This window comes from Oreochromis aureus, linkage group 8, assembly GCF_013358895.1.
Source record: "Oreochromis aureus strain Israel breed Guangdong linkage group 8, ZZ_aureus, whole genome shotgun sequence".
In the NCBI taxonomy this organism is placed as follows: Eukaryota; Metazoa; Chordata; class Actinopteri; order Cichliformes; family Cichlidae; genus Oreochromis; species Oreochromis aureus.
The window spans coordinates 8,855,567-8,990,343 of NC_052949.1; the positions used below are offsets into that span (position 1 = coordinate 8,855,567).

Consider the following 134,777-nt stretch of genomic DNA (forward strand, 5'->3'; position numbering starts at 1 on the left):
ACCCCGGTAGTTGTACTGCGGAGTCCGGTACCTTGTCCGATAGCCAGGTTTCTGTGAGGCAGATCACGCAGCAGTCCCGCATCTCTCGCTGGAATGAGATCCGTGCCTGAAGCTCGCACAGCTTGTTCTCCAGAGACTGCACATTAGCCAGTAATAAGCTGGGTAACGGTGGTCTGTTAGTGCGCCGCCTCAGTCGAACCAGAACGCCAGATCTTCTCCCTCTGCGTCGGCGCTTTGCGGCCTCCACGGGCCCAGAACAAAGGCGTCTCAGGTGAGATGAATGGGGGTCTGCAAACGGAGGGTCCGTGTTGCAAAACTTGAACTCCGGAAAGTGATGAGAAAGTCCGTCTTTTATGTCCAGTAAGGTTTGTCGGTCGTACACAAGGAGACATGTGCTACTCGTGAAAAAATAAAGAAAAAGTAAAATTAAACACAAAAAACAGCTGTTGCTTGGGGGAGCTCGCGACGAGGCTGCCATACTCGGCGCCATCTTGGACACTGTTTTGCATGTTTCCCTACTGTAGGGGTCTCTGCAAGCATACAGGGCTCTGACAGGGTACAAGACGACAACTTTGGAATTCTACTAGAAACAGTCGATCATATTTGTTTGTCAAAGCTAAATCCAGGGCAAACTAGGCTAAATTAGCATTTTTAGCTAACAGCTACAATAAGCATAAAAGTTACTGTACGGCTATCAATTGTTAACATGACGCTTGTTCTTATACATGTAATACATTTATTACCAACCTGAGAGTTTATCCGCTGGTGATTCGACATGACGAATGACTTCTGAAGTCTTAATTCAGCTCAAGACGCTGTAGATTCCCATCAGTAACACTTTCGGTCCGCTAGTAAAACGTAGTTCTATTAATCTGCGCTCGTTTACTCTTGAACCGGAACCGGATGTAAGTTCCAAAAAACTGAATTTTGGAACTGAAATTGAATTGTAGAACTGAAACTGAATGGTTAGAGTGAAACTGAAATTATTCGAGAGCTGAATTTTTAAAGGATAAAATGCAGTTTCAAAGCAAATGAATTCATTTTCAATATATAAAATTCAATTTCAATTTAGTGATGATCATTTTCAAACCATAAATTCAATTTCAAAATAGGCTAATTCAAATTCAGTTTTCAAAAGCATTTATTCAAGTTACAATTCAGATTCAATCTGAGCAATTCAAATTCAAATTTAACTTATTCAAATTCAGTTTCTGATGGCACAGATTTCTGCCCATACTCATCCATGAGATCGCCTTTCCCGAAAATTGCCTACATTGGACAATTAAAACAAGAATCAGGGGAAAATGTTTAATCACAGCACTGAGTCAGAGAATAGAAAACTTACCTTTTCCACAAGGATGGTAGATTATGAAAAGGTGATGTAGGTGAGTCACGTCTCCATTTATTGTGTAGCTTTAAGAGCTGCACAATAAATGTATTATATATGATGAAAACATAATTTTTATCCCCTCTCAGCCTTCTGGATGCTTTCCGCCAGCAGATGGAGATCAGGAAGAGCCTGATGGAGCTGGAAAACAACAACATGGAGATCCAGATTGCCACCTCTAATAATCTTTTAACTATTACAGAGTCAGTGTCAAGCATTTTTGTCATGTTTCTCCCTTCTTTATCCAACAGTATTTATCCAGTATTTTTCTTTGTAACATTATTTAATCCAGCCATTTGATAATATGTTGAAAACTCACAGCATGTGCTTGTCGTGCTTAAAGTTCCCTGAAAGTGTCAGTGTTTGTGGATTATATAAATATAAATTATTGTAAGTCTGATCAAAAAAACAACATAAATCAAATGTAATAATGAATTTTATTGGCCACATTTTTTTTCTTTTATTTTTTTCAACTATGTACTTTCAAATGTGCCTTAATTAACCAGCGCAGCAGGCGCAGGAGAAAGTGGCGTGTGGAGAGGAGGAAGGAAAGTGTCAATAAGGATGAAAGCGAGAAGGACTCTGATTCATCAGAGTCTCCTCCAGACACCACGGAGACTCAGGAGGTGGCAATAGCTCGAGAAAATCTGGTTGCACTCATGGCTGAACAGAAAAAGATTCACAAGGAGAAGGTGGGCATGTCTGTCTAAAACTAGAAAAAACCAGAATCTTTCTTATAAAACCTTTGACTGTAGTGCATGCATAATATTTTTAGTGTCTGAAATACAGTCTGCTTTTTAAAATGTGCCTTTATACCTTTTGTTTAAAGGCGTTGATGCAGTCCCACGCTCTGCTCAAAGACAACGTGATCCGACAGAAAAACTTTGTGGTGCAGCGTTTTGAAGAGCACAGACACCTGTGTGACGAAATTATTCAGCAGCAGAGACAGTTCATTGATGGTGAGTATGTGAGCATTATGACTCCAAAGTTTGTTAAAAAAAAAACATCATCTAAATACATATAGCACTGCTAACTGGGTTATTAGGCCCTTTACAGTTGAATATTAATGAAATGAAATGAAGTTACTTTGCACCAGACAATTAGACAATTGAATAATCATGAAGGAGCTCATCAGTTGTTTTTGATTTGTTTGTTTTTTTATTAAATTATTTCCTGCTTTAAAGACACTGTGGCGGAGGTGTGGTCCCGGGCGCGGCTGCAGGGGAGGAGTGGCGCAGTGAGCTCAATGGGGCGGTGCTGGAGAGGCAGGTGAGAACAGCTGATGGCGTTTGGACTGATGACAGTTTTCCTGCCTTTTTTAGTGAGACGGGAGAGGAGCGGAGGAGAGGCTGGGACTCAGCTGAGACCGGAGCTGTCAGACTGTGTACTGTCACAACAAACCGAAAACTATAAATAAACGTGGCCTGTGGTGACAAAGAACTGTGCATGTGTGTACGCGTGTGAAGTGCCTTTCACAGTGGTGCCAAAACCCTATCTACGTGGGGATGTTTGACCCACATGCTGCGCCGCCCGCCCAGCCTTTGCAGTTTCTGGCACAAATGCTGGCGGAGATGGCGAAGATGAGCCAGGACCAGGCGGCGGCCCAGCGCGATCACCTGGCCAAGCTGCAGGAGCAGGCGGACCGGCAGACCCAGGTTCTGGAGCGGCTGGTCGGAGAGGCTGCGCCGCTGAGGGCCCCCCCGCTGTCAGTGGCGGTGCCCCGGATGGGCGACGGGGACGACCCCCAGGTTTTCCTGGAGACTTTTGGTGCCACGGCGGAGGCCTGCTAGTGGCCGCAGGAGGAGTGGGCTCCGCGTTTGCTTCCTCTGCTGTCGGGGGAGGCTCAGACGGCGGCCCTGAGTCTGCCACCGACCTCGAGGGGCAGCTTCCAGGACGTGAGCCGGGCGGTGGTGGACAGGATGGGGCTCACCCCTGAGGATCATCGCCGGCGGTTCCGGGCCTGTCGGCTGACCGCGGAGGATCGGCCTGGGCCCGGAAGCTGCACGACGCGGCGGTGCGCTGGCTGTAGCCGGGATCATCGGAGGGAGAGACGCTGCTGGTGGACAAGGTGGTGCTGGAGCAGTTCGTGGAGAGGCTGCCTGCGGAGACAGCGAGATGGGTCTGGTGCCACCGTCCCGTGAGTCTGGAGGTCGCGGTAACATTGGCGGAGGACCATCTTGCCGCCGGAGCGGGGGAGCCCGGGGAAGGCGGCCGGAAACCGAGCAGACACGCCCCAGTACCGGCACCAAGGCGCCGGGTACCTGCGCCGGCGCAGGCAGAGCGGGCGCCGGTGCTAAGCCCCACTAATCCTTTTGCTTCGTTTGTGCCTTCCCAGGGATCAGACATGAGCAGTGCCGCCACGGAGAGCGGCACAGACGCCGGGGCAGGAGTGCTGGAAGTGCGGGCAGCCGGGACACCTGAGGAGGGACTGTCCTCTGATGGAGGTGGGGCAGGTGTTCCGCGTTGCTGGTGCCCCAGCGCCCTCTCCCGGTCCAGGAGGGACGTACAGCATTCCGGTAAGGACTCGAGGGGGTATACGCCATGCTTTGGTGGACACGGGCTGTACGCAGACCCTCGTGCACCAAAGCTTGGTTCGCCCCGGGGCATTGCTGGAGGCAGATTGGGTGGAGGTGAAGTGTGTTCATGGTGATGTTCACAAGTATCCCATAGTGCCGCTGTTATTAAAATATAAGGGCAAAACGCATAGTGTCGGCTGCGGTTAGCCCGCGCCTGTCACATCCCCTAATTCTGGGCACGAATTGGCCGGGGTTTCATCATCTGTTAGGGCAGTATGCGGGGATGCGATCACGACCTTTAGTAGCGTGTAGCGTCTGCGCGGCGTTCAGCGGTGACGTGGGGTCGTCCGACACTGACTCCGGGGAGGGGGAGACGGCGGGTCCTTCATGGGAGGCCCCGCCGGCTCCGGAAATTTCCCCCATGGGTGATTTCCCACTGGAGCAGTCTCGTGATGACACCCTACGCTCAGCCTTTGACCAAGTGATTGATTGAGATTGATGGTCACGTGGTGCGCCCTGAAGCCGTGCGGACCTACCCGCGCTTCATTTTATTAAAAGATAGGTTGTATCGAGTGAGTCGTGACACTCGCACGGAGGAGACACACGCACAGTTGTTGGTGCCGCAGGGCCGCCGGGAAATGATTTTCCAGGCGGCTCATTATAACCCTATGGTGGGGCATATGGGATATGAAAAAACTCTGGAGTGAATAACGGCCCGATTCTATTGGCCGGGCATCCACGCGGATGTGCGCCGCTGGTGCGCGTCCTGCCCGGACTGCCAACTGGTTAATCAGCCGGCCATACCAAGAGCGCCTTTGCGCCCGCTCCCACTCATAGAGGTCCCGTTTGAGCGCATTGGCATGGACCTCATCGGGCCGTTTCACCGGAGTGCACACGGCTACCGCTTTGTATTAGTCCTAGTGGATTATGCAACGCGGTACCCGGAAGCAGTCCCGCTGCGCAACATCTCTGCAAAGAGTGTGGCGCAGGCACTGTTTCAGGTCATCTCCCGAGTTGGAATCCCGAAAGAGATACTGACTGACCAGGGCACTTCGTTCATGTCTCGCACACTGCGGGAACTGTACGAATTATTGGGCATTAAATCCATTCGGACCAGCGTCTACCACCCTCAGACGGATGGGCTGGTGGAGCGGCTGAATAAGACTTTAAAGTCCATGATTCGTAAGTTCATTACTGAGGATGAACGCAATTGGGATCGCTGGCTAGACCCTCTGTTATTTGCAGTGCAGGAGGTGCCCCAGGCCTCCACGGGATTTTCTCCCTTTGAACTGCTGTTCGGCAGGAAGCCGCGTGGGGTGCTCGACCTGATTAAAGAAAGGTGGGAGGAAGGTCCGAGCCCCGCTAAGAATGAGATTGAGTACGTGTTGGACCTGAGAGCAAAACTCCACACTTTGGGGAGGTTGTCACGGGAGAATTTGCTCCAGGCTCAGCAGCGTCAGCAACGCCTGTATGACAGAGGGGCTAGGCTCAGGCAATTTTCACCGGGAGACAAAGTGCTTGTATTACTCCCTTCTTCCAGTTCAAAGTTGCTCGCCAAGTGGCAAGGACCCTTTGTGGTCACACGGCGAGTTGGGGACGTTGACTATGAGGTCGGACAGGGGAGGGGCCACGCAGATTTATCACCTCAATCTCCTTAAAGCGTGGAGAGAGGCTGAAACCGCTGCTCTGGTAAGCCTGATTAAGGAGAGAGATGAGTTAGGGCCGGAGGTACCAAATTCCATCATCCCCGCCTCACTCCCTTGTGATGACCATCTCACACAGGCTCAGAGAGCGGACGTTGTCGCGTTACAACAGCGTTTTGTGGATGTGTTCTCCACCCTGCCCGGCCGAACGTCTCTCATTGAGCACCATTTTGAAACGCAGCCTGGCGTGACGGTGCGTTCACGGCCCTACAGGCTTCCTGAGCATAAACGACAAATTGTTCAGAGGGAATTGGCAGAAATGCTGAAGATGGGAGTGATAGAAGAGTCGCACAGCGCCTGGTGTAGCCCCATCGTTCTTGTGGTGAAGAAGGATGGGTCTATACGGTTCTGTGTCGACTATCGTAAAGTGAATGAGGTGTCACGCTTTGATGCTTATCCCATGCCCCGGGTCGACGAGCTCCTGGATCGGTTGGGCACGGCCCGTTTGTTCACGACACTGGATTTAACCAAGGGCTACTGGCAGATTCCCTTGTCTGTCGAGTCCAAGGAGAAAACAGCCTTCTCCACTCCGTACGGTTTGTACCAATTCGTTACGCTTCCGTTCGGCTTGTTCGGAGCCCCGGCCACCTTTCAGCGCCTCATGGACCGGGTGCTGCGTCCGCACGCTGCATATGCTGCCGCCTACCTGGATGACGTGATCATCCACAGCGACACCTGGGCGGAGCATGTGCAGCGGGTGGCCGCGGTCCTGGAGTCCCTGAGAAGGGCGGAGCTCACGGCCAACCCGAAGAAGTGTGCGGTTGGACGGAGGGAGGCACAGTATCTGGGGTACCACTTGGGGGGCGGGCAGGTGCGCCCACAGGTGGAGAAGACGGCGGCTATCGCATCCTGCCCACGGCCCAAGACTAAAAAGGAGGTGAGACGGTTTCTGGGGCTGGCAGGTTACTACCGTCGTTTCGTGCCGGGGTTTGCGCAGCTGACCAGCCCCTTGACCGATCTCACCCGGAAGGGTGCTCCAGATCTGGTTCAGTGGACGGGGCCGTGCCAGGCGGCGTTTGTGCAGGTAAAAAAAGCTCTCTGTGGAGAGCCGCTGCTTCACACTCCTAACTTTTCCCTCCCTTTTGTTCTGCAGACTGACGCCTCGAACAGAGGGCTGGGGGCCGTTTTGTCCCAGCAGGTAAGGGGGGCCGACCGTCCCGTACTTTACATCAGCCGGAAGCTGACGGAGCGTGAAAGCCGGTACAGCACCGTGGAGAAGGAGTGCTTGGCTATCCGGTGGGCGGTCGACTCCCTTCGTTATTACCTCCTGGGGCGCTCATTCACCCTCTGCTCGGACCATGCCCCGCTGCAGTGGCTCCACCGCATGAAGGATGCCAACGCCCGGATCACCCGGTGGTATCTGGCTTTACAGCCCTTTAAGTTCAAGGTGGTCCATAGGCCGGGGGCGCAGATGGCTGTGGCCGATTTCCTCTCTCGCTCGCGGGGGGGGGGGGAGTAGGTTCGGCCAGACGGCTCCCCGGCCTCAGTCGGGCGGTGGGGGTGTGTGGCGGAGGTGTGGTCCCGGGCGCGGCTGCAGGGGAGGAGTGGCGCAGTGAGCTCAATGGGGCGGTGCTGGAGAGGCAGGTGAGAACAGCTGATGGCGTTTGGACTGATGACAGTTTTCCTGCCTTTTTTAGTGAGACGGGAGAGCAGCGGAGGAGAGGCTGGGACTCAGCTGAGACCGGAGCTGTCAGACTGTGTACTGTCACAACAAACCGAAAACTATAAATAAACGTGGCCTCTGGTGACAAAGAACTGTGCATGTGTGTACGCGTGTGAAGTGCATTTCACAGACACTAATTATCCTCCATGTTACAGACCACAGTCTGCCCGTACCTCCACACCTCCAGGAGCTGTATGATATGTACATGAGGGAACTAGATGATAGGAAACTGGAGAAAGCAGTTGCCCTAGAAAAGGTGACAATCAGGCAGACCATCAAGGTAACCACAGCTGACACGTAAAGTCTAAACTAAGTGATACTATAGTAGTATTAAGCCTAGAAGAACACAAGGTACAACTAACTCCTATGTGCTTACTTCCAGGAGGTCTCGCTACCTAAAATCGCCTGAATGATATGAAGGCTGTGAATGTTACACCAGAAGACGCCCTTGATAGGAAGAAGTGGAGGAAGGCATGCAAGATAGCGGACCCTGCGTCGCGGGATATAAACCGCTAGGAAGAAGAAGAGACTTTATCAGCTGTGAGAAAACGCAGAAGAGCTTCTCTTCACATGGCTTCATATTTGAATTTCACTCTCAGAGATACTTCACTCTATTAATCCCTTTGTTTTTCAACATTCGCCTGTCCATAATAAAATGTTCATTATTGACTCCTATGTTCAGGCTTTTTTTGCTTAGCTTACCGTGATGAAATTCCCAAACTATCAGAATTACATCTTTGTTTCATCACCTCCAGCTCATTATTTTTTCCTGTGTAAATGCATCTGAGAGATGAGTCATTGGCAAGATAAAGTTATGTTCACCAGAGTCCACCAGAGCCCCATTCAGAATTAAAATTTCATTTTGGAGAGCCATAGAATTGATTAATCCTCACTGACACTCAGACAGACCGACTGAAAGCAAAGTACCACAGTGAATGTCATATTGTAATGTGGCACTCTGCATCTCACGTCTGCAGCTGCAGCCTCTGGCTCCTGAGAGCTTTCTGAGTTACAGCCATCTCAGCCACAGTGTCAGCAGCCACCTGGACTCATCACCTGAGAGCAGCGAGGCAGGGGCCGATATCCCCCTCTCAATAAATGGTACGATATTCAAATGAGGACATATGAACTTTGGGGAATTTTAACAGGGTTTTTAACTAAAGTTTAAATACAGGGGGAAGTATTTAAATGCAAGGTAACAGAAAATTAATAAACCCTTGAGTTTGATGATTGTTTGTTTCCATGATGTAAGATTTGTTTAAAGCACTTTGCATCAGTGCTCAGGATGAAGCCTTCAGATTTCACGGTGACCTAGAAGTGTATTTTTTGAACCAGGACACAAGAAATATTCTGCAGATCTCCTTCATATTTAATATGAGCGATTGATTTTCAGTTATAACAATTAAATCAGTGCTAATGGGGAAAAGTAGTGTTTCTCTGTTAACTAGCTTTCTTTCTGTTGTGTGAATGGAGATTAAAAATAACAGTGAAAAGAAATTACCTGTGTCTCCACAGAACGGTAGCAGATTTTAAAGGGGGTCCAGAACATTGCAGTAAAAGCAGCACGTCGGCGCTCCAAAGCGCTCGAGGTGGATGTCTTGCGGTTACCTCCTGCACCATCTCCCCTGGACCCCAAGAAGCAGAAGAGCAGCCTTTCTTTAAGCAAAGCTCCCTCTAGAGGTTTGCCAATGAGGCGCATCAGGCAGCCCAGCCCCGAGATGAGACACGCCACTTCAGATGATAACCTGTCCAGCAGCACCGGGGAGGGACCTGGCCTCCATGTGACCTGGACGCGCCCACGTAACCGGCAGGTGCTCAACAAGAACCAAACACCTCGCGAAGCAGACTTTGAAGGTCGTCGCAAAAAGAGACGCTCACGCTCTTTCGAGGTCACAGGTCAAGCGGTTAGTATTTGGTTTTCTTTTCAAACTGCCACAAGACACGTGAAAGGTGTCACATAATATTGATGTCTGTAGATTATTAGTAGTCTGTGTTAACAAGGGGACTACAGGGCTCGCAAAATTTCAAAATCCCTGGTAGCCCTTCGGGCAGGCACTCTTCAGTTTTTGGTAGCCCAAAATAAATTTAAGTAGCCCGAATAAAAAAAGAGGACAAATTTTTGATTTATGTTTTGTTTCCTTTACGATATTATACTTGTATAATATTGTAAAGGAAACAAAACATCAATCTAAAAATATTTAAAACACAAATTACAACAACAATTTCAAACATCAACTCAAATATTTGGTTCTAATTGAACAGAAATTTCTATGAACTTGCAAGAACTGTGTACAACATGAATCAGTCTGTGTCAGATCCTGAATTTGAAAATTCCACTGAAATCACGGGTAAGAGGCAAGTGGAACCAAGATCTAGGACATTTGCTTTTTGAAGTTTGCAAAGACTGCTAAACATAGTCACAGCAAAATCTCCAGTGTTAAATTAACACTACAGAGTGTTTATATGTGTCCACACTGTTGAGTGTTAAATATAACACTGTTGAGTGTTAAATGAACACTTTTGACAGTGTTGTATTTTTAAAAGTAGCCTAGTCAGTTTTCAAGATTTACAATGAATAAAACTGAGCAGTGCTGATTTTCTGAACACTGGAAAATAACTCAAAATGTTAGAAATATTCCAGTGTTAGAAAATCAGCACTGCTCTGTGTTAGTCATTGTAAATCTTGAAAACTGACTAGGTTACTTTTAAAAATACAACACTGTCAAAAGTGTTCATTTAACACTCAACAGTGTTATATTTAACACTCAACAGTGTGGACACATATAAACACTCTGTAGTGTTAATTTAACACTGGAGATTTTGCTTATTCTAAACAGATTTTTCAGGACTTCTTGTTATGCTTGGTTTACTTTTAGTATGTTTTTTTGCAATTGGTGTTTGTTCTGGGAAAGATACTGCAGACTGAGCAATAATGTATTTCTTAATGTATTTCAGTACCGAGGGGTCCCTCCTCTCGCCAAAGTCAGGCCCCCCACAGCAGCCAGCAAACAGGTAAACCAATTTCACTGCCTGTGAGGAGATAGTCTTCCTTAAAGTTGTAACACTGCCGAGCACGATCTGAGAAACCTCCTTATGTACATTTTATACTATGCAAAACATGTAAAGTGTATTTTCTACTGCTCAACTTCACATGATTACACCCCTCAGGTATATACATGACATTATACATACACATAGCCTTTAAATAACTCATGTTCATGTGTCTCCAATCTTCAAGTATCATTCCTCTTTCACCTTTGGTCATCACTGCATTCATTCTGTTATTCCCTCTCTTTCCATAGGCTCAAATGCTGAGTCAGAAGAAGAAATAATACTTCCTGTGCAAGCTGACCTCTAAAGTACCTTTCAGATCAAGCTGATGTTCACGCTGGTGTGAAGTGCTTAGAATGTAAATTTCATAAAAAGCCAAAAGTATGCTCTAAATTATGCAAACATGCTTCTTCTTTTACTGCTTTGCCACTCCATCACTGGAGTCCACCTCTGCCCGTTTCTGTCTGTAGAGGTCTGATATAGTGACTCATCAGGTGAACTGCACCCTGAAGTTTATCTGTTAGAGTTGCTGTTATGCACTAAAACCAGGGTTGTGTCACCGCTGAAATTACAGGTTGCAAAGAAAGCCTCCAATCCTCCCAGTCCCTTTCACAAGGAGCTTTTTTTATGATTAGCTTTTCAGTTTTCACTCTGTGAAATATATAATATAATATATATATATAATATAATATTGTAGTTTGTTAATTAATGTTAAAGCTAGAAAATTTATCCAGATTGTCAAATTATAAAAAAGAGAAGTTACCTCACTTTTAAAAACTCTGGAATAATTCTTATGCAGGCTGTTAGATGTAATGCCTCAGAAAGCCTGGAAGAAGTCATCGTGCTATTTGTGATTATTGAGCTAAAACTTACTAAAAGAGCAGTATGATCATCTAAAACTCCCCCATCTGCTTCAATCAGTCAACAGCTCTGTGGTGGACTCCAGGTTGGAGGTCATGTCTCCGGACAGGTGGGAAGATTTTGTTTTTGGAAGACCCCCCCTTCTGGGTTCCCATCTGTCTGGCAGTGAATGGAATTAATGTGTCCTATAATCTGTAAACATAACCTAAAATCTGATTCAGGCCATAGAAAGCAAAAAGTGTGTGCAGTAATCTGTCCCGTGATCTGCAAAACAAGCTACACATCCTCTTTTGTAACACGCTTCTTTTTCCACCAAAGAATTCTGATGTCTAAGTCGGCCTCAGAGAGCTTTCCAGCATAAAACTGCAATTTCTCTAAGAGCTTCAGTTTGATTGTAATGGAGTGCAGAAATCTCTCCAAACTGTACAGTGATTTCAGAGATGAAATGTTAAGTTACTTCATGCTGTAAGAAGGGAAAATGTAGTGGGGGGGGGGGGGAAGCTGAAATAGCTGAATGAGTTTAAAGCATCAGAGGCTGAGATGTGCTGCGATAGATAAAACCCGTGTAGCAAACTGAAACTCTTTATATTACTCAGTGAACGATGTATTCAGTGGATGTGAGTTCACTAATTTTTTAATTAAATTTCATAATATTGTTAAGAGAAGTAAATGCACTGGGGAAAAAAATGACATAACTACTCGTCACCCTGAAAATGAGAAAAAACCTAAAGAATATATTTATTCTCATGTTAGACAAGCCACAGCTCTATTTATCAGTTTGTAAAGTTGCTGACTTTAACATGACAGTTTTTTAGAAGATCGTGAGTGAACAGAGAGTGAATGCAGAGAACGTCTGAGAAGAGGCCACTGTGGGGCAGGCCTGTAGAAAATGAACTCCCTATGACTGTGTGTGTGTGTGTGAGAGAGTCTGAGTAGTCAAGCCCGCTATGTAGATCTTCCAGTTCTGCTTTGTGTTTGCTATGATGTGTGAAAACACTCAAGGGTCATCTGGCGAGAGGAGCTACTGTTTAACACTCCCGCTATGTTATTAGATATTTTATTTTTTACAATTTCTGATGTAGTTTTTGGATGCCTGTCAGTCATTTTGGCTATTTGTTGGCTGTTTGTTGTCCCCAGTTAGAGAACGCTGTGTCTTCAGTGGCAAAATTTCTACCTAAAGCAGAGACAATGTGCATATTCTTCTCCCCAAAATGTGCCTTTTTTACATTCTGACTATTTTTGTTTTTTTCTTTTGCCTTCTTAAATACAAATATTTCATGTGACATTTTCAGAATATTTGTTGAGATTAAAGGGAACCTTTGGACGTTTTTAACCATGAACCAGTTGTGTTTGTTTGTCTGACTGAGAGCAGGTGAAGTTACACTGTCCAGAAAACTGATCAGCCACCACAGTCTGAAGGCAGTTAATGGAAACGCACAATAATGTTTTGGACAGTTACACAGCTTTTGTAATTTTTTTCTCTTTTAAATCAATCAGTGACCATGTGAATACAGAAGAAGATTTCAAGATTGATCCCCCCCATTTTCAGAGGTTTTAAAAGTAATCGGACAGTTGACTAGTTTGATTATTAGCTCCATGCACATGTGAGTCTGTTTCCCTGATTATTCCATAACAGGTTCAATAAATAAAAGACTTGAAGTGATTCTAATTTTTGAGCTTGTGTTTTTTTTAGCTTTTGACTGGAACACTAATTGTGAGGTCCAAAGAAATGCCTATGCAAGTTAAGCAGGCCATCATTAGGCTGAAAAAAAAAAAAAAAAAAAAAACTTGCATGAGAGATTACAAAAACTGCATTCTTAAAAGAGAAGAATTACAGCTCAGGGCTCTGGGCAGCTCAGTAACTCAGTAAAGACCCCAGAAGACAGTTAATGTGGATGATGACAGAATTATTTCCATGGTTAAGAAAACCAACTTTACAACATCCATTTCTTTAAGTCTAAACACTCTTTCGGATTCATTTACAAGTCCAGTTTTCTTCCCTGCCTGGGTGAAGCATTGCCTTCAGAGAATCTCACAAACATAAATGATAAATAAAAGAAACTTTCTACACTGAAATGAATTATTACTTACTTACTTACTTAGTTACTTACTTACTTAGTTAGTTACTTACTTACTTACCTACTTAATACTTACTTACCTACCAGGCTGAATCAGCAGGAAAAGTCGTGAAAATCAAGAACGCCCTTTGTCACGGTCATGCTGCGATGTAAAGTCACACTTCTGCATCTGCTGTTGCAGGAACTTTTACAGTGGCAGTTTCTCCAAACTTCCAGCAGATAAAGTCACCTCAGCTGTTGATAAGCTGACTTCTCTCACCTCGAGGGAATACTGATGCCATTCCACACATATTTGTGTGAGTGTGTGATCAGGCTCAGAGTTCTAATATCTGACAGTTTTGGAAATGTTTTGGCTGCGAGCAGCCCGAAGAAAGCAGAGCTGCCACAGATAAGCAGCTGAATACACTGCCACATCTCAGCTGGCTTCGGCAGCGTGGTGAAGATGGTGTTATTTGTACCCTTGTGTGCAAACACTTCAAGTGCTAAAAAGGGAAGAAAGGAACTTGAAATTTGCACAAGCATGAAAAGCTTGTCTGTGGTGCTGTATGAGTATCACATACTAAGTCAGTTAATGTCAGCTGCATATATACATAACCACTTTTTACATTAAATACATTGTCAGAGTACTAGCGATCTAAATGATAAGCTATTTATCCCCCAGCGTTAGCTTCTGGAGCTCACCAGGGGTTTTAATGATAGTTCAATATTAATATTTAAGTTAACACAAGTAACACTGTCACAATGTTTGCCCTTTTTATTTAATATCTATTAAATAACAAGCAGTTGAATCAGTTAGGTCTAAAAGTGTATTTTCTCTCCAATCCCCTACCCTGCAGCTTTTCCTCTGCTCCACTCTCACATCCCCCTTGCCAGCCTGTGATCACCCTGTGATCTCGCTTGACTCCTGTTCCTGCAAATATAGCCAGTCTCCCGGTAGTGCTGCTCTGTGGCAGCTCATCCACACATTACAAATGTGTTTGACCCTCTGTGTAGCCTTAAACAACACCCTTCAATTGTATCGCTGTGGCATTTTTACCAATGCAAATGCTTTAGTCTTAGTTTGTTCCTATTTCAAGCCCCTTTTATACTGTAGTGTTTTCAAGGTAGCATCTTGTTAGTACGTATACACACAGTGTGGAGGAGGAGAGAGAGTGCTACATGCTTTCCTTTTGGGAATTGATGGTATTGTGGTGTTTTCACATGAGTATGCTAGAAAAACGTACAACTAAAATAGCTCAGGTGGTAGAAATAAGCAAGAATTACTTGTTTCATAAATTAAATTGTGTGATAACAACGTGAACAATGCAGAAACACCTCTAACATTTCCCTGAATGTAACACTGGCACCAGCTTTAACAGAAACTCTACAACTCTTACTACTGTTTAAACAAGGCTGTACTATGACAACACATAATTGGCCTCAGTTTGCCTGTATCAACAATATAAAGCGCAAGTTGTAGTACCAGATTAAGCTCATGAAAATGTTACTGACCTTATATTCTCCCTCATGTTTTATTCTGAAACGAAAACTTTAATTCAATAAAACAGACAAGGTCGATTCTCCCCTTCTACACAGCACAGTACTGCACTGACCTGTCATATCCTCTCATACCACTACTGCCACACACACACACATGTATACTCGCTTAAGTCCCATTTGGGGTCGGATGTCTTAACTCCCACCCTTTGGGGACACCACTTTCTGTATGGTTTAGAAGCAAGCTGGCAACTGAGTTTTACTCCTCCAAGACCACAGAAATAACAAATCACTTGAGATTTTCATTTTAAGCAACATTTGTCCAGACAGTATTTTTACCTTCCCATTGGGGACTGGGAATGTTTAATGTCCCCTTTGGGGTCTTCAGCGATACACAGATAAACTATCTTATGCCACTTTTGGGGACCTTACTTCCATTTGGGGTCTTCAGCAGCACACACATACACAAGTTATTTCATGTCAGTTTTGGGGACCTTACTGTCATGTGTAGGCTGTGTGCAGCTTTAATGCTAAACTCAAAAAGTAACAAATCCAGGAATACAAAATAAACTTACAGTGGCAAACGGACAGAACACACAGCAAGATGAGGGTAGATCGTGACACATGCCGTTTCTCAATTCTCAAGTACGTGAGTACGTACTCGCGTTCTCGGCGAGTACGTACTGGCCAAGAACGCACGGGAGTACGGACTCGCCGAGAACGCGACTACGTACTCACGTACTTGAGAATTGAGAAACGGCCTTTGTCTGAGTTTCAGACGAAATGCATTCTGGGATATTTAGCTGTACCAAGTCCACACAAGTCACCACCGATGCATGCTCGATAAAACAGGCGGAGCGAGAACACATCCGGGACTTTTTCGCGTTCTCGGTTTGATGCATACTTCGAATTGGAACAGTACTTGGTCTCCGACTGATGACGTATCACGAGTACACGAGAACACAAGTACGCATATTGAGAAATGGCCACAGACACAAAGAAACACGGCTTAAATACACAGAGGGAGCAATCAGGGAATGAGTAACAGGAGGGAAACACAGCTGGGGCAAATCAGGCCTAACGAAACAGGGGAAGCAAAACCAGATACATTAACATAAGACACGGACTTTCAAAGTAAAACAGGAAACATAACACAGACTGAACTTACAGACACAGACTCACAGGCAGGCACTACAACAGAGAGACATGGGACCAGGGCAGACAGACACTGAGTGGATATAGCAGACAGGGGAGACAGCAACCAAGGATTACACAGAGACAAAAACAAAAAGACAGAACTCTAACAAAGAAACCAAAGACTACTATATTATTTATCATTTCTCCTATTTCAGTCTCCTATTTGTAGAGATATTTTGGTAAAATATGCTGGTAACACTAAATGGAAAGCAGCCCCTCAAGACCTTAAATAATTTTTTAAAACTGAATGGTCTAAAAAAGTTACTGATATGCTGATTATTAAATATTTACTTATGTTAAAGTATGTGTAATGATTTGGGGGATGGATTGCTTTATCTTAGTCCTCATTCTGATTGGTATTTGTTTTATATTTCCAAATCTTAGATATAATGAAGGGTTTTACAACATAATACTTACTTGAGTGGGGTGATCATTGATAAATTGTTCTCGAACTTCATGTATGGAGTTATACAGAAAAAGGGACATGACACTATTTTTAAAAAAAAACAATACAAAAACATATCCAACTATAGTCATTAGTATACCATATAGTTATGACTTTTGGGGACGTTTCTAACACAAATATACTCCGCTTTAACCCAAATGGGGACATTCAATGGGAAACTTTCCTTAGGGAACTGGTAAATACAATGAACTCTGATTATTAAACATCTGCATATGTTAAGGTATGTGTAACTACTTTTCAGATAGATTTCTTTATCTTAGTCCTAATTCTGATTGGTATTTGTTCCGTATTTTTAAATCTTAGACATAATGAAGGTTTTTTTTTAACATAACCCTTGCTTGAGTGTGGGGATCATTGATAAATTGTTCTCCAACTTCATGGGTAGATTTATACAGAAAATAGGGACATGATACCATTTAAAAAAAATACAAAACCATATCCAACCATATTCTTATGACTTTTGGGGACGTTTCTAACACAAATACACTCCACTTTAACCTAAATGGGGACATTCAAAATCCTGCAGCTTATTTATGTTTCTTTGTTTTAGAATAATAAAAAAATAAATTAAACAAATAACATAACATTCCTTTTTATGAAGCTTATTTAATTTTTCCGTTTCATTAGCCTCTCTTAATTAACAAGCTAATCCTCATTGTTAGCTTGCACATGAAAAACTTAAGGTTGCTAATAAATGTCCATTTTTATTTTAGAATCATAAAAGCAGAAAAAAATTGAAATCCCCTAAAATATTGAAAGTTTGGTTCATTCAAACATCCCTTGATTTCTAATCCAAGACAGCTCTGAATGTGTAATTTATTCTTGGCTAGCTTTTTCAGGTTAATTAGCTAAAGCCTTTTTTTTTTCAAAATTATCAAGGGCACATCTAGCAAACCAATATTAGCATTTATTACTAAATAACTTTCTTACATTCAAACAGACAATGGTGAAACTTTTCAGCAGAAACCGTAAGATACAGGTATAAGAAACTAAAAAAGTTTTAATCACTTTTCATACCTTTAAAGCTGCTCTACATGCTGCTGCTTCCCGGCACACACCTCGATGGCTGCGATCAAGGCCTATGGTGACATAGAGGTCTTACCTCACCTCCCCTACCTTTAGGCTGTCCCTGCTCTGTCCCTCTTGACTCTCACACACACAAACTCCAGACCTGCGTTCATCTCTTTCCTCTGATCCCCCCCACCCGACCGACATACAAAACTCTAAACATCGCCCTTTGACTGACTGCCCCACCCCTACTTGCACACAAACTCTTGCCCGAAAGCACTCTGATTGTATGACACTAGTGTTTATTGTATTGTGTTGTACATAGGACTTTTGTTTTGTTTTTATCTTTAAGTTGTTCACTGTACACTGAAGACCGTGGGAGCATTACAATTTAAAATTCCTGTGTACATCATCTGTACATATGGGTTTTCACAATAAAGCTGACTTTAAATTTGACTTGAGTCAAGCTCTGCACATATCTCTAAGGCCCAGTCCAACCACGCTACAGAAGCTAATCTTTCCCGCTTGTATCCAGGATATAATTTTTTTTCTGTCATGATCCATATCTAATGACCATAGTCTTACACAGTTTTTGATCAGCTCTTAAAGAGACTTTGGTGAGAATTAAGTTTTATCACCATTCAACAGAAATTCAAGAAACATCTTAAATATGTTGCAATACAAGTATCAAGAATTTAGAGTAATTTATGTCAAGCTGCATGTAACAAGGCGGCCCTTAGCGGCTGGAAACACAGTGAGATGGACCAAGGCAAGTGTAGTGGAACAAAAGAATTTATTTGCTATACAGCTCTCCTTACTAGTGATGGGATTTCCGGCTCTTTTTAGAGATCCGGCTCTTTCGGTTCGGCTCACTAAAGAGAGCCGGCTCTTTCGGCTCCGAACCGGCTCTTCAGGTTGTTTTGTTGCTTTAATTAATTTATTATTAACAATAATATAAAATTATGCACAAAAGGAATTAATAACATAAAAAAAGTGGTTTTATTTATATATGTTTAGACAAAACACGTACAAACTCCAAAACACATTTCTAGCATGAACTGAACTTCCAAAGCAGAGCTACTAGATCACTTAAATTACACAATTGAAAGCATGTGTGTATTGTTTGTGTATTTATACACAGGCACTCATATATATTCACATAATTTAAAAACAATGTTCATTTACCTGTTACTACCACACACCAAATCCAGTCGTTGGTACTTGCTGGCTTGTGTAGCCACTAGGTAACAAAAGCTCAACACTGCGCCGAGCATCCTGGAGCACTTCTGTTGTCTTTTGTACGTGTTTTGAATTTTTATGTGCTTCGGAGTTTGTACGTGTTTTTACGTGTTTTGGAGTTTTTACGTGTTTTGGAGTTTGTACGTGTTTTTACGTGTTTTGGAGTTTTTACGTGTTTTGGAGTTTGTACGTGTTTTTACGTGTTTTGGAGTTTGTACGTGCTTCAGGGTTTGTACGTGATTTGAAGTTTGTATGTGCTTTGTCTCTAGGGGCCACCGTAAATATACTTTTATTTATTCACTCCACATAAAATGTAATAAATAAATCATATAATACAAAAATCAACTATTCACATTTCAACTTTTAACTATTTAAGTTTTCAGCTTTTTCCTTTTACAAATTTAAAGTGAAACAACACAAAACGCTGCAAACCACAACACAATTAAATATAAATTAAAATATGAAAACAAAAAGAAGATGCACATTCTCTGTCATATGGGCCTGCATGAATAAACTTTCTGAATCCTTTATCATCTGCAACTGAAAATAGTTGTGGATGATTACTATACCTTTCTAATGTGACGTTGTTGTCCCTGGCTTTCTTTCTCTCCCTCTGGCTCTGTTCCTGTGCTACTGAGTGTAACTACCGCCCCTCCCCCCTCTGCCCAGCGTAAAGCACAAGGCTCGCATGCTGAGTGAAGCAGAAAAAAAGTGTGAGAGGCTGAGAGAAAGAAAAAAACAAAAAAACCCCACGTGACAGCTCGCGATAAGGAGCCGGCTCGCGTCGTTCACGTCAAAGATCCGGCTCTAAGAGCCATTTTGTTCGCGAACGACCCATCACTATTGGGGACATGGGAAATTTTTGCAATTTCACACACTTCCACTAGGGGCAACATAGAGTTATACACAGATTGTGAAAAATTTTGGGGGCAATGTCATACACATACACAAAAAATCTAACAAATGTCACTTTTGGGGACAGGTGAGATTTTTGGATTAAAATATGTTTTAGAGCATGCTGAACGCTGTTAGAGGTAAATTAATTGGGGACGGTGGTTTTGGTCCCCAAAGGGAGAGGAGTCCCCAATTTTGACACAAGCAAACTCACACACACACACACACACACACACAGTCTCGGGGACACAAAAAGTCTCTTCTAACCTCTCATGTGTTCCGCTCACTCTACAGACATGCAGCATTTGTTTCAACGTTAAATTGTCCCTGGACAGTGGGTAACAGGAGGCAACAAGAAAACATTTGCTGTCCCACTTAATATTTTCTGCTTTCCTTCATTTTGCTATTTTTGTCATTTATGCAGACGATCCCATTTCAGTCAGTTTCTGCATTTACAACTTTTTCCATGCGCACTTAATATAAAAAGTCTTTATATCATCTAATTATAGCAAGTAGTCTTTTCCTAAAAAATAAGTGTTACTATTGAGAATAATATATATAATTTAAGGGGTCATCCATTGAAGCAAAATACTTCCACAAATTCCAGATGTTTCTGCATTCATGGTTTATAGCAAAAGGCCTACAGATGTCATGGGTAGGGAAAGAGCGTTAACGGCCAAGCTCCCCGGTATTTTATGAGCGCCTTGTATGTCCATATTTACAGCTTGACCATGGTTTTTCTTCTGTCTCTTAGAAATGACATTTCTCAAAGAAGTTTAAGTATCTTGGGGTATTGTTAGGGGTAAAGTTGAGCTGGCGATTGACATGTGTGTGGCCTAGACATAAGCATCAACATCTGGGGATTAAAATTTAAATTGACGAACAAGTGTCAGATGTTCCTCAACTGACAGCAATTGACAGCAACTTGACGATGGTTCCAAAACCCATGTCGGTAAGCCCTCAGACTGTTTTTGTCCCATGTAAAATATGTAAATGCATATTTATATGGGGCAAAAACAGTCTGTACAGATGTAATCACCATGACATCACCAAAAGATGTAGTTCTTCTAATAACGACGTAAAGCTGGTTGCAAAATCAAGTCAGTCCACATGAACTCCCATGTCTAAAGTCACCAGACTGTTTTTGTCCCATGTAAAATATCTAACCAGCTTCACATTGTTATTAGAAGAACTACAGCTTTTGGCAATTTCGTGGTGATTACATCCATTCTACTTACATACAGGTTTATAGGAAAAGGTGAATTTGTGCTCACAGCTGTAGTTCTCTTACCTAGAAGTTTGTAGTTCAACATGACAGCATATTACTCCCATTGATGTGACTACCACAACACCAGTTGAGTAAACTGTGCCACAAAGTACAGATTTTCATGGAGTCTGTGGTACATGCTAATTTTGCTAAATTTACGACTATTCGTTGGTTTTCTGCAAATGTATGTTGTTTCATTCAGTGTAATTGGAAATGAGTAGAATAGAAGCATGGCTTGTTTTTATAGGCCTATGCGCATGTGTTTCGCATAAATTTTCTCAAGCAAAACAATCTTTTTGAGGATTGTAATAAACTGTTGCAGTCAAAGGGGAATTGAAAGTCCAGCACCAAAATGTACAAGTTAATTTAGAACAAACAGTTGAACTGTGGATGTTTTTGCTCATGTATAGGGAATGGGAGAGGATTTTGGATAACAGGAAAGAGCCTGAAAGCAAAACTGCTCTTCCACAGTAAGGAGACAACCAAGGTGTTTGCTGAGGCAGTCGACTGCATCACTCTGTGTCTAAATATCTAAATTGGAGAAAACCAGCGATGTGAGACTTATCTTTATCAGAAAAACTGATGCTTTACCTCAAAATGTGCCTCTTATAGTCGAAGTAGAAGAAGTAACAGTTTTGCAAAAACTTAAGGAGAAACATCATCTCTGAAAACTTGTTCAGTCTTTCATCAACAAACTCATAAACACCACTAATCCACTCTGAAGGATGACCTCCTAGAAGCTTCGTGATCATTCAGTATCAAACTTAACAAAGGAATTTATTTTTAAAGAGATGTTTTCAGAGCTTCGGTACCCAGTGGTGAAGATGGTCTCTATCTTTAACTGTGACCGAGCTGCCAAGGCACTTCAGACCCATGTTCCATTTCACGCTCTAGCTCCCACATTCAATTTTAATTGAAGAAACTTTTCTCTTCTATCATACAGACACAATGGGTTGCAGAAAAAAGATCTGATCCCATATCTTATCCTTTTTTTAAATTTCATAAATACGGTCAAACGATTCTCATTTATCAAACAATTACGAGAATAGAGTGGACGATTGTATGTGATTCTGTGATGCTCGCTGAGCAGCACTGAATTTTTAAAAAGGAAAACACTACAAAGAATTAAAAATGATTCTTTTTTTTTTCTTTTCTTTTTTACATGCTTCATCTCAGAGACGAACACTTTCTAGGAGGTTTGTGCCTCAAATTAGAACTGTTCTTTTACATTCCCTCTCTGTTTTGTGATCCCTCATCTCTGAGGCATCACTTCCACAGAGACATACCAGCCCGAACTGGCTTAAAGATAGAGATCAAATTCTAGTGAAGGAAGTGGTATTTATATTCTGTAGAATCTCAGACCAGGGCTTAAAGAAAGGAACATTTCTGTTCCTGAAATGTGTACAGGCCTTAGGAGACAGGATGGATTAAGTTACCCGTGGGTATTACAATACGTCTTTGGAAAAAATGATGGCATTTTGAAAGATGGACATGGCAAATGCCAAGGCTTTCTGTAAGTAGGATCTGAGACTACATAACTGTTTCTCCCCTTCAAATGATGCTCACGGGTTTTAAAATGTGTAAACAAGAGTCTGCACATAATGCCCATTGATCTGTATTTTTTTCCATTTCCTGAAGGGAGAATCTACATTTGAAACTTCACAGCCCATTGTCATTTTTCTCTGCTTAAGGTTATGTATATTTTATCAGAATAATGTCACATATAATGGTTCTTTAGATTTTTTTCATTGTTTGTTGTTTACCCTCTGGCATGTAGAAATGAATATCCCACAAGAAAATAGCTAGGCACAGAGTACAATCTACTGTAAATTGTTTGTTTAGAAAAGATGTGAGGCAGAAAGTACTTCTCCTTGCCCTTAAAACATCAGTCTGAGATAAAGGCTGAGATGACTGGAAAAGGGGAATTATATCTTCTTGATCGGTGCGGATCAACCCACACAGTGAGTATCAGACCAAGACGAAGGAGAGATTAGCTGGATTGTCTGTCTCCCTGGGCATTTTAGATCAGATTTTTACACAGGAGGCGAGGATCAGATATGTGCTTTCATTTTTCATCTGCAATTCCATCTTATCAGTTTGAAGAAGAAGATGTATTGATGAGTGATCAGATAACAAACGACAGAGTGCCACATGCCTGTGCATGCGATCTGTTTCTTTTTGTATCATGTAAAATCCAGAAGCCACCGTGTGCTGGATTTCTGTCTGATTATCTTTCAAGTCATTCTTATGGCAGTCAATCAAAGTGATAACTTTAAATGATAATTAAAAAGGTTTGCTGCGATTAAAGTGATCCATTTTTTGAGAATACTATATTATTCTCTGAAAAAAAATCCACATTCACCCATAAATGAGGAGGCGCACCAGTATGAATGATGTAAGATAATGTGATGTTTTCACACACTGTGTGCACCCCATTATTCAGCAGCTCATAGGAGCACTTTCAGCAGCAATAACTCGTGGTGATTATTTTCTGTATGACTTTATCAGTCTTTCACATCATTGAGGAGCAATTCTGATCCACAGAATGATCCTTCTCTAAAACATTGCTTTAGTTCAGGGGTCGGCAACCCGCGGCTCCGGAGCCGCATGCGGCTCTTTAGTCTATTTAGTCCGCGTGGTTTGGGAAAATAAATTAGAAGTATTTAGCTGAAGTGCATTTTATTTGTGTTTAGTTCTTTTTTTAAAAACTTGTAGTTCTGTATTGGAAGATTGTTGTGATTTTGAAATATAAAAATAAAATAATATTTTATTATTTTTTTCATCGTTCAAAATAAGCGTTACACTCGGGAAGCCGTGTACCACCAAACGCCGTGCATTTATCGAGACTTTCAACCCCAGGTAGGCCAATTATGGATCTTCGGATCCACATTATGTCGGCAGCTGTTCTCCACCGTGAACTATGTTAAAAACAAACACCGCTCCTGCCTCACAGATGACAGCTTACAGTCCTGCGTAAAGATGAAAGCCCCGATTTGCAGACGCTGTGAGCAGAGGTTCGGGACCAGAAGTCTCATTGTAAACATATCACGGCAGACCCGACGATGTTTGCATGAACATGCTTTTCAGCATCTCTATATTGACCACTTTTCACACACGGTTGCTGTATGCATACAGCCGGCTGCAGCTTTTCAGCTCACAGCCCGACAACACAATAGCAGAGAGAGCACAGACTTTAAGGCGGCGAGGCGTGATTGCGGTGTTAAAGGTTGCAGACCCCTGTATTAGGGGCTCAAAAACACAGCTTCAAAAGAATGTTGATGTAGGAACCATATCAAATTGAAGGTGCTGATATACCACTGATATAATGATTGCAGATTCGTATGACAAACCCAGAGTATTTCTTGGTTTTCTAACAGTGTGATTACAATAGTGTTCACCTGTAATCACTGCAAGTAATTGGAATGAACCTAATGCAAACCGGGTCAAGTACTTAAATCACTGACTCATTCACTTGGATAAATACCAAACTTTAATGAGCCATTGAGTCCTGGTTCACTGAGCCTTCAGTTAATCTTAGTTTGATTTAGCAAATAAACAGATCACTGCACTGAGCTTCAACCTGACCCTGTTGTTTCTTTGTATTTCTGCAGGATGATGGTGTTTGGAGTGCTGACGCTAGTCCTGAGCTGGACTTCACTGGGAGCTGACCTGGCAACCGCTGTGGTAAGCTCCCTCGCTTTCTTACCCCTGAGTGACTGACTTACTTTGATATAAAATACCCTAAACTGGTCACCTCTCTTATGATACTTGATAGTTTGCAGAAACTATCTATTTAAGGTATTAGCTGCTAATTAGTGGTTCTAAGCTTAAAAGCCAAGTGTTTAAGCTTTATCAGGATGTTAAGGTTACAAAAATATTTATGAAATCAGTCTAAGTGACAGAGATCCCTCACAGATGGACAGAGTCATCTAAACAGGTTCTAAAACTGCCCAATCTCAAATTCTTCTGATCACAGCTATCCGTCTACCATGTCATGAGCTTTTGATCTCTGCTGTCAAACCACACGCCATTAAAAATAGACTGACAAAAGAACAAAATTGCAAACCTACACCTTTTCAGCAGCATTATACAGAGCTCAATAACCCGATTCCAATTCAAGGATTATGACAACACGAATCCAATTGCCGTATTCACACTGAGTAGGTGATTAATTTCAGTGTTTTTCCTCTCTCATCGTCCCAAGGCTTAAAAAAGCCGCGCAAGTGTTTGATCGTGTCAGGAGTGTCGTGTGTGGAGGCGAGGAAGAGATGACCCAAATGCTGGACTCACGGTGCAGGATAATGGGGTTTATTGTAGGTAGGTTGGATGAACAGAACATGAACTGAAATGGCTGACTGGGTGGATGACTGACTGAAGGACTGAATGGCTGGCTGACTGATCTGAACATACATGCGGAGAGAGGACATTAACATCACAATAACATCAATGACACGACCGTGAACGAGTGGAAACAGAGGACTTAAATACACAGACTGATGAGGATGATAATGAGAGACCGGTGAGTACACAGCTGAACATAATCTGGCTAATAACACAAGAGACGAGCTGACACAGGAAAAGCAGGAAGAGAGAACATTGATGTGGCCACATATTGTAAACATAACCTAAACGTGACAAAACTGAAAACACTGGGTCACCGACCCAGGAACCCTGACAGTATCCCCCCCTTCAAAGGCAGGCACCCGACGGCCGAAAGAGAAAGACACCAGAACAGGGCGGGCGGAGGGGGCCCAGGACGGAGGGACGGAGTCCAAACAGAGACAGTTCAGGCGGACGGCCACGTGGCCGGCTGTGACGCTGGAGGTGATCCGGTGGGCGGCCACGTGGCCGGCTGTGACGCTGGAGGTGGTCCGGTGGGCGGCTGCGAGGAAGACGGCGGCGGCCACTGAGAAGGTCCGGTGGGCGGCCGCGAGGAAGACGGCGGCGGCCACTGAGAAGGTCCGGTGGGCGGCCGCATCCAGAACGTGGCTTGGGCGACGGCGTGGCAGCCGCAGGACCAGGCGAGGCTAACACAGAGGCAGAAGCCAGAGCCGAGGCTGGACCAGGCGAAGCAGAAGCCGGGGCCGAGGCTGGACCAGGCGAAGCAGAAGCCGGGGCCGAGGCTGGACCAGGCGAAGCAGAAGCCGAGGCCGAGGCTGGACCAGGCGACGGCATGGGAGCCGGCGGTGACGGAGCAACAGCTTCGGAGGCTGGGCCAGTAGGCGCGGGAGCCTCTGGCTGGAGACAGGCAGGCCCAGGAGGCGCGGGAGCCTCTGGCTGGAGACAGGCAGGCCCAGGAGGCGCGGGAGCCTCTGGCTGGAGACAGGCAGGCCCAGGAGGCGCGGGAGCCTCTGGCTGGAGACAGGCAGGCCCAGGAGGCGCGGGAGCCTCTGGCTGGAGACAGGCAGGCCCAGGAGGCGCGGGAGCCTCTGGCTGGAGACAGGCCGGGCCAGGAGGCGCGGGAGCCTCTGGCTGGAGACAGGCCGGGCCAGGAGGCGCGGGAGCCTCTGGCTGGAGACAGGCCGGGCCAGGAGGCGCGGGAGCCTCTGGCTGGAGACAGGCCGGGCCAGGAGGCGCGGGAGCCTCTGGCTGGAGACAGGCCGGGCCAGGAGGCGCGGGAGCCTCTGGCTGGAGACAGGCCGGGCCAGGAGGCGCGGGAGCCTCTGGCTGGAGACAGGCCGGGCCAGGAGGCGCGGGAGCCTCTGGCTGGAGACAGGCCGGGCCAGGAGGCGCGGGAGCCTCTGGCTGGAGACAGGCTGGAGACAGGCCGGGCCAGCGGGTGCGGAAACCCCTGGCTGAGGAGCGGCCGGGCCAGCGGGTGCAGAAACCCCTGGCTGAGGAGCGGGAGAGCTCACAGCTGGCTCTGGATGCTGTGGCTGCAGGTCCGGGAACTGAACAGGATGGTGGATGAATGACTGGACCAGAGAAGACTGGACTACAGGAGAGGACTGGACTGACTGGGCAGGAGGCGACTGGACTGACTGGACAGGAGCAGCCTGAGCTACAGGTGACTGGACAGTAGCAGACTGGAGAGCAGGTGAGTGAACTGGCTGGACAGGAGCAGACTGGAGAGCAGGTGAGGGAACTGGCTGGACAGGAGCAGACTGGAGAGCAGGTGAGGGAACTGGCTGGACAGGAGCAGACTGGAGAGCAGGAGAGGGAACTGGCTGGACTGGGAGCTGAACAGCAGGAGAGGGAACTGGCTGGACTGGGAGCTGAACAGCAGGAGAGGGAACTGGCTGGACTGGGGATGCTAAGGGATGAACAGAGGTAGGCCAAGCTGACGACGGAGCTGTGGTTGGTGTGGCTAATGGCTGAGCTACAGACTGAGCTAGTGACGGAGATAAAGCTACAGCCTGGGCTAGTGACGGAGATAAAGCTACAGCCTGGGCTAGTAAAGCTGGTGCCTGAGCAGGGGAAACCTCAGCTAGCCTAACCAGGGATAGTGCAAGGGCGTGAAAGGCTGGATCAGGAGGTGGTTGAAGTGGTGGACTGACGGCTAACTCTTCTGAGCCTTTAGGGAGGTCAGGCTGAGTTCTGGCTGCCCTCAGCCTGGGCGCTGGGACAGGCACGGGAGGTGGCTGGACACCAGTCACCCCCACCCGAGAAACAGGAGCGGGTGTGGAGGTAGACTGGGTCGCAGCTGCCCTCCTCCTGGGAGCTGGCACTGGTGTGGGTGTAGGCTGGGCCCTAGTCATCTGAGGAGGTGAAACGGCTGAAGAGGAAGGCCGAATCTGGGCCACCGTGCTGGTAGGAAATGGCTGAGTGATGGGTGTGGAAATGGTGACTGGGTGTGTGATACTGGCAGGTTTATCAGGGATTGTTCTGGTCTTTCTGCCACCACTATTTACAGTCTTTGGGGGAGCAGAGCAGAAAAAATCTTCCCAGTCCACAGAATCCTCCAGGATGGAAACATCCCATGAATCAGAGATGGGTTTATCAGTGGTTTTAAATGAGGAATCGAATGAGGGTGGAAAACAGTCACTGGAACTCACCATCGGGAATTGCTGGAAATAGTTTTATGGCGGCGTGTGCGCCGCTTTCTCCGGGAAGAGGAAGCGGGCGGGGTACACATCCGAGCCTTTGGCGCGGGAGCCTCTGTTGAGCCGAGGTGGGAGGCGGAGCCGCTGTGCCGTGGCGAGGTTGAAGGTCCGGTGAATGAGGCAGATGGCGTGTGAGCGAGGAGCAGACCCGCGAGAGAGGGAGCCGCCGAAGCGCGGCGCGAAACGCCCACTCTCCGCGGCAGATGCTCCGGTGCAGGTGGGGCAGCAGGTGGGAGAACGCGGTGTCTCCGAGGCCCGCCCAGAGCCAGGCAAGTGCCCTCAAAGATGTGCTCTTGCTCCGCGAAGAGCCGCTGTTTCTCCTTAAGCCTCTCCGCCCAAATGGAGAGCGCTGCCTCCTGCCGCTCAAAAAGGTCCGAGTCCGCTGGGTCAAAAGCAAGTCGTGTCATTCTGTCAGGAGTGTCGTGTGTGGAGGCGAGGAAGAGATGACCCAAACGCTGGACTCACGGTGCAGGATAATGGGGTTTATTGTAAGTAGGTTGGATGAACAGAACATGAACTGAAATGGCTGACTGGGTGGACGACTGACTGAATGGCTGGCTGACTGATCTGAACATACATGCGGAGAGAGGACATTAACATCACAATAACATCAATGACACAACCGTGAACGAGTGGAAACAGAGGACTTAAATACACAGACTGATGAGGATGATAATGAGAGACCGGTGAGTACACAGCTGAACATAATCTGGCTAATAACACAAGAGACGAGCTGACACAGGAAAAGCAGGAAGAGAGAACATTGATGTGGCCACATAATGTAAACATAACCTAAACGTGACAAAACTGAAAACACTGGGTCACCGACCCAGGAACCCTGACAGATCGATGTGGAGGTGAGAACTCACCGTGAAAATAGAGAGAAACATGAGACACGATGAATATCAGATGGCTGAGCACTGGTGTTTGACTAAGCTGCCTCAGGCGTGTGTGCTATTTTTATCATTTTTGTTGCTGGATGTTGCTTTTTTTTTTTTACTCAGGGCAGCAGAGGATTGTTTACATGTGTGAATTAAATTTGGAGATAATGAGCGTCAAGTAAGCAGGAGTAAGTAACAGCGAGAAGTTCGATCTGTTGCACAGTGGTGTCTGGTTTTATCTTCCTTTTTATCTGCATGTTCAAGTCTTCTTTGCGAGGCTTCACTCGGTGTGGTCTTCATTTTCTGACACAATGACACTAATGGTTTCCTTTTATAGCAATGCTACGGCACACATGTATGACTAAAACACCAAAACCCCCATCTGCATCCACCGGTCAAGACATTGCAAATACAGACAAATACAGAATTTCTCAGTAGATGATTCATCCTGTCCATTTCGTCTCCTGCACCATGACACATGCTGCGCTCAGGTCCATCTATGGTGTGTAAGGATTACCTCAACGGAAAGACAGTACTTTCCCTTTAAGGAACTTGAAAGCGTCCAGTAAATTACATGGTAATCTAACTAAAAGGTCTTCTTGTTCTACATCTCCCCTTGATAAATGAATAATATAACTTTTCATAAATTGCTTCAGAAGAGTCACGGGTACATCTTGTCCTCTCAGACCTAATGATTTTGTGTGTGTTACAAAATCATTCCATCTCACTTTTATGTAACCTGTCTGCTGGGTGTCACTGAGGCAGAGGCTGACTCTGAATGGTTTGTACACCCTCAAAAAATAAAGAACCTGTCTTTATCAGTACAACAGCTTGTTACTGGGTACTACCCTGGACAGGAGTTACTTATTCTTCTACTTGTGGGCCGAACCTTGTAGAGCCCAGTCTTGAAACTCTGGTGACAATTTTGCACTTTATTAAAACGGCACATACACAGATCTGTTAAAAAGTGTAAGGGTAGCTCTATTAGAAAATCATCAATATATTTTATTATTCATTTATACACTTGGAAATGATTTTGGTCAGGTTCGAACCCAGAAACATCTTGGTAGTAGATAACAGCACTAACTACTGAACCACTGTGCTGACAGTACACTGTATACAAGACAGATACAAAGTGAAACTTTTCTGGGGGGGTTGGGGTCCACAGTTAAAAAAAAAAAGTATAAATAAAAAAATGGGGCATTTTCTGTGAATTAAGCTACCGTAACGTTTTCTGTAATTTTAGAAATTAATTTGTCATAATGTAGGGACATGCTGACAGATTTCTTTAAATTTTCTAGAACAGCATTTCTTATCAGGAAAGTAGCAAAAACTGAAACTTGCTCTTGGAAGAGTTTTTCTGATATTAAAATATCTCAGGGTTTAAATGTGTAGTTAAACTTCTTTAGACTGACAGACAGTGGAGGTCCACTCATTTGTTCCACTTAACATCAAACTGTAAAATGAGTTTGACATGAAATTAGTAGTATTGATAATATTTTCTTTTATGTTTCTGTAATGGTTAATTAACTGCTATGCAAAGGATCTTTAAAAACAATATTTTTAATACCAGTATATAATTATAGTTAACCCTGAATTTTCTGATGTACTGTTTTACAAAAAAAATGTTTAAAAATCAGAAAACATATTTTTTTGATTAGGATGCCAAATTAGTTATTTACTTGCAATCCTTGACAGAAAAATTAGTTTTAGCTGTTTAATTTTATGCTCAATTCATTACAGATTTTTTTTCTGAGAAGTCCAGTGTGCTCAAATTTGGGTGTAAATATGTTGAAATCAGTTTGCTATTAATTAATTCCAAAATTAATAACTAAATAACTAATAAATAAAAATATTGTTTTGGCAGATTTGTGAAATGTTTTCCTGTTTTTTTATTACAGGTAGTCTAATAAATTCATTAAGGATCCAGTGTATAACCCTAGATGATACATTTGTGTAGATAGTCAGGATAGAAATCGGCTTTTGCTGTACCTCTGTTTCTGAGAATTTATAGGTGAAGTCCACCTGGGTCTTTTCTTTGCCTGGGAGTAAACATCATAAAGGCTTCGTAAAAGCAATTACATGAACAATCTGCACTGGCTCCTCAGACATCATTTATGCGTGTAAATAGGAGCTTGTGCTTATGTCGATGCAGGTGTTACTTCTTAAATGAGATGTTTATGTGAGAGGCCCAGATTTCATGTGTGTGTGTTCCTTCATATAAATGTGAGGGTTATATACAAACTGCTTGCATAAATGTTAGGCAGACAGTTGGTGCTTGTGAGTCAGTGTGGACTTAACAGGTTTTAGTTTCTAATAACAGACTTGTAGACATCATACATCATCGTATGAAGGCATTTCATCTTTAATAAATGTTGACTCATTCTTTATGCTGGGAATTGTTGAAAACACATTTATGAGAATGCACTTTTTAATCAAGTGTCTTCTTTAAACAAATTCTTTTAGAATTTATATAAAATAGAGAAAAGCGGAAAAAGCAGTTAGAATGTGTTTATTTGATCTTTTCAGCCCTAATTCCAAAAAACAAAATTTAACATAGAGAATGATGTGAAAGTACTAATTAATTGAAAGATCTCTTTTGAATTTACTATTCAATTGAATTTATGCAAAAACCTCATTTATAATGAAATCACTGACAGCATTTTCAGGTGCTACAGACTGAACACAGGACAGGCCAACATTCCTGTTTAGATGTAATTGTTCTACACAATTCTTCAGCTCACCGAGCCAGCTAGCACCTATGGGGAATTTGTGCGCATGTGCAGGAACACCACACACATGGTGACCTCTTTAACCACCACGTACCACTGCCATCTGAAAATGTCTGAAAATCTTCGACCTCCTCCACCCCGACTGAGAGCTGAACTTGTGAAAATCGATTTGCCACTGCAGTCATGCAGCTGTGTCCCACTTTAAATAAGAATGAATTTCATTGCCCTGCTCTAATGATGCAAAAACACCCACCGCAACCACGGGAACTAACAACTCTGCACTGTTTAGTACATAGAATCTGGATTTATCTGAGTTTCTGATCAGCTTCATGTGTGACTATATTTACAGGTGTGACTGACAGACCTGCAAGATAATCTTCACATCCTGTCTGTGTGCAGACTGCACTTAAATTAATGGCTGAATACTTAGTAAATAAATGCATAATGAATACACCCCATTGGCAGAACTCCTAATTACCAACAGCGGGTAGTCAGAACTTTGCATTTTCTGAGATTCACTGTCGTCCCTTCAGGAATTCCAACAGACTTGCTCTTGAATTGTAGCGCTCCTTGGTATCCCTCGTCTCTAACAAACTAGCTCAGGTTTGCTGGGAAACACAGTTTGCTTTATCTCTTCTGTGTGGGGCTCATTAGTGTACCCCCAGAGAAGGTTAAGCTACACGCAGTGTTTGTCCTGAGCCCCGGGGACATTTAGCATTCAGACGGCACAGTTCAGCGGAGACTGCCACTTGTCTTTTGTTATTTTTGCCAAGGCAGGTTTCTTGTTAGCATGTTGCATTGAATTGAAAAGCATTCCTGTTAAGATGTGTTAAAGGGGTACAAAAACAGCCTTATTCCCTCCACTGTGTCAAAAAGCGCTAAAAATGATAGCAATCACTATTCATGTTTCTGGAAAAATGTTTTAGTTAAAAAAATATGTATAAATAATTGTCAAGCTGATTACTTGGTATTTGACACACCACATCATTCCTTCTTTGAAATGTGAGTCATGAATTTTTTTGTGAGTCATGAAATGTGAACCATTCAATCTTTTTTTCTGATATGTCCTTGTTTCCCACTCTCTTTCCACTCCTCTCACATCTTCTGTTTTATTTTAGGGCACAAGTGATTTCTGCATTTCCCCTGACAAATACATCATGAGTAAAACAAAGGATGTCATCAGTGCTGGTAAGCTTCAGTGTGAATAATAATGATCCTTTAATGGATTCATTATGTGACCATAAATTTGTGGCCATGGTGATAATTGATATTTAGCAAAGAGAGGACAATGATGATGAAAAAACATTTTCTGTCTGCTTTTGTGTTTGTGTTTTCTCAGATATTGTTCATTACTATCTGTACTGGAACCAGACTCTCTCCAACCCCTTCCAGCAGGTAGGAAACAGGATGTGTTGCAGAGCTCCTCGCAAAAATTGCAGGTCATAAAATGTCCACACATCTAAGCCAAAAGAGTTTTGATTAACACGAAGAAATGTTCTGTAGACATTTGAAATTAAATCTTTATCCATAAATGAGGATTTATGATGTGCAGGTAAAACTGGACACTTGCTGGGTATTTTACAGATACAATTTAACATTGTTAAATGTTATTTTGGTGGCTATGCACTTGCCATCAACATTATTAGGTACACATGTTCATCTGCTAGTTAACAGAAATGTACGAGTCACAGGGTGACAACTCACTGCTTTTAGGCATGAAGACATGCTCAAGATGGGCTGGTGAAATTCAAACTAAGCATCAGAATGGGACAAAAGAGGTGATTTAAGTCACTTTGAACTGTGTTGTGGTTGGTTGTTGGTGCCAGATGGGCTGCTCTGATTGTTTCAAAGACTGCTGATCTTCTGGGATTTCCCCAGACAATCATCTCAGGGGTTTGCAGAAAATGACCCAAAAAGGAAAAAAATATCATGTGAGCAGCAGCTCTCTGGGTGAAAATGGCTTGTTGATGCCAGAGGTCAGAGTAGAATGGCCAGACTGTTAAGCTTATAGGACAGAAACATAGCAGAAGGTATGCAGAAGAGCATCTCTGAGTGTACAACATATTGAAGCAGATGGGCTACAGCAGCAGAAGACCACACAGGCTGACTCTCTTGTCAGCTGATAAAAAAGAGTACAGTTCACACAGGTTCACCAAAACTGGAGTATAGAAGATTAAAATGTTGCTTAGTCTGATGAGTCTCTAGTTTTGCTGTGACATTTGAATGGCGAGAACAGAATTTGACAAAAACAACATGAAAGCATCTGTCCTGCCTTATATCATTATATAAGTTCCTACTGGTGGTGTAGCAGTGTGGAGGACATTCGATGGGTACTGTTTCCAGCAAGATAACACATCATGTCGCAGAGCTCAAAAAATCTCAAACTGGTTTCTTGAACATCACCAGATACCAGACCTCAATCCAGTAGAGCACCTTGGTGGAACAGGAGATTTGCATCATGGACGTACACTCAACAAATGTGCAGCAACTGTGTGATGCTATCATGTTAGTATGGAGCAAAACCTCTGAGCAGTTTCCAGCACCTTACTGAATGTGTGCCATGAAGAATTAAAGAAGTTTGAAGACTAGTAAGGTGTACTTAATAAAGTGTCTCGTGAGTGTATGTTTATTTTGAATTTAACAAATCTGTTCAAACTACCCACTACATCAACATTCAAATAGAAGCTTTGTCCTGATTTTTTAAAAACTTTTTTAAAGGTATTAATGAGGAAATATCAAACAGATTCATGATTAAGCTCAATGTTCTGACCAATCACCTAATATTAGTTTAACTATGGCAGGATTAATATTATATTCTTTTTCATAATCAGCCCTTTAAAAGACTCCAAATTTCTCCTCAAAACTCCATCTTAGAAGTTTAAAGAAGAAACTGTTACTTATTCTTTTTTTTATTAAATAGAAACTGTTATCTGAATTATTTTTTTTTTTTTAAATCTTGGAAATGTGAATTGTGTAAACAGCATTTAAAAGACCATTTAAATATGAGCAAGGTCATTCCTGACTCATTTAAACAGACTTAAGACAGCTGTTGTTGTGGCGATACTAATCGATATTAATAGCTACAAAAACCAAATGTCGCTCCGTTTTAACAGCAAAATGCCTTCATGTCTCTTGAACTGTAATTTGCGATGCTCAGTCCTTGCTCATTTCTTTGCCCCTCAGGCTTCATCTTTGTCAGGCTTTCCCTTCGTCCAGCCCTGTCTGTCTGAGTTACATCCTAACTTCTAGCAGAGGAGTTATAAAACCACCAAGGATCAAAGACTGTCGCCATTATTTTTCTCTCTTTCTGTTCTTGCTTCCTTGATGCATGACAAAGCATACCTTAGTGTTACAAAACTGCCGAGACAAAGGCTATGAAATTGCACGTTAGATGAAACAACCTGGAGAATCTCTTCTCCTCCCACTCTTCTGAGGATCCGTGGAGTTACTCTTCAGGGAAGCAGTTTGTGGGTCACTTCACTGACTTCCCAGCTGACATCAGTCAGCAGTTAAGTCAATTTCTGTAAGTTCTGGTTCACCAGACCTCAGATCTTATTATCTGGCTCTTGTAGACATGCCCGAGGAGCACACCACAAGAGCACAGCGGCAGAGGGCAGACAAGCGTCACCTTGCCTGGTAAACAAAGTCAGCGCTCTTTTCACTGTCACACAGATAGCCAACAGGTGCAAAGTTCACAAGCAAGCTGGCAGATACAGGAATTCACACTGATTGGCAAGCAAACAAGCTTCTCCCCCCTGTTTATCTTACTCTCTTAGGTGTTTGTCTCTCCGCAGTGCCCTGCAGGTCTACCTTCCTGCCCCAGCGTAACGCTGCCTTTGGCATCACTCCTGTGCCAACTCTTTATCTATTTTATCATCTCTTCTCTTTTTTTACTGTCCTCCTCCATACACTGTCTTTGTCCTATTTTTTCCACTTTATTTGGCTTAGAACAAACTCACCCAAGATAAAGTTGGGGGAAAAAAATCAATTGAAGCAGGTCGACTGTGTAGCAGAGAGCTACTGGGCCATGGACGATCATGTAGATCAAAAAAATGTCAGATCAGAGGAAACCAATTACATTTATGGATAGTTGAGGTAATTGACCACATCTTGTTTCAATTTAACACTGTGCCCCAGGCGTGGGGTTTCAGGCTCGTCTTGTTAGGCTGGGTGACTGTGAAGATACAGATTTACTTTGAAGATATGGCAGATTAATTGATGTATGATCATACTTGAATGTTAATTTTAAAAAAGGCAGAAGGCAGGAACGATTGTGTTTCAGGTAGAACAGACTATCCCATTACACTGGGCTGACTTTGGATGCTTATTTTGCCCCCTGTTGGTGAGAACATAGATCTGTTGTTGAGATGGGAGATTGTATCTCAAGTAACCAAAATCAAAGCATGTTAAAATGAAGTGCAAAATCTGACATTTTGACATATGACTTAAGTATAAAAATTTTATTTGTATTTATATTATCATAAGAATAAGTTGGGGTTTTTAATAAAGTTCATCAGTAATCACTGCATAAAACAGGGGGAAACACCCAATACCTCCAATGAAAATTAGATTTAGCTTAGGCCAGTTTTTTAGGCCTGGATTCTCCATTTCAATAAATTCAACCCAATTCAGTTAGATAAAAATAAAGCCAATTATTATGGCATTAATGCTTTCACCTATAGTTTTTTTTTTTTTTTTTTTTTTAGAAATTACTGTACATTTTACAGTACCTCTATTACTCAGCCCAAGGCTTGCTGCATTCATATGTGTTATTTGCCTGCTATTCATTTCTGTGTTTAAAAATGTACTTTTGTTTGCAGCCTCTGGCCATCTTCCAGAGGTCTCTGACCACCATGCAGATCCAGAGCCAGGGTCTGTTGCAGTTTGCTGTACCACTGTTTCCTACGGCTGAGGTATGGCACACAGAAACACTTTTATGCTGTAGTTTGAGAAATAAAATAAGGGCTGAAGTGTTTTTCAGTGATACGCTGACCTCTCCACAGAGAGATCTCCTGGGTATACAACATTTGCTCAACTCCTCGGAGGCCAGTCTGCACCAGCTGACCGCCCTGCTGGACTGCAGGGGGCTCAACAAGGTTTGTTCACTGCATCCTAATTGGCATTAGAGAAGCACAACTAGGTCAACTTGAGAGTAAGTGGCCATTCAGGATTTCAGAGTAAAACTGAAAGTGGAACTGAGAGCAGAGCAGATAAAAGTGCTTTTAAAAACCTCTTTTGTTTTTTGCAAGTTTGTTTGCACAGTGCGGTTCATGACTGCAATGCGGTTTACGTGAATGATGTTGAAGTCCCATCGAATGTGCAAAACATAAATGAAGAAAATGATGACACACACCGATGCACTAAGTGCTTTTTCATCTTTGGCTCATTTTGTTCCGCCGTGTATTCAAACATGGCAGCGAGAGTACAGATAATGAGCAAACAGTTTGGCCACATATCTGTGTTCTGCACTTGACCTCTTTAGGACTACCTGGATGCAATGGTGGGGGTGTGCTATGATGGAGTGGAGGGTGTACTGTACCTCTGCCTGTTCTCCATTCTGGCAGCCTGTGCCTTCACTGTCATGCTGTGTGCCATTCCCAGGGCATGGAGACAAATTGCCTGCAGGTCAGTACATTTTCAGGCTTGTCTGCCTGCCTGAGCGGCCTCATTTTCTCATTCTGCACCAATCTCTATGTACATCACGGTGTACCGTCTAACCCAGCACATACCAAAGAATACTGTAATCTGAAGTTTTGTTTCCATCAGGCGGGATTCGCACCGTACCCAAGAAATGCAATATCGTAAACTTTTCCTCTGATGCTCCTTTCCTAATTTCTCACTGAAGGGAGCAAGATTACGATGACATGGATGAGGAGGACCCGTTCAACCCACGGGCAAGGAGATTAGGGTCACAGAACCCCGACCACACCAACATGCACAGCTTCTGCAGCTACAGCAGCAGCATGGGCAGCCAGACCAGCCTGCACCCACCCGCCCCGGCTGTCTCCAATGCCCCAATGTCTGAGTACATGTGAGTCAAAAAGAAAACCAACTTGGGGGGGAAAGTGACATCAGAAATTTGAGCCATATCCCGAGTCACTTCTCTCATTTTTCCTGCAGGAACCACACAGCTCTTTTCGGGGGAAATCCACGGTATAAGAATGTGCCTCTGATAGGACGAGGCTCTCCACCCCCATCGGTGCGTTGGGTCCCAGAGGCCAAGTCCTTCCTATGATGTCATTTCTTTCTCAGTTAAACTCAGGAAGTGGTTTTCTTAGAAATAACAGCTTATTATTTCTTACATTTTTGTTTTAACTTGGTGACTCAGCTAACCTCCTTTGTTACATTTTACATTCACATCATTTAAATTTTAATTCCGATTAAATCCACTCTTTTTAAAGGTTCTTTATAGTATTTAACCAGATACTCTTGTGTTTTACACTGTGGCTTTTATTTTCTGCTGTGAACAACATACAGGAGGCTGGCTTACAGTGCCAAAGCAAGGAGAGGAGAAGTAATTTAGTTAATATTTAATATGAACAGAACACCATTTAGCCTCTCTCAGGCCTCTCTCTCAGGATAAGGTGACACAGGCCGTAACCCATAAACTCTTTCACTGTCGACACACAAGTTTTTCTTCCTCACTGAATTAACTCAGCACCCTGCTGGGCCTCTCGTCTCCTGTTATATCACAGAGATAAAAATAGAAACATTTTAAATGAAGTTTTCATTCAGCACACGCTCCTAATAGCATGCTGTACACCATTTTACAGATCTCTAATCTGGATTTTGCTTACATTTATAGGAAAGAAATAAGTTTTTATCCTTTTTCCTGCTCAGATTTTTTATTAATAATTGCTCATATGTTTAGAATCTAAATTGAACCAAATTTATACATGTGTTACTGCAGCTTTAATGTATGTAATTCTTTTTAAGTTAGCCAAAATTATCATTAACCTTCAACCTTTAATTCCAGCTAAAGTACCAACTAAACATGTGATATGCTCTGTCTTTTGACTCTTTACTACAACCAAATAATATGCATGTTAATTTCTTCCTCATGGCTATAACTGTACAGAATCATGCAGTCATCTTCGGCTAACAGCTTCTTTTATATATTTTTTTGTTTGTTTGTTTGTTTGTCATGTGTATGTTTGTTTGTATCTTTCATTTCTATATTCCCTCTTTTTTTAATCAACTTTTGGAGATATACTCTCAGCAGTATAGAAATCGAGTAAGTCTTTTCTTCTCTCTCTGTCAGGAATAAAGTCCCTCACTTGTCCCTCTGTTCCATCTCCTATCATTTCTCCTTCACCTCACATTATCTCGTCTCCTGTGCAGTTCTCCTGTTTAGCATGACTTTTAATCTGCAACCTACTGTCCCCGTCGCAGATAGGTTCACTTAGCAAGGGTATTTCAGCCCCTGGTGTTCACAGGGTGGTACTGTAGTTGCGTCTCTGGGTACTTTCACAGTCAGCTCCTATGTGCATGCAGTCTTTCTCCGGTCATTTAGTTTTACACCTAGCACTGACACAAAAGTATTAGCAGTAGGGATTCTGTGCACTGCAATAAAATGGATTTTACCTGGAAAGTGTTTCACATACTTTATGCTATGTGTGTATTTAATAAATAAAGGATTGACCTTTTAAAACAAACTATAGGTAATATCTAAAATATTTTACCCTGCCATGGTCTGTTATTTATGATTTAAATGAATACTCCACTGAAACTTTGTCTTAGAAACTAATATTCAACCACTGTAGGAATATGATATGCATACGTTCGCCAGCCATACACTCACCTATTCCACTGCTCATTAACACAAATACCTAGTCATCCAATCACATGGCAGCAACCCACGATATTTAGGCATGTAAAAATAGTCAAGATGACCTGCTGAAGTTCAAACTGAGCATCAGAATGGGGAAGAAAGGTGATTTAATTGACTTTAAAGGTGATTTGAAAAAATTATGAACCCTCCTATTAAAGCAAAAATTACAGCCGGTCTGAAAGCAAAAGGTGCTCCAACCCAGAACTAGATAGGTGTAACTAATAAACTCTCTAGCGTGTAGCTATACTATAAACATGTACTATATATTCATTCTTCTGTAGTTTCACTTCACCTGTTTTTTTTAACCTGATCACCCATGCTCTCCCTGCTTTATGTCCCACTAGGGGAGTCGGGAGCCTCAAACATTTCTCATGTCAGTGCCACAGTCGAGTGAATTTGATACATAAAGATAGATATTCAGTGGACTGTTCCTTTTAGCCCATTTCCCCTACTTTCTTCCATTACAAATGAGTTTTACATGTTTACATCACCACAATCTAATACAACAGACTTGTAATATTCTCTATATATGTCTCTGTGTTGGTGTTTTGTCTATAGTACTCTCCCACTATGAGGGCCACCTACCTGTCCATGACCGAAGAACAGAGGAGACACTTTGGAAATGACTTCCAAGCATAGACTTCCCTGTTTGCCCAAGGAGAGAAGCAGCATCGCATACCATCTACAAGACAGCAACATGCAGCTGATAGAAGACTCACAGAGGAAACTGTGTGGCTTCATGTTTGTCAGGACTCCAGCGTGTGGAGTCTAATGATAATGGAACAATATCTGTAATCTTCTCTCTGTTCTTTTAGCTCATTCATGACATTTCTATCCTTTCTTGGAGAACGTGCTAGACATTTCCAAGAAGCGCTGTCAAACTTAACAAGCTCTTAATCTGTTTTGTCCTTTGATACCCTCACACGCTCTTTTAAACATATAAAAAAAACCACAAAAAAAGTTGTTTCCCAATAACGTAAAAAAGAAAGTTTAAATTCAGTTGAGATCTCTCTCTGCCTTTGAAATGGAGATGTGTACTAATTTTGACATCTTATATTTGAGTCTCCAAAGATAAAAGATGTGAACGCGATAGCTCATGCATCGTTATTTTCTATGTAGTGTGCTCCATGCGTGATATTTGTGAAGCACAGAGCCAGCACTGGCAGCACACAGCAGGAGTTTGCGGAGCAGTATAATTTATTTGCAGTCTCACACACACACAAACACGCCTGCTAGTGAAGCTTTAGGAGTCCACAGAGACGAGACTACCTTGAGACCATGGCTTCTGTAAATAAGTTGTAAAATAACAGATTGTTGTCTTATTCTGTTTTCTGTTTAAACTGTGTGCCATTTTTATATACTTTTTCTAGTTCTGTCCAGCAATACATAGGACCACTATTTTTTGTATTTTCTAATGGGCCATTAATTCATACTCCCTGTATATCTAATCCAACTAAACCAATAAAGTCGTCATTCCTATTGTGATTCGGGAAGCTGTGCTGCTCTCTGATTAATGAATTCAGGTAATTATTGTCATAGCAAACAATCCAAATAATACATGTTTGTACCGACTAACGATGACTTTCTTGTGGATTGGATATATGCCGTGTCATTAATACGTTTTGTGTGTTTGTTTCAGCATGTTGCACTGTACAGGCACAGAGAGTGGTGCTTAATTTTGTTTGTGTGTGTGTGTGTGTGTATGTGTACGCAAACTTCAGGGTCTAATCGTAAATTGAATAAACCAGCTTTGAGTACAACGCGATGAGTCTTAATTTTGTTTTTGAGTGTTTGTGCCTAAAATCATTAAGATCTCCTTGTGCATTTAACTGAAACATATCCACATGCAATTAGTGTATCATGTACTAGTGATTCCTTGAGTATTTTTAAAGCCTGCTGAAAATATGTAAAATTCTTCCCAAATAAAGGATGAATGAGGCAGGGATCAGGGTTCACTTGTACTCAGTGATGAAATTATTCGATTTTGGTGTTTTGAGGTCAGATGTGAAGGTTGCTGTGACCACATGGCTATCCCATTTTTAGTGAGCTCTATATATTTAGTTTTGCATATTTGTCACAAATCTAAATGTTTCATATCATCAACATTATGAATTTATTTATGAAATTCTATTAGATTTATACCAGTTTGTGGCTGTTGCCGGGGTTCACTTGAGCCCCAAAGCCTTAAAAAGGTCTTTGTAACCCTGATTCTGTCAAACAGGTCCTTTTTTTATTTTATTTTACTGTTGTTTAGCAGGTCTGGCAGTAATCAGGGCTGAGTGTAGCTCATGAAATTGAAATCAGCTTTCGAAAAAATGTGATAAAACACACTTAATTCATAATTTAACAAATCTGATTCTTGTTGGCAAAGGTGGCACAACCAATTATAAGGGTCAGGGCGAAATCACTTTTTCTCACAGGTAGGTTTAGATAGCATTTTTCTCTTAATGAATCAAATAATAATTTAAAAATACATTTTGTATTTACTCATTTTGTCTTTATCCAATATTAAAATTAATTTTATGATTTGAAACATTAGGGACAGGACACTTTTTCACAGCACTCCATAGCAAGACTGAAGATATTTTTACCCAATAACCTAGAATTCAGATTTAGGAGGAAATATCATACAAATATCCAATAGAATAAGGATAAAATGACGGTAGAAATGACGAAACAATGACATTTTATATCCCAAAGGTCAGGTCTGAAGAAGTCCTAACTGCTTGGTGGAACTATACAATGGGATCTAAAGGGTAGTTTAAAATATCCCTGTTACCTTCTTTTGGTTTGGGTTATTTGTTTGTTTTTAAAGACTATAATCTACCTTAGGCTGTTTAGAAAAGTAAAAATTATGAAAGTAAAAACAACTTACTTTAGTAGGTATTGTATGTTCCCCTTTCTGCTCATTTTTCGGCTTTTTTTTTTTCAGCATTAAGCCGCTTGAAATTGATTGTCTAAAATAGTAATTGCACCATTTCTACAGCAGATGCCAGCAGAGTGCAGCGGAAACGGTATCTCAGTAAATATTACAGAAGTTTAGTGTTTTAAAGATCTAAAGTTTTTTCACTACAGATCATTTTGTAAACACGCTCTGTGGTCCTAAAACAGCTTATGTTATTATATTTTTAAACTGCCTTTTCCCTTTCCCCCCTTTTATGTATTTGTTTGATTTCTGGTCAACATCAATCGGCTTGAAGCTGATGGCTTGAAACGGTAATTGCATAACATTTCCACCAGATGTCAGCAAAGTGACACAGAAAGGGTATTTCATACAGAAAAAGACATTTAAAAAAAGGTTACCATTTTCCAACTATTCGCGTCCGTAAAATGTGTGATATTAGGATCACAGATCTATCTGAATGCACAATAACTGGTTTGGATAAACGCATACAGCCATGGTGTTTTAGAAACTCTCCAAAAGATTTATTTTAAAAATAATTAATAATAAAGACACATCCAGTCCAATAACTGATAAATGCTCGTTTGAATGTGACTTTTTGTCTACTTTATTGTCCTTTTGAAATTCAGAAGCGTTATATAATGTTAATATGACCCAGGTTGCTATGAAGCACTTTTACAAGGTACAGAGGGTTATGTTTGTATTTCCTTTACAATCATTGTGTAGCCTAGGATAGCAAAACTGGGAGTGCACATGCCATGCCATATTATTTATTTATTTATTCACCCAAAGCAATGAAAAAAACGGACTAGAGGGTTGTACTTTATAATCGGATGTACTGGTGTTTACAGTAGCTGATTTGATACTGCCGGTGCTCCGCGAATCTCCAGGGACAACACAGCACGCGCGAGCGCGCGCGTGTATACACAGGGCAAGGAGCGGAGAGGAGCGAGGACAGAAACAGAGAAGTGCGAGTAGTAGGTGAGCTGTTGCTGGTGCTGCTGTTACCTGCCGCTACCTTTAGCTTTTCGTCTGGCTAAATTATTCCCGTGTTTCCCGACCCGCTGCGTGGAAGATACCCATCGACGCGCACTCGAGGACACAAAGAGGAAGCGAGTGAGAGAGTAGAGTCGGTCGGTAGTTGTAGGAAAGCTAATGTCGTTGAGTAAAAACGACACGAACAGATTGTTAGCTCGCCAGTCGCGCTTGTTACTACTGAGAAGCTACAACCAGTGAGCATTAAAGGCAGAACCCGGGTGTATTAGTAGTTGTTAGGTGTGTGCGGTGGGCTGCAGGTGCTTTTTTTTTTTTTTTAAAGAGTAGGTGGCATGCAGGTAACGACGGGGAGCGGGATGGTTCAGTGCCCCGTTTTCTGTTGATGCTCGCTATCCTTCAGGCTGACCGAAAGTGAACATGAAGGACACCGGAGAGTCAAAGGACCACCAGCTAACTGTGAGTTTCAACCTATGCTTTTTTAATGATATATTTTTTTATTGAGCTGTAACACCTTTATTAACTTTGTCAGATGAGTTCGCGCTGTTGGTGAGTAGTAGAAAACCATCACCATTTAATACAAACAAGCCCATAAATTTGCGGCCAGTTATCTGAACACTCGGTGATCACTTCATTAGAGTACACCTGTAGGTAGGCTGCAGTCCCGTGCAGTTTGCCTAAAATGTCCTGTATTTTTTGTTGAATGACATATGCACAAATAGGTGGCTTCACACTGGATACCAAATACCACCCTTTATTTTTTAAAAGCAAGCAAACAAACAAACAAAAAACCCAGCCTACTCACCCCCGAGTGACCTCGGTATTAAAACATATAATTAAATTAAACTAAAACACATTAGAGGCATCATGGAGTTAGCCTAAGCATAGTTTATTTTTAGGTTGTTGTTCTTCTTCCTAGGGGTTTCTTCTTGAATTCCTAACCATTTAAGCTGCTGGCATTTATAGTGAATGTTCAATTTTCTTTTATACCACCTGCATTGCAGCCCATACCTGAATTATTGAAGTGGCTGTTTCAGTTGCCTGGCCTCTCTTGTCCCCCATGTAATACACCTTCTACAGGGTGCTGATAGAGAGAGGACCTTATTATTTCCATTTGTTGCCTAGGTGAATCTAAGGTGGATCCACATCACTATAAAAGCCCCTATATACACGAACATCATAGCACACTTGTTTGAATGCATATGAATGCAGCTCATGTGCCACCCCTGTGGGTCTAACGCACTGCTGGTATTGCTACACTCTGTTTTCATCCTGTTTTAATTCAGTCGGAGCTTTTCTGCTGACCTCTAAATCATGCAGACAGATTTAGACTAACAGCAGGAGTCTGAATGTGCATAATGCTGTCGTAGTACAATGCTCCACTCATTAAGTTGTTATGTGTCTGCCAAGTGCCATCCAGTATTCATAATTTAGACTCTAAAACTACAGCTCTGCATTTAAAGTGATGATTTTGAGTTTCCAGTTTACCCTGGTTGAATTGGGGTTGTGAGAGAGAAAAGTGACTTTTAAAAATTAGGGGGAAAATGCAGGATCTTCTAAGTGTGATTATATCTTATTATTAAGTTGAATGGTAAAAAAAATGTGCTTGACATTTGAAAGATTACTCATGCAATTTATGTGTTTCATTTCCATGAATTTGGGTTATTACTAGGAGACATCTTTTACAACTCCCTTAATGCAATATAGCAGTGTATCATAGTTCCCCTTCCTACTTATATTCGTACATCTTTATTATTCTAAATTACATTTGATCTTCAGGGATTCTTTTTTTATCCTGCACAAAGCCAATCCTGAGCCATATTAAACATTACTCACCTGCTTTCTTCATTCCCAAAACCATTGTAATGTTCAAAATCAGCACAGCGTGCGCTGCATCTGATAAATGAGCCAGTTTTTTTTCTTATAAAATGCTTTTCTGTTGAAGCAGAGTCACTCTAACAAGTGACATTAAAGCATTTACAAAAATTTAGTTTAAACTACAGACAGAACAAACTACCACGGCAATAAAAACCTAGACATGTCGTCTTGTGTGCGGTCAGTGTCATTTTCTTAGATATGATGTCATGAAACCGAACATCTCCAAGCTGATTACATTCAAAGAAGACTGAGTTTGCTCTGTTTACTGCAGGTTGCCTTGAGAATCCGACCCCTCAGCGATGCTGAGCAGGAGGAGGGGGCTACAATCGTGGCCCACAGAGTAGACGACCAGGTAAGACATTGGTCTTTTAATTTTTCACTCTGCATGTGAGTGAGTGATGGGGTGGCTTTGTGTGAAAGAGGGATACTGTCTTCCTTCCCGCTTGTTATGAGACTGCACAAATAAGGTGCCTACAGGGACCTTGGCAACGTCAGCATCTCTTAAAAAAACAACAACTAATTTATAAAGCATACATTTCATATTGCATATGTATATGAATGCTGCAAGATTCAGACTCAAGTAATAAAAATCTCCTTATGTGCTTCATATTTAAAAATTTTCACCTTTAAGATTTATAAAAAAAAAAAATCATTATTACACGTGTGGTTTTAATGTCACATGCTTAACATTGTTGTCCCCCATTTTCAGATACAGTTATATAGACTGTGGCACTAACAGGCACTAACCCAATAACATAATTGCAATCAACCTAAACTGGTCTGTCAGCAACTTCAAAGTAGCTTCTAATAAGTCATGCAATGTAAATACTGACATTTGCTTGTTTGAAAGAGAAACAGGGTTAGTTTAAGAAAGTAAAATACCAGGTAGAGAGGAGTGAACTACGGTTAACCTTGTTCACATTTAACCATGAATGATTTAGCCTAAAGTAGTTAGTGAATGTAAGTGTATGGATATGACTGGTGTGTGACTTGTTTTTTGTATTAATTGTTACAGTGAGTGTGTGCTTTGCACTAAGTCATGTATACGCACCACACCAAGTCGTCTTGTAGATTTAAAAAAAAAAAATAGTTGGTGTATTGATCTGCTTTCTGTTGTACAAAATAAATCAGGTACACAAAAATGTTTTAACAGAAGTGTGGTGCAGTTTCCCTCTGGTATCTTTTAGGTCCAGAAAAAAGTGTCTCTGAAGTCCAATAGTGCCCACACAGTTATAACAGAAAGACTGTGCCGCTCCAATTACTGAGGTCTTGAAAAGGTCATAAAAAGCATTGATTTTGACTTTCATAATGGTGCAAGAACTTTGTGACGTGAATGGCAACAGAGAGAGACGGCTAGGGCAGCAAGTAGTAATTATTTCTATTTCTGAATCTGTCTGATGCTTATGAAGTAATTTTCAGCCACCTAGTCATTGGAAATGAGTAGTTCACCAATTAGCAGTGCACGTCTTCTATAGTGTCAGACAAATGGACAATGGACAAATGCTTATGCCTATTTTTATTCCACTAATACTTTTATCTTGCTAACTTAGCGCCTACGTTACCCATGATGCAATTTGGCAAACAGTTTAATTGGAAAGTCTTTTTCTGTTTTGTTGTTTCTATAATTTGAATTTCTTTGGCTTTTACTGTTGGTCTGACAAAACAACACATCTGGCTTTAATATGAAAACAGCCAGTACTGGCAGCCTCATGCTTGGTTCTGTTTGTTTCCACTGTGGTCTTGTTTCAGTTTTCCACCAACTTGTTTGACATTACTTTCCAATTTATCTGACAAATAAGCAGCTTTGAATGGAGCTATTACACTAATTGTGTTTTCCATTAGAGTAAACCATGATGAGAATGACTCAGAGTGAACAGAATTAGACTGGCTATCATGGCCATAGCAGTTCCCCTTAGCCAACAAGTTTTAAGCATATTTCATAAACTACAACCAAAACTTGATTTTTGTATTCATTTATTCTGGCAGTGGAATAGAAAAAAAATGGTTTGCTGTCATAGAGCAGATGGGCTTTTTCCCAATGAGCATGGTATTTAATGAGGTTGCTACCATGTGACCTTTCATATGAGAAGGACACATTGCGTGTGCAAGTCCCTTGAGGACAATTTTCACCATTAAGCCTCACGTTTGAGCAGGTCCCTCTTCGAGACCATTTAGTAGATTGTGTAGTGGTGATGATGGTAGTGCAAACGATGATGAACATCGTGACTGGGAACCTGCTGAGGTGTCTCCTCACGAAGTGTAGGCTGATTGAGGCTTTGTGGGCCTGCTGGTGGTGGGCAGCTTCTCTTAACCAAGACAAAGCCAGAAAATTAACAGTAGCAACAGATGACACAGTGACGCAGACTCACCACAGTAAAACAGTGACAAGTGTTTGTGGAGAATGTTATATTCAATAAAGGGTATGATTAGTGTTTTTTCATGTTCTTGAGGGAAATTGCTAGAAACTGATTATCCACGGCGCTGGTATATCACTTGTTTGTTTTAACATAAGTAATTTAATCACAGCTTAAGGACAACATCAGCACCAGTCTGGCATGACATCATTAAAATAGGCTTGGACTCAGGGGATTAGAGCATAACACCAGGAAGGTAGATATGGTGCTGACACAGCCACTATAATAAGGCTCAACCAAACCTCAGCTAGAAAAGAAATGTTTCCTCTTCAGCTTGACTCAGTGTGTTGATTTTAATCCTGAATACCACAGTACATAGTTTATTGAGAGTGCTGATGTATGGCCTCTTTGAGGTTATGTCGGGTTCACTTGTACACGTTCACAACAAAGGATTAGTGGAGCTTACGCTACACACTTGTTATCGAGACAGTGGGATTGTTGGGATCTGTTTTTTACCTGTGGGCTTACCTGGGCTGCCTTGACATGAATGGAGGGGATATTGTGAGATAAGGTCACATCATGACAGTGGATGTGGTGGGATTATATTGCACGACAGGGCTGAATCTGTTTACCTGTAGCTGTCACTCCTGTGGTAGTCATCACATACAGAGAAATACAGAGTGATGTCTACACTACATCTTAAATCCTTTATAGACAGCATCTTTTTGCAAGCAAACAAGACAGTGCATATGTTACTTTGTTGGTGAGATGGTAAACATATGGCCCAAAGGCAGTGCTCAGACAGATTAGCAGAGGGCTGGTGGCTGACTCGGCGGACTGGGTCAGAGTACCCAGATCTGGCTGTCCTGGCAGAAAGCAGACAACTTGGAAGCTGGTTAAGCCTGTGGAGATGAGCTCATTGGATGAGTTTTAGCTCAGGTTAAGCCTTGTGCCACCTGCTCTTTTTCTCTCTCAGGCTTACTCTTCCCCCAGAGACAGCCTGTAGGGATCTTCATGGACCACCTGTTGCACTTACACTCAGTGGGCTTTTCTTGTCCTTGAGTAAGTAGTAAACTAGCCACAGGTGGTAATATATGTGAATGGGGTCTTAAATGTTGCAGGTTTTAGGCACTCAAGAGCATAATAATCTAGTGAAGTTTCAGCATAAAAAAGAGACTTTTATCCCTATCAGAAAAGTACACTGTTGTAGTGGTAATTTATCTTACTGTACTGTATCATCATACCATCACTGCCTGACACAATGGCCATTGGGAAACAAAGAAACCTTGAATTATTAAGACTGGCTACTTTCAGCTCTTTTTCACAAGGGATCAGTATAGCAGGCTGCTCCACACATTTGATCTTGAACTTTAACTTTACCTTCCTGATGCAGTGTCCTTGGGAGGATTTATGTCTGCTCCCAGGACTGATCCAGATAGCTTTCTTTTGTTAGGTAAATGTGTAAACCATTACATTTTGGGACCACTGAACTAATGCAGCCGGTGTAGCCTCTAACACTATGGACATTGAGGATCAAAGAAACATTGAACTGTTGAGGGAGCAAATAAATAGCCTGCTTCAACTTAAAAACAACAAGTGACTATTGTGCATAATTTTTACTTCTGAAGAGACTATTGGGCATAAGTGACTATTGGACATAATTGTTACTTCTAAAGAAAATGAGAAACAATTTCAAAAGACTAACCTAGCAAACAAGGCTAGGTGTATTGGTCCTTGCTAATGATGATATAACACAAAAAAGATTAAGAAAGATTATCACAGATGATAATATAATTCCTATGATCTGCAAAGATTTTGTTTTTTCAGACAGGTTTTGGTGAGTAGCAAAAAAGAACGCACGCACCAACTTTTAAATGCTGTTGGAAACCAGCTTTTAGAGTGCCACGTGGTCTATATTTTAAAAAAACAGTTGTGCTTTAGATTTCTAATCAATAGTTATTGACATTTACAGTCACATACTGAACATCACTGAGAAGAAACTGAACCTCCAGCAGACAGTATTTCCATTACCATCTTAATGTAATATACCAACAGAGGTGAGAGGTCGGTCCTTAAGAGGCTAACACTAAGGCCATGTTTAGCCCATGAGGTCTAAAGATGGTCACTCAGCCTTGTGAACAAAATTACTCAGGACAATTTCACTTAACTTAACAAAGTCTGATGTGACATTTTAATGATTAAACTAAAGTGGTAGGTAGAGGTAGAGTCATTTAAAATACATTTAATTCTTTAAAAGGTATTTTATCTTTAGGGTTGGGCAATAGTTTAAACTTATACACCCCTCACTGCCCTGTCACTACAACAAACTTTGTTATATATTTACTGAGGTATATGTACAATTTGCAAATGTCATTTTTGTGTTAAACTGTAAAAAAAAAAAAAAAAAAAAGAACGAACGAACGAACGAAAATCAGCAAACTGAGGAACCCATTTCAGTTAATCAGATGAAGGTTGCTGTGCAGCCTCTAAAAAAACAGGTGGGATAACACATGCTGTTAAATGATCAGGGATCACCACCTATGATGTGTCCTTGTCCAAGAAGAGATAGTAATACGTAGCACTTAGCTAGCTTACCTATAATAGTTGAGGGATTTGTCAGACACAGCGGTGGAGACATTCGCTCTGGCATACTACCTAACATTGACCATACCATACTAGGTGTCCTCAGTGCTACATTCGTTTTTCATCGAAAATGTTAATCTCAGTCAAAGCCTTATTTCTGTGCCTATGTCCTGTGTCTTAATTCAAGCTCTGCAAAGAAGGCATCACCCTGTGGCTCTCTTCAGCAATTCCACTTTACAGGCAGATTATTTACAGAGTACATTAAAAAAAAAAACTTTTACACAGATACCTTATAAATATACAGACACTTTAAATAAAAAATGAATCCATTTTCAAAGACAGAGCCAGAAAAGGAATATCAGGAATATTAGTACATAAATTCAGACATGTGTAGGTGAAAATATCTTTTAGTAGAGTTGAGTGTTTGCATCACGCAGCATGTGTCTTAGCCTTTGGAGTTGTAAGGCATGTTTTTGTCCAGGCTAGTCTGTCACCACACAGAGGGGAATGCTTTATGTTGAGGCCTCGTCTCCATAGAGACACCTAGACAAGGTCAGGGCCATTGTTTGTTTTTGTTTTCTGTTGTCTGTTTTTTGTTTTTATATTTCTGTTACTCAAAATCACAGTCCAACATTTGTGAGAATAAAGGAAACCATTTGGAAGAAGTTCACAAAAACTGTGGATTTTTCCTTGTTGCTTTTTCACATCAGCAGGTGAATTGTCTGCATCAAATACGTTCTTGCATTCATTAGTGGGACATCTGTACAGCTTAGGTGTCTGTGCAATCTGCACTGTATTTCATGGGTATCTTATGACAGTAAAAATTCTGTAACGTGCTGGTAAAAGGGGACTTAAAAACCATCTTTTATAACAATAAGGGATTTCCATGTACTTATATATCTGGTGTTGTGAAAAAAAATTCTCAGGGACAGGTTTTTTTCTCTCATGTTCATCTTTATCCTGAAGAGAGAGAGAATGTCAGCCAGAAGGCAAACAAAAATGTAACCTTTTACCTCCTGCTTCCTTTGTAAAGATCACGTCCTTTGAGACAATAAGCAGCATTCAGCTTGTTCCAAGCACAGGTCAACGTCATTACAGTATGCCCATTAACTGGCAAATTTTCTGCCTTTGTGAACTACGAAGCACCTAACCTCAAGTACTCAGTATAGAGTTTCCGACATCCTCTACACCGGCCTGTCAGTGAAAGGAGATTCAAATTGCCTTTGCATTAGAGACTGTACTGTAATTAGCCGGGTTTAGCAAAAGCAGCTCCTTTAGAAAACAGTGTAGTGTAGATTAGAAAAGGTTTGCACTGCAGAATACAAAAGTGCCAGCAAACATCAGAATGCTACATAGGACACTCAGTGACTGATAAAATTGGTCAGGTAGCCGTCCTGACATTGATTCAAGATTCTTTATTGTCACTATGCAGTCACATAACAGACGTCTGTTCAGTAGTTCTTAGCTAAAAAACAAACAGTATTTAAAACACACAATAGGAAACTAGTAAAACAAAACAAATACAAAACCAGACTGCAGGATTAATTAAAAATGTAGTAAATTTGATTCTATATGTAGCATGCTTACAAGTCTCAGTACCATGCACAAGATATACTCAAGAAATATGCCTAATTAACTTGCTCCCTTAATGTTTCTCCACCCTCTGTTAATGGAAATGTTCTCTCCAGCAGCCCATTTGCTAGCCTATTTCTAACAGAAACTGAAAAAAATGGCATACTTTGTCTAGGTGGAGTGGTTTTATGAGGCAGACTGTTTGAATAGCTTCACAGCTGGACAAGAGATGGAAAGGAAATGCAAATAGCATACAGCGAAAGTGCTAGGCATAGGAGCTGAACCTAAAATGGCAACAGTGGCACCACAGAAGGAGAGGAAGCAGTTTGTTTTTTTTGTTTGTTTTTTGTTTTTCTTCAAATGTGGGTTAATGTGTCAATCCAAATAGTGGATAATCTTTGCTTTCCTTATTCTCACACCTGACCGAGTTAGCTTTCTCACTGATTCCATTACATCCTCCTTTGGTTGGACTGTGCATGTTTGTGTGTGTTGTTAGTGATCCCTCTCAGTGCCCTCTCATCATGCGCTCTCTAAAGGAGACTCAAGTCTAGAGTGGATTCCAGCTTTTTTGTTTTTTTGGACCAATTAATTTTTTTGACAAATTAAAATAGTTCATTATGGAGTATGGACTATATTGTACATGCTAGCTGTTAAATAATACACACAATATAACAATTGTTCAAACCACTCTGTGTCCTCAGGCATAGTTTTTGAAATGAAAAGAACCACCCAATGGGCTTTTACTGTTATCACAACTTGTAATGTTGCAGATCATGCAAGAATAGCATGCTTTCTGTAGAGGAGATGATGAAATTGTGAGGAAAGACACTTTCCTGTGTCCTGAATCTCCCTGTGTTTGCCCCTGCTTCCTGCAGTGCACTTAAATACCACTTACTCAAGCAGGAAATACATTCAGCCACAGGGTCATAGATGTGCTTGCTTCCGTAGGTGACAGGCAAGAATTTGTCCAATGTGGAAAAACTATTAGGTAAAAAAAAGCATTTACACAATGACTAAGATAACTCTAGCCAGAGCTGAAAAACAAATAAATTGAAAATATCAGTTTTGAAATGAAGAGTTAAATTTTTGAGTGGGAAGAGCAACAAGTATGCCAAAAAAGACTGAGGGAAATAAAACCGGGAAGAAAAGAGATTATATTTGAGATGGACAGATTTTCAGCTAGCCATTACAGGGTGTTTACAAGGAATTGCATGCCTTGGGTATTAATGACCCAGTGGGAATCAGTCTCTACGGGGGCTTTTAGTGTATTACACCAGTCATAACAACATGTTGTCTCTCTGGTGGGGCTCATCCATGAGACTGCCTTTCCCGAAAATTGCCTACATTGGACAATTAAAACGAGAATCAGGGGAAAATGTTTAATCACAGCACTGAGCCAGAGAATAGAAAACTTGCCTTTTCCACAAGGGTGGTATATTATGAACAGGTGATGTAGGTGAGTCACATCTCCATTTATTGTGTAGCTTTAAGAGCTGCATTTAGAATTTATTTTATATGATAAAGACATTATTTTATCCCCCCTCAACCATAAAAGCCTGAAGGGGTATTGTCGTCACCCTGCCGTCACCCAAATTTGTGAACTTGATAAATCGAGGGGGAGCTGATATAGGATTTTCAGATTGATACCATAGGTTTGTCTACTAGGTGGATGATGAGCATTGACGACGACCGGTATTTTTTCCTTTTAATTCAAGTACAATGGATTTTTTTTAAAAACCCTTTCATTTGCATTGTTAAATTATTAAGTATTACCTAGGAACACAACTGAAAATCCAATATAGAGAAAGCTAGGAAACTGGTTGGTTTAGTACAGTTGTGCTTTCTGAGCTCACCCAGAAGCTCTTAACAATCTAATTTGCATACTGACATTTTTATAGGATGTTCAATTTAGACAGGTTTGTCAGTTCCAAACTCCACTTTATTTTATTTATTTTTTTTTTTTAATGAACTCAACACTTTTATGTGGCTTGCAGCTTTTCTTTTGCCTATACCTCTTTAGTACATTCGAGCTGTCAGTTAACTTCAAAAAAGAGAGTGCAGTGTATTTTTGAAACCTTGGAGAAAGTTGATTTTTCTGCCATGCCTCCAAAAAGGACTTGGAAGAAGTAATGGTTTCTTTTGTGTTTTACACGGACAACATCTCCTTCTGTCATGTCATGATGGTACCAAATTCACTGAAAGGCTGAAAATAGCATGCTGTCGAGCACCATTTTGCTATTACTGTCATTACGTGTGAACATGGGTGTGAAGTTAACTCTGCTCTGTACTAAATGGACCCTTGCACAGCTTGCTGCTGCCTTCATCTGAAAGGATCCTCCGAAGGCCATTACTCACCAACATGTTTTTTCAGCTTTTATTCTATTATACTGTGATAATTCCTTTTGATAATTGTAGCAGTAATTACAATGTAACAAATAAGGAACAAATAACAAAGCAAACTTACACACTTAAAAAAATGAAGTTATTTGACACTGTTGTTTGGTCTGTTATTATTAGAGGTTAATCTGCTATGGGTGATTCATATTCATCTTTGTCAAAAAGCAGAACATCAAAGGTGTAAATGGATTTCAGATATCAATGTGCCAGCATTTTTTCAGAGTTCTGCCACACAGAAGACTTTTACCATTTGTCATAATTTTATTAAAGAAAGAGAGTAATCTGGGTCCAGCTAAATTGGACTTTATTTTGATTCAAGCATTTCCTTCGTATCCCAAAAGGATTGCTTATCAGTTGACTCTTAAGTAATTTCTCTGGAGCTTACATTATAAATCTGCAGCCATTTGGTAACCCATATCAACCTCAGGATTGTAGCTTGATTCTGGGTAGTATGTGTATGAGTCTGCGTCTGTGTTGTTGCCTGGATAATTGGTGATTGCCCTAGTTTGTGTGTTATGCCAGACCTCCGGCCCCTGGCCTTGAGTTTAAAAAGCCACCAGCCTCCGGCACAGCGCTACTATGGGTTTCTGCCAGCTGGTGTACTCCTGCATGTTTGTTTGTGATGGTACCACGTTGTCATGTAATAGATTTTCTGGTAATCAGCCTAATTAGCTCTTGACATTGAGTTTACTCTTTTGTCGTTGTCTTCTGTTAGCTTGCATGTTATCTCACAAATATGAAATTTTTTAACACAAGAAACAAAGTAAAAGTGATTAATGGGTTTGATTGTTTTATTTTAGAGTATAATTAATGACAGTGTGAAGATACCTGACATCTTCACACTGAATTGCAATCTGGACATTTAGTGAATTGCTTTTTTGGATGACAGATTGCTGCATTGTTCTTTCAGTCCTTTTTAACAATCCGTGCCTTTGCTGTTTAATAATGCATCTGTGCCACATAAAAAAGAAATAATGGGAGAGATGAGTGAAGCGAGGAAAATTGGAAGTTTAAAAGGGACAAAATGAAGTAATTTCTCTCATCCAATTCTTCAGCTTAAAAGACATCTTGCTGCATTGTGCAAGAGACTGAAAGTACTATTGCGTGTATTATTGAACATCTCAGTCGGAATTACATCTGACTGTAATGATTTGGCCTTCGTTAGCCACAGCCAGACATCTTATATAACATCAAATAGAAGAGCAGACCTTGCTATCAGGCACACTGTATCAGGTATACTGTGATCCAGCACGCACCTCCAATCATGGAGAGCCTCTGAAACGGGATATACAGTAGCATTGTTGGGGTGCAGAGGGCAGTGCCGAGGGTTTCTATCAGATAACCAACTGCAATTGTGCCCGTTGGATTTTCCAAAGCTTTGGTTGCGTTGCTGACAGAGCAGCTTGAAAGGTTGCCTTGTAAAGGTCACAGCTTAGACCCGCTTTCATTCTTTTTCTGATCTCAGTCCTTTTATTCTTCTTCAGTATTCTTGACACAGCATGCAGAAGGCATTGTTAAGCAAATCTACTGTTAGGTAATTTTGCAGCCAGAAGATAATAGAAGGGACTACTGAAATACACGCAGAGAGCAGAGTCGTCACACAGAGATTAATACATTTATTTCATATTCTGATGGGTACCTGTCCTTAAATAAATAAAGAGATGAATACCTGCATGCAATTAAAAGGACTGTATTGTAGACCTAATGTGGGTGGCATTTCCTTTTGTGCCAGTGGCTCAGTTGAAGTCAACAGGGAGAGTCTATAAACATATTAGCAGCTCTATTTTAGCAGACATTTCAACTGCACTTTTAACTTATCTGTCTCGTATAGATTTGTAGGGATAATTTTAAATCAAATTAAAGGATTTCATTAGACAACAAGATAGCATCTTTTCCATGTTTTCCCAATAGCCTGCTTCTCATAGTGGGAAAGTTCTTTCAGGGTGACCACAATCTATCACAAAAGCATGCATTACAAACTCTTCAAGGATCTTACCTCATCACCACTGAAGGCAATTCACTCAGACAGCATCTTAACATTTTTGGTGTCAGTTCTAGATTTCTCATCGCTGCTGTCTTTGATTATTGTGTCAGTCGTTGCTGCTTCACTTATGTATAACGTTTTTACTAATTAACCTTAAAATATCTCACAACATTTCTTCAGATTTTCCTTAATTTCACCTGCTAGCAATGCACTACATCAAAGCCTGAAAATAATTACAGGATTAGTACAAGACAGGAAAAGGGTTTTGTTTCTAGTGTAGAGTGCCATTAAAGTGTTTTCAGACTTTGCTTTGTAATTTTATTAGTGACCCTAACCATTATCTAGGTGTAATGAAATAGTGTTTAGAAAACTGGTTGATCTCTACACTTTTGTGACTTTTGTTCCCCGTCGTGGCAGCATTTTCCATTTGGCACATGATAGCAGAGGGAGTCAGGGAGAAGCAACCAGGGCTGGCTGGCTAGTGAAACCGCACCACATCCAGGCTTTGAATTATAGATCTACGGTGGGGGCTAGCTGTGCTGTAGTCAGCAGGATGGCCAACCAAGTCAATCCTGCTGGTTTAATGACCCCAACAGCAGGTCTTGCTGATCATCATTCCCATCAGCCAAGAAAAGCACCAGGCAGCACTGCTCCATCTCACCACACTATTTATTGCAGGTGTATAGATAATGCCATCATGCTAATTGGGTTCATGTCGCCACATAAGCAAGCTGTTGTCTGACTTTGGCTGATCCTTGAGATACTATAAATATTTTATAGCCTCTTTTTTTCTTAGCCACCGTGTATAAATTCACGCTCTGACCATTTTCTTTTTGCCAGCCTCCGAGGTCAAGTTAAAATGAGTCACGCGCTGCATCCAAATGAAAAGTGGCTGTAGCATGTGATGTCCATTGTGACACCATGATTAAAACTGCTAAAAATGACACCATGCTTGTAGAGGCTGTCAACCAGGAAATTGCTTTCCTTTTCACTTTGTGCTTTTCTCAGGCGCATCGGGCTTCTAGCCCACTTGTGTCAAAATTGATGTCTCCTTCAGAGGTGCCCATGAATAAGTCAGCAGCCAGTGAAAATGGGCGACTGGTCCTGGTAGAAATAACAACAAGAGCCAGTTTAGACCCGAGTGGAAAGTCTTGTTTTGACGTCAAACATCTAAAATTGTGTCTTTCCGGATCTTTGAAAGATGATGGTTTCAAAGTCAACCACTACCCATAAGTTTGACCATTTTGGCAGAGGTTTAGAAATCACACACTGGCTGCTTCAATTGGTTGTTATCATCAGAGTGTTAAGCCAAACAATGGACGTGATGGCAAATTGACTATTACTATACTATCACAGTTTTGGCCTGTCCTTTACTTTGTTCGTTAACAGCAAACACATAGGCCCTTATAATGATCTATGTGCTCGCTGTATTGTAGCAGTTGTGTTTGGAGAATGGTTGCTGTGCAGCTGTTCACTGACTCACAGCCTCGGCTAAGTAAGCTTAACTCAAGAGAGCTGAGTTTGATTAACTTTTTTAAGGCTCATTTTGCCAGCTAACAGTTTCATCAATTGATCTCAACATGTGCCAGATGTGCTCATAGCGGCAAAATGTAATTAGTCAGTTCTTGTGGGGAAATAAATTATGTACCTTTTGTATAGGTGAATTTCTTTGTGCTCAAACATACTGTGGTTCATAAGAGTGTTAAAACTCTCAGTCTTTTTCATCTTATACACACCAACATGCTTATTTCGCTGTGAGTGTTTGAGTACGTTTCCATGTAACTGTGAGCAAGAACCAGAAAGAGGGAGGATGTGTATAAAGCTAATGTCAAGAACGCTACGTTTCTAAGCGTTTCTTAACCTGTTCTGTTCGCTAGACGTCAGTGCTCAAGGGCTAATACTGACCTGTACCTAACCTCAGACACTTCTCAGAAGCCTCTTAATTGAATGCAGAGAACAACCTACGGTAAAGGCCGTCTGTGTCGAGAACTTCTAAACCCAGGAAGGTTAGGCACATGTCCAGACATCCCGTCTTATGTTGCCACACAGTGTACTGACACTAGAGCCAGCACCTTAAAGTCTTATCAGGAGACTTAAGAAAATTAATAGTATAGAATCTTTCCAAGCAGCAGATGCTGTGTGTGGATGTTCATGGGTGGAGCCGTGGGAAGGTAGCCTATACTGTAACTCAAGATCACAGATGACAGATGGGACTAGAGGTGTTATCAACACCCTTGGTCCCTAATGATTTCCCAAGTGCATGCGCAGAGACAGAACTGTGCGTGAAAGCACGCATTTGATACCTGCTATTATGTAAGAGCACTGCTGTGTGCTCATCAGCTTTTTCAAGCAACAAAATTACACAAGCATGCCTTACATATATTAACAAGCTATGTCGCTTTTCAACATAAAGCCAGCTAACTTCAAAAAGGAAAACATTTTACTCCATTATAGTTTTTGTTTACATTTGAACTGGTACTTTTTACCCCCCTCCTCCAAAAAGTCTTTCCAGGGGGGGCAGAAAATGTGAAAACACTCGTTTTATGCATTTGTTGTTTACAAGAACAACAAAAACTTTTTATAGTAAAGTGATAATTTCTGCTGCTTCTTTTAAAGATTGCTTTTTCTCCTCAGTGTTGCCAAATGTTCACTCATAAAGGATCAATTTACTGTTGCAATTCTATGTTTAATGTTGTACTCTTTTTCTTACAAGACTAAGTGCCTTCAGATGATGATAAATAAATAAATAAAACTCAATTGAACTAAAATTTTTATTTTCCCTTTCCCTAAAACACAAACTCACTCCCTACTATGTTTTGGCAGGTTTAGTACAGATCACAGAAAGATGACTGAAAGAGGAGAGTTAAAGTTAAATTTTTACCATTGTCACAATAGGTTAATGTGAGAAAGGGTCACTATTGTTTGCCTGATTGTCCATCTCGGGCCTTCCTGCCTACACCTCTTGTCACCAGTGGGACCAGTGGTTTCCCTTAAGAGGTGGCCAAAAACACTCCCTCATTTGGGTGTAACTACCACTTTGATACATTTATTTTATTATTAGATGTTCAATTACACACTTTTTGTGTCTTTGCTGCTCTTTGCTAGAGTAATTTTTCTGACTACACTCACATTGTCTGTGAAGGTCATCACATTGACTGAGACTAAGTGGCTTAAGAGCACCTAAGAGAAGTACTACGTTGTTCACAGTGTCTTTGCTATGAAATGCGATCAGAGCTTGTACGTCATTGTATCTGGGTGCTACAGGAGACGGAGGAAGTTAGGAGGATGAGAAAGAGGAAGAATGGGCATCAGTTGCTGGACATGTTATCTTTGTGTCGAAAGGACATTGGGGCATTAATCTTCTTCACGTGTATGCCATAGAAAAAATACTGACTGAAAAGGTAACGATATAAATTCAAAGAATAAATAGTTGTATGCCTTCGATGTTTACTCTTTCTTTTTCTTAATACTTCACTCCCCTCTTTGTCCCCCTCTTTTCTGATTGCGACCTGTGTAAGCCTGCCATGCTCCCCGCCTTCATCTGTTGTTCCCAGTTTATTAAAAGTGAAACACCCCCCCCCTCTTGAATTTCAATTGAGAGGCTTCAAAGTGAGCGATTCAGTGGTTGGTGGGGTTGGGGGAGTGGGGGGGTCATCAAACAAGCCGGGTGCTTCAGGCCTCAGAGGACTCTCAAGGCCCACTGCTGAACGGAGCTGGTCAGCTGACAAACCCCTAGTTCCCCCATGGTCATATCTAAAATAAACTTAAGTGCTCTCTGTTTTTATTAATTTTTCTCCCAGGTGAGTTGCACAAGCCTACAATACTGTGAGAAAACTAATTTTCCTTCAGCTGTGTACAATCACACCAAGTCAGTTGGAACCACTCTGAGCCCGAGATTTGTCATCCTTATTGTAATATATTTTTCCTGATGTCGTGATGTTCTGTTTCTGCATTGTTTCTGAAATGTTCTTTTTGAGAGATGTGATTTACTAGTGATAATGGACTAGTTTTGTCAAACTGAACAATTAGAAGAATGTGACATTTCAGTGCTTATTCACATTCAGTGTAATTTCTGCTGCCGTGGCTGTCACATGCACAAAAGCATATTTTTAGTATATTTTTAACACCAGTGTTTCCAATTTTCTCCCTAAAAAACTGAAGTTTGTCTCTTTACTGCATGACTGTCTTTGCCATGTGAGCTGCTTTTTGGGTCATTATGTTCTATGACCATGATTCAGACAGATGGCCTGAGTGGATTCCCATTTCCATAAATGCATATTCTACATACAAGCTGTGAAAGGAGTGTAGAGGGGACTGTATTTGTCACAAGAAGTGGCTTTCATTTCCTGGAGGAAATAGCTTCTGCTGGCATTTTCATCTTTCACATGCAATTTCTTACCATTAATTTTAATAATATATAGGTGGAAGAAGTTATACTAACTAAAGTTTTTACTTTTAACATTTAGGCTCAAAGGTGCACAAAAGTGAAGTTACACAATTGCTTTTCCCTTCCTTTCTTTGCCTTCATGTGACACTGCTTTTCTCTGTTAGACATATTTTCTTGTTTTTTTTGTACATGCCTCTTTAATTTGGATCTGAATATATTAAAATACCATCTGTGGTAAAACAATAGTATGTTTGCCCCTGTGACCACATGAACAGATTATGGAGAATCTCAAGTAATTAGTTTGTGTGTATGTATGTGTATATATATATACACATATAATTTAGTGCTAATTACATGCACCTTTAATTCAAGAAAATACAGAAATGCTGTTACATATTGGTGTGAAGTTGATACTACTACACAGAATATCCCCCTTCACCGTCACAAACAGTCAATTCAGTCATTTAACACCAACAGCGGTGTTTTAGCAAATGTGGAAACTATAAAGGTTGGAGAGAAGGTGAACTAGACCCTTTAAAATAGTCACAAAAGGTAATTGAATGCTAAAACCTACTTTAAAAAAAGACATAAATGTAGTAAAATAAATCCAAATGGACACGCTTGGAGCATGGTGTTTTATGATCATTAAGTGGGTACTGGAGCTCATCTCATTGGCCTGAAGGGGGACATCAAACAAATGGCTATCTCGTTTTTCCAGATGTACAGCACAGTAAGGGGCTCAAGAGAAACTTGAATCTGCAGTGATCTGCCACAAAGAGACGTATCTTTATTTTGTGTTAGCTAGTCCTGGAAACTGAGTGGTCGTTTATATTTTTTTCCTGCACTTATGAGATACTGTGATGATTAGTGAACAGTCATCCATCTAATCCCAGCAGAATTATGCTTCAGTAGCCTTTCAGCTGACCTTCTGGTCATTTATCTTTGCCACACTTTCAAGCTGGACCTAGTGTCACTGAATAGAGAGCCCATTTGCTCATTAGCACAGCTTTCCACGGTTATTAAAAGTAAACCGTACTGTCTACACAACAAACACATTACTGAGTTAAATGGCCACGCTGATGTCAATACTGTTTAGCCCCTTTCCTGCAATAACCTGTCTTTCTTTCCTGTATCTTTACCATTTTCTCCATCATTAGATGGTGGTTCTGATGGACCCCATGGAGGACCCAGACGACATCTTGCGTGCCAATCGCTCAAGGGAGAAGACTTACATGTTTGATGTAGCATTTGACTTCTCCGCTAGTCAGGTTTGTCAGGAGTTAAAGAAAAAAAAACAAAAGAACAAAATTTAAGCAAATCTTGCACTGTATTCATATTGATGTGTAGCTGTTTATGTATGGCCTGAACCCTTTATTTTCTCCTCCCTATACAGGAGGAAGTGTACCGGGCAACAACAAAAGGCTTAATTGAGGGACTTATATCAGGCTACAATGCCACTGTGTTTGCCTATGGACCCACAGGTTTGTTTTGTGCGAGTGTATGTGCATTGTACAAGAACCAAGTATATTTCTTAGTACTCAGTCTCAGTGCTCATAGGTATATCATACACTAATTACATGTGCAACCCTCCTGACCTGTTGTCAGCCTGAGCCAGAGAGCTATTCAGCAAGCTCTTGGGAAAAGGTAGACATCTTATTAACACCTGTTTCACTTTTGATTTTAGTAAAGGTCTGATTAGAAAATGAGTCATGCTCTGCATCCCACATTTCCAGTGGGTAGTCACAGGCTGTCAAAGACTAGTATAGAGCCATTGCTCCATCAAGTTTCCCACCTTTCTCTTGCTTTCATTTTTTGCCTTCTGCCCGGCCATTTCTCGCACACAAGCTCTACTCTTTGCCTCCTCTTGTGGAAAGTAAGCACAGAGGTTGTAGCCACTCATGTGTATGCATGTTGTTTCCTCCTTGAAACTACAAAGTTAACACGTTAGGAGCAAATGATTGGCATTTATTTATACTTTAAAATGTTTTTTTACGAATTCACCTTTGTAGCTAATTTTGTCTTTCGCTGGATGCTCACTACGTGGTTAAGACTGAGGTATTATGAGGTATTATATTTTGTTTTCAGGTTGTGGAAAGACGTACACCATGTTAGGGACTGACAAGGAGCCAGGCATCTATGTTCGAACTCTGAACGACCTGTTCCGTGCCATTGAGGAGACCAGTGATGACATGCTGTACAGTGTGTCTATGTCCTATCTGGAAGTAAGGCTTTTCATTTTTAAAAGAATTTGTCTCTAGACCTGTATTCTTATCACGAACTCTCAAGTAATGACACATCTAATTGCTCTGCAGTGAGACCCAAAATGTTAGATCCATTACCCTGATTGCTCACTCACTAATTACCACTAATTTCTTGAGGTATGAACATTAGATATCCATCACTGGTTCTGTCTACTGTTCAAATGGGATTTTGTCTTTTGGTTTTGTCTTTTTTTTTTTTTTTTTGGTTTCCACCTTCACACTGTTCTTGTAACATTTGATGTTGTTAATTAATGCCCGTAGTAGGCAGATACAGCTATCACTTTACTTTTTTCTGGCATCCATGTCACATCTGAAGTGAGCTGAGCATCCTTGCTTAGTCCATGTGCTGATGGGTGACTGCTTGTATATATATACATACATACACATACATACATACACACACATATATATATATATATATATATATATATATATATATATATATATATATATATATATATATATATATATATATATATATATATATATATATATATATATATATATATATATATATATGTATGTATGTATGTATATATATAAATAATATAAAATAAGATTGTTAGATACATTTTTATATTATGCAATGGAACTTACAGTATATGCACATATGGTATATGCAGTATAAATATACAAAACATTTCAAATAAGGTGACCTCTGGAAGTGATACAAGCAGTCACCCATCAGCACATGGACTAAGCAAGTTTCCAGATCCACCTGATGTAGCAATATTTGAAGATTTAAAACTTCAATGTATGAGCTGATATTTTTTGTTTCTTTCAAACACATGAAACTTAAACAGATTTCCCGAACCTGTGATGTGCATAGAAATTTATGAATCCTTGCTAAGATAATATGACAATGCAGTTCACAAACTATCTTGTTTTTTTGTCACAACAACTTGGGAATAACTCATTTAAGTTCTGTCTGACTCTCCTCAGATCAACTAGTTGTTGTGTTTGTGGCGAAAGGTGTGGCCTACAAGGAAGTTTCAAAGTACCCTTTGGTGGACAAATTATACAGCGTGAACACTCAGGGTTGAAGGGTGTTTTGACTTTTGACTTTTTAACATTTTCATTTATCTGTTGTTATAAAAGCTGATTCTGATATTTCAGTAAATGTAAATGTATCAGCCCTAGGGATATGAGTCCCACCATTATAGTGGTCAAGCTCTATCTAACACCTCGGCTTGGTACCTCTCACCACTCCGATTTTCATCAAGAGTAATCAGATCTGTGATAGTACTCTCATGGATATGCGAGGCTGCAGGAACAGCTTGGACACTCATGTCAGCATCCAGCATGCCAGTAGCTCAGCCTTAGCCAATTTCAGTCAGTCACGGCATGGTGGCACTGATGACGGTGTTGTGTGTACACTGTTCTTTTGTGTTTGGAGAGCATTGGCTTGAAAATACAATAAACTGATTGATTCTGGACTGTACAAGAGAGTTCATTTGTGTTCAGTAAACACACCAATCCCGCCACTGACTGAAACCAGTTCATCACAACTGAAAACTACTGACAGAATATGTTTGGGTATTTAAGAGATTAAAATGTTGTACTAATAGAAAATGTAGTTATGACTTAAAGCTTGCATTACCCTTTTTGTTTTTGTGTTTTGTGTGGGGGGTTTTCGACTATGTTGACTAGTATATGTTGAAGCATTAATAAGTGTATGTTACTGGCCTGTATGTTTTGCATCTTCGAATGATTCTTATTGTTTGAAATGTGGCTTTTTGTAACAACATCAAATGCAGTGAAGGGCTGAGAAGTGTCTGAAATGTTCAAAAACTAATTTCTCCCATTTACTGTGTTATCTTTCTTTATTTATAAAGTTTAGGATCATCCAGAAAATTTTCATGAAAACTCAAACTTAATCACATGATTTGCAGTGTGAATAGAAATTATAATTGGCATTCAGTTTAGGTCATCTGGACACATTTCATTCCTTGCTTCCTGAAACAGCTCCCATGAACTGAATTGGTTGATGGGCACTTAAAAAGGGATGTGGTAGCTGTTCTGTTCACCGAACGTGCGGGAAAATAAAAGCAACTGTTTCTTTTCTAAATAGTTTTTGCAGAGGAAGTTGTAGTTTGGGTCTTTTTATTTATTCTTCTGTTCACAAATTGTTTTGGGGTTTTTTTTTTCACCCAAAGAGATCTAATTTTGATCAGCCTGTCTCTGCAGGGTTTTTTAATCTTCTTATGCTCAGTGTCTATGTTTTATTTTTCATTTTATTTTATTTTCATATTGCCTAGTCCAGGGGTTTGAGTTTTACTGTTTTTTGGGGGACAATTTTAGACTGTAAATACATATAAATGCTGAAGCCTGAGTCGCTCAACTAGTACAATGTTTAGAGGTTGTTTAGTTTTCAGCTGTGCTAACTTATTTGATTCATAAAAAATTATTTTTTAACCTAATAAACTTGCATTAGTTTTGAACAGTTTTGCACTAGAGCACAGGTTTGATGGTTTCCTGAAAATGGCCCTGGGTATGCCTATGTAGATATTCTATTAAAATTCAGATTATCAATTAAATGTTATTAAGAAACAAATATGCGTTTGCTTCTGAGTGAACGAAAGTTACTGAGCGATTATATTTTAATAACAGTGTTGACGTCTGACTAATTATTTATCCTGTGGCAATACAGAACATACAAAATGTGCTTTTGTGCTGCTGATTACCTCCTAATTAGCTTTTGAGTTTAACTACATTGAGGTGAAGTACTGATGCAAACAATTAAATAATTTCTTTGAATTTTGGGTGATTTCCGGTGTTGGGGCTATTAGTTCAAGTTTGTTTTTTTAAGTTAGACTGAATTGAGATTTGAATACATTACAAGGGAATAACAGTACAGTCGACCCCCAGTATTCACAGGGGGTAGGGACCACTGGCTCCCGTGAATAGCTGAAATCCTCAAATACTTGAGACCCTCTCTTAAAATGCTGATATATTTCAGCTTTCCAAGCTGCATTTTATTTCCTGGGAACTTGAATTTTGATGTTTTATTGATATTTTGCTGTGTTTACATTAATATGAATATTTAAAAATTAGTAAATCATTTTTCTATCATAAAAAATTTATTTAGTCACAAAAATAAAATTAAAATGATTAGCAAATATTTTAGATATGCCCTACGAAAAAATCTGCGAATACTGAACTGCGAATAGGCAGGGGTCGATTGTAGAGACCATTGCTCAGTCCATGCCATTCTTGTCTCTTGTCATCATTACTTCAGCACATTGCTATAAATTGACAACAGTAACTGGAAACTATTCTTGGGTACTGGATTTACATGTGCCTTTATATAGAAAGGTTCAGTACTTTTAGGTGTTTGTTACCTTTGCCTTTGTCAGTGGATGATGAACCACAGATAAAACCACAGGCTGAGGATGGCGGTTTCACTGTTGGCTGTGGTTCCACACCTCATTATTGACAAGCAGGTACAGCTCACTCTGTGTTCAGCAACAAAAGCCTTAATAGCCCTGGGTACAATAGAGCTGGTTCACTTGACTCTGACAGAAGAAACTAATCCTGGCTGGTGTGAATTAGTACAGCTACAGGCTTCAAGAGGTCATTTAGGCTTTTCCTCACTTTGAAAATACAAAAACAATATAGCCTTACAGTAAGCATTCAGGAGATCTAATTACACTTTTCACCACATGTCATTTAGCAAGCTATTTGAATGTTTTTGTTGGTTTGGGGTTTTTTTCTGTTTTAAGTACACATGAAAAGAATCTTTGAAAGTAACTGTGTCATTGAGGTTATTTCTATGATTTTAAGTGAACAATTTATCTGTTATAGTTTTGCAACAAGATCTGCAAAAGATGGCAGCACAAAAATACAAATAAATGTGTCAGATTTATTCAGAAATGTTCAGGCTGTCAGGAAAGAAAAGAAATTTAGAGAAGAAAACAAAAAGGAAAAGCTCCAGGCAAAAGAAAACAAAATGAGGAATACAAACAGAGAGATGAAAAATGAAATAAATGTGTAAATATGAAAAGAGCATTGAGGCTTTAACACAAAATGAAAATGGCACAATAGACGTACTTGTTGGATACAAATTTAACCTCTCAGAGTGGGCTTTGCATCTGACATCAAAATGACATTTTGTGTTTTCAGTGCCAGACTCTATCATTATGTTCAGTGACTGACAATGTTATTGAAGCCTAGCTTTCAGTAGCGCTCTCGGTGGGTGGAAGTTAAAATGTTCCTATTAGGAAGCCTAGTCGCTGAGTCTGGATGCTCTCTGACCTGTATTGAACTCATCGGGATGAATCCTGAAACAAGTGTGTGCGTGACATGTGTGTTTGCTGTTTCCAGGGAGCAATCTGTTACCGCTGCTGCCTCACCACAAAGAGTTTAAACGCCATTTTATAGCCTTACAGAGCGAAGTGCACACATCTGTTCCTTTCCTTGTTCCAATCACAATCTCTTTCACATGTGCAATCTCTTAAACATGTGCACAGAGCACATAAATATAGCCTGTACTGATAAAAGGACACCTTCAGCCATTCTGTACCATTCAGATGCACACAGCCGTCCTCCTTTTTTGTTCATGTTTATTCTGGTTTGTGGGTTTTGGCAGATTTAGAAACCTTAATGGAAAGAGAAACCTTTTTAGCTACATTAGTGAGCCTCTAAGGATGGCAAACTCTGCAAGCTGGTTTCTGGCAGCTGCTTTTGTCCAAATAACTAACTACTATTTTGTCCATCTGAAGGTTCAGAATATAAAGCCAGTTCTCTTTTGAAATGGGTTTCTTTATGAATGATGTCTGATTTCCAAAAGCCTTTTCAGTTTACTTGGCACCATGTTAGTATTAGACTTTTCCAGACATGCTACTTACTCGGGTTTAGAGCTGTTGTAGGTCACCAGAGGTCAACAGAACCAATATTTAGGATACCTTTGATGAAGACAGGTGGACACTGTTGGGCATGGAAGTACTTTGTGCTGTTATCCTAAAGTACCTGGCAACAGCGTAACATTTTAATCAAGACGTTTGTGTTTAAGTACATGTAATAATCACGTTGTTTTGGTGTCGAATTGTATCAAGAATCATGTAATTCTGCTGGTAGTCTCACTAGCAATTCCATTTCTAATATCATCACAACATTAGACCGATTGTTGGTATTAATTTAAGTAGATTTTGCGATAGTTTGCACTGACAGTTGTTTTTGTATCCTCTTTGCTAGCTTTGATGTATTACGCTGTAATATTTCTGACTATCCAGCAATCTTTAATGATTCCATTATTTTCTTTTAAAGCCATCATCTTGTCAAGTGTTAAATTTATTCAACACTTTGTATTGTGAACATATATCTTAGCTGTATCTTGTGCAGAGCACTAACAGTGATTCTAGCACGTTTACCATGAGTGTATTTTAACATTTAGCTCAAAGTACCACTATGATTCAGTAGAACCTCTCAGAGTTGCTGTACACTCGGGCTTGTTTAAACATCACCAGCAATCATAGTGTACCAATGGAAAAAATAACAGAACAACCACCCAGCTGTCAGTGGCAGTAAAAGCATCCTCTTGTTAGCGTTTGTGGGTAGGGTCTGCTCGACAAATAAAAAGCATCTTTAACATTTCCAACCCACTGGCAGATTGTCGTCCAGTGGTCACTTTCCAGGATGTAACTTCCTACACTGGGTTTTTATGTGGCTGTGGGCCTTCACGTTCACGCCATTACTGTCAGTTCAGAGAAGTCACTTCAATTCTGCTTTCATGAAAAACAGCACTGACGTTAATTTGATGACAGCTTGCCACCCAACAAGTAGAGGTTACTTAATGACAAGTTGCTGAAAATGTAGCACTTGATGTTTTTGTACCAGGTTTCAGTCTATGCAGGAGGCCTGAAAGGCTGAATGAAGACTTTTCCATGGATGTTCACAGTTAATTTGTGACTGTAACCTAGCTTTTTGATCTTTATTGCAGATCCATTCATATATATTTATACATATATTCTGTTTGTTATTAGATCTACAATGAGATGATCCGTGACCTGCTGAATCCATCCTCAGGATTCTTAGACCTAAGAGAAGATTCCAAGGGAGTTATTCAGGTTGCTGGAATCACAGAGGTATCCACCATCAATGCTCAAGAGGTGAGTCAGTTTACCTTTCCAAGCACTACACAACCCATTTATTTCAATCAAAACACTCACAGGACCAGAAATAACTCACACCTGTGTTTTTCTAGATCATGGAGCTCCTCATGAAGGGTAACAAACAGCGCACCCAGGAGCCAACAGCCGCCAATCAGACGTCATCTCGCTCCCACGCTGTGCTGCAAGTAGCTGTCAAACAGCAGAGCCGCTGTCGTGACGTTCTGCAGGAGGTCCGCTTTGCACGCCTCTTCATGATTGACCTCGCCGGCTCCGAACGAGCAGCACAGGTGTGTGTACATATATATATATGTATTCAGAGGGAGGGCTTTAAATTGCTGAAACATTGTCTAATCGTATGTATCTGTGTGGGTGAAGCTACTTTTATCAAGTGCTTACCTACCGAAGTCAAGTTTCAAGGCTGTGGCTAATGTGACGTGTCTGTATACAGTACAAGGCTTTGCTCCATGAGTCGTGTCTCCATGGGGAACAGTGAATGATTTCGTAAGAGGATGGAGGTTACCATAAATCTTAGGAGACTTATAAAAAATATAATATAATCTCAGTCCCTCGATCCAGTAGGATATGTCCACCAGGGGCCACCAGTTTTTGTTTTTTCATTTTAACATATATTTGTGACACGAGTTCCCCCATTTTGTGCTGTCTTATGATAGCTAAGAATCCTTAAATAATTCCAATTTGATTCTAAAAGTAAACAGTTTCAACATTGTTCAAAGGCACAGCTCTAGTGTTGGCACATATTCATCTTAAACATTTTGATTGTCCCTGCTAATAATCAAACAGAGGAACAAAAAGAGAAACTTAATACAGATTTTATCACAGCACACTGTTATAGACAACTACCCAGTAGTGAATGGTGAAATACATTAAGGTGTATCTCTGACTTAAAGAGCTACAACAGCAGTGAACTCTTTGATACATGTTTTGATTCAGTTGCAGCGACGTACCTGCAACCTCTACCTAAGCAGAGTCAAAAACAGTTCATAGTGGACTTAAATTTGACAGGTGGTCAGAAACATGAATCCCGTAACTGTGTTAATGGTATCACAACTCATTTCTTTTCATAAATGAAATCTGATGTCTGCACTTTTTTTCTTTTTTTAGACAACACTGTTTTGTTTTCCAGGAATTTATGAAAAATGTTCTAGATATTTCTGCAGAAAACTAACACAAAATAAAGAACTGGAAGATAACATAATGAAACACATTCTTTACAAAGAAAATAAGAATGACATAGATTTAAAAGCGAATAACAGTCCATGGAATTTGTTTTAGCTCCTAGTTAGGAGTATTGTCACACTGGTATTTGTCAATACAGCGATTAAGAGAATCTGCGAGCCAATTCATTTTCTGGGATGTATTATTGCTTTGACCTTCTCTTTGCAAGTGGTTAAGTGAGAAAAACTCAAGTATTTTTTCAGTTGTTTTTTTCTTTTTGGCAGCTGTTCAGGTTGAGACTGCTTTATTCCTTCATTTGAATAGCTTGTCACTGATGCTCATTTTACCACAGGCTTGTTCTTCTTCACTATGAGATAATCATGCGGTCAGGCTGTGAGAGCACTTATTTGCCATGGAGACTATTTGAATGATTCAAAGGCATAATATTGATGAGTTGCACATTGCAAGGTTGAGCATACCTCACAGGTGTTAGTCACATGAAGCTGCAAAGAACATTTTCTCTGCCTGTAAAGAAGAGGCATCCATGTAGTTAGCAAAAGGCGAGGTTGTGTTATTTTAGTACTAGATGGACCAAGCATAGGAGCTAATGCCATCTATTGGTCAGGAGTGGAAACATGTCAGCTACACACTGAAAAAAAGAGCCAACAATAGCTTACTAGTGTTGACACTCCCCTGGTGTCTGGGGGCTGTAAAGCCTGTGAAAACATAGTTTAAATATAACCATCATTAATGAATCCTCTATTTAGTATAATTTATTAATAGGTTTAAACTGTGTTAATCTGTTGATACTTATTCAGTTTTTTTTGTCAGTGCCCCCCAAAAATGAGTGTTATCATGATATTACTGTTATATTATTACTATTATCATTATTTTTATATTACTTAAATCACCTTCAGAGCAGTAAAGGAAAAGGGAAAATATTTTCCTTCTTTCAAAGCATATTTAAAGTTTTCTCATTACTCATCCATTTTTATTTTATTTTATCAGACTCAAAATAGAGGTCAGCGTTTGAAAGAAGGGGCCCACATCAACCGTTCCCTCCTGGCTTTGGGCAACTGCATTAACGCCCTGAGTGACAAAAATGGTAACAAGTATGTCAACTATCGAGACAGCAAGTTGACTCGTCTCCTGAAGGTACAGTCCTCTAAAGGTTTTTAGGGGACCAACTGTGTTGATGATTTTGATGGTTTTTGTTCTGTGTGTTTATATTGATCAATCTTTTTTTTTAAACAAAAGGACTCCTTGGGCGGAAACAGCAGAACGGTCATGATAGCCCATATTAGCCCTGCCTCTGTAGCTTTTGAGGAGTCTCGTAACACGCTGACATATGCAGACCGTGCCAAAAGTATTCGAACACGGGTGAGCTGAGTAATATTTTATATGTCTCAGTATTGCTTCACTCTAGCAGAAGTTCATTTTGCAGTAAAAATAAATTATTGTAGCTTCAACTCAACTTTCTGCAGTTATAAATCCAACTTCTATTGTATAAATTATAGATCCAAAGTATATCTCAAGTATTCTTTTTCATCTTTGTGCTTTAGGTGAAGAAGAACATGATAAATGTGTCATACCACATTGCTCAGTACACCAATATCATCTCAGACTTGCGCTGCGAGATCGAGCGGCTGAAAAAGAAGATCGCCGAACAGGCGAGTCGGCAGCTCAATTCTGACCGAGCTGACATCCGCAATGTTCAGGGTAAAGTCTCGCACTCACTGCTGACTTTAATATTTGAAAAACACCTGCTTTTTGAGCTCTTTGAGTCTAATCTCCATCCCTTCCCTTGTAGCAGAGGTCCAGGCCCACTCCAGCCTGCAGAGTCGAGAGGAGATGGATCTGTTGAGGGAGCAGCTTCTGGATGCTTTCCGCCAGCAGATGGAGATCAGGAAGAGCCTGATGGAGCTGGAAAACAACAACATGGAGATCCAGATTGCCACCTCTAACAATCTTTTAACCATTACAGAGTCAGTGTCAAGCATTTTTGTTGTGTTTCTCACTTATTTATCCAACAGTATTTATCCAGTATTTTTCTTTGTAACATTATTAAATCCAGCTATTTGATAATATGTTGAAAACTCACAGCATGTGCTTGTCGTGCTTAAAGTTCCCTGAAAGTGTCAGTGTTTGTGGATTATATAAATATAAATTATTGTAAGTCTGATCAAAAAAACAACATAAATCAAATGTAATAATGAATTTAAGCAGAGGTTATTGTCTCTGTCAGTGACAATGTGTAATTTTCTTCTCTTAGCTGGGAGCAGGAGCGCAGCAGGCGCAGGAGAAAGTGGCGTGCGGAGAGGAGGAAGGAAAGTGTCAATAAGGATGAAAGCGAGAAGGACTCTGATTCATCAGAGTCTCCTCCAGACACCACGGAGACTCAGGAGGTGGCAATAGCTCGAGAAAATCTGGTTGCACTCATGGCTGAACAGAAAAAGATTCACAAGGAGAAGGTGGGAATGTCTGTCTAAAACTAGAAAAATAATAGAAAACAGAATCTTTCTCATAAAACCTTTGACTGTAGTGCATACATAATATTTTTAGTGTTTGAAATACAGTCTGCTTTTTAAAATGTGCCTTTATACCTTTTGTTTAAAGGCATTGCTTGAGCGTAGGTTTCTGGAGCTTCGGGATCAGGCTCGGCGTTTGGAGGAGCTGCTGCCGCGGCGGGTTAGCTCAGAGGAGCAACGCGAGGTCCTAGGACTTCTCTGTAAGGTCCACGAGCTGGAGATTGAGAACGCAGAGATGCAGTCCCACGCTCTGCTCAAAGACAACGTGATCCGACAGAAAAACTTTGTGGTGCAGCGATTTGAACAGCACAGACACCTGTGTGACGAAATTATTCAGCAGCAGAGACAGTTCATTGATGGTGAGTATGTGAGCATTATGACTCCAAAGTTTGTTAAAAACAAACATCATCTAAATACTTATAGCACTGCTAACTGGGTTATTGGGCCCTTTACAGTTGAATATTAATGAAATGAAATGAAGTTACTTTGCACCAAACAATTAGACAATTGAATAATCATGAAGGAGCTCATCAGTTGTTTTTGATTTGTTTGTTTTTTTATTAAATTATTTCCTGCTTTAAAGACACTAATTATTCTCTGTGTTACAGACCACAGTCTGCCCGTACCTCCACACCTCCAGGAGCTGTATGATATGTACATGAGGGAACTAGATGATAGGAAACTGGAGAAAGCAGTTGCCCTAGAAAAGGTGACCATCAGGCAGACCATCAAGGTAACCACAGCTGACACGTAAAGTCTAAACTAAGTGATACTATAGTAGTATTAAGCCTAAAAGAACACAAGGTACAACTAGCTCCTATGTGCTTACTTCCAGGAGGTCTCGCTACCTAAGATCGCCTTGCCTTCTCACGGTCGTGACAACATGCAGGACATAGATTCAGACCAGGAGAGCATACGTAACATGTGCTCGGAAAACAGGCGAGGTCAAGCCAAAATACGCAGACATACCCTGCCTCCCATTCTGCCTGAACCTGATCTGTAAGAGGACATCTTTTTCATTTGTGCCTTAAAGCTTTTTAACTCGTTACACTGTCTGCATACATACTGTAGGTTCTCAGTTTTGTTCTCTTATTCCCCGCTTCAGGGACAATAACAGAGTTTTCAAGAGCAGCCCTCATGCCAGGCAAATGAAAAATTCAGCAGTAATGACCCCACCTCCCATCCACATTAATGGGAAGGGCAACAGAGAGGTAAGCACAACTATAATACCATCTGGTTTTGTGCATTTTAGTTTGTTAGCCATCCCTCATACTGTGAGACAATGCAGAAGAGCTTCTCTTCACTTGGCTTCTTATTTGAATTTGACTCTCACAGATGCTTCATTCTATTAATACCCTTTGTTTTTCAACATTCGCAATGTTCACTTTTGACTCTTATGTTCAGGCTTTTTTTACTAAGCTTACCATGATGAAATTCCCAGACCAGCAGAATTACATCTTTGTTTCATCACCTCAAGCTCATAATTTTTTCCTGTGTAAATGCATCTGAGAGATGTGAGTCATTGGCAAGATAAAGTTATGTTCACCAGAGTCCACCAGAGCCCCATCCAGAGTTAAAATATAATTTTGGAGAGCCATAGAATTGATTAATCCTCACTGACACTCAGACAGACCGACTGAAAGCAAAGTACCGCAGTGAATGTCATATCGTAATGTGGCACTCTGCATCTCCCGTCTGCAGCTGCAGCCTCTGGCTCCTGAGAGCTTTCTGAGTTACAGCCATCTCAGCCACAGTGTCAGCAGCCACCTGGACTCATCACCTGAGAGCAGCGAGGCAGGGGCCGATATCCCCCTCTCATTAAATGGTACGATATTCAAATGAGGACATATGAACTTTGGGGAATTTTAACAGGGTTTTTAACTAAAGTTTAAATACAGGGGGAAGTATTTAAATGCAAGGTAACTGAAAATCAATAAACCCTTGAGTCTGATGATTGTTTGTTTGTATGATGTAAGATTTTTTCAAGCACTTTTCATCAATGCTCAGAATGAAGCCTTCAGATTTCACGGTGACCTAGAAGTGTATTTTTTGAAGCAGGATACCAGAAATATTCTGCAGAGCTCCTTCATATTTGAACGCTAGATTTTCAGTTATAACAATTAAATCAGTGCTAAAGGAAAAAAAATAGTGTTTCTCTGTTAACCAGCTTTCTTTCCATGGTGTGAATGGAGATTAAAAATAACAGTGAAAAGAAATTACCTGTGTCTCCACAGAACGGCAGCAGATTTTAAAGGGGGTCCAAAACATTGCAGTAAAAGCAGCACGTCGGCGCTCCAAAGCGCTCGAGGTGGATGTCTTGCGGTTACCTCCGGCACCATCTCCCCTGGACCCCAAGAAGCAGAAGAGCAGCCTTTCTTTAAGCGAGGCTCCCCCTAGAGGTTTGCCAATGAGGCGCGTCAGGCAGCCCAGCCCCGAGATGAGACACGCCACTTCAGATGATAACCTGTCCAGCAGCACCGGGGAGGGACCTGGCCTCCATGTGACCTGGATGCGCCCACGTAACCGGCAGGTGCTCAACAAAAACCAAACGCCTCGCGAGGCAGACTTTGAAGGTCGTCGCAAAAAGAGACGCTCACGCTCTTTCGAGGTCACAGGTCAAGCGGTTAGTATTTGGTTTTCTTTTCAAACTGCCACAAGACATGTGAAAGGTGTCACATAATATTGATGTCTGTAGATTATTAGTAGTCTGTGTTAACAAGAGGACTAATATTACTGGTCTGGGGTGGCTTCTTTGTGGTATTTTTTCTTTAGGATTTAAGCAGCAGGTTGGTACTATAGACTGTATATTAGATTTATTCCCTCTGTGTACTATGTTACTATATATATGTCACTGGTATGGGCGTATGCCGTGTGTCTTGGACAATCAGTTGATTAGTGTTCTTCATCTAACTTCTAGGTGCCTCAAACCAAGACAAGCACAGCTCAGAGGTTTCGCCCTCTGGACAGCACATCAGACCCTCATCTCCACATTAACGGTCAACCCCAGGCCCCTATGCTACGCCCTCAGTACCGAGGGGTCCCTCCTCTCGCCAAAGTCAGGCCTCCCCACAGCAGCCAGCAAACAGGTAAACCATTTTCACTGCCTGTGAGGGAGATAGTCTTCCCTAAAGATGTAACACTGCCGAGCACGATCTGGCAAACCTCCTTATGTACATTTTATAATATGCAAAACATGTAAAGTGCATTTTTTTACTGCTCAGCTTCACACGATTACACCCCTCAGGTATATACATGACATTATACATACACAAAGCCTTTAAATAACTCATGTTCATGTGTCTCGAATCTTTAAGTATCATTCCTCTTTCACCTTTCGTCATCACTGTACTGAGCATTTATTCTGTTATTCCCTCTCTTTCCATAGGTTCAAATGCTGAGTCCTCTACAACCAATATGAATAACTTGAAGCGAGCACCCCAACTTAGGCAGCCCCAGCCCCTCCTTTACATTACAAACACAGGCGCAGGCGCCCAGCGTATACGCAGACACTGAGCTTACACTGGCCGCGACTCCCAACACCAGCACTAACACCAAACCCAGCTGAGCCTGGAGGCGGAACCATCTTGTTATCAGAGATCTGAGAGCATGCAGCCTCAATAAAAAAAAGAATTAATCCTTCAGTGACTGTCACTACGCAAAATTTGTAACAACATTGAGCTGGATAACTTCACACAGGTCTCACTGTGATGGTGCTGAGGGTCAAGTGTTTCCTCTTTAGCTCGCTGTTGTGCTGAATCACTTGTGGTATCGTCATGTCAGGAACATATCAAGCTCCCTTTGTTATCAGTGTAATGGCTCTGTAACGTTCAGTGCTTATTATGAACAGTGAATGGTTGGTGTTAACGGGCCTCACAGCAGTGATATACATAAGAATCCAAGGGAAAGTATGGATATGGGACAAAAGATTAGAAGGATATTACACAAAGGATATTACACAAATGCCGATGTTTAAAAAAAAAAGAGCAATGGCCTGCAGTAAAAAGGTTTCAACATCAATGTTTTTCGTAGTGAGTTTGTTTCAACATGACACACTGAAATTTAAGAAAAAAGAAAACTTAATCATCATGATCATTGTGCTCTTGAAACTTGAAGTTTCAAGAGCAGTTTCTCTGCCTTTTCCTACCCACAATACACTCTTTAAGTGTCATGTTTGTGTAGATACACAGGATAGTACCACACAATGTTTTTTGCAAATTACCTGGCTGTTTCAATTAATTATTTAACTGTTGCCTTTTCCATTATTTTTTTTTTCATTCATATTGTTTTCATAATTGCAACTTTCTATTCTTTATTTTGTACATTTTTTTTAATTTGTACCAAAATAAATTTAACTGAAGTATCCAAAAAACAAAGCATGTGTTTTTGTTGTGCGTTTGCTTTTTGGCCTGCAAAGTCTGTAACACTCGTCTTGTGATATCTTGTGTAATGTTCACATGTGTCCACTAGGGGGGGCGCGAAGGCCAAGGTTAGACAATTTAAATTGCAGTAAGGTATTTTTTCTTGTGTAATCACGTTTTATTTTTATACTCCAGTGTTAATCCAGTCTTTGCATGCATCCCCTGGAAAATGCGGGTGACTTTAATTGATTTTGTATTTATAATTCCGTTTTTTAAAAAGATTATAATACTACATTGTTAATATTATGTATACTTCATTTTGTTAATTGTTTTTTCTCAGATGCTTATGTGTATCTTATAATTTCGCCATACCCTAAAACTGTAGCCATTACACAGTTTACATAACAACTGGAGAATATGCTTTTCACTGAGTCATGACCAACCAACACTATGCTAAAGGATGTGTCTCTGTATTTGGACATTATTTATCCATCATACATTCATGTATGGTTCAACCTGTAATACAACTAGGGAAAAATCCACTAACTAACCTACCATACTGTAAAAACTTTGGCTTCCAGCTAAAGCAGAGAACTAAATATATCGTCCAGATTAAAAGAAAGCAGGTTATTATAAAAACTCCTGGTCTTCTATATTTTACTAAATAGTTTTCTGGTAGAATTACATTATATTAAAAGAAGAAGAAAACAAATACATCTTCATACATGTGTATTTGATAAAAGAAAAAAGCGAGTCGGAAATACCGCCCCCTGTGGGCTACTGACTACATTCTTGCCCAATAATAACTCGCTTGTTGTGTGATTGATGTGTGAGTTGACCAATGAGAGAGGGGATTACGGCTCCTGGGCGGTAGTGGACGCATAGCTGATTTGCAACCCGCTGAAGCAACAGCAGAGAAGAAGGGAAAATGTCGCTGGTTTCGACGCGGACCGTTCTAGGATCAGTGTCCTTTTAGGAAAAACTAGAAGGCATTTCGGTGAGTGGGACTGCCGTCACTAGTTGCACCCAAGGTTAGGGCTTGTGAATTTGGTGTCTCCCGTCCAGAAACGCAACGGTCCGCCTCAGTTTCGCCAGCTTTGTGTAACGTTTCAGGCTCGCCACACAGAGAAACACAGTGGGAGCAAGGCAGCCATGATGAATGTTAGACACTTTAAATGCGGACGCGTTGATGAAATTGGCGTCTTTAGCTGGTAGCTTTAAAAGTCAGGCGCGGTTGCTACATCAAGTATCAGTTGTTTTTAACTTTTTCTAAACTTTCTGAAGTAAACTTTACTTTTTTATGTTACTTAAAAAAAACTAGTTTGCACATCAACGCTGCCCATCCGCGCGAGTGGGCGCGAGACTCAAACTTATTCATCTCGATTGTTCCTGCCTTTCAAAGCTCTTATGAGTTTAATAGTTTACGTAATCTTGAACAGAAACATATTGGCTCTTTGAGCTAAAATACGGATGTTTTGATTTGACTCCTCTCACAAAGCAGCCGAGCTGTGACCTCTAACTTGCACCATCACTTAGCTGCTGTAAGGTGACGTTGTAAGGTGTAGCACGTGCTGATGATGCAGTCCTTTCATTTGCTAAACTGTACGTGAAGCCGCAGGTTTGAGATTTTTTATATTTTATTTATCCTGTTAATAACTTATGTTCCACATCGATTAATAGTAATTAAAACACACACACTCAAGTTGATGGTTGGACTTGGGAGAGCATTGTTTTTTTCTCTTATTGTCTCCTTGTGTCCCAGATCTCTAGATTCACATATATATATATATATATATATATATATATATATATATATATATATATATATATATATATATATATATATATATATATATATATATATATATATATATATACATCACCTCTGTATTATTAGTGCTAGTACCGGGTTGGAGCCCTTTTCTCTTCAGAGCTGCCTTTATTCTTCAAGCAGTTGCTCAGGTGTACCTAATGAAGTGGCTGGTGACTGTATATGCATCTATAGCACTTCGGAAGTGGTATTGTAATTTTCCAGGGACTCTATTTTTATTTTTCAAAAATAACATAACCAGTATCACATGTAAGAAACTAAAACCAGGAAATTTGGAGGCAATTTGTATCCCCCACACTCAGAATATTTCAATCATTAATCAATTTTCTAATACATGTCTTGAACAATTATTTGGCTTGATAGTTTTTATATAACCAGTTTATTTCCAACACTTTACTAAAATACACTGACAAATAAAACTGTTTCCGTGATTCAGAAAAAAATTGGAAACATGTAAAAACGCAGTTCACTGAGTTTGTTTTTGTTTGTTTTATGTGAATAGAAGCCTTGGTTTATTATGAACATTTCCTGCTTTTTAAATTATTCAAATGTCATTTGAATACATCTCCCCTGTACATCTAACTCTATGGACTGCAGCAAATGTACGTTATCTTATTTACTGATAGACTAATATGTCCTAATTTATCTTTTTCTTCTTATCTACAGAATGGCATTTCTGCTGTATTGTTGCCATGAGTGAATGCAAGTGTCACACAGCAGGACAAAACAAGGGAAAAGTAAAAGTTTAGGAGGTTTTACCTGAATAAGGGAGTCAGCTGGCATATGTTTCCGTTTTGTAAGGTCAGCTTTAACTATAACCATTTAAGCCCATAAGAGTATACTGTAACACTACATGGGGCTCTAAGGCAATCTGAACTGACAATTAAAAGCTCTTCTCCTTCTGCTGCAGTTAGCAAGGTAATATTTCAACAAAGACATGGACCCATCTGCCCGGATGGTGAGCCTGGATAACCAGGGGAACATGGTTTTCACAGTTGTAAAGCCAGTTATGGGCATATTTCAGGTGTCTTCAGAGCAAACTGGCAGTGCTCCACAAGGAAGCATGGGTCTACAGAGTTTAGCTGAAAGCACATTAGTCCTCCCTCAGGCGCAAGGTCAGCCTCCACTAGACCAGAACCAGATGGAAATGAACACCATACAGCCTCATATTCAGCCTCCGATGCAGGTTTCTGCCCCAGTCCAGACTGAGGATTTACCTGTGAATCAGGATCTCCCACAAAGCTCAAGCGAAAATACAGAGTCCGCTAGCCAGATCGCATTTGCTGAGGTTTCATCACTCTTGGATCCCAACATGAAAGGATCAAAAGCTCGTAAGTAGCCAGTTGTTTGAAGTCACACCATCTGAATGTTTTTCAAACTTATGGCTCCAAGTAAAATACAGTGCAGTGAAAATTTTGCAAAGTAACGTAAAAAGAAAGTACACCAATGTAAAACAATGTAAATATTACAAATGAAAGATTACAGTGTTATTATTTATTTAACAAAAACTAAAATAAAATGCTGAAGCAGTGAAAAACTAAGTATACCCTATGATTCAGTAGCTTGTAGAGCCACGTTTAGCAGCAATAATTTGAAATAGTTGTTTACTGTGTGACTTTCAGCCTCTGGTATCATTATGGAGGACTTCTGACCTATCCTTCTTTACAACTTTGCTTAGTTGACTAAAGTCTGCAGGTCATTGTTTATGCACAGCTCTATTAAGGTCCACACCATTTTAGTTTGATTAAGGTCTAAGGACTTTGGGCCATTGCTATAGATTTGCCCCTGTGCTTGGGCCTTGGCTGCTTTGCAGATAACCTCACCTCTGAATTTATGGTTGACTCAGTGATTGCTCTGTTTAAAAATGGCCTTGTAACCCTTTCCATGGACATTAACAATTGCTTCTCTAAGACCATTGCTGAGGTCTTCTTAGCATTGTGTTACCGTGCACCTGAATGCTCCAGACCACCAAACTCCCAAAACATCTGCTTTTATACAGGTGCTCACACTCAATAATGGTCAGGTTTAATAATACTTATACTCTTAATTCCCAGAGAAAAACTAAGAGTATGCTTATTTTTTAAGACACTCTAAGGATCAGAGCATTTTTCCTATATCCTGATATGTAAAACTTGAGAATTCAAAGAGGCTGTGCTTTCTATTTGCCACAACCCCCTGAAGTCATTTATTCAGCAAATGTGTAAACTGTCTCCTTGATTCTAGCCCTTACAGTTTTTTAAAATGTTAGATGTTAAAAAAACAATTTCTCTGTTCAGATTTGATCAGATGCTGTTTCATTCTAATCCTGCTGTGCTGATTTATGTCCTTCTGTTTTGCTCTAATTTCAGGGAAATATCTCATCTCATATGATGAAATTAAAAGGCGTCTGCAGGCTCCAGAAAAGATGTCCCTGCGGTCTTTGGCAGCATACACTCGGGTCAGCAGAGGACCGGCCAGCAAGAAAACACTCCTGGAGTCGCTTAATGTACTCGGCCTCACGCCAAGCACAACTACCTCTGTATCCTCGTCCTTCTCCAAACTCACTGAAGGTTAGAGGTGTTTGTGTGTGGGGGGTGGCGTGTGTGTCGAGCCATGTTTGGAATTGATAATGAGTTTGAAAGACTCGGCTGCTAATTTGGTTAATTTATTTTTTTAGGCGACACCAGAGCTCTGTGTGACGATATGAAGGATTTTGCCCATGACTACATTGACTATGGCAACATGGCAAAGCAGCTTATCCCAGAGACAAATACAGTTCAACACTGGTCCAAAATTATTGAAACAAAGTATGTCTTTCGTTACTGTGCGTCCTGTATAACGTGGTTACTGTGCTTGTGAAAATAAAACATCATAATTAAGCGACTAGTTTACATTAACACTTTCCCTTTTTCTCCTAGGAACCATCTTGAGGATATGAGAAAGTGTTTTAGGGACCCGGTCAACAGTGGTGCCTTCGACAACGTCACTCATGGCCTCGGTCTTGGAATGCTTGATGTTGCACTGGACATGATTGTTATGGTAATTGAACAGCAGATTCGCATCCTGTCTGGTGTCGCAGCATCTGACCCGGCCGACTCAGGTCCACAAATGCGCCGTGTCCGCAGGCGCCACCGCAAAACTCGCTTGATGGACAATGAGAAGCTTCATAAGGTGTCTGGAGGGGAAAAAGAACAAGGAAAGCTCATTTCAAAAGCCAAAGGTCGAATCAGAGCCAAGAAGAAGATCAGACAGGAAACTGTAGCTTCTGGACCTGTGGAGACCCAGGCAGAGCAGTGTAAGCCAGATGGTGTGGAGAGTAATGTCCTCACCCTGGTCTCTGTAGGTTACGAGACAGTTTCCAGCGGCCTCGGTTCAGTTGGACCTGTTTGATACTTGCTCACATGATAAGTATAAAGACCCATTCAAACTGATTCTCAGCGATCGGACAGAGGTCGGGGTAAATTAAGCTCTCCACTGTAATGAGCGCAAAATCATCACAACATGTTACATATTGGTGTCAGGCTTTAAGGAGCTATTCACTTTCTTCCAGAAAGTTGTAATATGTAGTCAGAGCCACAGCTGGTTAACCTACCTTATCAGTAAGGCTGGAAATACACACAGGCATGATGGCTTTTTTTATATATATTTTGTTTCAAAGGTGCATATTTAACATGCCCAAAGTTTAGAATAAAGAGGTCAGCATATTTACAAGTAAAGCTCAGGCTTCAGCCACTCTAAAGCACTGAATATTTTGCACCCACCTTCTGTTAAAACCTTGTGTTTGCAAAGAGCAGAAAATCAAGACAAAGGCAGGATAGCTGTGAATTCTTCAAAGCTGTTGTAGTAGTCATGAAATAAGAAATACTATAGCTGAAAATGGGCACAATAGGATTTAACAACCCTCTCTATTATTTGTTCAATCCGTGCACAAAAACAAGTGTGACAAGACAAAGTTTTCATGGCACTCTGTGCAATAGTTTGTTTTTTGTTGTTGTTGTTTTATTTTGTTTTTTTTATCTTATTAAAGCAAACTACATGAAATATGGCTTTAACCTTATGTTTTGTTTCATTTGGATGGACTTTTTGAAAACTGTTTCCACTTTCTGTGCTAAGTTAGGCAATCTGGTGAAATTGCTGCATGTTTACTGTGTACCTGATACAGCTGTGGTGTCAGTCATCTCATCTCAGCCTTTGCAAGAAAGCCAATAAGTGCATTTTCCAAAATCTCTAGATATCTTTTTAAATTGATCATTTGCTGCTTCAGTAACAGGTTTTGTTTCTTGGTATCAGTAAGAATCCAATCATACATTATTTTTTCAGTCAACAGAACAGCTGGTACATGGATAATATCAAATATAGATTATATTTTTTTGGCTTGTGGTACATTGTCTCCTGTTTTAATGTTGTATTTATTCCTTAGATTTTCACATCTGTACTAGAATAATGGAAATAGAGGTTTTTACTTGAGTTGAGTAAAACAGGCTGATCTAGTTTTAAGAATTGTCTTCTGTTGTTCTTTTTGTTATCTTATAAATGGAGCAGGAGCTGACAGAGGCTTTAAATACCCCTGTCAGCTGCAATATTAAAGTTCATCTGGGAAACCTAGAGTGTTACCACCCCACTGTTTAAACAGCCTTGCTGTCTCAACCCACCCCCTCACTGCTATGGCAGTTGCATTCGATGATGGGTAAGCAGGTTAATGCCCACCACTGCTGGTGCTGCTCAGGAAAATATCAAAGAGCCAAAACAACCAACCCATCCCAATCTGATCCAATGAGATTGAGGTGGCACCACCCTACCCTACATCCCAAAATACCTGCAACCAATGGTGCCAGACACTAATGGACACCCCACTGCTTGAGCTGATTTGGTTGTACATGGGGGGGATATAAATCTAGTTTAAAATAATCAGTTCCCTGATGATATAATGTAATAGAGAAGGATTGGAGTGCCAGAGTTGGATTAAAGATTGAAAACAAAATTGTAACCACCAGCTTAACATTCTTGTAGGTCCCCATTTTAAGGCTATTTCAACTCTGACCTATTTCGTGTCCCATCCAGTGGTGTCTGGCACCGGGGGGCAGGGGAGGGTTCAGCCTGCATAGATGCAGTTTGTTCCACTCTTCACCTTGTTCATTGAAATCCAGAAAAGTAGTTTTTGCAAATTTGCAGTCTGCGGCAACATTTAGAAAAGCTGTACTAGCCAAAGTCAAACCCATATAAATACTCAAACCTCTCAAAAGAATATTGTTTTATAAGCAGATGAATAACTGCTTTTCAGTGCGTTTCACCTGTTGTTGTAATAAACTCATCAGATTCAATTCTAATCCAAACTGATACAACGGGGAAAAATGACACCTAATAATAGAGTTGTATACAAGAACAGATGCCCATCTGTCTGTGCTGTTTTGACTTAGATTTTTATAGAAGGTGAAAGGCATTACGGGAGTATAGAAATACACTCAGCAGAGTCAGCCAAGTGCTAATACCTTAACAGTGCACGCGCACACACATCCACAAGTGGTGAGTGGAAGAGAGAACAGCTTTAGTGAGGATTTGCTCTGTATTAACCCTGACAGGGAACACAGAGTCAGCTGGAGCACAAGGAAGCCAGAGTAGATAGACCTGTAGGAAAACAGAGGGAAAAAAGCAACAGTGCAGGGAGGTATGAAATATGCTGTCGTCAAAAGGACATGTAAGTTGAAATAGGGGGTCCTCCAAGCAGTAGCTAATGACTCGAACGTACGGCACTAAAAGAAAAAAAGACGACAGCTTTTAAGAAACATGTCCATCTAAGATAGGTACGACTGGTCCAGAGACGGCAGCACGGAGCACAATGGGGCACCCCAATGTGCCCCTCTCACACAAACACTTGCATTCCCAGAGGGACAAAAACAGATCCAGTCGACTGCAACCTTACACACCAAATGGTGAGTAGAAGAGTGGCCTCACTGAATATGTTACACTGTAAAGAAAATTGTTAGTAGTCACAGATTGTAGATATTGGCTCTTGATGTTGTTGTGATTGCAACACTAACAATAGGGAATAGCACCTGCATGGTGGTGGTGGTGGTTATTTTTGTGCTTCACATAAAAACTGTCTTCACTTAGGTAAATAAGATGTTAGATGTCTTGTTTGAAATAATTTTAGTTGTATTTACAACTAAGAAGAGATTCAAACCAACAAGCTCTCATGTAGTTTCTATGAATTTGTAAAGGGCCATTCCATCTTCATAAAACAATTTTTAACTGGTAATGCTATGTTCAACCTTTAGGTTCATCAACATGCGTTTTCATCAGTCCATCAGTGCTGTTAATTTCTGTGCAATGTGACAGTTGCACAATCCTTAAGACTGAGCTTCACAGTGCACAACCATGAACAACAATGGCACGGATTCTTTTCCATTTACATCACTGCAGTGTGGTAATACAGTTTAAGTGCATGATAACTTCACTCCATTACGTCTTCACTTAAATGGATTTCACAGTGTGAGCAAAGCTGAAATGTATCTGATCACAGTTATGTTACAAGAGCAACATTCTAACTGAAGCTTTATACTTAGTGAATCATCATCTTTTCTGTACAAACAATGATTTTTGTATCCAAACATGAACTGATTGGCACAGCAGAAGAGAGTGTGTAAATCAGATTTGATTAGTCAGCAGTGAGGTGTGCCAAGCTTCTACTGTAGGACTGTTTCGTTAACCCTGTTTTTTCTGCTTTGCACAAGTGTATGCAGGCTATATACCGATAGTAGTGTATATATACACAACAAAACCTTTAATGCAAGTTCAGCAGGTGGTGCAGTTGGATATTATTATTCTACAAACTTGACTGTTGTCTAGTAAATTCAACTAATTACAAATCCAAATTGTTTGGCTATAACCGGTAAGGATGGCAGACCTCTTCTTATGAAAGATTTATATTATATTATTGAGTATCTTCTTATGATTAGTAAGCTTTGATGCTGATCCTCAGTATTTGTCCAGACATCCTTTTATATACAGTTTTACAAAAACACAGTAACACCTTTTTTTTTTTTTTTACCAATAATATAATATGCTGACATTGTATATCTGAGAGCTTACAAAACTGACCTTAATTCTCTGAATGTTATATATAATACATCCTACTTATTAATACTCAGCTTACCTTTTTTTTAAACATCATTGCACAGTGTGTAACAGACTCAGATGACCTGTGATAAAGCTGGTACCGTTATATACCATTATTTTTAAAAGGATGAACTTTGACTATCCTTAGTGACAAACTTTTTCCCCCACATACATCAGATTATGTATTAAATCAGATCATTTTTTATGTCTTTTTTTCTATCTAGGGAAAATATTTTATGCTTTTTAACTTTGCACTGTCTTTGTTGGTCTAAGTAGAATCCTGTACATCTGGTACAAACCTGACCCTAACCCTTCTCCAAACACAGTCCCACAACTTTCGATTTAGCTCTAAGTTTTAAATTGTCCATCTTTGTAGTTTGGCATACAAAATCTCACCTGCGCGTATTGCTTGTTATCAAATATCACCATGCAGACACTGCTTGTTCAGAGTTAATCGTTGTGTTTGTTTTATTTAAGTCTGGGATATCAAACTTATGGCCCACCAAATGGTCCAGTCTGGCCTATTGGATAACTCTGGAAAAATATAGAAATTTTAAAGAAGAAGAGCATAAACTGTATTTTCATTTATTTTATTTTTTATTTTACATTTATTTTGTCTTCTAACTGACAAAGACCGTAAGTAAGAGTAAGTAACAGATAAACCATTACTTTAGAAAAATAAAAGCTTTTTTATTATTACTACTCGCCCAGTAAGTTTTGTTGATGGATTTAAAAAAAACATTTACTACAGCAGCATTTCTTTATAATGCAGAAAAGCTGAGACATATTGTAAAATTGTACTTTTTTTGTCTATAGACTTCTAAATAAAGAAAGACAGAACCAATTGGAGGTATTCTTTAGGTCATTACTGTAGGCAGTGGTTTTACTGGTCTGCCCCTTGATGTAAAATGAGTTTGACACCCCTGCTTTAAGCTAATCCTTGGCTTTCTCTTTCTGTGTGACAGCATTAACAAACAGAATGCTAATAAACAGTAAACAGTATAACTGCTAAACATGTGACTCAAAGCAGCACCGGGCACAAGTTTAGCTTCAAAGAGCTTTTCTCATAGGATGACATGGTTCAGCATGCTTATCAGTTGAATGTAAACAAGAAAGAAGCTGACATCTAGATTTCGTGTGTGGAGGTTTTACACTAGGAGCACCTTTTTCATATTCTTATATTTACTGTTCAAAATGCAGTAAAACATTATTTCTCTTGTGTCATGCTTTGTTTCATGCCCTGCCCAGCTCTTTGTAACATTCATATGCTATCCTTTTATAATTTTTAATATTTCCATTTTCCTGATTGCCTCTGCAGACAACTTAAACAATGCCTTAGGCGCTATCAGAGTCCTCGGTGTGGAGCTCATTGAAGATGAGCTTAAACCCCATCTGAACACAGTGATGGCCAGCATTAAGGAGAAGAGTAAGTTCCTTTAGTTGCTTTAGGTATAACACTATGCAAAGCAATATAGAATATTTGATGGCTTTTGTTTGTTTTTTGTGTGTGACGTAAACCTAATGAGCGGTTAATATCACAGGTGGGTGCAATATATACGAATATGTGGGAATATTTAACAGCACCTATATCGTAGGTTGCAAACCACACTGATAAGAAATGGCCCCATGAAGCGAGATGTACAAGGCAGTTGTAAGCACTAAGAAGAGGTTAAGCTATATTTGTGTCTCCCAGCAAGTCAACAGCGGGATAAGAAGGCGGCAGAGGTAATTAAGGGTCAGAGAGGTCATGCAAAAAAAAAAACAGATTACAAGATTTAGTTCAGGTTACTTGACATACAGTCTATGCAGTCTCTTAAGAGACAAACTCTTCTAAGGCTATATAAAGGGAATCCAACAAGTGTTGGTAGTGTCAAAAATATGAATTATTTTTAAATATGCAATTCCACTTGTGTCCAGAGAAAGGTGCTGCTGAGCAGGTGGTGATCAGTGGGATCTTGCCAATCCTTGCTCTGAGCCTGAGAAGCAGAGGGCCTCTGAGTGTGCTGACTGCAAAACTAGTGGCTGAACTTGCCAAGGAATGTAAGTAATCGGTGCTTATATTGTTCTTTATCTATGTACAGTTTATTATTTAATGCAAAGAGCTATTCAAGAGTTATCAGTCTAATACAAAGTCTTCTTTCTTTGCTGTATATTATTTATCAATACACTTTATCAAGGTTTCTTTTTCCCATCAGCTGTGATTCGTAAAGGTTTTGGTGACACAGGCTTGGTTGCAGCTTTGTTGTCGGTCCTGACCAGTTCAGACCAAGAGTTGCTTTTCCACGCAGCGAGGGCCGTCTCACGCATGTCTTATGATAGCTGTAAGTTAACACAGTCTGAAGCTTCTATCAAAGTTAACAACACATTTTACATTTGCTTTATGCTATATATCAAATGTCCTGCATTTATTGTTTTTAGTTAAAGAGTAATGAAATAGAAATTACAATCTTATTCATTCTCTTTATGGAAAATAGAAAGCAGCCAACAGGGTTTCTGCTAAATGTTTGATTTACAAAAAATCTGACATTGTGAGGAAATTTGTTTAAAACAAGTCCCACGTGTTTTCTTCTAGTTCAAACTGTATAAAGTAAATAAATAAAGTTGGCTCAATAAATTGATTTAATATTCGGTGCTCACTTTCCCCTTCAGCTAAGCTGCAGGAATTATTACTACGCCAAGGTGCGGTGCCTCGTCTTGTTGCCATCCTGCTCCAGTTTCCTGATAAGGAGGCCCTGGGGGATGTGTGCCTTCAGGCCCTCTGTAACATCAGTGGAATGGGATTAGCAGAGGAGGCCGGAAGGGTGTGGGAGAGAGGAGCATCTGTGAGGCCGGGGGAGTCTGTGTTTCACGGCGTTTCTCCTCACACCTGTGGTTTTGACTCTTCTGTGACTCTGGTGCGTGTGTCTCAGTGGGGGCCAGGTCAGTACGCAGTCAGCATCGAGGTTTTCCAGCGCTGCTCGTCCTCTTTCTGGAACCTTCATGGGAACAAACGGACTGCTCACTGGTCCCCCTTTTCCAGCTTTGGAAGCTGCTCAAATTTGTACAAGCTGATCAAGTTCTCTACAAGGAATATTCCACGGACGAAAAGTCTGAAGACCCGTGTGTTCCACACTTTCCTCTGAAATCTGGACGCACACAAATGTCTCTGGGCTCTTCCTGTTTACTTTAATCAGAATTTTTGGATTTCTTCTTTTTGTTTGCATCTACTTTATAAGGTTCAATCAAGGAACTTTATTTATTTATATGTATATTTTCAGAAATTCTAACCTTTGCAACTACATGCATCACGACACGGATTAGGGAATTCTGCTGTTTTAGTGCCACATTGTGCTGTTTAAATTCGGGCAATAAGTGAATCAAGGATTAGATCAAAAATAAAATACAAATACTATAAATCATGTTACATCTAAAACTTTCTATAGTGATGCTCTTCATGTTGAATTATTTCACAAGTGCTTGAAATAATTGTGAATTCCTATTCAAAGGCAGCAATACTGATAATGTTGTTTTCCTATGTGTTATCGCTAATTCAACTTTGTGCTAAATCTTTGAACGTTTGGATATCGTTGGGAAGCTTTAAATAATAAAATAATTTCAAATTATGTGTGTAAGTGTCTGTGCTGAAGTCAAACTTCACAATTATTATTGTTAAAGTAACTTTCAAGCATGAATAACGAACGTTCAGAAACATTGTTAGCAAATTTTTAAGATTGTGCAAATTGAGATAGTAACAGACCATTTTTCATTTAAATATATATACTCGGTTTCTTTCTCTTTTTTTCTTACAAATGTGCACTCACTGGCCCCTTTATTATTTATAGCTTGCTATTACTGGGTTGGACCTCTTGTTGCCTTCACAAATTCCTTAATTCTTCACAGATTCAACAAGGTGCTGGGTCTGTATCAACATGAACATGCGCTTCCTGCAGATTTATCCGTCCATCGTGTTTAAACAATACTCAGTTGGTTCCAAATACATGCAGAGAAAATATTTATCACACCATTATAACATCTGAACTGCCCATGCAGTTTAAGATGGATCCGTGCTTTTATGTTACTGACACATTCTGACCTTACGATTAAATGTCGTAGCACAAATTGAGAATCCTCATTCCTGCTCTTTAATTTTGGTGAGTTTGTGTGAGTTATAGTCTCAGTTTCATGTTAGCTGTGACACCTGGTGTGGACTTCTGCTGCTCAAGCCCATCTGCTTCAGAGCTGTGCTTTCAGTCATGCTCGTCTGCACAAATTGGTTGCAATAAGTGGTTAATATTGCCCTTCTATCAGCTTCTATAAGCTCGCCACAATCTCGCACTCATTCTGACCTCTTATCAGCAAGAGAATTGGTGCTCACTTGATGTTTTCTCTTTTCAGACTATTCTCTGTAAACCCTAGCGCTGGAAAATCCCAGTAGACCTGCAGCTTCTGAAGTACGTGGGAGAATGTGTCTTGTGCCAACAACCACACCATGTTTGAAGTCACTTAAATACACTTTCTTCCCCATTCGTGCATGCTGGTCAAGTTTCTTGTAAATAAGATGATATGTCTGACACCTGCATATTTATGCTTTCTTCTTCATTCATTGTTTCAACGTTATTCAGGATTTCCAGCACCATATCACCTACTCTGTATTTTCACCCTTTTAGCTTCAAACTACAGGGACACTATATCTGCTCCTGGACTATTAATATATTTTAAGCAGCTTTTAGAGTTCAGGGGAAATGTCTGGGAAAGCATCTACCACACTGAAACAGCCATGTGCAGCCTCTCAGAAACAGTGTGATTACTAGAGCTTAACACTAGATGGCAGACATGTGCTTTGGAGTTACCTGTATAGTATTCATATAATCTAAATATAGAATAAATTTAAAGGCAGTTGTTGACTTTGAACATACGCCTTCACACATGGATTGAATTTAATAATGACAAGCCGCTTGACTGCACACCTCACCGGGTATGCAAAGATATTTACATAGATTCAATTAGTCTGCCGTGCTTTGCAGATATGAAAGCAGTTTGTGACAGTACCTAAGTTAAACTGAACGCTTATCCCTTGCCTGCACATTTGTTAACTAGAAATACCAACACAAAGATAGACACAAGTGTAGTCAAGTGTATCTTGCTTCTCGATCTTTCTCCCATTTCTCTTCTTATAATTACCTCTCTTATTGGTTTCATCCCGCCTGAGGCGTTCTAACGCAGGGGCACGTCCTCTAATCAATCCTAACTTTATTACTCTGGGAACCACTTAAATATTTGATGTGAGATGAGATGAGCCTTTGGAATTATTTACAGGTAGACAAGAGTTGCACATACCTGTTACTAACGACTGTCTTGATTGCCCTATGGTGAAAACCGCTTAGCTGAGGTCTTGTTTGGGGGAATGAAATGGATATTTACATAAGAACACAGGATAATAGACAGACTACCATTTATTAATTCTCATTACTTAGGATAATTACCTCATGATTGCCTGTCTAAATCTAAAGACACTTGGTCAAGTTATGTCTGATGAATCAGGGCCTCAAGGTTGAGAAGTTTTAACTAGGTTAAAAGAGTGGAAAAAGCTCTTAGATAGGATTTCATTTAAAGCAGCAGACTACCTTCTTTACTTGGTGAATTCTGTCAGCATGCTGTTTTTGTGGTTTTTAGCCAAAAGCATTCTGCACACTTCAACACAACAAGTTGGTTGAAAAAAATAATAATGGCAGTCTTTATGGCTAGAGGACAGTTGTAAAAACTTTCAAACAGCAGGTTTTGTAAACAACCCTCTAGCTTTTTTAAAGCTCGCTGAGCAGGCTATATATTTTTAAAAAATTAGATTAGATGTAAAGATTTGGGGTTAATTAGCAACCATCAAAGTAAGTGGTTAGTTACTCTGTTTCCATATGCTTTATTAGCTAGTTTAGAAAGATGGCCTCAGAAAGAGACACATTTCCTTTTTTGTGGTCTTTTTGGCCAACTATAAAGCTATAGCTGGGAACACTGGCAGTTGTCAGAGAGAGCCCTGGTCCTTTGGATTCTTTGGATTATACTTGAATGAAGAAAGAAACAGATACCAGCAGGAGCCTGCTCATTCTTCTTGTCCTTTTTTGAGTGTGTTTAAAGTTTGCCTTAAATGCGTAGCTGGTGCTTTGCAGTCAGCAGACAAACCTGTGTGCTTACAAAAAACTGACAGGCAAACCAGTACTACATGCAAACTGTAGCGCACAGGTAAGTTAAAGCATACAGAGCCTTGTATAGCTAACAACATATGTCATTTTTGCCTTCTGTGTTCTGTGATAGGATGATAATTCATAATTACTCTTAGCTAAAAGTCACTTTTTTAGTAAATTTGGTGGCAGCTGTTGAGCTAAATATAATCAAAGCTTGTGACTAGTTGGGACTGACATTATGAAACTTCACCTGTGGTCACAAGCTGTGGGTAGTGACCCATGACTGAATAAATGTTTTCTACAGTCAGTATTTACTGAAATGAGTTCATGAGCTTCTTCTTAATAGTCTCTGGCTAAGAATTTGCTGGGAGTAGAGCCGCTACTCCTCCACGTCGAAAGGTGGCCAGTTGAGGTGGTTTAGGTATGGCTGGGATGCCTCCTGGGACACCTCCTAAGTGAGGTGTTTGGAGCATGTTCTACTGGGAGGAGGCCCTGGGGCAGACCCAGGACACACTGGAGAGATGATTATATGTCTCAGCTGGCTAGGAATGCCTTGTTGTGTCCTCGGGAGAGGACAAAGAGGTAGTCCGGGTAGAGGGAGGTTTGGGCTTCTCTGCTGGTCACAGAGAGACCAGATCCATCTTCTGCCGGACAAGTGGCAGAAGATAAAAAATGTCTCTGAAAAGGTGTTTTAAATCAAAATTTCTCTGATTGTTTTTGTGTAAATTTTAGCACATTAGTCTTCCATATACCACAGGATAACAGACAAAGGATAACAAAAGTAAAAGCTGACTAGCTGCCAAAAAAATAGTCAAGATCTGTTTTCCTAGTTTTTGTTTTTGTCTTTGAACAAACATATGATGAGCTGCACACATGAAATGTTTAATCAATAGCTCCAATTCTACTCTGTAATGGGAGATGCTGGAAGCGTGCATATATTATTTTTAATATAAAACTTATTAATAATGCATGATGAATTTTGCATTCTGTGCCCTCAAACCCCGATAACATGGCTGAAGACTGTTATATTGCTTGTCTTTGCAAATAAGTCATTTAAACTTTAATCCTGTTGTTTTCTGCACAAAGAACTCCATGTAATTGCATTAGGATTTCACTGTGCCTCTAATTATGGCTTTTTTCATTTCCCTCTCGTGGCCCCTGTTATTGTTGGCCTATAGTACCCTTAAGGGATAGATACAGTGACACAGCTTGCTGACTGACACCACACGCATCATTCATTTGATACGGACAAACTACAAATAACTACAGAAAACTAACAAGCAAAACAAAACCATAAAAACATCTGCATGCATCTGCACGATGCTTGGGTGTCCATCCGCCACTCAATGGGTCAAATCACTTTGATAGAGCTTTCCTCGGGGGATTGCTCCTTGTCTTTAAATATAACAGGTTTGATTGTCAAGCAGATAAGAAAACAAAATTCTCCCCCTCTCTGACACCCTGCTGCCTTTTCAGTCAGGCAAATTCTCACTTATGGACCTTTGTGACAGGTCAATGACAACTCTCATCAGCAGAGAGTCCAGATTAGCATTACCCAATCGATTCCTCTGTCAAGTGCAAGAGAGTTTTTGGACAAATCCACCGACTGTATTGTGCACCTTACTGAACGCAGAGTTAGCAGAAAAGTTAGACAAGAGGTTTGAGAAGAGGTTTAAACCTAAAGCTAGGGGAAAGTGACATCAACACAGATCGACTGGGAGAGGAAGATCAAAAAATGCAACAGGAACACAGATTTTCTAGAACTTGTACAATATTGGGTAGATTCACTATAACAAATACAACTCATTTCTTCCAGTGATGCTGTGTAGTATTGACAGGACTGATTTTTAAACCTACATGCAGTTTGTGTACTGAAAACATTATCACTTCACTGTTAAGTGATTCAAAATTGTATCACCGCTTATTGTTGAATTATTCATAAGCTGACAATTAGAGTACTTCCTGTTATGAATAATCAAGATACTTTAAAAAGTCAGAACTGTAGAGACTCATTATGACAAGTGACTACACCTATGATTACTGACAGCAAGCATAACAACTGAGATCACTGCATCCAAACTGAGGCCAACTGCAGTTTGACCAGACAATATGAAAAATTACATTATAAAGCTGCTTGGTGAAGAAACAGGAAGATTGTTGCCAACTAAAAATTACTCTAAACACAGTTGCAGCAGCAAACATGAACCATTGTGTCAGCACTCACAGACACAGTGCCAATGCTACTAACATGACAGCAAAGATACTATTTGCACTATCTACCTCTCCGTGAATCGCTACCTTATCGTGGTGGAGGGGTTTGTGTGTCACAGGGATCCCAGGGGCTATGTTGTCTGGGGGCTTTTGCCCCCTGGTAGGGTCTCCCATGGCAAATTGGTCCTGGGTGAGGGACCAGACAAAGAGCGATTCAGAAGACCCGTATGAAAAGAACATCGAGGGAACAGTTTACCCTGCCCGGGATAGGGTTACGGGGCCCCGCCCTGAGCCAGGCCGGGGAGGGTGCCCGAGGGCGGCGTCTGGTGGCGGGGCCTTAGTCCATGGGGCCCGGCCGGGCACAGCCCGAAGAGGAGACATGGGCCCATCCTCCCGCAGGCCCACCACCCGCAGGGAGGCGCCATAGGGGTCGGGTGCAATGTGTGTCGGGCGGCGGCCAGGAGCGGAGGCCCTGGCGGACCGATCCCGGCTGCCAAGACTGGCAATAGGGACATGGAATGTCACCTCTCTGGTGGGGAAGGAGCCTGAGTTAGTGCGTGAGGTTGAGAAGTACCGGCTAGATATAGTCGGGCTCACCTCACGCATGGCTTGGGCTCTGGAACTAGTCTCCTGGAGAGGGCTGGACTCTGTCTCAGTCTGGAGTTGCCCCTGGTGAGGCGGGCGGGCTGGGGTGGGTATTCTAATATCCCCGGCTTGCTGCCGGTGCGTTGGGGTTTTTCCCGGTGGATGAGAGGGTTTGTTCCCTGCGCCTCAGGGTCAGGGAACGGGTCCTGACTGTCATCTGCGCTTATGCGCCGAGTGGCAGTTCAGAGTACCCAGCCTTCTTAGAGTCCCTGGGGGTGCTGGAAGGTGCCCCACCTGGAGACTCTGTTGTCCTACTGGGAGACTTCAATGCTCACGTGGGTAACGACAGCGAGACCTGGAGGGGCGTGATTGGGAGGAACGGCCTCCTGATCTGAACCAGTGGTGTTTTGTTATTGGACTTCTGTGCAAATCACAGTTTGGCCATAACGAACACCTTGTTCAAACATAAGAGTGTCCATAAGTGCACGTGGCACCAGGATGCTCTAGGCCGCAGGTCGATGATCGATTTTGTAATCGTATCACCAGACCTGCGACCATATGTTCTGGACACTCGGGTAAGAGAGGGGCTGAGCTGTCAACTGATCACCACCTGGTGGTGAGTTGGATCAGGTGGCGGGGAGGACGCTGGACAGACCCGGTGCACCTAAACGCGTAGTGAGGGTGTGCTGGGAACGTCTAGCAGAGGCCCCAGTCCGCGAGATCTTCAACGCACACCTCCGCAGAGCTTCAACAACATTCCGAGGGAGACTGGGGACATTGAGTCCGAATGGACCATGTTCAGCGTCTCCATTGCCGGCTGCTGCATTGAGCTGCGGCCGCAAGGTGGTTGGTGCCTGCCGTGGTGGTAATCCCCGAACCAAATGGTGGACACCAGAGGTGAAGGGAGCCACCAGGCTGAAGAAGGAGTCCTATCGGGCTTGGTTAGCCTGTGGGACTCCAGAGGCAGCTGACAGGTATCGACAGGCCAAGCGGAATGCGGCTCAGGCAGTGGCTGAAGCAAAAACTCGGGTGTGGGAGGAGTTCGGAGAGGCCATGGAAAAAGACTTTCGGACTGCCTCGAAGAGATTCTGGCAAACCGTCAGGCGTCTCAGGAGGGGAAAGCGGTGCTCTACCTGCACTGTGTATAGTGCTGGCGGTGCGCTGCTGACGTCGACTGAGAAAATTGTCAGACGGTGGAAGGAATACTGAGGACCTCCTTAATCCCACTGACACGTCTTCCGAGGAGGAAGCAGAGTCTGGGGATGAGGGAATGACCCGCCAATTTCTGGGGTCGAGGTCACTGAGGCAGTTAAACAACTCCTCGGTGGCAGAGCCCTGGTGTTGATGAGGTCCGCCCGAGTTCCTGAAGGCTCTGGACGTTGTAGGGCTGTCCTGGTTGACACGCGCCTCTACAATGTTGCGTGGAGATCAGGGCAGTACCCTGGACTGGCAGACCGGGGTGGTGGTCCCCATCTTTAAGAAGGGAGACCGGAGGGTGTGTTCCAACTATAGGGGATCACACTCCTCAGCCTCCCGGAAAGTCTATGCCAGGGTGCTGGAAAGGAGAGTTCGTCCGTTAGTCGAACCTCGGATACAGGAGGAACAATGCGGTTTTCGTCCCTGGTCGCGGAACACTGGACCAGCTCTTTATCCTCTCGAGGATACTTGAGGGTGCATGGGAGTTTGCCCAACCAGTCTACATGTGTTTTGTGGACTTGGAGAAGGCATTCGACCGTGTCCCTCGGGTGTCCTGTGGGAGGTGTTGCGGGAGTATGGGGTGTCTGGCCCACTGTTACGGGCCATTCGATCCCTATACAACCGTTGCAAGAGTTTGGTTCGCATTGCCGGCAATAAGTCGGACTTGTTTCCGGTGGGTGATGGGCTCCGCCAGGCTGCCCTTTGTCACCGATTCTGTTCATAATTTTTATGGACAGGATTTCTAGGCGCAGCCAAGTGGCGGAGGGCTTTCACTTGGTGGCCTCAGAATCTCATCTCTGCTTTTTTGCGGATGATGTGGTTCTGATGGCTTCATCGGGTGGGGGCCTCCAGCTCGCACTGGAACGGTTCGCAGCCGAGTGTGAAGCAGCGGGAATGAGGATCAGCACCTCCAAATCTGAGGCCATGGTTCTCAGCCGGAAAAGGGTGGAGTGCCCACTCCGGGTCGGGGATGAGTTCCTGCCCCAAGTGGAGGAGTTCAAGTATCTCGGGGTCTTGTTCGCGAGTGATGGGAGAAGGGAGCCGGAGATCGACAGACGGATTGGTGCTGCGGCTGCAGTGATGCGGACGCTGCACCGGTCCGTCGTGGTGAAGAGGGAGCTGAGTGTAAAAGCGAAGCTCTCAATTTACCGGTCGATCTACGTCCCGACCCTCACCTATGGCCACGAGCTGTGGGTAGTGACCGAAAAGAACGAGATCGCGGGTACAAGCGGCAGAAATGAGCTTCCTCCGAAGGGTGGCTGGCCTCTCCCTTAGAGATAGGGTGAGAAGTTCGGCCATCCGGGAGGGGCTCAGAGAGCCGCTGCTCCTCCACATCGAAAGGAGCCAGTTGAGGTGGTTCGGGCATCTGACAAGGATGCCCCTGGGCGCCTCCTGGGTGAGGTGTTCGGGCATGTCCCACCGGGAGGAGGCCCAGGGCAGACCCAGGACGCTGCTGGAGAGATTATATCTCGGCTGGCCTGGGAACGCCTTGGTGTTCCCCGGATGAGCTGGAGGAGGTGGCTGGGGAGAGGGAGGTCTGGGCTTCTCTGCTTAGGCTGCTGCCCCCGCGACCCGACTTCGGATAAAGCGGATGAGGATGGATGGATGGATGGATGGATGGATAGTTCTGATAGCGCAAAATGCTTCACACTTGGCACTGGGGTTGACAATGAAAATTAGAATTTGTACAACAAGTTGCAGAAATCAATGTCTATGGACGGTATCCAAAAAGGGGGAAAGAAAACTTGCTAAGAAGTTAAAAAAAGCACAACAAAACTTGCTAGAATGTGATGAATATTGGCAGGTCATTGTTAACTTAGATGAGACCAAAATAAATGTGCTCAGCTAAGATTCAGCATGTTTTGGCATGAACCTGGCCAGGGATACCGCAGTGAATGCATGGTGTTATCAGTGAAGCACTGAGCTGAGTGTGATGATACGTGGCTGCATGAGTGGAAAAGGTATCGGGGAGATGAAAGAGATGAGATGAAATCACCCAAAATACTCGCTGACAAGATGACTCCCAGTCTCCAGGAGCCTCACGGAAAAATTCTAACATGATAATGATCCAAGCACCTGTGCAAAAAAAAAAAAAAAAATCACACAAGAGTTTCTGAAAAAAAAAAGAGCATTGAGGGAAGGGAATACTGACCTGGCAAGGAATGTCGCTGGACTTCAGAGAACTAAAGAACAACACAACTCCTTAAACATCCCTCCAGAGATGTATGCACTTCTGGTATCCTCTCTGCTGAGGAGTCTGTCCTCAAAACTAAAGAACATACTACGTTTTGAATCCCAGAATCGATAGGTGTTCTGACCTTTCTTAGATTGAGTCTCTAGTTCCAAGTTTTATTTTTCACACGATTTTAAAAATACAGCCTCTGTATTATTTACAACACGGTATTTTTTTAAATTCAAACTGCCTTAGTTCATCAACAAGATGTTGGAAACTGCTCTGAGATTTTGATCTGCATTGACATGATAGCATCACACCTTCGCATCCATCATGTGAATTTCCTATTCCATCACATCCCAGAGGTTCTCTGTTGGTGACCGTGGAGACCATCTGAGTATAGTGAAGTCATTGTAATGCTCAAGTAGCTGATTTGAGCTGATTTGAGCTGATTTGAGCTGATTTGAGATTTGTGACATTGCACATTATCCTACTGGACAAGATGGGTACCAGAAGATGGGTACAATGTGGTTATAAAGACCTGGACATGGTCAGCATCAATACTTTGATAGGCCGTAGCATTTCTGTGATGGTTAATTGGTACTAAGGCTCCCAAGAAAATATCCCACACGCCATTACATCACTAGCATGAACAAGGCAGGATGGATTGATGTTTTCATGTTGTTTACATCAAATACAGACACTAGCATTCAAATTTTCAGCAAAAATTGAGATTCACCAGACTGGGGATTTTTTTTTTTCCAATAATCTATCCAACTTTGGTGAGTCTGTGAGTCGGTTTCCTGTTCTTAGCTGAAAAGAGTGGCCTCTAGTGTGGTCTGCAAAGTTAGACATGTTGTAAATTCAAAGATGCTCTTCTGCATGACATGGTTTTGATAAATTACTGTTGCCTTCCTATTCCTGCCCATTCTAATGCTTGGTTTGAACTTCCCTTGGTCTATATACCTAAATGCACTGAGTTGCTCTCATTGGCTGATTAGATATTTGCATTAATGCAAAGCTGAATAACTCACCAGCCATATAACAAGTTGGCTGATGACTGTATAATGCACAGTGAAATGTTTACACTATGAGTTAGCTATTAGCTAAGAAAATTCCTGCTAGTATGTAACTGATAACACAGCTCAAAGCTTGAGACATCTGGGAAAGTTTTAAGCTTTTCTTGCTAATTTTTCTAAGACTGCTAGTGAATGTTTTTATTTGTGTGACCTGGAATTTTTATTAATGAAACCTTGATGGAAGTGAGACTTCCTGAATGAAAACTACTGAGTTTTGCTAAATAGATAATTTGAGAATCTGTGAGAAATTATTCTCCTTATTGAACTGTCAGTATAAAAGCTGCTATTTTGAGCTGTCAGTAGATTACTGTAATACCACCACAAACACCAAAATGAATTGCTAGCAAGAAGCAGCGCTCCTCTGCACTGATTGCTGTATCGTTTTTAACCAAAAGTTGTCTCCCATTGACTAGTCTTAGCAATTTTCTGCTCCCAGCTTCAGTACCTGCACTGGAAACATGTCAGTGTCATTTCACATTAGTTCCTTCACTTATAACACAACAGCAACTACATGACAAAAGGTTTTAATTTCACAGCATTTTCTATTAAATCTTTCCTTTTATTACAACGCATGGAGTCACTCAGATGCTAACATTTTAATCAAAAGATGACAAACTTGATAATAAAGGGGAAAATTAAACTGAACTTGACTTGTTGTGATAACAGTGAAAACAGCAAATTGAAATTTCATCCAGTCTCAGATGGCACACCTGTTGCTGCCCTGTCACACTATAAAGCTCTACCGGGTTATGACAGGCAGATGTTAAACTGAACACCAAGCACCAAAGAGCCTACCGCGTCCCAGGCAGCTTATTTTTACCCGGGGATGTCAGAGTGCTGAATGGTCGGCTCAAACGCCGGCTCCTTCACTTCTATTTCTGTACTGACATCACAAGCGAACGCGGCACAGATGTAGCTCTCTCCTGCTGCTCTGAGCGACAGAATAAGGCTAGTACTGGAACAGGCAACAACAACCACGACCAAACACCGAGGCTGAGCTTGAGGCTTGTGTCTGCGCATGTAAATGTGTGTGTGTCGTAGTGGATTGGTGGGAGGGGAGGCCATCTGTCCTGGCCTATTATGTCCATAAGACACACTCAACCTCATACTGTGAAACATAAATTGTGTATAAAAAAGGAACAAGAACAGACCAATTCTGTATTTGGTTTCATATGGGGGGTTTATTATTAATGGCTATTTTGAGAGAATATTGCATCTTGACATTACCAGCAGGGGAAAGTGGGAACATGAAGAAGGGATGGAGGGAAGGGCAGAGGAGTGGCGCACAGAGATGACACGGCAGATGGTTGATTGGAGATTATCACTGTGGGAGGAAACACCAGGAAGTCAATTAGAGGAGGGGACAGCGACACTCAGACAGTTGGAGGACCAATCAAAATTAGTTATATTTGATCATGATATTTAGAGCTGAGCACTCAGAGTCCCAACCTTGAGAGCTGAGAGAGATTATAGGCCAAAATGACCAGTACACCCCTTTGTGAATACAAAATATGACAAACTGAATCATGGAGGACTGTAAATGTGTTTCTCTGTGTGATGGTATTTCTGTGTGCTGAGCTCCAAGCTGACTTAAACAGTTTTAGGAGCCTATTATTACTGAGACCTCTGACAAGTTATTTTAATCAGTGCTCAGAAAAACAAGAAAAGGACGAAGGACAAAGAGGCAGAATGGAAGACGACACGAAACGCAAACAGGAAAATATAGCAGCAACAATCAGACAAAAAGGAAACTAGAGAGTCGACTTTGACAAAACATCACAATAGTCCTCTGACTTTCTTGTCAACCATCCTTTTTTCCATTTCATTTTTTTCCTCCTTCCTGAGTCAGTGAAAGTCTCACTCACCATTTCCCTCAGCCTGCAGGTCTGCATTATGGTGTGTGTTGCTGTCATTCTGCTGAATAACGATGACAGTGTTAGTAAGCACGGCTATCACTTTCTTTCATAATGACTACAGCTACCCTGACAGGCAATACCTTGGACAACTCTTTTTCACTCCTCACAAACACTTCCCACTGCAAACATATGCTCATACGGTGGCAGAAACAGCAAACAGCAGATAGCAAGAAGTGTTGAAACACGTCGCTTTTAGAAGTATTAAGGCTTCCCTGGTACGTGTGACTCAGCAGGAGTTTAGCGGTTAAGCTCGAGGCTCTTATCCCCACAAAACAAACTTTCAGTGTTTTATTTAAACTGAAGGATCTTTCACGTGCAATGGCTCTGAATACAAATGCTACTCAAACTCCTGATTGAACTGCCTAGAGCCCAAACAGGAAAAAAGAAAGTAATTGAGTTGTAAAAGCTCAGTTCTGAGGCAGGCCAATTAGTTTCAACACTGAGGAAATAGGACTTGTCAGGGAGTTTGTGAAGGGCAGACTAAGGGAGAAAAAGAAGCAAGGAGAGGGAAGGGTTTATGCTAATGTGTGTCTTAGTACTGCTCCTGTCTCGGAAAATATCGGGGCCGAGAGGCGGCAAAACCTGAGAGTGCAATCTACATGTGACCCCTAGAGAAGCACTTTGTGTGACACCGGGAGGAGTGGCTGCTCTGCAGCAAGGGCTATGCAAATGTATTTAACTTTCCCAAGGAGCGAGCTTCAGATTTAGCAGCGATGCATGGACGATTGGCAAAAAGTGAATATTAACTGAGAAAACAAAATTAAACATAAGAGAGAAAAGTATATTGTTGGCATACCTCAAATTCAAATTCAAATTTTATTTGTCACATACACAGTCATACACAGTACGATATGCAGTGAAATGCTTAGACAACTGCTCGTGACCTAAAGAAAAAAAGACTATGAATAGGATAGGAAATAAATATGAAAATTAAAATGAAGGGTAAATTTAACTAGGAAGGAATAAAATAAAATATAAAAATTAAAGTTAAAAATAAAATAACTGTACAACAAAATACACAATACACAAATACCCAATATAGAAATGTATAAGAATATATGAAGAAATATAGAACAATAACAGCAGCTGTACAAGAACTAAATGGTAATGAAGAAATATAATGTCCAGGGTTGTGCAATCCACATATGTAAGTGTCTTGTGCAGTGCAAATATGCTTAAAGTGATTTATTTAAGTGACTTAGTGATAAAGTGATTCGATTAGATGACCATGCAGTGTAGTTGTGCAGTGGCCACTAGTGTAAACAAACCTGTTGGGCAATATGGCAACCTTTGCTCCTCTTTTATATTATTAAACCTCAACCGAGAGAATCGCATTGCTTACAACCCCAAGCTCAGCATATCAGTTGGTTAACAAGGTGGTGAATTTGTAATTCACTGTGATGCTCAAATAACTTTAAACCTCAATATATTTAAAACACAGTCACAGCCAAAAGTTTTAAAGGTCTTGAAATTCATTCCGAGTAGAGAACGAAGGTCTGTGCCGTCCACTGATTGCACTCACGAAGTGCAAATGTTGGCATAACTGTGGCAGTAGTAAAAGTTTCAGAATGGTCAAAGTCAAAGTAAATTATTGTGTGGGGACTATGCGATTTTTTAAACTCAGGAGACTACAAAAACCATTAAGCCCTCTGGGCTTAAGAAAGATTTGTGTTCAATTTTTGTGCCAAAGTGTCCAATTATTGATGATGTATTTCACTAAAAATGTAAAATTAGAAATAAATCTACCTCAAACTGACAAAACGTCAACAGCAAATGGCACCTTTGTAACAAACAAACAAAAGAGTTTCAAGGAAGAACCCATCTGTGTTCAGGCTAATCAAAAGGCATTATCAATACATTTTTCCCCAAAGCTGCTGCCAGTTGAGGTCTGACTGATTAAAGTCAGGCACAGGGCTGCTCTCTAGCAACCCTCCCAAGCCTAATTAAGATACTTGGCTGATTAGAGACTTGGCTGATTAGTCCCAGGGTGACAGCTTTCACGTTGATATCACGTTGAACAGCATCAGATACAAGCTTAATGGAGCATAATAGAGCACACTTTTAGCCTTTTATCCCTTTTGAAAACGTCAACAAGTATAGGTGCCTGCTGATCATCTAAAAGCAACACACCCACTGTTTGTGATTTTTTTTCCTTCTTGCCCCATTCCCCATATCTCCCCAGAATGAAAAACAAAGCTGCCAGGCTTCCCTCCTCCTCCTCTTCTCTTATTTCCTCTCGTCTCGCCTGATCTGTCACCGAGTGTCTCCCAGCCATCACTCTGTCTGACAGACGGACTATCTCTGAGTCGTCAGTCACTCCACTGCCTCTACGCAGCCGTCATCTGTAGCCGGCAGGGACACCCCCTGCAACACACCGCAAATGAAGAGAGGCCCCTTGTCTCCTGAAATAGGGGAAGCATGAGGAGAATATATTGTACAGATTAAGGAGTCTCCCTTCACATGTGGATGCTGGCATTGCTGTCAGTGGTTGTAATGTGAGTTTTAATAGTCAGGATGAGGTTTGACCTTCAAGTTGCACCATGTCTCTTTGCTTTAATCTGATTTAGCACACTCTGCCCCTTGAACTACATTTTTCCCCCTGGTGAAACAATAAAGTGTTTGCATTTGTCTTATCTAAAAGACAAGAATCTAAAACATCTTGTAGATAGTCTGAAATAAAGACAAGTAAAAGCAAATGAAACACAGGAAAGACAAATGCTCTACCTATCATAGACATGGAACAAGTGTTGCATTAATTTCCCCTTTAGCAATGACTTTTACTAACAAAATAGAAATGTAACTTTGTTGCAAAAATGACAAAAACATGCTTGCCTTCAGGAAGTAGAGGAGTAGCTCTCGTCACGTTTGCTAAGCCCATAAACATTTTTCAAGAGGTGATTTGCAACAAGCCAACCACAGATGTAATATTTAAAAGTCAAGTAGCTTCTTCAAATATTTTGGCAGATTAGATTGCAATTCATTACCGACAGTCGAGTGTAAATGGAACCGTGAGATCACTTGCAGTCCCATGGTTTGTTACCTAGACACATTTTGAGTAGGTGTAAAAGGCATTGTGTTTTTAAAGCATGATTACTATTAGTCACAAGTGGAGTGGAGTGGTATGTGTTGACCTAACAAAATCTGGCTTGCAGTCTTTGGTTTTTTGTGTTTCTTCTACCGACAGCAAAGCGAATGCATTTAAATTTTATTGCACGTTTCAAGAAAAAGACAATTCAAAGTGCTAAAGATAAGACAGAATGCTAAATTTAGAATATTATATTAACCTAAAAATAGACTAAAACTGAGTATGTAGCATAGCGACTACAGTACTGCTGTTGTGCAGTATGAAATAATAAATAGACAACATTCAAGGCAAACACAGACATGATGGAAGGTGTTTTAAGATGGATCTTAAATGTGTCTATGACTGTCAAGCTTTCTAAAGTGATACATAACATAACATTATGACCATTGAATCAGTGACACGGATTATCTCTTCATCAGGGCTCCTGTTAGCAGGTGGGATACATTAGGCCGTAAGTGAACATTTTGTCCAGTTTGGTCAGTATTTATCAAAAGTGATCCAAGGAAGGAATAATGGTGAATCAGCGACAGGGGAATGAGTGGTACACTTTTATCACTGCTCGTTAACACAAATATCTAATCAGCCAATTACATGACAGCAACTCAAAATGGCTCAGTCAACCCGTCCAAACAAGTCCAACAAGTCCAAAAAGAGCAACGCAAATAAGAAGAAAAGAGATTTTCGAACGTCGCAGGCTGGGATGGTCTGAGTATCTTTGTATTTGAGAAAGTGGTCATTTTCTAGCATTTTCCCCACACAATCATCTCTGTGATTTATAGAGAATGGTCTGAAAAAGAGAAAATATCCAGTGAGTGGCAGTTATCTGGACAAAAATGCCTTGGAGATCTTACAGCAGGATAACAGGCCATGTCACAAATCTCATATCAAATCACACTGGTTTCTTGGACATGACAGGAAGTTTGCTGTACTCAAACGGCCACCACAGTCACCAGATCTCAATTCAATAGAACAGCTTTGGGATATGATGGAATGGGAGATTCTCATCATGAATTTGCAAGAACTGTGTGATGCTGTCATGTCAGCTGGATCAAAATATTTAAGGAATCTTTTCAGCACTTTGTTTAATCTATGCCATAAATAATTAAGGCCATTCTGAAGGAAAAAAGGGCGTCCAACCTGGCACTAGCTTCACTAATAACAAACAGAAAAAAGCTCTTGCTCTTAAGCTGTACCACATCAGCTTCATCTTCATTTAAAAAAAGGAAAAGGAGAGAAAAAAAGGCATCTAATTTGAATTGGACTACCACATTTTTGTTTCCAGGTAATAACTCTCACTGGGATTATATGCTGGTGAAGTCTGACAAATTACATCTTTGGCCTTGCCTGTGGTATGCTCCTCCAAGGCGACTTCCATTTAGACTGAGGCAGTCAGATGGAGATGTGAAGTTATAAATGTGTTTCCCCCTCAAAGCATGACAGATAGCTGCAAGAGATTTGAAAAACACAACAGTACAAGGGAGGTACACATGTGTGTGCTCATCAGCACGTGTGATTAGTTCTGTGTAAATAAAGAGAGCCTTTCTCAATATAGATACACCCACCAGAGCTATCATGGTTAATAATGTGTCAGGGAAGATTGATGGTCAGCTAAACAGATGGGACAGGCTTGTTCATGTCTGTGCCTGTGTCAGTGCTCATGGTGGCGAATAAGTATGTAAAAACGACAGTTAGATTTTATTCTTCCCTGTCGTCTGCCTGTTAATTGTTCCTTATCCTCTTTCATCTCAATTCTAAATACGTGCCATGTACTTACATCCGTCTATTAATGGCACATGGACTTTAAATGAAATCAGAGGACATATTAAATGCTAATTATAATGTAGTCCAATCCCAGTGCACTTCAATGGAGAACCCACTGAATACGTCTGAATGGGGTTTTCAAAGTGTTGCAACACAATTAGGCAGAGTTTGAATACATAATCAAGACACGTGTCGGCTTTTGTAAGAAGTGATTGTGAACACATTTTGCTGACTGTACTCTGAATGCCGTTTTCTTTATCCCCATTTGTTCTTAGTATTTTCTGTCTTCACCAAAAATGGCCCTCCCCTCCTCACTTCTCCTGGATTACATCCCCCTTCTTTGTGTGCTTTGTCAATAACCGCTTTCAGCATCGTCAAATAAACACAGACAACACACTGCTGGTCACTTCTCCCACAAGTCCTCAGCCAATAAAAGCAACTCTTCTGACCACAAGTGACTGAGTGAATAAAAATAACTGCAAAGCAAATACAGATGACAATTGTTTGGTGCAGCGCTTTATTTGAAGTGGCATCAAGTCCAGTTTTCAGTCCAAACACAGTCCAAATATTCAACACCGCTGGTCACACAGATGCCCAAAGTGACCTTGTTGTGTCTGTGTATACACAGATAATGTTTGTGTGTCAGTGTGAGTGTGTGCCTTGTGGAGGGTATTTTGTTTATTTCCAGGTTGGATGTGCTGGGATGAAAAAGACAACTGTATATTTAATGAAATCAAGCCAGGTCACCTTTATTTATATAAGACAACCACAATTAAAATAAGGGATGTATAAAATATATAACATGAACACATAAAAGTGAAATCAATGCACAGTTGGCTTTAACCTGCATTCTTTCTAGTTGCAAAAAAAGTCTACATGACTCTGCTTACTTGATGTGTGATCTCAGTAAGGATTTCTGATGGTGCCAAGGTCTCATTCACCAGTTTTTGATTGTCAAGTTGCTGCCATATAAGTGTGCATTGTCATTAGTTTCTCCGTCTTAAAAACGGATATTTCTTTCTGGAGATCTTTCAAAGTTTTTATTTCTGCCTTTTCATTCATTTTCAATCCAGTTCTTGTGCCCGAACATTTTCAGAGGAATGTTTTCTCCATTTGTTAATCCACTGAACACTAATCTATGAATCATTCATGCATAACGATTAGTTTTTTCAACATAGCATACTCCCAATGAGGTAAAGCATACCTGGATAGTAAAACACACAATGAAATATTATCAGAGCTGGCAAAAGTACAGCCGTTCTGTACTTAAGTAGAAGTAAAGATACTAGTGTTAAAAATGCTCCAGTAAGAGTTCAACTTCTTTACTCAAGTGAAAGTGAAAAAGTACCAGCTATGAAATGTACTCAAAGTAAGAAAGTAAAATAAGTCCTACAACAACATTTCTACCAGCTATTTTTATGCAAAGGTAACTGAACCTTGTGCTACATTAATGTAATAATAAAATAATATTAGTAGGAATACAAACTGGTTTCAGTCTAAATATTAATTCGGACAAATGTACTCATGTAGAATCAGTTAAGCAGAGCAGAGAAAAAGAAAGAAAATAAAAAATAGTTCTGTTTTCTGTTGCCCACATTGTAGAGGGTGACTTTGCCTCTAAACAGGAAAATGAGCACAGCAAATGAGGTAACCCTACAAACAGTTGTTTGGCTCAGTGCGGGGAAAAGAAAAAGAATCACAACTCAACAATATTTGAGTGTCTGCATTTGGGTTCATTCTCCCGGTCTGGCCACTCTACTGTTAACACCGGCCTACTTTTACCCCTGACTATGGCACATTTTTCTTCCCCTTCTTTAATTTCTTTTTATGCAACATCCCCTGGTGATTAATACACGACCAGGATTGCCTTTCACATGTTACTGTTTAGGACAAAATAGGTTTGATGTTTGAAGGCTCGCAGTGACATGAAATAGTAACTCCCCCTAAAACGTAACGAGTCTGATTTGAAAATGTAAAGAGTACAGAGTACAGATATTCGTTTTAAAATGTAGGGAGTAAAAAAAAAACTACTCAAGTAAAGTATAGATACCTGATATCTTTCAATAAACAACCTCAATGTTTCAGCAGCACTTGAAGTGGCCACACTTAGTCAAGAGCTAGCTAACGAGTGAGTGACTGTGCTGTGACAATGTGTCAATGACGTCGCATTGTCCTACCAAATTCTTAAAGAAAGCAGGTAATCCATGCCAACTGGTCACACATGTTGTATGAGCAAACTGCACGTATTTGTAATGTATGTCGAAATTTTTATCAGACTCATGTCCTGTATTGCAAGCTTAAATAAACTGCTCCACCTATTTTCCATTTTTCTAGCAAAACATTAAGAAATGAGATGTGGCTCAAGACTTTTGCACAGCACACTCGCACAGCCAACAATTCAGTTGGGTTCATTTGTAAACACATTCTGACTCATGTTTGTCTAATGAGAACAAATGTAATTGCCTTGCACTCGTTACTGTGATAGCGTTTACTTTTGTATGCAAGTCATACACTGAAGTATCACTACATGCAGGCAGGAAGGATGACAATAAAAAACTTTAGCTTGTCACTGTTGACTCTGTCATTTCTTGGTGTTCATATCATGAAGAGTAAATTAAACATTGCCAAAAGTGAATTGCATCAATGTAAGAGGGAAAATTAATTGGTTTTATAGGAATACTTTGTTTGCATTGCATCAGTTGAATTCTCTATACAGATGTTTCCTCTTCAACACAATATTATTACTGACATCTGAAATACATTTACTATTGTATCTGACTTAAATGAATCCCACTGACCAATTTGTTGATGTGAATTTGATGCTATAACCCAAAGACACAACTTTTAATAAGATTGTTTTGTCCTTTGAGATAAGGACACTCTCACCTCTTCCCTGTTGTCTGTCTCCACCTCTCTCCCAATTTGAGGGGAGGATCTGTCCTTGTTACATGGTGGCATATTGACTTTTGCTGGAAAATAGACATCATCCTTGGGGTCGCATTTGTCTTCATAGATACCGTGTTGAGACACCGAAAGAGGGTACGAGACACACAGAGTGACACAGAGATGGTCAATAAGCAATAAATGGAGAAGACTACAAGATGGAAACAGAGTGAAGGACGGGAAAAGAAGGAAACATACAGGGAAACAGGACACAGAAGGACAAGAGAAAATGGAGGAAAAGCTGGAGAGATAAAAAATGATCTTCAGATGTTGGCCGGCTGCTTTGGGCATCTGGGACAGGAGGAGAGTGTGAGAGTGTGAGTTGATTAAAGTATTGTGTTAGCCCCATGAGTACTGACAGCCATCTCTTCTGTGATCATATTTTCCTCACCGAGGAAATGCCATCCCACCTCTCCTCTAGATTTAATCACACGAGAATTTGTAGAAACAGCTGGCCTCAATGTCAGCGCAGGGCTGCTTCTCTGGGATCTGTGGAGGGATGCATTGGGGAGACAGATGCCGATAACTAATGGCCGTCACTACACACTCGTCCTCCCCCAAAGCTGTGCATGTAGGGAGAGAAAGACCAGAAAAAGTTTTGTGAATTCCTAAAAATAACCATTAAAAGGTCAAATCATTTGCTTGTTTCTATGAATAGATGCCATATTGCAAGAAAGGTTATTCTAATGTGACATTTTGTTGATTCCACCAGTATCAGCGGATTTCTTCCGCACCATTTAAACCAGGGGTCCCCAATCCCAGTCCACGAGGGCCGGTGTCCCTGCAGGTTTTAGATGTGTCCTTGATCCATCACAGCTGATTTAAATGGATAAATTACCTTCTCAACATGTCTTGAAGTTCTCCAGAGGCCTGGTAATGAACTAATCATGTGATTCAGGTGTGTTGACCCAGGGTGATATCTAAAACCTGCAGGGACATCGGCCCTCGTGGATTGAGATTGGGGACCCCTGATTTAAACCTTTAAACTGTCCCAAGAGTCTTCAGTGTAGTATCTTTACTAAATTAATTTCAGTATATTGTTTACATGATCAAAATAAATTAATAAACAAACAAACAAACTGAAGCTTGCCTAGTATTTCTAGTCTCATTTTTCCAAGTTATGGACCCAGTATTCCACGTCCTCCAGATTCCCAGATAAGGCCCTCATTCAGACCTGCTACAATCCCACCTAAAGCTATATCGATGGATGACCTCTCTGGCTTCACCTCTGAGACAGTTACTACACACTCCAAGTTTCAGTAAACATTGGTAAACACTGACTGGCAGTTTGGGTAATCAGTAAGGTTAAGAACCCCATCTCTTCCATGTTTGCTAACATGGTTTCTGCTCCGTTATATATCACAGGGGTCGACAGGCCATGGTACTACTAGTCTCAGTCCAGAGCCTGGATAAATTGGGAGAGTTGTGTCAGTGAGGGCATTTAGTGTAAAATCTTTCCCATAACAAACATGTGAATCCTCACTAAGAAGGAGGAGGATGATCTGGTGTGGTGGCCGCTAAAAAGACAAAAGAAAAAGAAGAAGGAAAAGAAGAGCTTCTGTCATAGCACGTACTGTTCTTATCAATTCTGGTTTATTTGGCTAATAAAGAAAGCATGTATGAGAACATCAAAAGCAGGACCACGATGACATGTCCATAACCCAGTCACTGCTGAGCAGACTCTGGTGGATGACACGACTGGCACAAGATGGCAGCAGTTTCTGCTCTCGCTTATGTAGGTGGAGGAGGTGGGAGCACATTGCACATCTCTTTAGAGCGTATGGTAGACATGCTTCTTTTTAAGACCAGGGTTGCATCAAATGAACAAACAGGTCTACACAATGTCTTGCTTCAATACACATGCAGCAAATGTCAGTGTGTGTTCAGGGACAAATGAGCAACATACAAAATTTGAGTGTGTGTGTGAGAGAGAGAGCGAGAGGGAGAGCGAGTGAGTGTGTGTGTGTGTAAGTATTCTCTGCATGGCAGGGCAATTCATTCTGTTGTGACAGTAATTCTGAGAGATTGTATTGATTGGTGCTGATGGAGGATGAGATATCAAGCAGAAGGACACTTGTCTCTGTCTGTCTTTTCACTCTCTCTTTCTCTGACACACACACACACACTCACTCACTCAGGCACCCGTCTAGAGAGGCCGCATGAGTGGATAGAAATGGAAAGTAATCACATAGTTAAGTGATTACACAACAATTTTAGTTTTGCAGTCTTCGGTCTGTGAGTCGTTCTTTTTCGTGCCCTTCTGAAGTCCACCGTATTTTAACGACAGAAAAGGGAATTCAGTGGCGGCTCACTTCATCACTGCTCTGCACGACACTGTTTTTCTTCATTCCCTGGATGTGCTCCACTGCAACTGTGGTTCACTTTATGTCACAAGAACGCCTTCATTTAAGGTTTATTTTCTGGCAGATCTGCTTCGCCTGTGTGTGTGTGGGTTCGGGGTAGTATGAGGTTTAACTTATAAAAGCGAATTAGTAGAAATAGATATCATAACAAGCTGCAACCCTTTGTATTGTCATTGTGCCCTGTAAGTACAACCTCAGTGGCTGAGCAACATGTGGCTGTCCTATAAAACAGCAGTGCTCACATGATGCGTCTGCTTTATCTCTGTTGATTCCGGCTGGTTCAGACCTAACAGGTATCATTCCTCTCATTACTCAGTAATAGTGCTTTAATTGGTCTATTATTGGGACTTTTTTTTAAGAACCTAATTGGTGTTTTGCAGCGTAGCCAGCAGTTCCTTCTGGCTGCCAGCGAGAGTGAGGGTCCTCAGGGCGCTCTCAGGTGTCTGAGCTGATTGCCTGCCTGCCTGTTTGCTCTCAATCTGTCAGGGCTGTGGCCATTCTGGCAAAAAAGGAAGTGAAATTGCCAGACAACATTGTGAAAGTGTGTGTGTGCATGTGTGTGTGTTGCCCGGGAAGGTGTCGGCGTGGCACACCATCCTTCAGGCGGCACCATGACAAGACCCATCTGCCAGCCAAAACAGGGGGACTGGTCGGAGCGGTTCTGGCACAGAGTGGCACAAAAACAGCTCCTCTCCACCTTCCGTTAATAAGCCTCATCTTCTCTCTGTCATCCTCGTCTGCTTTCGCCCCGTTATTATTCTCCTTTGTTACCTTTATCCCACCCTGTGCTGTCTTCGATTCTTCCCCTTTCTTTGAGAGCCGAGTTATCCAGCTCTCTTTTTAAGCCTCACCTTGTCTCAATTAAACTGATGAGCCTTTTCTACTGACTATATAAAATATATATTAATCACACTTTCAACAGAAATCTGTGTTATATTTAATTTTTGTATTAAATCCTGTCTCATATCTATCAGTTATCCCACCTACACCCTGTACGAAACAGGTGGGTGGATTAACAGAGTATTCCTATTGATTTATCTCACTGAAAAACAGACTGCTGTAGATATTTCCGCACACCGCTTGGTATTACATTATACCTGCAGATTTAAAGTCTGTCCACTGCATGTTCTAACCCTGCAGGATGCTAATTTGACCTCTGCTGCACAAATTAAGACATGTCAGTAGTAGGGACAAAGGTCATTTGGATGCAACAATATTAAAAAATGCTTTGATTAAGCCCATTATGTGGTTGTTTTGTGTTTGTATGCATGTTTCTCGGTTTATCTGACCTCAGACTTGGTAATTGGAAGCTGTTTATCAGCCTGTTGCTGCTGCTGGAGTGTGACTGACACCAGGTTGCAGTGAGTCATTCACACAACAACAAACACAAACATGTAGTAACAGAGAACACAGCCAGATCCCATCAAAAGAAACAAACACACAAACTAATATACACACAGAGCACACATGCTCCCACTCAGATACATTATTCTGCGTGTGTGTGTGCTTCCTGTGACTTTTCTCAGAATTTTCAGCCATGCTGAAAGTAATTTTCTTGCAGAGGCTAAGTTCATTGAGGGTGAGGATGTCCAGACTTTGCAGGATATGTTGACAGCAGCCGCAAGGGCCAACATACACACAGACCATGTTGCTTTCAGCAGGACTGTCCACCTGGGAACGCCGTAGGGACTTTTAACTGACTTCACTTTCTTCATTTAGCTGCTGTGACATTATGACTGTGCCACAGAACACTGTCAGGTCTGGTTTGGGAGAACCAGGCCCCTGTCCAGTAATTAGCAAGCTGCTATAGAAGCACGGTGTCGGGACAGGGCTGCCAAAGTGACACAGCAAAAATTCAGGGAAAACTAATTTGTTGGGCTGCTGGTGTTTGTTTTGAGGCTTGAGTAATACACAGCAGCTGTAGCAGCAAATTTAAAGAGTGGCACTAGAGGGGAGAGCATGCATGCCTTTACGCTTACGTTTATATTTACATTTTTGAAATCCTTTAACATCCTTTCTTATATCTGCTCGTTTTTTTTAAACTTAATCTTTTTTATTTGATATCTTTGGACAGTAGGTAGTTTTAAGATTCAGATTATCTTATCTTATCTTATCTTATCTTATCTTATCTTATCTTATTAAAAACACAAATCAGTCCAATTGTTCCCAGTGCAGCAGCACACTCAAAACACACTCAAAACGATCCCGTCTTATACACAGCAGCCAGAAGGTATGAGATGACACAACACATCAAAGGCTCTGATTGACAGTGAGAAGGTTAATAAGAGGAAAAACAGATCACAGAAAAGAACATGTAAGTATCAGTACAGACGACCTATCGCCTCAAGCAAAGAAGAAAAATGAATGTCAGGCAGTATTGCAAAAGCTACAGGTTTTATGGCTTCAGCTTTACCTGAGATGTCTGAAGCTGTCAGCCTAAAAGGTTGGGAGAATATGGTACCAAGCAAGCTAAGAAGGCATTCGAAAACCAAACATCCCTTTTGGGAGAAAAAGTGCTTCAAAAGAGTGCTAGGTCTCAACCAGAGGCTGGAAAACTGTCTGCTAGGACCAGGTAAGTCAAAGCTAAAACAACTGCAGGTGTCCTGGTAGGTTCAGAAAATGGAAATGTGCTGTCAAAATGACTTTGTCTGACTATAACATCAAAAGAACTGTCAGTATGCCACATGACATTGAGGCTATTTTGTAAAGATATGATTACATGTGTGTCCTCACCTTTTATGTCACCCTTTGGTGTGATATAACCAAAGGGTGACACAGGAAGTAAGTTAATAAAAATACATTTAAAAGAAGAAGAAAAAGGCAGAAAGGTGAAGCAGTGTTTCAACTAACAGCAATAACAGGTGAAAGACAGGTGAGTACTATGTGGTCTATTTTTGGTTGGACAAACACTACGCCCACACATGCATATCCACTCAATCCACAGGTGATAAAAGGGTCGTCTTCATTAAAATGTCACTCTCCATAAATGAATGCCCATATGCTTCTGTGACATACAGGGTCAAACGCATATATGAGGGCAGTGTGGCCTCCTAATGAAGGCTGACACAAAGCAGACGTATGGACACACAATGCACAAACAATTAAAGCAAAATGCTGCAAAAATGGTTCGCAATGGTTTATGGGGGATAGATGACACTGGTTCTAACTGATTTGAAAATCACCAGTGGTAATTCCACATCAGTCTTAGTGAAATGTACAGTGTATGCTATTACCTTTATACTGATGTTATACACTGGCTAAATGTGATGATATGGTGGGTTCATTATATCTTGCTGTGGCTAAGACTGCAGGCAAAGCTACTTTGCTGAAGTTTCAGGTATTAGCAATTCTGTAATTATCATTAGCATCATTATGTCCCTTCCTTTCCTCTCTTCCTCCCCTCACCCATTCTGCTCTTCCCCCATTTCCCATTGGCGAAGCGTAATCATCTGAGTTATCAATCACAGCAGACTGCCTAAGGCGCAGAAACATAATACCTGCAATGACTGAAATAACTCATATCTATAGTATGACTGAGTGAATGAATGCTTTTTGAGCCAATGAAACGTGTCTGTGTTTGTGGAACGAGAAGAGTTGGATTCTGATTTGCAAATGTGTCTTTTGTATCTAAATCTGAGGCAGTGGGGATAAAACATTGCAGTGAGTACTGTGACAAATCAGACTGGCTAGCTAATACATATTTATACTCTGAATATTATCTTCTGAGATGCGTAATATTTGTGATTTTTATATGTTGTTTAGAAACACACTTTTCAAATATTAATGCTCAATTTTTTCCCAGTTTTTTTTAAGTGTGCTTGGACAAAAAATGCATTCAGAAGATCAAGCTTTAGAGTTTACACATTATTGATTGTTTCTTGGTAACTCTCTGAGAGAAATTTAGTCAGCATGGTTTCTGAAAAGGAATAATTTCAGTGTAAAATTGCTTTGGTAACAACTGATCAAAGAAATTCTGAACTTTTAGCAACTTTTATGGGAATGTGTTTGTGTGTGTGCGCACGCTGGGGAGGGATGTGCTGTGTTGCATTAATAATAGCAATGATACATGTAAAAAAATCTGTTTTTAAAGCTGCTCAATACCGAACCACAAAGCTCACCTGAGGCAGATGCAAATCTCTAACAACAGCACATTATTAATGGCGAACAGAGACCACGTTCCTTTGTGCAGTCTTAAGCATATGTCGGGTATAGAATATTCATGTAGAAAAAGCATTATGCAAGAGTGCCATACCCTACGGTGATGTAATAGCCATATGCAGAATACTAGTGGGTATGTACTGTAGACATGCAGCAGCAGCTTGTGCACATTAACAGTAAGACCAAGAGCAAGTTAACAGCAGCATCTCTGCTGTAACTCTCAGATTGTGTTTGTCATGTACTGCTTACGGGGATAAATGGGGAGGGGAGTTTGAAAGTTGGACTAAGAGGTAAACAGCACTTCAAATGTCTGTAACATCTGCTGGTGAAATAAGTGTTTAAAAAGCTTCCTCGTAACTGTACTACCTTAACAAGTTAGTGTCGTAAAGGCATCCACTTAAAAATTGAGAACCAGCATAAATAACGTGTATTAGGAGTTTTGTTTTAAACGGGAAAGAATGATGAAATTTACCGCGATAGATGTCCTTTTCCAGCACTTTGTTATGTCGACCTTAAAGTGGACATGAAACACTACATTGTGATGCCATCACATCAATATGGACCAAAATCACAAAGGTATGTTTCCTGCAGCTTGTTTAATCTATGCCATGAGAAATTAAGACTCTTCTAAATACAAAGATGGTTCAACTTAATACAAGCAGGGTGTATCGAATGAATGGGAGTGTATGTGACAAAACATAACACTCAAAAATAACAAAAGAAATACTCTTAAGTCAGTAGCTTCAACATAATCTTTTTTTCTGCAGGTTTATGTTTCCTCACGGTATCCTGTAGCTTATCAGTGTAAACTGATCAAACTCTTATCAGTCTTTAATCCAGCAGCAGCAGCAGGCAGCTGTATCTGTCACGGTTTGCAGGTTAAGGACCCAAACGCGGGCTCAAAAGGCAGGCAGGATTAAACAGAAAGTAAACTCTTTAATGTGGCTGTTTGCAAAGTCTATAAGACAAAAAGTCAAAAAGGTAAAAAAAAGAAGAAAAGAAGCCACATGAACACAGAGGAAGGACCATACACAAGCTAACCAAAAATCAAAGATGGGCGGGTAACACACTCATAAATTTGAAAGAAAGTGAGAAAGGAAATCATCAGAGGGTAATTGGAGAAATTGTGAACAGGATGGTAACGAGGCACAAGGTGAAACCAATAAGACTAATGACCCATGGGAAGTAAAACTAAACACACAGGGGACAAATTAAATGAAAAAGGAAGAAACATTTAAATGCAGAAGTTCGACACACATATACAAAGCAATTTTACACTAAGGGAAACTCTGGGGAAGGTGAGGACACTTATACGAGAAAGTCTTGAAAGAGTAAGAGCGCAAAAAAAATAAATACCTAACAGCAATTTAATAGCTAATAGCTCTAAATAATCCCAAAATCAAACAAAAACACAAAGCACAATTTCCTGCAGTTCTCATGCAGCCGCAGTCCACAATCTTTACACGACCAAACAGGTGATGCACAAAGTTGTAGAATAACATTGTGTTGAACATAACTGAACATTTAGCTACTAAAGATGCTGATATTTTATGTAGTTGATAAAGCATAAAAAACTCAAAGAATGATCAATATTCAACTGACAGTGCTGAGGAATGCCACTCATACTGAATGCTAATGTTGCTCCCTACCTGCTGTGTGTGTTACCGAGCATGTTGATCATAACAACTCTATATAAGTCTGGATTTGAAAGAGGCTGTGTACGTGTCAGCTTCTGGTCAAAAGTCAAATAATGATGCTTTAAATATTTAATGTCACAGCTTCCATGAATACGGCAAAGAAACAGCCCTGCCTGAAATTGGATTTTCACAACATTACTAGAGCAGAGGAGGAAATAATACTTCCTGTGAAAGGTGACCTCTAAAGCAGCTTTCAGATCAAGCTGATGTTGATGGTGTGAAGTGCTTAGAAGGTAAATTTCATAAAAAGCCCCCAAAAAATGCTCTAAATTATGCAAAAACACTTCTTCTTTCTTTGCTGCTTTGCCACTCCATCACTGCAGTCCACCTCTGCCCGTTTCTGTCTGTAGAGGTCTGATATAGTGACTTGTCAGGTGAACTGCACCCTGAAGTTTGTCTGTTAGAGTTGCTGTTATGCACTAAAACCAGGGTTGTGTCACCGCTGAAATTACAGGTTGCAAAGAAAGCCTCCAATCCTCCCAGTCCCTTTCACAAGGAGCGTTTTTTTATGATTAGCTTTTCAGTTTTCACTCTGTGCATCAGCTTTTAAACGTCAGCCCACAAATAAAACCCCAGAGACTTTAAGACTTCACACAAGTGCTAAACGGACATGCACCACAGAGCCCTGCTGGACTTGAATCCATATTTGAAAATATTTCGTATTCCCAGCACTCGCTGAGATACTTTGGTTTCTTTGTTTCTTAGGCCATTTGCTGTACATTTACACTGCTGGCCAATAAAAACATACAAGCTGCTTTTTACAGGAAATCTGGACACATGACACCTGCTCAGCTCTGGGTTTTCATTTTCAGCCATTCTGATGTAGAGTTGCTGCTCTGCTTGGGATCCTGCTTCATGACCTAGTTTCATCCAAGCTTTAGTTGTTGGACAGATGGCTTCACATTTGACTCTAGAATACTTTGGTATACAGAGGAGTTCATGGTCGACTCAGTGACTGCAAGGTGCCCAGATCCTGTGGCTGACAACTGAGACAAAATCATCATCCCACCATCAACTTTGGTCTCGTCTGTCCAGGGGACATTGTTCCACAAGTGTTGGGGTTTGCTCAGATGCAACTATTCTAACCTAAGCTGTGCTGCCATGTTCTTTTTAGTGAGCTTTTCTCCCAGCAGCCCTTCTAAACCAATCATACTTGTTCATTCCTTTCTTAATAATGCTGGCACAAACTTTAACATGTTAACTGAGGGTTTTTGCATTGCACAGCCTGACCTTGAGGTAAATGGGCTAGGACACCCCCTTCTGAGAAGATAGTGGCAATGTGTTAACCTGAATGCTCCAGACCAGCAAAACTGCCAAAACTTCTTTTTCTACAAAGGGAGGAAAACCTGCCTTTTTAAAAAGGAATCAATTTTTTAAATTCCTACAGAGGGAATACGGGTGCACTTAATCTTACTTTCTTTTTCACATGACTGACAGGTAAAAAAGGCAATATTTCATCATTTTATTAGTTTTTTTCTCTCGTTGCAAAGATTTTATTCATTGGCACTTACGTTTATATTTATTGTAAAGGGGAGAGAAGGATAGCTTTACTTTATCTGTGTCTGCACAGCCATTCCTCAAGTGGGACAACCAGGGTCAGGAAAAGATTTACTGTGTCCATTCTTCTGGGTCACACTCACTGCAGGATTCAGTGTTGGTGGATAACACATGCTGGATGTCACGTCTCAGTAGGAGCAGAGATTGTAAAGATAGTTAAAGGGGCCGGCAAACTGATGGGCAATTGAAATCTAAAGATCAAACGAAAGAATCATGTTATTTGAAGTGACATCAGTTGGCTCGAGGGATGTCGATGAACCAGACAAGAATGTCTCAACAATTGGACAGAAAAAATTTGGTACAGGCATTCATGATCCCCAGAAGAATCCTACTGACTGTGATGATCCCCAGCCTAGTCCCTAAGCCCCAATAGCATTTAAAACTTTTTACTAGACTGGCAGTTAAAGACTTTTCCCCAGAGTCCTAATGATTTGGTTGATCAAGTGACTGAAGCTCAAACTTAAGCTTAAATTTCTATAAATTACAACAGACTTCTAAAGGAAACACATACATAAACTTCAATTCATGTTAAACTAAAATGCATAACCTGCAAGTGCCATATAAACTTATTTTTGGAGGCTTCTACTTTTTTGCACTACGTTGAAAATGCATGTCACGATCGCAGATTATTTTCTTGTAATCCAGAACTCCAGATTTTCAAATTACGAAAAAGAGAAGCTTCCTCACTTTTAAAAACTCTGGAATAATTCTTATGCAGGCTGTTAGATGTAATGCCTCAGAAAGTGTGGAAGAAGTCATCGTGCTATTTGTGATTATTGAGGTAAAACTTACTAAAAGATCAGTATGATCATCTAAAACTCCCCCATCTGCTTCAATCAGTCAACAGCTCTGTGGTGGACTCCAGGTTGGAGGTCATGTCTCCGGACAGGTGGGAGGATTTTGGTTTTGGAAGACCCCCCCTTCTGGGTTCCCATCTGTCTGGCAGTGAATGGAATTAATGTGTCCCATAATCTGTAAACATAACCTAAAATCTGATTCAGGCCATAGAAAGCAAAAAGTCTGTGCAGTAATCTGTCCCGTGATCTGCAAAACAAGCTACATATCCTCTTTTGTAACACGCTTCAAAGAATTCTGATGTCTAAGTCGGCCTCAGAGAGCTTTCCAGCATAAAACTGCAATTTCTCTAAGAGCTTCAGTTTGATTGTAATGGAGTGCAGAAATCTCTCCAAACTGTACAGTGATTTCAGTGATGAAATGTTAAGTTACTTCATGCTGTAAGAAGGAAAAATGTAGTGGGGGGAAGGAGCTGAAATAGCTGAATGACTTTAAAGCATCAGAGGCTGAGATGTGCTGCGATAGATAAAACCCGTGTAGCAAACTGAAACTCTTTATATTACTCAGTGAACGATCTGTCCAGTGGATGTGAGTTCCTTAATTTTTTAATTAAATTTCATAATATTGTTAAGAAAATTTAATGCACAGGGGGAAAAAATGACATAAATACTCGTCACCCTGAACATGAGAAACAACCTAAAGAATATATTTATTCTGATTTTAGACAAGCCACAGTTCTATTTATCAGTTTGTAAAGTTGCTGACTTTAACATGACAGTTTTTTAGAAGATCGTGAGTGAACAGAGAGTGAATGCAGAGAACGTTTGAGATGGAGTTTTATTCAGAAGGGAGGGGAGACAGTTGTCCTCATGTGTCGACTATCTTGCAAACGGGACTGATACCCTATCTGCCTGCATGAGGACACTGTGGGGCTGGCCTGTAGAAAATGAACTGCCTATGACTGTGTGTGTGTGTGTGTGTGTGTGTGTGTGTGTGTGTGTGTGTGTGTGTGTGTGTGTGTGTGTGTGTGTGTGAAAGAGTCTGAGTAGTCAGTACGTCCATCTTCCAGTTCTGCTTTGGGTTTGCTATTTTTTTTTTTTTTTTTCGGGGACGAAAAACACTCAAGGGTCATCTGGGCAAGAGGAGCTACTGTTTAACACTCCCACTATGTTATTACATATTTTATTTTTTGCAGTTTCTGGTGTAGTTTTCGGATGCCTGTCAGTCATTCTGGCTATTTGTTGTCCCCAGTTAGAGAACGCTGTGTCTTCAGTGGCAAAATTGCTACCTAAAGCAGAGAAAATGTGCATATTCTTCTCCCCAGAATGTGACTTTTTTTACATTCTTATTATTTTTGTTTTTTCTTTTGCCTTCTTAAATACAAATATTTCATGTGACATTTTCAGAATACTTGTTGAGATTAAAGGGAACCTTTGGAGGTTTTTACCACGAACCCACTATGTTTGTCTGACTGAGAGCAGGTGAAGTTACACCGTCCAGAAAACTGAAGGCAGTTAACGGAAACGCACAATAATTTCTCTGTACAGCACCACAATTAATTTTAAATCAATCAGTGACCATGTGAATACAGGAGAAGATTTTAAGATTAGTCCCCCCATTTTCAGAGGTTTTAAAAGTAATCGGACAGTTGACTAGTTTGATTATTAGTTCCATGCACATGCGAGCCTGTTCCTTGATTATTCCATAACAGATTCAATAAAGAAAAGTCTTGGAGCTGATTCTAAGTTTTGAGCTTGTGTTTTATAGCTTTTGACTGAAACGCTCACTTTGAGGTCCAAAGAAATGGCTGTGCAAGTTAAGCAGGCCATCATTAGGCTTAAAAATCAAAACAAACTTGCTTGAGAGATTACAAGAACTTTATAAGTGCATTCTTAAAAGAGAAGAATTACACTGGGCAGCTCAGTAACTCCATAAGGCCTTAAAGACCACAGAAGACAGTTAATGTGGATGATGACAGAATTATTTCCATGGTTAGGAAAAACAGCTTTACAACATCCATTTCTTTAAGTCTAAACACAAGCCCAGTTTTCTTCCCTGCCTGGGTGAAGCATTGCCTTCAGAGAATCTCACAAACATAAATGAGAAATAAAAGAAACTTTCTACATTGAAATGAATTATTTATTTATTTCTTCTTTTTTAACCAGGCTGAATCAGCAGGTACAGTAGTAAAAATCAAGAACGCACTTCATCGCATTCATGCTGCGATGTAAAGTCACACTTCTGCATCTGCTGTTGCAGGAACTTTTACAGTGGCAGTTTCTCCAAACTTCCAGCAGATAAAGTCACCTCAGCTGTTGATAAGCTGACTTCTCTCACCTCGAGGGAATACTGACGCCGTTCCACACATATTTGTGTGAGTGTGTGATCAGGCTCAGAGTTCTAATATTTGACAGTTTTGGAAATGTTTTGGCTGCGAGCAGCCCGAAGAAAGCAGAGCTGCCACAGATAAGCAGCTGAATACACTGCCACATCTCAGCTGGCTCCGGCAGCGTGGTGAAGATGGTGTTATTTGTACCCTTGTGTGCAAACACTTCAAGTGCTAAAAAGGGAAGAAAGGAACTTGAAATTTGCACAAGCATGAAAAACTTGTCTGTGGTGCTGTATGAGTATCACATACTAAGTCAGTTAATGTCAGCTGCATATGTACATAACCACTTTTTACATTAAATACATTGTCAGAGTACTAGCGATCTAAATGATAAGCTATTTATCCCCCAGCGTTAGCTTCTGGAGCTCACCAGGGCATTTAATGATAGTTCAATATTAATATTTAAGTTAACACAAGTAACACTGTCACAATGTTTGCCTTTTTTATTCAATATCTATTAAATAACAAGCAGTTGAATCAGTTAGGTCTAAAAGTGTATTTTCTCTCCAATCCCCTACCCTGCAGCTTTTCCTCTGCTCCACTCTCACATCCCCCTTGCCAGCCTGTGATCACCCTGTGATCTCGCTTGACTCCTGTTCCTGCAAATATAGCCAGTCTCCCGGTAGTGCTGCTCTGTGGCAGCTCATCCACACATTACAAATGTGTTTGACCCTCTGTGTAGCCTTAAACAACACCCTTCAATTGTATCGCTGTGGCTTTTTTACCAATGCAAATGCTTTACTCTCAGTTTGTTCCTGTTTCAAGCCCCTTTTATACTGTAGTTTTTGCAAGGTAGCAGCTTGTTAGTACATATACACACAGTGTGGAGGGGGAGAGAGAGTGCTACATGTTTTTCTTTTGGGAATTGATGGAAATTGTGGTGTTTTCACATGAGTATGCTAGAAAAACGTACAACTAAAATAGCTCAGGTGGTGGAAATAAGCAAGAATTACTTGTTTCATAAATTAAATTGTGTGATAACAACGTGAACAATGCTGAAACACCTCTAACATTTCCCTGAATGTAACACTGGCACCAGCTTTAACAGAAACTCTACAACTCTTACTACTGTTTAAACAAGGCTGTACTATGACAACACATAATTGGCCTCAGTTTGCCTGTATCAACAATATAAAGTGCACGTTGTAGTACCAGATTAAGCTCATGAAAATGTTACTGACCTTTTCTTCTCCCTCATGTTTTATTCTGAAACGAAAACTTTAATTCAATAAAACAGACAAGGTCGATTCTTCCCTTCTACACAGCACAGTACTGCACTGACCTGTCATATCCTCTCATACCACTACTGCCACACACACACACACACACACACACACACACACACACAAACACACACAGACACACAGACAGTCTCGCGGACACAAAAAGTCTCTTCTAACCTCTCATGTGTTCCGCTCACGCTACAGACATGCAGCATTTGTTTCAAGGTTAAATTGTCCCTGGACCGTGGGTAACAGGAGGCAACAAGAAAACATTTGCTTTCCCGCTTAATATTTTATGCTGTCCTTCTTTTACGTTTTTTGTCATTTATGCAGATAATCCCATTTCAGTCAATTTCTGCATTCACAACTTTTTCCATGCTTTGCGCTCTTAATATAAAAGATTTGCGTCAGGACAAAATATTATCTTTATATCATCTACTTATAGCAAGTAATCTTTTCCTAAAAAATAAGTGTTACTATTGAGAATAATATATATATAATATAAGGGGTCATTTACAGACAGCAGGAGATCTCTTTGCTTCCAGACATTGAAGCAAAATACTTCCACAAATTCCAGATGTTTCTGCATTCATGGTTTGTAGCAAAAGGCTTACAGATGTCATGCACTGAACTACAAAAACTACCATAGGTCAGTTTTGGCATGCTACTATGTTCAAGGACGAAAACAATGAACATTTAAAAAGGCAGGCATCTAGGCACTGCTTCCAAGCAGATAACTACTGTTAGTAGTTATGTTTCCAATATATAATAAGTTCATTGTGTGCGCATGCTAGCATTTGTTAACAAGCACAGGACATTGGGGTAGAGTATTGCATTGCATGGTCTTGCTCACAGCAACGGAGTCCTGGTTTCATGGACTAGTTGGGGCCTTTCTGTGTGGAGTTTGCATGTTCTCCTGTGCCTGCGTGGGTTTTCACTCGGCTATAGGAAAAGGAAAAGGCATTCTTCTACATTGTTTGAACTCATCCTCTGTGTCTGTACACCAGTGTTGGTCAAGTTACTTGAAAAAAGTAATCAGTTACTAATTACTGATTACTTCCCCCCAAAAGTAATCCCGTTACTTTACTGATTACTTATTTTCAAAAGTAATTAATTACTTAGTTACTTAGTTACTTAGTTACTTTTTAAAAACACAATTTACAACCTGAATAGGTGATAAAGCGATAGATCTTTCAGCCCAATTCTACTTTTTCTGTATAATCCATCATACAAAATGTAATCAAATGGAAACGTTATGAAGGAGGACTTGCTTCATGCTGCTCATCATCATTAGGAAAATCAAAAATCATCACTGGTCACAGGAACTTTTAGAAAAAAAAGACCCCGTTTCTCGGGGTGTAAAAAAACAAAAAAAACAACTGACAGTGCTTGTGAAGCCTGACTTTCACGGCTACTGCATCTGTTAAAGCAACAGCAGGCGTTTCAGCAGGTGCAATTCTCTATCCCATAACCACGCTGGACAAATGACAATAAAGTTTTCACAGAAGTTTTTTTTTACATTTATAGTTTTGGATTAAGTTTGGTAAGAAAAAGGACAATCCGAATCCTTAATAGCTGGTCATGGTGACATATGACAGGTTTGTCATAGTTGCTGCTTTGACATTTTACTTGAAATTAATAACATTTTAATTTACATTTACAATTTTTCGCTCCTTTTAGAAAAAAAGAAGAAAAAACTATCTCATTTTCAGTTTTAAGCTGGAGGATGAAGTGTGGTGTGTGTCGTATTTATGCGTGTGTTTGTGTGCTCAGCGACACAGCCAGACGACACTTCCTCCTCCTTGTTAACCTCTTAGTTTTCAGTTTCCCTCCAAGCGAAGTGTAAGAACGACGGCGAAGAGGAGAGGAAGAGAAAGATGGACGAGTGAAGTTCCCATTCCCATTACTGCTCTGTTCATTTGAGCCCTGGAGGGAAAACAAAAGAGAGACCGAGCTGTAATAGACACTGTACATTTCTGGACAGACGAGTGGAGTCTGAATATTATTAGTCTGTGTCTACCTACAGGAAAGAAACATTAGAAAGCAGGAGTGATATTACAATCCTCACACACATCATGCACAGAGTGTGCTCTCAGGAAGGCGTGGGAATTTATAGTTTTTTATATTATGCTGATTTAGTTTGATCTAAATCTCCTGCGGGTGAACAATTAATAACATTTTCCTCACATCTCTGGTTTTGCATATTGATGCATGACTTGAATAAAGATGAAACCTCGCATGGTAGATGATGGCTCAAAAGATACAGACTCTCCGACTGGCTCGACACGTGGCTTTTGATAGACACCGATGTTCATTTAGTGCGGATTGCTTTTCATAAAAAAGGATATGGAAGGTGTTTCATGTCAGTCACTGGAGAAGACGGCACTTTTAAAGCTGCAGTTCTGAGGGTCAGACAGTTTCAATCGTCTGATTATTTTTAGAGGCAATTATACTCTTGTGTTTATCTCTGTTTATAGTAAGCAGAGCTATTCTGTGTTAGACTTTCATGGCCTTGTCAAGGTATAAATTAATAAAGGTTCAGGAGTAAAAGCTGTTTAAAAAGAGACTAAAGGGTATTTATCAAAAATAGTTCGAAACATATGATTAGTTATGATAAAAGGTTACATGGACACATGTGAGATGTTGAAACATGGCATGAACATTAAGAAAGAAGCAATTATCTGTAATCTGTCTTCTTCTTAGATCATCATTGAGTTCTTTGAACCTTCCCAATGCTCTGATTACTGGTCAATCCAGTGAGTGCTGCCATATAAAAGCCTTTTACTACTAGCTGTAGTCAATCTTGACCACAAATGGGAAGTTAACAGGCGTTGGCCTTGTTTAGTTAAAAGACAGTCTAGAACCTTCAGCACCACTTATTAAGGTATAAGTGAATGTATGTATACTTTTGAGCCTGTGTGGGCTAGAGAACATGCAAAATCAATTCAAATATGAACGAACAATTTAAAGAAGGCCAACATTACAATGGCATCCACATCCGTGATGAGCGTATCTACACTTCTGACCACAGCTGTACCTGCAATCGCACCTTAGTGTAGCATACTTTACTTTAAGGGCACTGATTTAAATTCTCTCCCTGGAGGATCAGCCTTACCTTAACCTCAATTACTAACCTTAACCTTAACAATTAAGACAGAAATCACTTTACCCCAGCGTTCAGCAGATGTAAAACTCAAATGAGGACATCAATTTTGGTCCCTAATTAGACGCACTCTCCCCGAGTCAGTTGCTCAAAATTACCCCAGAAAGCACACACAGACAAGTGAAATGTCCAGGTATATCAAGGGGAAACCTCCTTTGGGCAGAGTTTAGTTTGACTTTCATTTTCAAGCTATTGCATAGACCCATTTTTTTTCTCTCTTTTGGTGAGGTTGTAGGGCATGAGAGATGGGAAGGGATGTAGAGCGTGAAGACATTTAAGTGGGTTTGGAAGTCACATTGACAAGCTACAAACCTCAGAGATGTTCATTACCTCCCCTGCTCCTATCTAGATGCTCCTAGAAACACAAACTGTCCCTCCTGTATGTACGCATGCTTGTGTTTCACAGATTTAGCCATTATATGTTCCTTCTGTGAGTCTGCCTTGAAAGTGAAGCATGTGACATACTTCTTGCAACAGTATAGATAAACGTTTTTACATCAGTTAGAAGTGGATGTTCTTGCTTATCTTCGGAACATGATTCAGGTGGACTATTCTGTGTTACTGAATCTTTTCATCAAAATCTAACATTATTACTGAGGTAGATAAAAGTCAATCAAATGTTTCATGTAGGTGGTCACAATAGCTATCACGTTTTTAAGAAGGTATATGGAAGTTTTGCTGTTCATTGCAGAAGGGGAATGGGTATTAGGGTATTAAAGGCATTTGATTTTTATCGTGAATAGTCTGGCAAAACGTCTTTCCTATCTAGGAGTCACACCCACCTGCTGGTTATTGTTTATGATTGGAAACTTAACAGAAATGATAAAGTTGCAGTTTTGAAAGCCAAAACAATGAGCCAAAGGAGACTAAATTGCTCTGCAGAGTGGGAGGAACCCTGTGTTTAGCTATTTTTCCCAACAGACAGGTCAAGACAAACAGACACAGACATACCAGCAGCACCTAATATGATTACAGTGAATTAAAGAGTGTTAAATGCTGCACTGCAATTACTCCCTTACTGTGTGAGCTTTTGTAACAGATGAATAGATCAGGGTTTATTTAAACGCAGCAAGGCGAACGTCTCTCACATCAGAAATGAAATCAGCACGAATAAATAAGTAAACAAGAACAGCCGGCTCTGCGTTGATGAGAAACGTCTGCTCACTGGGTATTAATCGATAGCAGCAGTTTTTGTCTTCGATCCGACATTGTTTAACAAGAGGAGGCCAGCAGACTGATTTCTGATCGTTCTTCCTAAAACTTTGTGTCCCAGTTTGGCATTCGGTCTAATTAAATTGTAAGCGTTTTTCTCTTTTTCTTCTTCTTCTTTAATTTAATTAGAATTTTGTTTTAATTTTCTTCTATTTGTTTGTGTCTTGCCTGCTTTTACCCATTTAACAGCTGCCTCCCCCTCCTGCTCTCTCGTGTTGTTCGGTCACTGTTGTCACAGTTTTGTTATATCAGGTGAGGGTTTCATGGCGTAAGGTGACAACAGGCAGGTAAAGATGAATGGAGCCCTGACTGGCCTCTGTGGGCTAATCTGGCATTTTGCGCATGGATCACTGGCAGAGCTAATTCAGGCATAAACAGATTCAAAAGCACACAAAGAAAGTAATGAAGCATAGCTGGCCAGACAGCGCAGACAGAGTCCCTGCACATCTGAACTCAGACAGGCACACATGTGCCAACACATACACACCAGCAGAGAGACACCGACTCACATTAGAGATATAAAAAGGCTGGCAAGTTTGCAGCTCTCCACTGGGGCATGCGTATGTTCACCTGTCAGTGCTTCAGGGAGAACTGACCAAGTGTGTACATCTGTCTCGACCTCAGGCTCATCTCTTACTTGTCTCCTTTCCACCTTTTTCTCCTTTCCTTTAGCTCCTTTTTCAGTTTCCTATTCATCCTTTTCTATCTCATCTTCTTTTATTCCTTACCACACACACTTTATCTTTTCTCTTTTGCTTACCCTTTCCTGTTGTTGTGCAGCTCACCCCTTGTTTTTCCCCATATCTTTTCATCCTTTGCCTATATACACTAACCTTTCTTATATATTTTCTGGTACTTTAAATCCTTTTCCTCTATTTTCACACTTCTCTTTTCCATTGTTCCATTCCACTTCTCCTCCTGTCCTCCAATTTCATTTTTGGTATCTGCTCTCTTTTTCCCAATCCTGCTTTCTTTTCCATTCCCATTCTCTCATTATGTCCAAAACAGTGAGTCTGGTTTGATCTCTGGCTGATGGTGATTCCTCTCCCTGAGCGCTGACAGGTAGGATAGGCTTCACATCCTCGGCTCGGCGCCCAGATGACTCAAGAAGCGGGCTTCTTAAAGTGCAATGTTCCTTCCTCCGTAAATGAATGCGCTCAGATACATGGAGAGTGAAAATGAAATAGGGAAGTGCAGGCGCAGACAGGAAAACAGGTACAAAAGAAACATGTACAAGTGTGTTTGCCTGCATGCATGCAAGTGTTAGAGAGCAAGGGGCATAAAAGCTGGTAAAAAACAAGTAAAAGCAAAATTACAGCAGTCAGTGTCTCTTTCTGTTACCACTGAATCAAATTTACTACAAGGTATGCACATAGAGTACATACAATCCTTGACCCTTCTAACATTCTTTTCTCCCACCTGGTGTTAGTTTTTGTCTTTTTAATTATTATTGTATCAATGGCATATATCAGAGGCAATATTTAAGAAAATCAGTACAGGTAATGCAATAAAAACTTTTTGAAAGTTGTAGACACCCAAAAGTCTCAAGAAATATGTCTATCAATGCCTCATCGGGCACATTGTGATAGCATTTTTACCAAACAGATACTAAAACGAAGCACTCACAAAATTCACAAAAATCTTTCAGTTTACTTTTTTCAAAAGTCTAATATTTATTTTTTACATTAGTTAAGTAAAATATTTGGGTTTTTTTCACATGTAGTTTTAGTTTTTAGTTTAAAGGTGGTTTAAGCAGCATATGGGTGGGACTGCTGCATAGCAACAGCTGTGTGCCTAATATCTACACTATGACATCATGAAGCTACAAATAAAGAAAAAACTGTCTGAAACATCCAGTTTGTTATAGTATGCTGTATATACAGTGTTGGGAAGGTTACTTTTAAAATGTATTCCACTACAGAATACTGAATACATGCCCCAAAATGTATTCTGTAACGTATTCCGTTACGTTACTCAATGAGAGTAACGTATTCTGAATACTTTGGATTACTTAATATATTATCATGCTGTTTACAACTACGTGAATGTACTATTGCTGTGATTTATTACTGTTACTGAAGGTCCGCGGCTCCGAAACGTAGTAAAGGGACCTCTGGCTAATACGTCGGGTTCCGTGTCGGGCTGGTAGCCGAAAACTAGCTTTACTTTGTTGTCTGGGTCAACTTTGCTTGCGGGAGACAGAGAGAGGCGTTGAAAGGCTGCTCCAACGGAACTTATTTTTTCCGGAGGAAAACACGAACACAGTGTACAGTTGAGTCTTAATAGCTTACTTACAACTGGGCTCGTCAGGCACTCTTCATGGCTGCTGTGGTTATTATTATATTTACATGCTTCCAGCTCCCGTTTTTGCTCCGTGACAGCTCGGACTTTTCCTTTCTCTCCCTCCCTCGCTCACAGACACATAACGTGTATGGTAGTCCATTCTCGCTGCAGCACGGACTACACTGCCCATCAGGCTACATTCTTTAGGGCCATGCCTGTAGCATTCTGCCTTTTAGCTTAGCACAACAACAAAAAAGCGCTCTCTCACCCAGGAAACACGCAGAGAGAGCGCGTCACCCTGTAACCATGGCAACCGTAACGCTGCCGCCTGGAACAACAGAACACAGCTGTCAAACAAACCCAAACAATCCTGACCCGCGACAATATGAAACAGGGAAGTACTGCAGTGTAATCCATTTATTTCAACAAAGTAACTGTATTCTGAATACCACCTTTTTAAACGGTAACTGTAACGGAATACAGTTACTCATATTTTGTATTCTAAATACGTAACGGCGGTACATGTATTCCGTTACTCCCCAACACTGTGTATATATGATATAAAAACGGAAAAGCATAATAGGTAACTTGTAAATATAAAATAGTGATCAACTTAGGATTCAGTGTAACAGTAGTTACTGTTTGTCAACTTGCTGCCATGCTTTTGAGTAGCTCATAAATGGTGACACAATCATTGTCTTGTTTTACAATTTTTTGACTAACAACAGAAAAAAATGACTTGAAATACAGTTTTTGCCTGCAAATCAACAGAGATGATGATGAGGTAGAGAGACTTAGGGTGGATGTAGTTGCAGTAAAACTGACCTGAATTAGTATGTGGGTGAGTGTGTGACACAAAGAGACGGAGAGAGCTGCTCAGTGAATCTGTACACATGCCAGGAACACACTGTGGAGAAATCGGTCTTGTCTCGAAACAGTGAGATATTGGCTTGTCTTAGACACACACACACACACACACCTACAGGTGCATCTGAACTATCTTTAAGAGGACTCTTACTGACTACAATAACCTTAGCCTCCATTAACTAAATTCCTAACTCTGACCTGAATCTTAAAACCAAATCCTGACCCTCAAACAGCTGTCTAAAGGACTGTTCCAAAGTAAGGATTGGCTGTCCAAGTATATCCTCAATTCTCGAAACTTAAATTGTTCCTCACACCCAACCTCTGTTGTCAGAGGTGGATTGTGCTGACTCAGCTCCTATCGCACCGTCTCCCTTAAAGTGCAAACTTGTCGACAGTCATCTGCTCTCCTCAGCTCTGAGCTCTCTCATGCACACATGCACATTCTTATGTAAGACATGACCTTCCAAAGGTTTTTCTGATCAGCTCTTACGTATTGAGAGCTCTCCTGTCTGATGTCACTGCATATTATCAGCTGCTAAAGGCTGACGTGTTAGGCATAAATCATTATAAAGGGGTAGAATTGTTGGTTTCCTGTTAGGGGTAAAGGAAGCGAGACAGAAGATATCCTGAAAAAACTAATTATATCTACTAAGATTTTTTTTGTAAATACAACTTAATTACATGTACTAAAGTTTCAATTGTTTTTTGAGTGTTTTTTTCTTCGTGTATTGATTTTGTTAAGACTCAAAGCTAATCCTGTGGCCGCGCTGACTGACAGGTGTCACCTTCACTAATTCAACTCACTGAAGTGCACGGTTTAAGTTGTCATTCAAAATAACCCACTATATTAAACATGCATTACATTATTAATTACTCCCCAAAGAACGCCATACATGATTTCTGTGCTATTCTGTGGGTGTGGCCTGAAATGCATTGTCCATATACAAGATACAGTCCTACACACAAATACAAACACGCGTACTATCTGTCACAATGGCCAGTGGCCGGCACGGACTCAGAAGCAGGAACAGTGACTTCAGAATTTATACAAGAAATTTATTTAGCGAAGACAGTGGGAGAACATGATGCGATAAACCGTGATAAACACTAAGCTTCCGAGTGGGAAGCTTAGTGGCAGGAATTCAGTGAGGGGAAACAGACGGCAGGCAGGGTGAATGATACTGATCCTAGGTCCTTTTACAGAGCGGGGTTGCAGAGGTGATTAGGGGTTCCTGGCTGGAGGCTGCTGGCGGAAAGACGGTGTGAAGGTTTGGGGCAAGCTGTTGACACGGAGAGAAACTTGTTAGGCAAGAAATCTACACGAAGGAAACACAAAGGAATAGGGCCTGTTACCACCATGAGTAGCTGATCACGCCGGGTTTAAGAACCGCGTCCTGATTGCTGCTGACCAGGTCCAGGTGCGAGAGATCGCCTGCCTTCGCCTCAGAGAAACTGCTGCCAGCCTCCAGGCACATCCACCACTCACTCGGACACTATCTTTATTTTAGTGTAAAATCCAGCCTAAAGAGACTTCAAAATGATCACCACTGCAATTCTACGGGTGTCAGATAGAAATGGATGCTAAATTGCTGAAGGGCTCACTGTTCATTACTGCCTTCATTACCTGTTGAAGATCCAGCTCTGGCAGCTGGGCTTGATTCGGCATCCACTCAGCTTTAACATCACTGTTCATGGCTAGCTTTAGGTTAGCATGCTGTCCGTGCAGATGTTTTCAAAGAGCTGTTGTCTTAGCAGTATACTGCGGCTGTTTCTGTCCTGGACGCAGTTTACATGTTACCACAATGCTCTTGGCCTTTAACGCAAAAAAACCCCATAAAAGTAATAATGTGGAGTTTTTAGACCACAGAACAGGTACATTTGATCATTTTCTTTCTATCAATCTTTGTAATAAATATTAACAGCATTAACAACACAAATTATATGTGATTTCTGAGTTTAGCACATTACTGAAAAAAACGTAAAGTGATTAAGGTGACAACTGACTTTGGAACACGTTACACTCAACACCGTTGAACTGTGACAACTAAAATAACCTACTGTATGATTCACATCGTCCATTAATTCTGTTCTCAAATGTAGGTAATTGAAGCTCTGCTATTTTTTAGTCTCATTAATCTGAATGTTGCACCTGTACAGTTTACAAAACAAACGTTCTTCAATCTGATGACAACTTGTAATGAAATTTCTGGGCCTTAGCAGAATTACAAATGTGTTGATAGCACGTTTACTTTTTTGTGCATGCGCAGTTGATAATGCTGCGGTGCATACAGGTCACCTAGTCAAAATTTCACCATTGCAGGTGACTTACTTGGACCCCAACAACTGTATTATTAAACACTTTGGGTTTAAGAATACAGGGGACTGAATGTGAGGTACACCTTTCATATTTGCATGTCAACTTCTGCTTCTGTGGTTTCCATATAATAAATCAAGAAGCTTCTGAGAATGTAACTGGAAGGTAACAAGTAGCAACTCTACAGCAGCTTGTTGTTTGCTTGTTGACCTTTGTGATGAACTCAATGTACTCTTACAGTGATGCATAAGAAGCACATTTCTTGACTTTCTTAAAAATGACAAGTTTAAGTATCCAGCTAACCTTGACAATACATTTGAAATGCATTGTGTGTAGCCAGAAGAAGAAATGTTTTTACCCAAATGTGTAAGATGACTTTAAGCCTCTGTGGAAGACAGCTGACTCAAAGTCTGAATCCTGAGTGGCCAACAAGGCTGTGTTCATTTCACCAACAATCACACAAATTGCCCCTGCCATCTATTGACTCATGCCTAAAAACAATTTCTATCAACAAAACATACGAGTTAGGGCGAGAGTGAGTCCATGTGATGACAGACTGTTTACGTGATCCTGAGAAAGGTCGCTGTGTCCCTGTACCCACTGGGCCGGAATCATCGTTCCAAATTTCTAATAGTTGCCGCATCTCGGGTGATTTCCTCAGGGGTGCAAACTGAAATGGACTTTTCTCAACTCAGGATACATCATATGTTTTTCCCATTTCCTCTTGCTGGTGTTTTTTTTGTTTTTTGTTTTTTGATCCCTTTACACAAACGTCATATGTTCTGGTTTGAAAATATGGGTTGCTTGTTTTGTTAAATAGACTATTTATATAAATAGACTAGACAATTTATATATTATTAGCAATCAATTGAATAGGAATAGTATGAAAGGAAATGCTGTTAATGGAAACCGCTTGCATGTTTTTACTTTACTGTCATTTCACTCTTACCACTTTTCCTGAGGGTTTTTTTTTTATATCTACGTCTGATATTATGATGTCATCACGTTGCCTAGGACCCATATAACAGGTTGTACTGACCCATTTTTTATACACAGATAATTTTATAAAAAATATATCATTATCATTGTCACTTTCATGACAATAACATCTAATTTATATCCACAAAGACTGAATATTTAGACGTTATGACAACTATATATTGCTTAACAACCACCTTCTAACGTATAAAGACCAGTATTGAACCTTAATCGTATACATTTAGCTGACTATAAACATACAGCTAATTCCATATTAGCTATATTTGTTGAGTGTTAGGAGACCTGGGTCATTGACCCAGAGTTTTCAGTTTTGCATTATTATTGAACTTTGATTTTGATTTTCATTTCTAGTCTTCTGGTTTCTTTGTTAGTATTCTAGTTTCTGGTTTCTGTCTGTGTTCCTTAGTTGCTCTGTCTTCCCTGCCTGCCGTATCCCCCTGTCAAGTCTGCATCTCTGTGTTATATTTCCTGTTTTACTATGAAGTCCGTGTCTCAGGTTATTGTATCAGGTTTTGCTTCCCCTGTCTCTTTAGCCCTGATTTGCCCCAGCTGTGTTTCCCTTCTGTCTCTCATTCACTGATTGCTCCCTCTGTGTATTTACGCCCTGTATTTTCCTTTGTCTCTGTTGCAATCTGTGCTCATTCCATGCTGTGTGTTCCGTCTGTCTGCTTAGTTTTTTGTATTTTCAATTTTGCCAGTTTTCTGTTTTGCCATTTAGCAATAAATCTAAGTTTGAGTTTACTTTCTTCCTTCGAGTGTCTGCACTTTGGGTCCTATCCTGCCTGCACACAGCCTTCACATGACAATGAGATTAAGTATATCAGTTTGCCAACACCACAAACAGAGCAAACAATACTTTAGTGTGGCCATCTATTAGTGGTTAGCAAAGGAAGTTAACATTGCATGTGGGTTAGGGGGTTGGGGTTAATGAAACCTGAGATGACTGAGCT

The 134,777-nt window shown here is 40.9% G+C and overlaps 4 protein-coding genes across 8 annotated transcripts; all 4 read left to right on the plus strand.

The window, feature by feature from the left end:
• Positions 1-22,196: 22,196 nt before the first annotated feature.
• LOC116326010 (protein tweety homolog 2) lies at positions 22,197-41,054 on the plus strand. Of its 2 annotated transcripts, XM_039616803.1 has the most exons (11): positions 22,197-22,319; positions 24,418-24,490; positions 32,581-32,650; positions 32,802-32,857; positions 36,283-36,375; positions 36,466-36,558; positions 36,945-37,087; positions 37,308-37,493; positions 37,583-37,661; positions 38,670-38,696; positions 39,852-41,054. In XM_039616803.1, exons 1-11 carry the CDS (start codon positions 22,204-22,206, stop codon positions 39,930-39,932), a joined length of 1,017 nt encoding a protein of 338 aa, XP_039472737.1. In that variant the 5' UTR covers positions 22,197-22,203; the 3' UTR covers positions 39,933-41,054. The 2 variants fall into 2 exon arrangements, with proteins under 2 accessions (XP_039472737.1, XP_039472738.1); XM_039616804.1 differs by lacking the exon at positions 38,670-38,696.
• A 2,060-nt stretch (positions 41,055-43,114) lies between these two features.
• kif19 (kinesin family member 19) lies at positions 43,115-77,320 on the plus strand. 2 transcript variants are annotated; one of them, XM_031747007.2, is made up of 21 exons: positions 43,117-43,176; positions 43,519-43,647; positions 45,338-45,418; positions 61,501-61,611; positions 61,737-61,824; positions 62,429-62,565; positions 68,586-68,711; positions 68,807-69,001; positions 70,899-71,045; positions 71,148-71,270; positions 71,453-71,609; positions 71,701-71,875; positions 72,163-72,361; positions 72,507-72,777; positions 73,027-73,151; positions 73,254-73,417; positions 73,524-73,629; positions 74,120-74,243; positions 74,653-75,041; positions 75,336-75,504; positions 75,804-77,320. In XM_031747007.2, exons 2-21 carry the CDS (start codon positions 43,609-43,611, stop codon positions 75,929-75,931), a joined length of 3,054 nt encoding a protein of 1,017 aa, XP_031602867.2. In that variant the 5' UTR covers positions 43,117-43,176; positions 43,519-43,608; the 3' UTR covers positions 75,932-77,320. The 2 variants fall into 2 exon arrangements, with proteins under 2 accessions (XP_039471945.1, XP_031602867.2); XM_039616011.1 differs by having other exon boundaries at positions 43,115-43,647; positions 71,704-71,875.
• Positions 77,321-77,629: 309 nt separating this feature from the next.
• si:ch73-127m5.2 (uncharacterized protein LOC561202 homolog) lies at positions 77,630-83,083 on the plus strand. Of its 3 annotated transcripts, XM_039616753.1 has the most exons (6): positions 77,630-77,773; positions 79,274-79,408; positions 79,518-79,938; positions 80,956-81,156; positions 81,264-81,393; positions 81,505-83,083. In XM_039616753.1, the coding sequence occupies exons 3-6, from the start codon at positions 79,545-79,547 to the stop codon at positions 81,974-81,976; spliced, it is 1,197 nt and encodes a 398-aa protein (XP_039472687.1). In that variant the 5' UTR covers positions 77,630-77,773; positions 79,274-79,408; positions 79,518-79,544; the 3' UTR covers positions 81,977-83,083. The 3 variants fall into 3 exon arrangements, with proteins under 3 accessions (XP_039472687.1, XP_031602953.1, XP_039472688.1); XM_031747093.2 differs by having other exon boundaries at positions 79,274-79,938; XM_039616754.1 differs by lacking the exon at positions 77,630-77,773 and adding an exon at positions 77,810-78,378 and having other exon boundaries at positions 79,274-79,938.
• Positions 83,084-84,158: 1,075 nt separating this feature from the next.
• Positions 84,159-89,267, plus strand: si:dkey-21e13.3 (uncharacterized protein LOC100150043 homolog). The gene is made up of 5 exons (XM_031747069.2): positions 84,159-84,516; positions 87,021-87,128; positions 87,620-87,742; positions 87,898-88,023; positions 88,352-89,267. The coding sequence occupies exons 1-5, from the start codon at positions 84,423-84,425 to the stop codon at positions 88,822-88,824; spliced, it is 924 nt and encodes a 307-aa protein (XP_031602929.1). The 5' UTR covers positions 84,159-84,422; the 3' UTR covers positions 88,825-89,267.
• The last annotated feature ends 45,510 nt before the right edge of the window (positions 89,268-134,777 follow it).

Bases quoted from the DNA above. Each gene is read 5' to 3' on its own strand.
- LOC116326010 (XM_039616803.1), top strand. From the start codon at position 22,204: ATGTGTACAGGCCTTAGGAGACAGGATGGATTAAGTTACCCGTGGGTA. The intron at 32,651-32,801 runs GTAAGCTTCAGT...GTGTTTTCTCAG, and splicing joins AAAGGATGTCATCAGTGCTG to ATATTGTTCATTACTATCTG. The intron at 36,376-36,465 runs GTATGGCACACA...ACCTCTCCACAG, and splicing joins CACTGTTTCCTACGGCTGAG to AGAGATCTCCTGGGTATACA.
- kif19 (XM_031747007.2), top strand. From the start codon at position 43,609: ATGAAGGACACCGGAGAGTCAAAGGACCACCAGCTAACT. The intron at 72,362-72,506 runs GTGGGAATGTCT...TTTTGTTTAAAG, and splicing joins AAAAGATTCACAAGGAGAAG to GCATTGCTTGAGCGTAGGTT. The intron at 72,778-73,026 runs GTGAGTATGTGA...TCTGTGTTACAG, and splicing joins GCAGAGACAGTTCATTGATG to ACCACAGTCTGCCCGTACCT.
- si:dkey-21e13.3 (XM_031747069.2), top strand. From the start codon at position 84,423: ATGGGGCACCCCAATGTGCCCCTCTCACACAAACACTTGCATTCCCAG. The intron at 87,129-87,619 runs GTAAGTTCCTTT...ACTTGTGTCCAG, and splicing joins GGCCAGCATTAAGGAGAAGA to AGAAAGGTGCTGCTGAGCAG. The intron at 87,743-87,897 runs GTAAGTAATCGG...TTTTCCCATCAG, and splicing joins GGCTGAACTTGCCAAGGAAT to CTGTGATTCGTAAAGGTTTT.
- si:ch73-127m5.2 (XM_031747093.2), top strand. From the start codon at position 79,545: ATGGACCCATCTGCCCGGATGGTGAGCCTGGATAACCAGGGGAACATG. The intron at 79,939-80,955 runs GTAAGTAGCCAG...CTCTAATTTCAG, and splicing joins CATGAAAGGATCAAAAGCTC to GGAAATATCTCATCTCATAT. The intron at 81,394-81,504 runs GTATGTCTTTCG...TTTTTCTCCTAG, and splicing joins TCCAAAATTATTGAAACAAA to GAACCATCTTGAGGATATGA.